The sequence below is a fragment of the Saccopteryx leptura genome, chromosome 12 (genome assembly GCF_036850995.1).
Source record: "Saccopteryx leptura isolate mSacLep1 chromosome 12, mSacLep1_pri_phased_curated, whole genome shotgun sequence".
NCBI classification, from domain to species: Eukaryota; Metazoa; Chordata; class Mammalia; order Chiroptera; family Emballonuridae; genus Saccopteryx; species Saccopteryx leptura.
The window spans coordinates 1,751,042-1,892,599 of record NC_089514.1 but is presented as its reverse complement, the minus strand read 5'-3'; the positions used below and the strand labels follow the sequence as shown (position 1 = coordinate 1,892,599).

Below are 141,558 nucleotides of genomic sequence, written 5' to 3'. Positions count from 1 at the left end.
ATCAGAGAAATGCAAATTAAGATCACAATGAGCTATCACCTCCCTGCTGTCCATCAACAAACCAACAAACAGCAAGTGCTGGGAAGGGTGTGGAGAAAGGGAGCCTCCTGCCCTGCCGGTGGGAATGCAGACGGTGCAGCCACTGGGGACAGCAGTGGGCAGTCTCCTCAGAACATTAGAAATGGAGCTGCCTTCTGACCCAGCCATCCCACCTCTCGGACTATATCCAGAGAAGCCCGAAACACTAATTAGAAAGAATAAATATGCGCACCTCTATGTTCACTGCAGCATTATTTAGAAGAGCCAAGATTTAGAAGCAGCCCAAGTGCTCACCAGCAGATGAGCGGATAAAAAAGCTGTGGTCCATCTACCCAGTGGACTATTACTCAGCCATAGAAAAGGAAGTCTTACCCTTTACAACAGAAGGGCTGGACCTGGAGAGCATCATGCTGAGTAAAAGAAGCCAGTCAGAGGAAGACAAGTCCCATATGATTTCCATTTATATGTGGAATCTAATGAACAGAATAAACACACAGAACAGAAACAGACTGGGAGAGACAGAGAACAGACCGGTGGTTGCCGGGGGGTGGGGCGGGGGTCTGGGTGGAACAGCTGAAGGGTGGAAGAAGCACAAACTGGCAATTCCAACACAGTCACGGAGGGGGTGGGGTGGGGTGGGGTAAGTGCAGGGAACACAGTCACGGAGGGGGTGGGGTGGGGTAAGTGCAGGGAACACAGTCACGGAGGGGGTGGGGTAAGTGCAGGGAACACAGTCACGGAGGGGGTGGGGTAAGTGCAGGGAACACAGTCACGGAGGGGGTGGGGTGGGGTAAGTGCAGGGAACACAGTCACGGAGGGGGTGGGTGGGGTGAGTGCAGGGAACACAGTCACGGAGGGGGTGGGGCGGGGTGGGGTAAGTGCAGGGAACACAGTCACGGAGGGGGTGGGGTGGGTGGGGTAAGTGCAGGGAACACAGTCACGGAGGGGGTGGGGTGGGGTAAGTGCAGGGAACACAGTCACGGAGGGGGTGGGTGGGGTAAGTGCAGGGAACACAGTCACGGAGGGGGTGGGGTGGGGTAAGTGCAGGGGACACAGTCACGGAGGGGGTGGGTGGGGTAAGTGCAGGGAACACAGTCACGGAGGGGGTGGGTGGGGTAAGTGCAGGGAACACAGTCACGGAGGGGGTGGGGTAAGTGCAGGGAACACAGTCACGGAGGGGGTGGGTGGGGTAAGTGCAGGGAACACAGTCACGGAGGGGGTGGGGTGGGGTGGGGTAAGTGCAGGGAACACAGTCACGGAGGGGGTGGGGTAAGTGCAGGGAACACAGTCACGGAGGGGGTGGGGTGGGGTAAGTGCAGGGAACACAGTCACGGAGGGGGTGGGTGGGGTAAGTGCAGGGAACACAGTCACGGAGGGGGTGGGGTGGGGTAAGTGCAGGGAACACAGTCACGGAGGGGGTGGGGTAAGTGCAGGGAACACAGTCACGGAGGGGGTGGGGTAAGTGCAGGGAACACAGTCACGGAGGGGGTGGGGTAAGTGCAGGGAACACAGTCACGGAGGGGGTGGGGTAAGTGCAGGGAACACAGTCACGGAGGGGGTGGGGTAAGTGCAGGGGACACAGTCACGGAGGGGGTGGGTGGGGTAAGTGCAGGGAACACAGTCACGGAGGGGGTGGGTGGGGTAAGTGCAGGGAACACAGTCATGGAGGGGGTGGGGTGGGGTGGGGTAAGTGCAGGGAACACAGTCACGGAGGGGGTGGGGTAAGTGCAGGGAACACAGTCACGGAGGGGGTGGGTGGGGTAAGTGCAGGGAACACAGTCACGGAGGGGGTGGGTGGGGTAAGTGCAGGGAACACAGTCACGGAGGGGGTGGGGTGGGGTAAGTGCAGGGAACACAGTCACGGAGGGGGTGGGTGGGGTAAGTGCAGGGAACACAGTCACGGAGGGGGTGGGGTAAGTGCAGGGAACACAGTCACGGAGGGGGTGGGTGGGGTAAGTGCAGGGAACACAGTCACGGAGGGGGTGGGGTGGGGTAAGTGCAGGGAACACAGTCACGGAGGGGGTGGGTGGGGTAAGTGCAGGGAACACAGTCACGGAGGGGGTGGGGTGGGGTAAGTGCAGGGAACACAGTCACGGAGGGGGTGGGGTAAGTGCAGGGAACACAGTCACGGAGGGGGTGGGGTAAGTGCAGGGAACACAGTCACGGAGGGGGTGGGGTAAGTGCAGGGGACACAGTCACGGAGGGGGTGGGTGGGGTAAGTGCAGGGAACACAGTCACGGAGGGGGTGGGTGGGGTAAGTGCAGGGAACACAGTCATGGAGGGGGTGGGTGGGGTAAGTGCAGGGAACACAGTCACGGAGGGGGTGGGGTGGGGTAAGTGCAGGGAACACAGTCACGGAGGGGGTGGGTGGGGTGAGTGCAGGGAACACAGTCACGGAGGGGGTGGGTGGGGTGAGTGCAGGGAACACAGTCACGGAGGGGGTGGGGCGGGGTAAGTGCAGGGAACACAGTCACGGAGGGGGTGGGGTAAGTGCAGGGAACACAGTCACGGAGGGGGTGGGGTAAGTGCAGGGAACACAGTCACGGAGGGGGTGGGTGGGGTGAGTGCAGGGAACACAGTCACGGAGGGGGTGGGGTGGGGTAAGTGCAGGGAACACAGTCACGGAGGGGGTGGGGTAAGTGCAGGGAACACAGTCACGGAGGGGGTGGGGTAAGTGCAGGGAACACAGTCACGGAGGGGGTGGGGTAAGTGCAGGGAACACAGTCACGGAGGGGGTGGGGTAAGTGCAGGGAACACAGTCACGGAGGGGGTGGGGTAAGTGCAGGGAACACAGTCACGGAGGGGGTGGGGTGGGGTAAGTGCAGGGAACACAGTCACGGAGGGGGTGGCGTGGGGTAAGTGCAGGGAACACAGTCACGGAGGGGGTGGGGTGGGGTAAGTGCAGGGGACACAGTCACGGAGGGGGTGGGTGGGGTAAGTGCAGGGAACACAGTCACGGAGGGGGTGGGGTGGGGTAAGTGCAGGGAACACAGTCACGGAGGGGGTGGGTGGGGTAAGTGCAGGGAACACAGTCACGGAGGGGGTGGGGTAAGTGCAGGGAACACAGTCACGGAGGGGGTGGGTGGGGTAAGTGCAGGGAACACAGTCACGGAGGGGGTGGGGCAGGGTGGGGTAAGTGCAGGGAACACAGTCACGGAGGGGGTGGGGTAAGTGCAGGGAACACAGTCACGGAGGGGGTGGGTGGGGTGAGTGCAGGGAACACAGTCACGGAGGGGGTGGGGTGGGGTAAGTGCAGGGAACACAGTCACGGAGGGGGTGGGGTAAGTGCAGGGAACACAGTCACGGAGGGGGTGGGGTAAGTGCAGGGAACACAGTCACGGAGGGGGTGGGGTAAGTGCAGGGAACACAGTCACGGAGGGGGTGGGGTAAGTGCAGGGAACACAGTCACGGAGGGGGTGGGGTAAGTGCAGGGAACACAGTCACGGAGGGGGTGGCGTGGGGTAAGTGCAGGGAACACAGTCACGGAGGGGGTGGCGTGGGGTAAGTGCAGGGAACACAGTCACGGAGGGGGTGGGGTGGGGTAAGTGCAGGGAACACAGTCACGGAGGGGGTGGGTGGGGTAAGTGCAGGGAACACAGTCACGGAGGGGGTGGGTGGGGTAAGTGCAGGGAACACAGTCACGGAGGGGGTGGGTGGGGTAAGTGCAGGGAACACAGTCACGGAGGGGGTGGGGTAAGTGCAGGGAACACAGTCACGGAGGGGGTGGGTGGGGTAAGTGCAGGGAACACAGTCACGGAGGGGGTGGCGTGGGGTAAGTGCAGGGAACACAGTCACGGAGGGGGTGGGGTGGGGTAAGTACAGGGAACACAGTCACCAGTGTGCTGATAACTGTGTATGGGCCAGATGGGCACTCGCAGCATCCAAGGGGCCTGACCACTAAGCTGGACACACAAAACCAGTACACAACAATAACAATATGATACAGAATTAACAACAAAAGGAAACAGAATGTTATGTTCTCAAATTTGTTCAAATTAAATGGTAAATTTCACATCAAATTAAAAAACAAATGTGCAGGAGGGTTCTTCAGTCTCCTTGAAGAATGACCCGAAAGAATGTTTCCATTTTTGGTAGCAAGAATGTTTCATAAAACTATTCAAGATTCAAAGGTACATTTAATGGGAGAGAAACTTACTACATTTTTATGCCTGTCCAATATTTTTGAATTGGTTTATCACTCATTTCCTTCCTTTGAAATTTTTAGAATTACCTCATTTCACAGCAATCATTTCCTTCCAGAATTTAGTGGAAGACTCACGGCAGCGGACCCGTCCTCAGGACCCGGCTCAAGGTCGCAGCAGCCGGGCCTCGTGGAGGGCACGGTCCCCGCGCCACCGAGAGCTTCGAGGACACGGGGCTGACGCGTCAGGGGCCTCCCTCACCCTGCGTTCCAGGGCCGTTATTCATGTACGGGGCTTAGCAGCCCTCCAGATTCTTAAGTGAGACGCGGGCAAAGTACTTGTCTTTTTACGTTTCTATTCGCACAGTTCTGAACACATTTCACATGTGCTTTTTCTTCTGTCCTTTTTGGTTGAATTAGACATCTAAGTGAGGTAAGTTGTATAATTCTATTTTAAAACCCACTTTAGCTTTAAAACATTTTATCCTTCGGCCAAGTTATGCAGTCAGAATAGACGCCGCGGAGAAATGCACAGTTATCGTAGGAGTCAGTGCTGCATCGAACCAGCAGGGAAGGTCTTCTCTGAAGACAATGAATGTGAAATCTAACTTGTTCCTCTCCTGGGCACAAGTTATGTTTTTATAAACTAGAAAACAATTAACATTTAAAATACCATTGTGAGCCGCACCGTGGCTCTGCCCGCGATCGTGCGCAGGCTTGTCAGTCGTTACAGAAACGGACGGTCTGACTCCATGGCGTGTCCCTGCTCTGCGGACTCACGGAGAGAGCACAGGACTCCGCGTACAACAGAGAGAGCCCTGGGAGTCACTCCTGAGCTCAGTGTCCCCACTGGTGAAAGCAAATACGGGGCGTAATCAAGCTGCCTGGGTTAGCCTGAGCCCCAAACTGTCACCTGCTTTGTGACAAACTCCAGTTCGCTCAGACAACAGGAACCTCACTCCTGTTCAGTGGCGGCCGTGTCTTATTCCTTCGTAGTGACATCCATCACCACGTCCCACCCTTCACCACACAGTGAGGGGGTGGTCACGGGGGGGGGGGACTCACCGACTTATGTTTGTGTGGAGAGTTTTAGAGCTCCGGGGCTTGGCCAGGGACATGATGTCCCCAGAGGGGTTGTCAATGTCATCGGCGTCTGTGGACTGCACATGGCCACTGTCAGGGTGAACAGAAGGGACAGCATAGGTTTCTTTATAAGAAATGCAGAAGAAATGGATAAACACTGTCATAACTTCCAAAAAATCTTTTTTGCCAAAATATACCAAAAAAAATTAAAACAAACAAACAAACATGATTATGGAACAATTTTCCTAAAAAAAAGAACAAAGAGGGGCGTTTTTCCCTTTTTCAGAGCAGGGCTGTCGGCTCTGGGGACCTGGGTCTGCCCCAGTGAGAGCAGTGACCCCCGAGTTTGTGCGCAGAGACCGGCTGCTTCTACAGGGACAGCGTCCCGACTGTCACTGGACAGGTCACTGGACAGGGAGAGGCGCCTGGGCAGCAGGGACTGCTCTCTGCCAGCGCTAAGAGGGTTCCCGTAGAGACGGACACCGGGCAGGGGTCTGGGGTCCTGGGAAGCCAGCAAGGTGCCTTCCGGGGCCTGAGAGGAGGCTGAGTCCACCGCAGTCAGAGCCCCTGGGGTGCCACTGGGGCCACCGGCAGGATGGTCAGTCACCTCCCCCCCCTCCCCCACAGAGCGGGAGGGCAGCGGTCCTGGGGGCGGGCAGCAGTGACCAGCTCGGCCTCTCGGGGTTCCAAGGTGCTGTGATCTCCACGGCTACGTCCCCGACCCCAAGCCCCCAGGTCCCAGGCGATGGTGTTGGGCGGCGAAGGCGCTCAGGGCATGAGGGCGGAGCCCTCCTCATGGGAGCAGTGCTCTCCCAGGCGAGACCCGAGTGCTGCCTGGACCCTGCCGCCACGTGAGGCCCGGCGAGCGGTCAGTCTGTGGCCCAGACGAGGGCCGTGGCCGTCCCCACGGGCGCCCGGGCTCCCGACTGCGGCACAAACGTCTGCTGTCACAGTCGCCCCGTCAGAGGCCGACCCAGGGCAGCCCTCCAGCTGGAGCGCGGAGCCCCAGGGGGTGGGCGAGGCGACCCCTGCCCCCCCAGCCCTCCAGCTGGAGCGCGGAGCCCCAGGGGGTGGGCGAGGCGACCCCTGCCCCCCCCCCCCCAGCCAGGTAAAGTCCAGATGGAAGCGGTCACGTTCCCAGCCCGCGTGGCGGTGGGCAGGCCACACCTCCCACGTCAAGTGCGAACGTCCTTCCGGTGGACAACGCCCTGTGTCAGCCGCGTCCAAGAGTCAGCAACGCGGGGAAACATAGGAGCTCCGCCCTCCTCTCTCTGTGAGAGTCTGTGCCAAACCTGTGATGAAGGTCCTCACATCTAAACACGAAAGGCACTGCGCTCAGAAAACGTTAGAATCTGCTAGAATGCATTAAGTTGTCACGAAAACTGAGTTACAAACAATCCAGAGGTAAACCTAATAATTTTTAAAACATGAAGAAACATTACTTACGTGTAGAGAGGGATGTATTTGCTTCTAGAACTTGGACTCACACTTAGAAAAAGAGGAAATATGGTCAATTGAGTGACATTAATGTAATAAACATCGAATTATTACAGTGTTTCTCTTATTCAAATAAAAACAAAGTCTTCAGAGCCATCTCATAGGAATTGGCCTCCAAAGTTTCTAGTTTTAAGCAAAAATCATTTAAAGATTTGTTTTAAGTGAAAATCAGAAGCAGAACGCAGTGACTTCACGCCCTTGTGACCACGTCTGAGCCGACGCGCTCGACCTCACGCTCAGGCAGACGACCCTTCGGGGACGCTCCCTGCTGGACACCCCCGAGTGACCAGACCTGGACGCCAGTCGTTGTGAGAACAGAAATACAGAGACTTCTCTTAGACTAAGTGAAAAAAATGACATGTGTAGAAAGATTTGTAATAAAGTCGGGGTTTTTAGCATTTCTGGAACCCAGAAGAACTATTGACACAAAGACTGATTTAAAGAATGATGAGCAATTCCTCGAAGTTCACAAGCTTTGCCAACACTCGAGTTCCTCGTATCCTTCTAGCGCTCGCCTGGTTTGCGAATTGTGGTGGGGACCGAGCAGTGTCGAGTTTCAGGGGGGTACGCGATGGCACAAGGAAGCCGCAGCCCGGGACTGGGGTGGCCTCGGCCTCCGGAATGCTCTCTGGCCACAGGCCACAGGCCACAGGCCACAGGTCACAGGCCACAGCCCCCAGCCCTGATGGTCAACATGCAGCAGCGGGACATCTAGTGATGAGAGCGTCAAGAGATAAAACTTACAAATTCACTGGCTTGACTGGTGCCGAGAAAGATCTTGTTTGAAATCTGTCCCAGAGCCCGCCGACCACCTGAAATTGTAGAACAAAGAGGAGATATTGAAAGAACGGGTCACTGTGATCTCTAGTTTATATGCTCCAATCGCTGTAATTTCCAGTATATCAGCTCCAGTGGGCTCAGCCGTGCCCCCGGCACTGAGGCAAGCCCAAGGCTCCCCACGAAAGCGCTCTCCAAGCATCCTCAGCTCACTGGGTGTGCGCAGGGGTCAGCCCTGGTCTCGGACCTGACGTCAGTGTGGTCAGTCCTGGTCTCAGCCTGGTCTCAGACCTGACGTCAGTGTGGTCAGTCCTGGTCTCAGCCCTGGTCTCAGACCTGACGTCAGTGCGGTCAGTCCTGGTCTCAGACCTGACGTCAGTGTGGTCAGTCCTGGTCTCGGCCCGGTCTCAGCCCTGACGTCAGTGCGGTCAGTCCTGGTCTCAGACCTGACGTCAGTGCGGTCAGTCCTGGTCTCAGCCCTGACGTCAGTGCGGTCAGTCCTGGTCTCAGACCTGACGTCAGTGTGGTCAGCCTGGTCCTGGCCCCAGTCTCAGACCTGACGTCAGTGTGGTCAGTCCTGGTCTCAGACCTGACGTCAGTGTGGTCAGTCCTGGTCTCAGACCTGACGTCAGTGGGGTCAGTCCTGGTCTCAGACCTGACGTCAGTGTGGTCAGTCCTGGTCTCAGACCTGACGTCAGTGTGGTCAGTCCTGGTCTCAGACCTGACGTCAGTGTGGTCAGTCCTGGTCTCAGCCCTGACGTCAGTGTGGTCAGTCCTGGTCTCAGACCTGGTCTCAGACCTGACGTCAGTGTGGTCAGTCCTGGTCTCAGACCTGACGTCAGTGCGGTCAGTCCTGGTCTCAGACCTGATGTCAGTGTGGTCAGTCCTGGTCTCAGACCTGACGTCAGTGTGGTCAGTCCTGGTCTCAGACCTGATGTCAGTGCGGTCAGTCCTGGTCTCAGACCTGACGTCAGTGCGGTCAGTCCTGGTCTCAGCCTGGTCTCAGCCCTGACGTCAGTGCGGTCAGTCCTGGTCTCAGCCCTGACGTCAGTGTGGTCAGTCCTGGTCTCAGACCTGACGTCAGTGTGGTCAGTCCTGGTCTCAGACCTGATGTCAGTGCGGTCAGTCCTGGTCTCAGCCTGGTCTCAGCCCTGACGTCAGTGTGGTCAGTCCTGGTCTCAGCCTGGTCTCAGACCTGACGTCAGTGCGGTCAGTCCTGGTCTCAGACCTGACGTCAGTGTGGTCAGTCCTGGTCTCAGACCTGACGTCAGTGTGGTCAGTCCTGGTCTCAGACCTGACGTCAGTGCGGTCAGTCCTGGTCTCAGACCTGACGTCAGTGTGGTCCGTCCTGGTCCTGGCCCCAGCCTCAGACCTGACGTCAGTGCATTTTCTCACAGCTGGACTCGGCCTCCCCCCCCCCCCCAGGAGGAAGCCGCTGGGGAAGGTCTGACTGTGTTCACACTGGAGGGGGGTGGTCCTTGGAAGCCCCGCCGGCCCCCCTGTCCTGTCCTGTCCTGTCCAGGCCCGGCCTGGGACTGCGTCTTACTGGGAAGGACTTTGGATTCCACTATAATTTAACTCCAGACAATATGTAATAAAATGACCCATTTTGAAAAGATATAATACTTTCATGTATTTGAGAGACCCTTAAACAGTATTGTAAGCCAGGCAGCTTTTTTTTGTCCTTGATGTTAATTTCTCTGTGGGGATCGCAGAGGGGACCCTATCACTGCTCTGTCCCCTCACCCTCCTCTTCCTCTGCACAAGCTGACGCAGTGCCGGCTTCTTGACCTGTGGTCCATGGACCTCTTTGGGGTCCATGTTTAGAACTGTATTTCAATGGAACTGATTTCCTCTTCAGCCCTACGGACTTTAAATACAGCATGTCCGTAAAGTCATGGTGCACTTTTGACCGGTCACAGGAAAGGAACAAAAGACGATAGAAATGTGAAATCTGCACCAAATAAAAGGAAAACCCTCCCAGTTTCTGTAGAATGATAAGGCAGTATGTGCACATGCGCAGATGATGACGTAACACCGTGTGTACAGCGGAGCAGCCCACGGCCATGCCAGTCGAGATGTGGACGGTACAGAGGAAAGTTCAGTGTGTTCTGTGGCTCGGTAAATTCGAATCCGTGACCAAAGTGCAACGTGAATATCGGCGCGTTTATAACGAAGCGCCACCACATAGGAATAACATGACTCGGTGGGATAAGCAGTTGAAGGAAACCGGCAGTTTGGTGGAGAAACCCCGTTCTGGTAGGCCATCAGTCAGTGACGAGTCTGTAGAGGCTATACGGGATAGCTACCTAAGGAGCCCTAAAAATCTGTGCGTGAGCCCACATCGAACTGCACTGAATAGGTATGAAACTGGGAGAGTTTTCCTTTTATTTGGTGCAGATTTCACATTTCTATCGTCTTTTGTTGCTTTCCTGTGACCTGTCAGAAGTGCACCATAACTTTACGGACTTTACAGTCCATATATATATATATGGACACACTGTATGCTGTATCATCAGACTTCGTTATGGGCAGGGCCCGGCATCTGCCAGACTCCTAAGCACTGAGCCGTGGTGGGGAAGGCGGGTGTCAGCAGAAGAGGATTTGGAGGCAGAGCAGAGCGTGTTGGGATGTTGAAAGTGAGGTCTCAGGTAAGACAGGAAAGCTTCTCGAGGGTTAGCCTGGGAAAAACAGCGAGGAAGAGGCTGCGGACTGAGGCCTGAGAGGTCGCCCAGGCTGCACTGCATGGAGTGCGGGTGGAGGGCGGCGTGTGGGTGGTGGTGGGGGGTCGTGGGCAGGTAACAGAGACCAACCGGCCGGAGCCAGGCCAGGGGGGCAGATTCACTCCCTATAAAGTGTGGGTGTGTGGGAGACGGCAAGTGGCAGAGCCTTTGTAAGTTCACGCTTAGCAAAAGACTAAGTTCTCCCTCCCCACTCCTCCATATGAGCTAAGAAGCTGAGTATTTGCACTCGTCCCCCCCCCCACCTCACTTGTGTGGTGAAGTTGCTAGAAGCAATTTACCTGCCCTTCCTCTCACCCCTTGTTTGTTCAAAGGTTGGTTGATTTCACTTATGCATGGTGGGGGGATTCCTGTTTACACCTTAAGTGGATTCCTGTTGATGCCTTAAGAGAATTCCTGTTTTTGCCTCAGATGTGTGACTTTGTATCGGAGACTTCCTTTTTTGCATGTGGATATATAATAAAGTGCACCCAGGCTATGGGGTGCTTGGATATTGCCATCAGCATTGAAGAGGCCTCCTGATCCCATTCTTTTTTCTCTTGAAGTCTAACTTCCTCATTGTGCCTCGTTCTCCCTCAGGACCTGGAGTTACTGGCCGCGCTGGTCTGCAGCATGGGTGTGACCAGTGGGGGGACAGGCAGAGGTCCACGCCGAGGGAGTGTCCGGCAGTTGTGTGCACTCCGTGACCCACGTGAAGTCCTGTGCAGGAGTGGAGGGGGAGAACTCAGCCTTTTGCTAAGCCTCCAACTTCCAAAGGCCGTCTCCGTGGACAGCGGAGGAGACAGTGGAGAGGACAAGAGCTCGGTGCCTCTCGGACACTCCCATCAGCACTAGAGTCGGTGTCCAGCACTGTCCTCAGCACTGGCTCTTGGCTGGAGCAGTGGTCACGTCCCTGTCCCCATTGTTTACACCTTCTTTTTCCCTGTATAAAGTCAACAGTCAGTGCAAGTGACCTCTGAGAAATAGGGAGTCTTAAATAAAATTTCTAAAATATTAATACTGATAATATTCAAGAATCTGAGGTCCCTGATGGCTTTGATGAATATAGCACTTTCCATTCCATTAACGTGTTTATTTACTTGTTCTTTCCATTTTGTGTGTGTGTGTGTGTGTGTGTGTGTGTGACAGAGACAGACAGAGAGAGGGACAGATAGGGGCAGACAGGAAGGGAGAGAGATGAGAAACATCAATTCCTAGTTGTGACACCTTAGTTGTTCATTGATTGCTTTCTCATATGTGCCTTGGCCGCGGGCCTTCAGCAGACCCAGTAACCCCTCGCTCGAGCCAGCAACCTTGGGTCCAAGCTGGTGAGCTTTGCTCAAACCAGATGAGCCCACGCTCAAGCTGGCGACCTCGGGGTCTCGGACCTGGTTCCTCCGCATCCCAGTCCGACACTCTATCCACTGCGCCACCGCCCGGTCAGGCTCCACAGGTCTCAACCTAGAAGCCTCCTGTTGCCCAGGGCTCTGGGTCCACTGGGCAGCACGTGCGGGCGGCCCTGCCCGTTCTCTGACCTGACCGATCGCTGGTGTCCTTTCGTATCTCTTCAGGGCAAAACACGATGAGACGAGGTCGGCAGCTTTCTCCACTGTGGTTTCCTCTGGGCCGAGTCTGGGTGGCAGCATTTTGTCCCAGGGAATGCTTTCGTAAGCTCTATGGAAAAGCAAATGATGACGTTTTATGAAAAAGCATAACCAGTGGTACAGCTCACCACGCCGTATCGTGCACTGCGCTCTGCAGAGCTCTGAGGGGTCCTGAGCCGCCCCTGCTGTGAGGGCCGTGGACAATCTCCCCCCACCCCCCGGCAGCGGTGGACACAGTTCTCTCCAGTGGACACTGTGTGTGGAAGCTTCATACGGCAAAGGGATTGTGCGCACGTAGTTGAGGCCCCTACGCAATCGTATCTGAGTTCATCAAAAGGCAGACGGTGCTAAGTGGGTCTGGCCCAAACTGCTGAGTCTTAAAAACAAACAGAAACAGCAGCAGCCGCCCTAGAACCAGCTGTGTGATTCCAGGAGCAGCTTCCATGAACTGGGTTCTATGGACAGTCTGAGTGACCGCGGGAGATGAGGACGTGGCCGCAGCTGTCACCTCAACTCCGGCCTGACACCCCCCAGAGCGTTACTGTCCACTGGGCCATGGGTGGACTTCTGAGCCCAGCATGGTCACAGATGGGTGTGGCTTAACGCAGCTCGGGGAGCGGTCGTTGGAGCCGCAGCAGCCGGGCACTAAGGTGGGCGCTTCCACCCGCCTCCCGTCACCCGGTGTGCAGACACACTCGCCCTGCAGATGCCGGGACTCGAGCTCCCCCCTCAGGGCACGCCTCCCGCAGCGCCCCACCCAGGAAGGTGGCTTTACACACCCAACAGCACACCAGGACACCCACAAACATTTCTCTAGAGCGGGCATCTCCCCAAACTCCAGATCAATGCACCCCACTGTCTTACCAACATGGACACTGGACGCCCACGAACATCTCCGTGTTCAACACGTCCAGGACTGACGTCTAACCACCCCCAGCCCCCCGATCCCGCCGCCCCTGCCTCCATGGGGTCCAGTGAGGCGTGCTCACTGTCCCGGCACAGCCCCGGCCTGGGAGTCCTCCCGGCTGCCCCGCTGCAGACTCCTCCTCTCCAGGCTGGGAGTCCTCCCAGCTGCCCCTCTGCAGACTCATCCTCTCCAGGATGGGAGTCTTCCCGGCTGCCCCTTCCCTCTGCAGACTCATCCTCTCCAGGCTGGGGGTCCTCCCAGCTTCCCTTCTGGGAGTCCTCCCGGCTGCCCCTCTGGGAGTCTTCCCGGCTGCCCCTCTGCAGACTCACCCTCTCCAGGCTGGGAGTCCTCCCGGCTGCCCCCCTCTCTGCAGACTCATCCTCTCCAGGATGGGAGTCTTCCCGGCTGCCCCTTCCCTCTGCAGACTCATCCTCTCCAGGCTGGGGGTCCTCCCAGCTTCCCTTCTGGGAGTCCTCCCGGCTGCCCCTCTGCAGACTCATCCTCTCCAGGATGGGAGTCCTCCCGGCTGCCCCTCTGCAGACTCCTCCTCTCCAGCCTGGGAGTCCTCCCGGCTGCCCCTCTGCAGACTCACCCTCTCCAGCCTGGGAGTCCTCCCGGCTGCCCCTCTGCAGACTCATCCTCTCCAGCCTGGGAGTCCTCCCGGCTGCCCCTCTGCAGACTCACCCTCTCCAGCCTGGGAGTCCTCCCGGCTGCCCCTCTGCAGACTCATCCTCTCCAGCCTGGGAGTCCTCCTGCCTGCCCCCTCTACAGACTCATCCTCTCCAGGCTGGGAGTCCTCCCGGCTGCCCCTCTGCAGACTCCTCCTCTCCAGGCTGGGAGTCCTCCCGGCTGCCCCTCTGCAGACTCATCCTCTCCAGGCTGGGAGTCCTCCCGGCTGCCCCTCTGCAGACTCGTCCTCTCCAGCCTGGGAGTCCTCCTGGCTGCCCCTCTGCAGACTCACCCTCTCCAGGCTGGGAGTCCTCCCGGCTGCCACCCTCTCTGCAGACCCATCCTCTCCAGGATGGGAGTCCTCCCGGCTGCCCCTCTGCAGACTCGTCCTCTCCAGCCTGGGAGTCCTCCCGGCTGCCCCTCTGCAGACTCACCCTCTCCAGCCTGGGAGTCCTCCCGGCTGCCCCTCTGCAGACTCATCCTCTCCAGCCTGGGAGTCCTCCTGCCTGCCCCCTCTACAGACTCATCCTCTCCAGGCTGGGAGTCCTCCCGGCTGCCCCTCTGCAGACTCCTCCTCTCCAGCCTGGGAGTCCTCCCGGCTGCCCCTCTGCAGACTCATCCTCTCCAGGCTGGGAGTCCTCCCGGCTGCCCCTCTGCAGACTCGTCCTCTCCAGCCTGGGAGTCCTCCTGGCTGCCCCTCTGCAGACTCACCCTCTCCAGGCTGGGAGTCCTCCCGGCTGCCACCCTCTCTGCAGACCCATCCTCTCCAGGCTGGGAGTCCTCCCGGCTGCCCCTCTGCAGACTCATCCTCTCCAGCCTGGGAGTCCTCCCGGCTGCTCCTCTGCAGACTCATCCTCTCCAGCCTGGGAGTCCTCCCGGCTGCTCCTCTGCAGACTCATCCTCTCCAGCCTGGGGGTCGGGTTGGCTCTTCTTTTCAAGCACGTCCTGAAGCCCACCCCTGCTTACTCTGCCACCCACCCTACACCACTGTTCTCTCTGGCCTAGGTGACAGCACCTCTTTCATTTACTTTCACAGACTCACCTCCTTCTAGGTGCGAGCTCCTTACTTAGCGTGTTGACTACCTCTTGTCCACCTCCTCTCAGAACCAGAGCGCTCTGAGGGGGCTCTGCTCTGCTCGCTGTGGCTCCCGGCCCGGCAGACAGACACACAGCAGGCCCCCTGGGTCTCCTGATGGAGGGGATGAGCTCTCCTCAAGCTCTCTCGCTCGTTTCCCAGGACGCTGCACGCTGCCCCGCCCCTGAGCATCTCCTTTCCGGTTGGTGTTACTCTTCTACTAAACATACGTTTCCTCAAGACTCTTCCCTGACCTGTTTATTTTAGCAATCAACCTAAGTAACGAAACACCCGTACCTGATGGTCTCTGAATTTCTCAGAGGATTCAGGACAATGTAGACGCAAAAGGGGTTATATCATTAAAGGTAGATGAATAATTTATTAAATCAAAATTCTGTTTGGAAAAACTCTTACTTTTGTGTACAGGACTTGTAGAATGAGTCCTTTGCATTGGATTTCTTGGTTGGTTGTAAAAGTGGTTCTCCACCATCCTAGAAGCACAAGTAACACGAGGAATCAGACACGAGTGGGATTGATGATGTTATCTGTTCACCGTGCTTTTTTCTGTCTTCATTTTTCTTCCTTTACAGCACCTTCTGAATCAACAAGTATATGCTTCCCTGTTTCTCTCTATTGTCTTGGAAATTTACATTTTGTGTATGTTCTCCTAACAATTCAGTTAAATTTACAAAATGTATATTCAAGGCAGCAGAAAGTCAGATTTTTGTGAGAAAGCTCTTAAGTTTTGAATCTTGGCAGATGGCGTTCAGTTCCATGGAATTAGAACATAAGAAAGTCTCTGTCTGAAACGTCACCCTCGTCCTAGCTTCTATTTTTATCAGTTCTTTAGTCAGTAAGTCACTGTTACCACTACCTTTAATGCCTGTTGTTTATTTAGATTCCCACAATACTTTACTAATCCTAGGCCTACTTTTGCTCAGCTAGCCCTTTGTTTTGAGTTTTATTCTCTTTTCACTCAAGTTCAATTTTCAGTGATTCTTTCAAGAATGGGAACTACTTCTAGTTCTATTGTTAATTCACCTTCATGTTTGAATGATGTTCTGGATGGGTTTAGAAGTCTAGCATAATGGTAATGACTATTTAATAACAAGTAGATCTCATCAACCCTGGATTGCATTGTTGTACCAACTCCAGACTGCATCATTGCATCGACCCTGGACTGCATCGTCGCACCGACTGAATGCATCAGTGCACCGACCCTGCACTGCATTGCTGCACCGACCCTGAACTGCATCGCTGCACCGACCCTGAACTGCATCGCTGCACTGACCCTGCACTGCATCGCTGCACCGACCCTGAACTGCATCATTGCACCGACCCTGAACTGCATCACTGCACCGACCCTGCACTACATTGCTGCACTGACCCTGAACTGCATCGCTGCACTGACCCTGCACTGCATTGCTGCACCGACCCTGAACTGCATCATTGCACTGACTCTGAACTGCATTATCGCACTGACCCTGAACTGCATCGTTGCACTGACCCTGCACTGCATTGCTGCACCGACCCTGAACTGCATCGCTGCACTGACCCTGCACTGCATTGCTGCACCGACCCTGCACTGCATTGCTGCACCGACCCTGCACTGCATCATTGCACCGACCCTGAACTGCATCATTGCACCGACCCTGAACTGCATCGCTGCACCGACCCTGCACTGCATCACTGCACTGACCCTGAACTGCATCACTGCACCGACCCTGCACTGCATCACTGCACTGACCCTGCACTGCATCGCTGCACCGACCCTGAATTGCATTGCTGCACCGACCCTGCACTGCATCGCTGCACTGACCCTGCACTGCATCGTTGCACCGACCCTGCACTGCATTGCTGCACCGACCCTGCACTGCATTGCTGCACTGACCCTGCACTGCATTGCTGCACCGACCCTGCACTGCAGCACTGCACTGACCCTGCACTGCATCATTGCACCGACCCTGCACTGCACCGCTGCACCGACCCTGCACTGCATTGCTGCACTGACCCTGCACTGCATTGCTGCACCGACCCTGCACTGCATCGTTGCACTGACCCTGCACTGCATTGCTGCACCGACCCTGAACTGCATTGTTTGCAAGAATTCCATGTCCTCCACCCCCACCCCTCTGGCTATAGTTAAGATATTTGTCTCTGTTTTTCTACAGTTTCAAAATTCTGTTTGGAAAAGTTCAGTATAATTTGATCAGGAGAGGATATATTTTTGTTCATCTGTTTTAAGACTTGTGCTTCTTAAACCTGGGATTTCCAGTCCTCCAAGCTGGGGGCTGTCCACCATGTGCAGCTCTCACACCCTGCAGCCAGAGGAGGGTCCTCTTGCCAGTGAGGGGGTCCAGATTGGGCACACCAGCCTCTACGACTCGGTCATCCCCCAGGCACTGTTGTGGGGACTGCACAAGATTGTGTAAAACACACAATGACTGTGAAGTTCTGCACAGTTCCTGGCACGTAAGAGGTATCTTATAAATGGTAGCTCTTTCTACAAGGCTCAAGATATCAAAACCACAGACAACGAAATAAGTGAATTGCAAATATTGCATTCCACCATCCGGTAAGAAAATCTTACTGTGCACGATGCCTCCTCGTCAAACGTGTAGGTGTGATTTACTGAGCACCCTTCGTGACGAGGTTGTGAAGGAGTGACTTTCGCCGGGCTTGTCCAACCTGCAAACGAGCATGGATGTGCTTTCAGTTAAACTGCAAGAAATCCATCTTCCACCAAAACTACTTCCTAATGGAAAGCTAAAATGGGTACTGTTAATAGATTTTTCAATGCAACCATTTTTCTCATGAATGGGACTGGAATAGCTCTGAAATTTACATTAGGGCTAACAGGACGATTTACAACAGTGTAGAATTACGGGTTATTTATTGCTCATTATTGGGAAATTAGAAGTTTTCTTGAGACAATTGAAAACAAAAACATACAGCATAATAGAAGTCACAGGACTCAGCAAAAGTAGCAGGAAGAGAGAAATTCATAGGTATAAATCCTTACGTTGAAGAAGAAAGGTCTGAGATCAACAATCTAAATCTACATCTTAAGGAGCTAGAAAAACCACAAACTTAAACCAATGTTAGCAGAAGGGATGAAATAATAACGATTAGAGCACAGATTCAAAACAGAGAACAGAAAAATAGAAAAAAATCAATGAAAGCAGGAGTTGGTTCTTTAAAACAATCAACAAAATTGACAATTAGCTAGATTGACTCAGAGAAAAAGAAGATCCAAACAAGTAAAATCACAAAGGGGAGAGGAAACATTACAACCAATTTTATAAAAATAAACATAATTGTAAGAAATTACGATGAACAATTGTACCCCAACAAATTATACAACCTTGATGAAAGAGACAAATTACTATGCTCACACAACCTACCCAGACTGAGTCATGAAGAAACAGAAAATGTGAGCAGACCTATAATTGCTGAGATAGACTCAGTAATCAAAAACCTACTGACAGAGAAAAGTTCAGGACCGGATGGCTTCTGTGTTGATTCTATAAAACACTGAAAGAATTAACATCGATTCTCCTCAGGTTTGTCTAAACAATTTAACAAAGAGGGAACACTGCCAAACTTACTCTTTGAGGCCAACATTACACCGATACAAAAGCCGGGTCTTCTCCCTAATAAACACCGATGCCAAAACCCTCTACCAAGTACCAGAGAAAGAACTGAACAGCACACCCAGAGACTGTACACCGGGACCAAGCTTGATTCCCTGAATGCAAGCAATGAGTTTGTCACTGTTGGGAAGATTATCAGGTTCCGCAGCTGCAGTGAGAAACAGGGTAGTGGTTCCTCAAAAAAAATTAAACACACAATTAATTACCATGGGACTGAACAACTCCACTTCTGGGCACGTATTTAAAGAATTCAAAGCAAGGACTCGAAGAGATATTTGTACAGCTGTGTTCAGAGCAGCATTATTCACAGTAGCCAGAAGGTGTGGCAACCTTACGTCCATGGAGAGATGGATGGATAAAATATATATATACCTAAAATGGAAAATTATTTAGCTTTAAAAAGGAAGAGAAATTCTGACACATGCTAAGACAGGGACATTGTAGTCCACGACGACATTTTGCTAAGTGAAGTGCCCCCGTCACAGGAAGACAAACAACTACATGATTTTACTCGGATGAGGTGTCTCGAGCAGTCAGATTCATTGAGACAGAAAGCAAAACTCTGGTTTCCAGGGGCTGAAGGAGGGGAGCACTAGGAATTCAGGGTTTTATGGGCACAGAGCCTCAAACCAATCAATCAATAAATGTACTTTACAAAAGGAATAGCAGCATCATTCTCTTAAGGAAAGAGAGAATGTAAGGAAGAGAGATGTAAGGAAAATCTTACATCTATTTTTGTAAGATGAAAAACGATCAATAGCTGGATTGTGGTAGTAACTGCACAATGCTGCATTTAATACCCAATGAACTACACACACTTACAAATGGTTAAAATAGGTGTTAAAGAGTGAATGTTTTTGCACCCCCAAAATTCATATGTTGAAGTGTTTACCCAAAATGTGATGTTATCTGGAGATTGGTTCCTTGGAAGGTAACTAGGTTTAGATGAGGACATGAGGGTGGGACTCCCATAATAGGATTCGTGTCTTTCTAAGAGGAGGGAGACCAGAGCGCGCTCTCTCTCTCTCTCTCTGCCATGTGGGAAAACCTAAGGTTAGCCTTCAGAACACCAGAAAGAGGGGTCTCAACAGGAACTAAATTTTGGACTTCCCACCCATCTGAACTGCGAGAAACAGGTCTCTTGCTTAAGCCACACAGTCTATGGTACATTGTTGTAGCAGCTCAAGCTAAGATAATGGTTTAAAAAAGGAAGCAAGAAAAAGAGTTACAAATACTGATGTTAAGAGGCTAAAGACAGTTCAATCAATCATGGAGGTTGCGAAAGGCAACTTCTATTTTCTCTGGGATAAGGACGGCTGTGTCATCTTCTGCAAGGAGAGGTGAAGAGACCAACCAATGGAGTGTTTGAATGTCAGCAGGATAAGTTAGAATACTTGACTGGTGCATGAGAGAGAAAGCCAACTCTGAACTGAAAAGGAATCAGTGCGCCCAGCTCAATGTCTAGACAAGGCTGGAATTGGGCAAGAAGTCAGCAATCCAATCTTTTATGATTTGGCTTTGCTATTTATCAAAGCCCACTGAAAACCATGTGATATGATTAATTCTGAGAAGATGAAGTTCCTTATCAGAATGTATTAGAAATAATATGTATTTAGGGTTGCTAAAAACTGAAAGTACCTCTTTATAATTAATGACTATTTCCAGGATCTACCGAGTCAATGAAAGCACAGGACAAATTATATTGAAACCCATCCCTGAGCTCCTGATTTTAATATTTGAAAATGTTAACAGCTCATAACAACAAATACTATTAATTGAACGCTTTATGATGATCTAGAAATTTCCCTAAGTATTTTATATCTTAAGTCATTATTTCGTACAACTTTACGAGAAAAGAACTATTATTGTCAATTTCAGAATAAAAGGACTGAAAATTCTAGACTTTGCTTAACTTCGTCATATCTACCACTTATTGGTTCTTTCCTTCATCAGATATTTCTACGATTTACACTAAACGGCCCTCACTATAATCCCATGAAGTATTACATAGCATGTGAATGTATTTTACAAATAAGGATACACGGGCATAATGAGATCAGCAACAGTCCAAGGTCACAGTGAAAGTAAGTTTCTTTGCCTGGAGTAGAGCCCAGACAGTCTGACCCGGGAGCCTGTCCTCTGCATTCTGCAGGACTTACCCAGGTAGTGCAGTCCAGAGGCCCAATTAGTTCTATTCTTGGTTCTGAATTGTTGGCACAACTCCTGTTAACTATATTTTAGCTGGAAACAAGCTTTAGTAAACTCTTTCTTCAATTTGTAATTTGTTGAAGTACAGTTTTTACAATTTGTTGAAAAAACTTACAAAAACAGCCCAACACTAGGCTGGAGCTTTCTGCTTATGAGTGGCAAGCTTGCCGAAGGTGGGACTCCTATGAAAAGTGAGTTCAGTTCCTTTAAGGAAGTACCTTAGACAATGGGTACTGCTACTCACTGAAACATTAGCAGAGGGTTGAGCACAACTCCTCTGGTGACAGGTTAGAAAAGAAGTCACTGGTTCCGCATCAATGAGATGTGCTGTAGAGGTGGACCTGAACTTACCAATGGTCCCCTCAGTGCAAATACTTAAAACATTTTTTGTACCTTGAATAATATTAATCATCTGTAGATAAGAGTGCATTTGATTCTTAGTAACACCGTTTTTCCAAAGGTCCCATTTCCAATGGATCATGAATTATTTCTCAAAAGTGGGTCACTGAACCTTATTCGTAGTCTTCAAATGAACATTCCAAACCAAGGAACCTCCCCAAGCCCCCTGCTAAGCCTGCACTGCCGTGTGCATTAAAAACGATCTCATCCTACGCTTACCTCTCTCCAAATTGCTCTTTGGGGTTCAAAAGTGGGTACCCGAAAGGTTGAGCTGGGAAGTATGCTATTATGGGGTCACTCATTCTCGCTAACCTGGGCCTTTCGTCTTCCCCCCTTTCTGGTCTCGGTTGTCCATGGCTGCTCTCCACATAGGGCAGGAGCCATGCCTCCCCGCCACCGCACGGTGCTGGTGTCACTGTCCCTCCCACACTCTGTGTGCTTACGCCTTCTGTCTGCAGCGGGTGCTGAAGATCAGAGTGAGGCAGCTGCTGCCTCCAGTGCTCGAGGAGTCTCAGCACCTCCTGACGCAGCACACGGCCTCGTCCTTCCCCCCTGCTGCTCAGAGACGGGGCTCTCTCTCCACTCCTTCTCTGCCAGACGCACTCCCAGAAAGATTTCCCATGTCTTTCCTTTGGACAGGCATCTCAGTCCTTGTGGGCCGGGCCTGTGACACTGACTGGGAGTGCCTACGGGAAATCGTAGGGTCCAGCGACCAGCAGGGACCCTCAGCTGTACCTCCTGGCCTGCGTGGAGCTATTCTGCAGGGGTTGATTCTCCTTAGCTCCTGATCTTACTAGATGCCCAAATTTACTTTCAACTACTTTCCCTTTTTGTTTTAAGTCCTTGTAACCTAACTCTCAATAACCATCAGATTCTTTTTATCTTTTTCCGAGATAAGAAGGCATGCTACACAATGATAAAAGTCAAAATAATATGTCTTGTGTTAATATTAGGTTATCTATATGCCTAGAATAAATGAGCTGAGATTGCATTGGTCACATATTAATGAATGCACTTTTTTTTTTTTTTTTTTTGTATTTTTCTGAAGTTGGAAACGGGGAGGCAGTCAGACAGACTCCTGTATGCACCCTACCAGGATCCACCCGGCATGCGCACCAGGGGGCGATGCTCTGCCCATCTGGGCCGTTGCTCTGTTGCAACCAGAGCCATTCTAGCGCCTGAGGCAGAGGCCACAGAGCCATCTTCAGCGCCCGGGCCAACTTTGCTCCAATGGAGCCTTGGCTGCAGGAGGGGAAGAGAGAGACAGAGAGGAAGGAGAGGGGGAGGGGTGGAGCAGATGGGCGCTTCTCCTGTGTGCCCTGGCCGGGAATCGAACCCAGGACTGCTACACACTAGGCCGATGCTCTACCACTGAGCCAACCTGCCAGGGCCTCCCTTGTCTCAATGTTTAAAAATTATAAAGCCAATCTCCCTGTGTTTACCTCCGAGTCTTGCTCTGATGCAAATGTCTGGTATTTCCCTGGAATTCCATCTTCTGTCCTGTTTCAGTTCCTCTAATAAAATAGTTTTCCTTTTCTGTGTCGTCTGAAATCCCGTGTCTGGCCTGGGAATTCGGTGTTGGGGTTTCACATCGCTAAAATCCACCAGGCTTGGTATGGTTCTGCCTTTGCCCGGATTTAAGTCAGCATCTCCACCAGGGCTCAAAAACCCTGAACACGGGTCGCCTAAGGAGACCTCATCACGAAGGGGCGACAGTGGATAATCTGGCCCGTAGGGTGGGGGGTAAGGGTAGTGTAAATGGTAGTCTGGCAGGGCTGAGGGGGGATAAGGGTGAAATTTAAGGAAACTGGGGTTGCATTTCTTTTCAAATCTGCCACACTCGTGTCTGTCCTCGACGCCTTTCACAAAAGGCATGTTCATCTTCCTTAAGAGATGACCATAGTGTGGGTAATCGACATTCTCAACAGCCTTTGCTCCTGAAAGCAGGAACCGCTGGGAGATACTTAGCCTTCCAGGTGGGTGCTGGGAGCGCATCTCCACAGCCTTTCTCTTGACACTTTGCGACGACTGAAAACTGGTTCTGATGGCTGACTCCTTTCTCTTTAACCACAGAACTTACACTGCCAGTAGTTGAGACTTGGTTGTCATCATATTATTAACTTGGCTTTCCAAGTGTCGACCCAGTAGGCTTTTTTCTTCTTTTTCCCCTTTTAAAGGGCAGTATTTTTTTTTTCCTCGACCTAAGAACAGAACGTTTAACGGCAGTATAACAGACCAAAATGGAACAAAACAAAACAGAGCCCTTGTTGCTTAGCAACGGCCAGACTCGGAACACATCGGGTCCCTCCTTTCTTTTCATGAGAGGTGGACAGGGCACGCTGTCCTTAGGCACGGTGGAGTCCGTGGCTGGGAAATTCACTCTTCCATGTGCCTGCACCGACGGGATCAGCCGTGTTTGGACCGCAGCTCTGCTCCCCTTAGGGAGAGACCCTCGCAGGCGCAGGAGAGCTGGCGTGATGGCTCGTGTCACACGTCCTGGGTGCCAAGGCCCAGGTGGCTCTATGCATTTTTCTGAACTTAGGGGATAAAAGTCGAGCTTCCAGACCGTGTGCTGCACCAAACGTCGATGGATCGCACGGGGCTTCCTCCTGGGGCTGGAGACCCGCCCTGCATCCCCTCCCAGGTGTCCCCCCAGGTGTAGACGGTGCGCGGGCCTCCCAGGGGAGCCCCTGACGTCCGTAGAGGACCAGCGGCCACCATGAGGACGCTGCTTCGAGGGCTGTCGTGTACTGACTCTCAGCGCTCACTGCCTGTCGTCTAGTCCACCTGCCAGCTAGTGGGCGGCCTCAGGCCACCGGGCATCCAATGGGACGGCCTTCCCTCTGCCCGGGGCGCGCACGCAAAGCTGTTCGCCCAGCTGCAGACCCTTGGACAGGCCGCCGGCACCCCCCAGGACTCCCTGCGCGGGGCCGTGCTCCCGCAGGCCCAGGCGCGTCCAGCAGGGCAGGTGGCACCGCCCTCCTACGACAGCCTCGTGGGGGGGGGTCCGTGGTCCCCGCCGCCATGTTGGCCTGGCCCCGCCCCTGCCTTGGCGGAAGTGGAGGTCCGTCCTTCCGGCAGCCATGCCGGTCCGCCGCCCGCCAACTTCCGGTGAGCGAGTGGTCGCGCGCCGGCTAACGACCTTGTTCGCCGGCGGAGAGCAGTTGGCAGGTGGCGGGCGGCGGAGGCGGCGGCGTGTGGATGGAGGCCTCGGCCCCGGTCCGGGCGTGGCGGGGCAGGCGGCGGGTCCGAGCCGCGGGCTTCCCGCTCTCCAGGGCCACGGCCCTTCTCCTGCTCTCCGCCTTCGTAGTGCGGACGCCCCCGGCAGGTGAGGCGTCCGCGCCGCCCGCGGCTCGGCCTGGGCGTGGCTCCGGAGCGGGGCTTTCGCGTCACGTGCTCCGCCGCTGTCCAGAAGCACCGCCCTCCCGGACACCTGGCCGGAGCCCTGGGGAGGAACCCGCATGACCCGGGTAGCACAGGACGGGGAAGGGAATAACGTGCACACCGGAACTACCGTCACGGCTCCCGCAGCCATGACTTCCGGTTCAGTTGGCTGCCCCTAAACGCCCGGATCCTTACGCGGGGGCCGCGCGTGATGCGCCTGCGCGGCTTGCGCGGCCTGCGCCTGCGGAGTCGAGCTCAGCTTTGTTCCGTTGCGAGCCGGCGGCCCTGCGTGGGGCTGTTCGCGGTCCTGCAGCGCCACCTCCTGGTGGCCGCTGTCCCTGCGCGGGGGGCGTGGCGTGGAGTATGGACGTTTCGCGGCCGCCACGTGTTTCTTCCTGGGCAGCCCCCCACCCCCGAACCCACACGCTGTCCCCCCCAAAGCCCGTTCCCAGGGGCGTCCCAGTGGTGAACTCGGAAGGGAGAGTTCCCTTGCCCCGTGGTCGTGGAACTAGAAAGGTTTTGGCTGGGTTATGTGGTGTTCAAAAAAAGAAGTGTTTTTTTTTTTTAGGCTTCAATAAAATAAAAATCTCCCCAAAGAATGGAATCATGAAAGGCATGCAAGTGATGTGTCCCCAATGCTCAAAAGGTGGTTCGAATAAGGGGAATGCAAAGAGAAGGCGTCCCCAGAATAGAAACACAGGAGGGCGGTGGAGGGAGACCAGGGACTGGGAGGAGGAAGGAAGGACATGCAGGTGACAAGTCTAGATGTCAGGACTGGGGGTCCTGCCCCTAAGTGTGACCAGGGAAGAGCCACTCTTAGGGGCAGGTGCATGCTGACGGGCTGTGTGTGTGTGTTTTAATCCAACAGGAAGAGCCCCCCGGAGGGCACAGGAACTGCAATTAGCAGGCGCACTCTTACCCTGTGCACCAGGGGCAGGGAAGACGGATGTGAAGGTAGCCTGTTACAGTGTATGCAGTGCTCCATTCGGTGCCTGCGGCAGCCCTGTCAACCTGGACGGAGCCGAGTCTCCCGGTGCAGATGAGAAAACTGAAAGTCCTCAAGGGACTTTTCTCAGACAAAACAGTGGCAGTGGACAGGGAAACTCAGGTCTAATGACAAGCCTTGTGGCATTTCTGGGCCGCCCTTCCCGCCACTGTTGTGCGTACACTTAAATGCCCCTCTAGTTTGCTCGTTCAAGGGTGACTGGAGAATGTCAGACTCTGTTCTATTTAACAGCCATTATTTAATTTTTAGTATGTGCAAGATACAGTGCTTGGTACTGATACTTGATAAGGTGGCATGAACACTGACTCTACTAGCACAAGGAACCAAAATACATTGTAGAGTGGGTGTTGGAACTGGCGATGCCCTGTGTACGGTTAGAAATGATACGGACAGACTGAAGGTTTGAAGGAGGAGGAGACATGTGATCTGGGTCGTGAAGAATGCCAGGTTTGGACTTTTACAGATGAAGAGAGCGTTCTACGTGGATGTAGAGAAAGCTGGAGGCAAGATGTATATAATAGGGGGAGCAGTGGCTAGATCAATTTCACTGGATCATATAAGGGGGTCAGGGTTGGAACCCCTTCAGCCTAGATTGAATATAGTATGCTACTGTATACTACTTGAGTATCTTGGAATTTCTCATCGAGCAGATTGTTACTCAGTTCTTTTTGTTGTTGTTATTTCTGATAGTTGGATATTTGATTCGATCACCAAGAGGTTTCCGCTTGACCCAAGATTCTCTGAAAATAGTGGGATCACCACATCACCCAGGTATTAATAGAGTTTCAGTCATTTTTAAGGAAGTAATTAGCATTGTTTCAATTCCCATATTACTTATTCTTTGCTGTACAGGTGGTCTTTTATTTTCACTCACTCATGTATCTATTGATTCAGTAGACCTTTATTTACATCCTTGTTGTGTTTTTAATTTTTAATGCATTCCATTCCTGTGGTGTCTCTGTGATGAATACCATATTGGATATTTACTTTTGTACCTGTTCAAAAGTTTTCTGGGTGTCTCATATCCAGGAGTGGAAGTTCATCACCCAGGGCCTAAGCAATCTCAATCTCACTAAAATTCCTCTTCAAAACATTGCATCAGTTTACATTCCCATCAGTGGTGCTTACCCAGATCCTCACCAGCATGAGCTATTACCTGCGTTCCTCAGATTAGCTAAGCGGAAATGTAAATTGCCTCTACACATCATGTTCTTGCTGTTTTCAAGGGTTATACTTTATATTGTTTATATCCCAGTTATAAATCCACGATTGGTTGTCTCTGCTGTATATGTCTTCGACCAGATGGCAAATTGGTCATGCGTTCTGTCCTATATGTTCACTTTGCCTATGTTGTGTATAGAAATGAATACAAATTGTTAATATTTAAGAAGTTCCTTGTGCTGGGCTTCCAAAAATGAGGAGGCATTTAGTTACACGAGCCAAAGCAGAAAGCCGCAGTTAGGCGTGCTGCTCTAGGGAGGTCAGAGCAGCTTACTGTGGATGGGGCAGAGCCTATGAGAAGAGGTGCAGTGATATGTGTGAGACAAACTTAATGCTTTGTGATTAAAAGAATATTCTGAGAATAAAATAAATTAGCATATGTGGACTCGTAACAAGAGACCAATGCATTATACTCAGATTGCAATACACACACACACTCACAAATAAAATATGTGTATATTTTTAATGTTAGTTACCTGGAATGTAATGAAATTTAGGTCTTACTAAGTAATGGTAGTAATCCAAACAAAACTTAGGAAAGCATGTAATCCAAACTGCAAAAATGAGAGCACATAGACTACTATTGGAACGTCTTCCTGCTGTATTTCAGTGAAAGTGTATGTCATGCTCCACCGGAGAAGTCCACACTTACTATGTGTGACCCAGCGACTGCGCAATTCCGAGCTGATCGACCCCTCGTTCCAGTGGCACGGGCCGAGAGGGAAGATTATTTCAGGTGGGCTTCCGGCTCCGTTGTCCCAGTGAAATGATGTATCTGAGCTGCACTGAGAACATGTATCTATTTCCTCACTTCTTTTTCCTGTGATTTCCGTTTAGAGCTATAATATAACAATGTAGAGGGTGGGACCACTTTTCTCAGATCTTAATTTGAGATACAGACATAGGAGATGATTGAACTGTTTGGAGAGTTCTCTAAGCATAAGCATCTATATTCCAAAAAGTGTTTCTTTTCTTTTCCTTTTCTTTTTTTTTTTAAACTTCATACAGTTTTTCTGGTTTCCTCCATCAGAATGTTGTTAGAAACGCATATCTGAAGGAGCCAATATGATTCTAGCTGTTGTTGAGAACACATTCGAGCACTCTGAGTGTAAATGTGATCTTATTATAGCTTGTTTCATGCAGCCCAGCACTGCGACAGTGTGGAACTTACTAGTAGCTACAATGTCATATTTTTTTATTTTATATTTTATCCTGACCAAAATCCTGACACTGGATGTTTGCATTTAACTTAAATGTGATCATCAAATTTGAAAAAGAAAAAAAGACTAAATTGCACATTGAATATTTTCATATCAAAACCATGCTTTCAAATACACTGCATGGCTAGACAGTGGCTGTGTATTCATGTAGTATTGATGCTGTGCTTATCAAAGACTTCTTTGGCATTTGGGTGTTCATGGGGGTGGGGGGTAGACCCGGGATCCATCTGAATGCTCCCCTGCATCTTTCAGACTTTGAGAAAACGAGACCTGACTCTCACAGAGGCCCCTCCATACAGCACTGGCTCTTCCCACGACCAGTGCAGTCCAGATTTTCTCCATTCAACTTCTTACTTTGTTATTTGGAAATGCACATCTTATTTTTATTCTAATTGTTCATTTGTTAAAAGCTTATTTGTTTTGCTGTGTATTTCAAAAAAGAATAGATTAGCTTTGCTCTGTTGTTTTCAGCCTTGCTAAAAATTCAGATGAATTAATTTTCATATTCAAGGCCTGTTCAACGGAGCATTGCATCATTTTTGCATACCTTCTGGGGAAGTTTTTCTTTATTGCTCTGTTTATATGTTTTCTTTCCTTCTTAACCCTTTGTGGTACATTGAGATAGTGCTTGCGGATGAAAACCCAGGTGTGTTTTGTCATCGTGGATGAAGAAATGTATTCATACAAAGACTTGATGAACAAACATTCATGGGAAATGTTGGTTTTGTAGTATGTCTTAATATTTTATGTAGCTGAATGATTCCAGCTGTACCATACTATGAAGCATCTAATATATACGCGTGTATATAAGATGTATGCAAGCTTTAAAACACAATAAAATGAACATATAGGAACTTGTTACACACCTCAAGATATGCATGACCAAGACTGTTGAACCTCTTAATAAGTATTTAAAAAATTCCATTCTTCTTTTTTCCAACCTGTCTATCAAGTAAACACAATCCTGACCTTCTACAGTAGCGTTTTCTAGTTTTTCTCTGTGCACTTACAATATATATAAAGGCACACACACAAATTCATGTGTATGTGTGAATATATAGGAATGTGTGTATTTTTCAAGAATATGTTTTAGTATTTTTATTTAGGATTTAGTGAATGTTTATGTGCCGGATACGGTTCCAAGCAGTTCACACCCACGCAGCATTGAATTCTGCAGCAGCCCTTTGCTGTAAGCACAGAGGTTTCTCCGTTTCACATGTGGGACACAGCGGTACATATGTATGTGTGAGTGACCATGTGACAGTGTCCACTTCAAGGCGGGCGGACTAGAAACTGCTCTCTGAGTAGTTGTCAGTCTCTTGCCACCCACTCGGTGGACGCTAAGGTCAACAACCGCTGGCTGTGATGACTGGTTGTGCCCTCGACTTTTTTCAACGAGTCTGTAGATAGGTTTTGATGGTTTTACTCGGTTTAGAAACTGTTTTGTCATTTGATCTCAACCTGAGGTCATTTAAGAAACCAATGACTGCGTCTCATCTCTTTATTAGAAAACGGTTCCACACACATAACGTCCACGGGAAGCCTGATATTCAAGAACTTCGAGGAGGGCATGACTGGCATATACACGTGTTTCCTCGAGTACAAACCAACCGTGGAGGACGCTGTTACAAATCTCCAGCTGAAATACATTGTGTACGGTAAGAAGCGCCTCTGTGGCCTTCTGTCGTTTCTCGGTGTTTTCAAATAATTAACCCTCTAACAAATAACGAGGGAGCTCGTTATTTTTTACCCTCTTCATTAAAGAGAAGTCACTGCCTGGCTGTAGTTTGCCAAAGACTTTGAAAGGAGTTTGGGGGGAGGCAGGTCTTCTTCCTGGGGGGGGGGGGTGTCTGCGTGCACGCAGACGAGGAGGAGGGGTCAGGGAGCTAGAGAAATGCAGACGAGGAGGGGGAGGAGGGGTCAGGGAGCTAGAGAAATGCAGAGGAGGAGGGGTCAGGGAGCCACAGAAATGCAGACGAGGAGGGGTCAGGGAGCTACAGAAGTGCAGAGGAGGAGGAGTCAGGGAGCTACAGAAGTGCAGAGGAGGAGGAGTCAGGGAGCTACAGAAATGCAGAGGAGGAGGGGTCAGGGAGCTAGAGAAATGCAGAGGAGGAGGAGTCAGGGAGCTAGAGAAATGCAGACGAGGAGGGGTCAGGGAGCTACAGAAATGCAGAGGAGGAGGAGTCAGGGAGCTACAGAAATGCAGACGAGGAGGGGTCAGGGAGCTAGAGAAATGCAGAGGAGGAGGGGTCAGGGAGCCACAGAAATGCAGGGACACGGTATGCGGTCCTGCAGGGCTGGCCTTCTCGTTGGCCCGGACCCCTGTAAGGTCACCGAAGCTGTGCAGGCGTGTGTCTCTCGCTCCCCTTGCTAGCTGAGCTGTTTTCTGTCGTGTGGATGGACCACCGTCCGCCTGTCTGTGTGTCTGTCCCGTGACTCACCCCCCCCACCTCGCGGAGCCCCCGGGCAGCCTCCGCAGGCTGCCGTGAGCACGGAGCGTGGTGTCAGGCGCAGACGTCTCCGTTCCCGGGGGACGGAGGCCCGAGGTGCCGTCGGTGGGTCATGGGGCGGTTGCCTGTCGAGCGTCACGAGAAACCTCCAACCTGCTTTCCAGCACGGCTGTGCCATTTGGCATTCCTGCTGGCCGCAGAGGGAGGGGTCGTGCGGTCTCCCCGCGCCCTCACCAGCGTTTGGCATTATTACCAGTATCTTTCATATTAGCAGTTGCGGTCGGTGTGAAGTGATGTTTCATTAAGGTTTTTGTAGGCGCACACCGAATGTCTAAGGTGCTGAACAGATTTTTAAAGCATATTTGCCACCTGTACGTCCTCTTTAGTGAAATGTCTGTGGATAGCTTTTGCCCATTTTCTAACTGGATTTTTTAATATATTCCTGTTGAGTTTTCAGAATTTCTTTAAAAATATGTTTCTAGATACTATTTTTTGTTGTTATTTAAAAATATTTCTTTTATTCTGTATCTTGTGTGTATCAGCATCTTAATGGGATATTTTCCATCCCAAAGGGAGCAGATATAGAATACATTTTTTAATTTTTAATTTTTTTAACTCTGATCCCCTTTATCTTACTCCCTACCGTCTGCCTCTGGCAACCACCAGTCTCTGTTCCCCTGGACCTATGAGCTTTTATAGATATATGGTCCTCGATAAGTTTTATAAATGTGCCCCCTGGCCATTTGGCTCTGTGGATTGAGCGTAGGCATGGCGTATGGATGTCCCGGGTTTGGTCCAGGAGCAGGAGAAGCGACCATCTGCTTCTCCTCCCCTCCCTCTCCCCCTTCTCTCTCTCTTCCGCTCCCACAGCCGGTGGCTTGTTTGATTGGAACAGCGGCTCCAGGCGGGGGGGGGGGGGGGGGGGGGGTTGCGGGGTGAATCCGGTCAAGGAGCATGGGAGAGTCTCTTTCTCTTATTTCCCCTCCTCTCACTTAACATAAAATACCTTATAGATTTGTTAGATACATACTTACTTTGTCTTTGCTTGCTGTTAGGAATTATGACGGATTCTTCACAGATGAATATGTAATTTACAGAAGTTTTATTCCTGAGTTTGAAGCAGCATAATGCTGTGGTTATTCAGGCTGTGGCCAGGTTCCTCGGTTAGAATCTTAGTTTTGATAGCATAGGAAAGTGGGCATGTGACCATCTATCTCTTCTTCAAATTTCCCATGATGGATATAAAAATAATGCCAATCTCCGATGAAGTTAGAAGACTGAAATACGTGATTATTTGTAAAGTGCCTGTAATAACATTTGTCACTTGGCAACTTTTAGATAGTTTGTTTAATTTAAAAAAAAAAAATATATATATATGTGATACATTTATTCCATTAATGGTGTCTCTTGAATTGTTGCAATATATCTGAATGGCTTACGTAACTGTTTCTGTGTTTTTTCCCGGTCCAATTGCACAGCCTACAGTGAGCCCCGCTTTTATTACCAGTTCACAGCTCGCTACCACGCAGCTCCGTGCTACAGTAGCTACAGTGTGTCTTTTGAGACTAAACTTCTACAGATTTTAGGCAAACTAGTTTTAAAACTTTCATGCGAAGTTTCAATTCTGAAGTCGGAATGCCATCGTGTTAAAATGCAGAAAGCTGGTTTTCAAAATGAATTGTTTTTTACATTTGCAGGTAAGTCTAGGCAATTCTTTAAAGGAGACAGATTGAGAAACACAGAGCTGATTTTTTAAATTTCATTTTTATGTTTATTTATTGCCATTTTTAATTGAATGTATTGGGGGTGACTTGGGTCAATAAAATTCTACAGGCTTCAAGCATACAGCTCCATTACATGCCCTCAGTGCACCTGCTGTGTGTTCCCCACCCCAAGTCCAACCTTCCTCCATCACCATTTATGCCCCGCCACCCTCTCCTGCCTCCCCCCCCCCCACCTCTCTTTCTGGTCATCACCACACTGTTGTCTGTGTCCATGAGGTTTTCCTTTCTTTGCATAATCCCTTTACCCAGCCCCTCCCCCTCACAGCTGTCAGTCTGTCCTCTGTATCTACATCTACGAGTCAGTTCCTATTTTGTTTATTAGTTCATTTTGTCCATTAGATTCCACGTATGAGTGAAATCATATGGTGTCTGTCTTTCTTTCATGGGCTTATCTCACTGAGCACAATGCTCTTCCACAAAAGTTTAGATTTCCTTCTTTCTTATGGCTGAGTAGTATTCCATTGTGTAAATGTGCCACAGCTGTTTTATCCACTCCTTTACTGATGGCCACGTGGGCTGCTTCCGAATCTTTGCCATTGCAAATAATGCTGCAGTGAACATAGGGGTGCGTGTAGTCTTTCTAATTAGTGTTTTTGGTTTCTTTTGACACATTCCCAGAAGTGGGATGGCTGGGTCAGAAGGCAGTTCTATTTCTAGTTTTCTGAGGAGACTCCATACTGCTTTCCCCAGTGGCTGCACCAGTCTGCATTCCCACCGGCAGTGCAGGAGGGTTCCCTGTTCTCCGCACCCTCGTCAGCACCTGTTGTTTGTTGACTTATTGATCAGAGCCATTCTGACAGATGTGAGGGGGTAATTCACACTCCTCTGGTGATTAGTGACGTTGAGCATCTTTTTACGTGTCCATCCACCTTTTCTCTGTCCTCTTTGGAGAAGTCCTTTTACTTTATTCTGTCCCAGTGTTCCATAGTGTTTGAAATGCTTTCTTTTTTATTTTTGAAGAATAGTTTGCCATATATACTATTTCTGGCTTATAGTTTTTTAAAAATTGTTTTCCCCCTAATACTTGGGAGGTTTATAGTTTTTCTTTCAATTCTTTAAGTGTGTCTTCTCACTACCTTCTGACCTCCACTGTTTTTGATGAGAAATTTGCTTTTAATCTTCTTATGGACTCTTAGTATGGGGCAGGTGACTTTTTTTCTTTTTCTGTTTTCAATATTATCTCTTTGTGTTTGATTTCTGACAGTTTTTAGTATTGACTCCTTTGCATTTATCCTGCTTGAATTCCATCGATCTTCTTGAAAATGGTGATTCATGCATTTTATCATATTGGGAAATTTTTGGATATCATTTTTTGAGTATTTTTTTTTTTAGTCTCTTATCTTTTCTCTCTCCTGTGACTGCCGTCAGGCACGTGTTGTTATACTTGATGTTTCACAGGTCTCCCAGGCCTTCTTCATTTCCTACTCGTTTTCTCTCTGCTCCTTTGACTGGATCATTTCAGTAGACTGGTCTTCAAGTTCAGTGATTCTTCCACAAGATCGACCTCCAGTGAACTCCTCACTCTAGTGGTTGCAATGACCACACAGAGAATTCCTACTCGGTTTCTTTTCTTAGAGCTCTTTCTCTTCATCGAGATCATCTGTCTGTTGAGGCATCATTTTTCCTGACTGCTTTTTGTCTATTGTTTTCTTCAGTTTTTTTTTTTTTTTTTTTTTTGTATTTTTCTGAAGCTGGAAATGGGGAGAGACAGTCAGACAGACTCCCGCATGCGCCCGACCGGGATCCACCCGGCACGCCCACCAGGGGCGACACTCTGCCCACCAGGGGGCGATGCTCTGCCCCTCCGGGGCGTCTCTCTGCCACGACCAGAGCCACTCCAGTGCCTGGGGCAGAGGCCAAGGAGCCATCCCCAGCGCCCGGGCCATCTTTGCTCCAATGGAGCCTTGGCTGCAGGAGGGGAAGAGAGAGACAGAGAGGAAGGAGGGGGTGGGGGTGGAGAAGCAAATGGGCGCTTTTCCTATGTGCCCTGGCCGGGAATCAAACCCGGGTCCCCCGCACGCCAGGCCGACGCTCTACCGCTGAGCCAACCGGCCAGGGCCTTCTTCAGCTTTTTTAAACATATTTAAGAAACTTGGTTTAGAGTTTATGTCCTAGTAAGTCTGATGTCTGTGCTTCCTCAGTGACAGTTTCTGTTCTTTTTTTTTTTTTTAATTAATGTTCCATGTTCTTCTCATTTTTCTTTTCATGACTTGTAAATTTTTTTTGACAGGTGTGCATTTTTAAAGTTCTAAATAGAATACTCCTGAAATCATATTCATCCACCGTCTTTGCCTCGGTTCTTGTTGCTTGTGTGGGTGTAACTGTTTTGTGACTTTCTAAACTGCTTTTCTGAGACTTGTATCCTTTGTTGTGTGTGATCTCTGATGTCTTTCTTCAACTTGATGTTATCCGGTGAATTGATAGAGATTTGCTTAAATGCTGTGTTTAAGTCAACTCTTGTCAGTTCAGCATTCACTTTGGTTGTTTTAAATGTTCACCATTTTCCAGAGTTACGACCAATTGATTCGGACCATTTTGTTTTTTCTTGGTCATTTTTTTCCAGCCTTTCTGAGGTAGGACATAGCTTGTCGTTTCCTACTCTATCGTTTCGACTAACACCATCCCTATTTTTCTCATTTTTTCAATCCTGTAAAAAGCTTGCCTTAAAAAAAAAAAAAGTAGGTAGCTTCCTCCAGGATGAGGTCAGCCATCTGGCCTCAGGAAAGCGGGTGGCAGCACGGAAGGCAGAAACTCAGGAGTGGATCGTGCTGGCAGACCCGGGGGGCTCCTCCCGGGCTGAGCCGGAGAGAGAGCACCTGGCACTGCGTGGGGTCTGCCGAGTGTGGGGGGAGAACTGGGCCAGCAGAGCACCTGTCTCTTACCGGCATGCGTGCTGGGTTCGATTTCTGCAGTGGCCTCGCTTAGTAACTCGAGTCATCGTGAGTGGCCCCTCCCCTTGGCCCTCTGTGCTCCGGCCACCCTCGTCTTCCTGACACCCCTCCAGCACTCCACGCCTGTTTCTGACTCGGGCGAGTTACAGGAGCTCCTCTCATGGGCCACTCAGCCCCTTCAGTTTTTTTTTTTTTCTTTTGTGTGTGTATGTTTTTACTTGAACATCACTATCACCCAATTTAAAATTGTAATCCTGTGGCCATTTCAAAATTCCCACACTTCCTTTCCTCCTTCCTCTTTTCTTTCTTAACCCTAGTGCTTACCACCTTTGTATACAATATGTTTATGGACTGATGACTGCTTGTTGCTATCTTTTTTTTTTTTTTCTGTGTTAGAATATGCTTTTCAGAAAGGCATGGGGTTTGTCAGCTTTGACCACTTCTGTGTCTGAGACTCCTAGAATAACCCCTGGTACAGAGTCGACTCCCGGTAGTTATGTGTTGGGTGAGTGGGTCCTCGCATGCCTGCACCAGTGGAGATGTGTGTGGTTCAGTTGCCGTGGGTCCTGGCATGCCTGCACCAGTGGAGATGTGTGTGGTTCAGTTGCCGTGGGTCCTGGCATGCCTGCACCAGTGGAGATGTGTGTGGTTCAGTTGCCGTGGGTCCTGGCATGCCTGCACCAGTGGAGATGTGTGTGGTTCAGTTGCCGTGGGTCCTCGCATGCCTGCACCAGTGGAGATGTGTGTGGTTCAGTTGCCGTGGCCACCACCACAGTCCACCCCATCCCCTGTCCAGCATGGTGGCTGTGGCTTGTCACTCTGTTGGGACTTAGAGTTAGTCAAATACACGCACTAGATAGTCTGGGTAGAGTGAAGTGGAATATTGAACAAGTACATACGTATTGATATATACATATCATTATATACTATATGTTAGGAAAGCTATTAATAAAATGATTCTGCTGTCGAACTTTTATTAAGTTCAACAGCCAAACATGAACAATCAAGAAGGTTGCTTAATTTTTAAGTATGCTGCCATTGTGAGGTTTTTCTGATGTACATAAACCAAATATTTGGCTTAGGTGTTTAGCTAAAAAGAGTGCTTTCACAATTAGGAAAGTTGCTTACATTTTTAGTGGAAGAGAAAGAGAAGGCAAATGATCTATTTTCTGTTTCAAAAGCCCATTTAAATATCGCAATATGGTACCTTAGATCCGAGCTAAAATGTCATGTATTTTCTCAGTTTCATGTTTAGAATCTGAAAACAAATCCAAGCCATGTGCAGACCACAGTTGTGATAAGTCTTCAAGGCTCTCTAAGGTATGTTATGTGAAGCTGGAAAAAAGAGAAAAGAAATGAACACAGCCAGTGTGGGAGATACAGAGTCAATGTCTCAGCTATTTGTAAACAAATCAATCCCTCCCACACACATGGAGGGAAGCCAATGATTATAATAATAATAATAATAATAATAATAATAATAATAATAAAAAAACTTTGTAAAACAATACGTGATAAGAATTGGACCAAGATTCGTATGAACTATTTGTATGAAAATAATTTGAAATTTAACATTTTATAACTGTTGGTATTAAGATGATTTCCCATTGATTTGGCTTTCTTTGCTATTCCAAATTAATTTACAATTATTGATCAAGTAGACTTCTGTGTTACCATCTAAGTAATAAGTTTGCTCGCTAATGTTTATTGACTTGTCTTCATACTGCTCGGTGGCTCGCTCGCCCCCTGTGCCTGGGGTGAGAGCTGCACTCTCAGTCCCAGCCGCCCCCCGTGCCTGGGGTGAGAGCTGCACTCTGAGTCCCAGCCGCCCCCCGTGCCTGGGGTGAGAGCTGCACTCTGAGTCCCAGCCGCCCCCCGTGCCTGGGGTGAGAGCTGCACTCTGAGTCCCAGCCGCCCCCCGTGCCTGGGGTGAGAGCTGCAGTCTCAGTCCCAGCCGCCCCCCCGTGCCTGGGGTGAGAGCTGCACTCTCAGTCCCAGCCGCCCCCCGTGCCTGGGGTGAGAGCTGCAGTCTCAGTCCCAGCCGCCCCCCCGTGCCTGGGGTGAGAGCTGCACTCTGAGTCCCAGCCGCCCCCCGTGCCTGGGGTGAGAGCTGCAGTCTCGGTCCCAGCCGCCCCCTGTGCCTGGGGTGAGAGCTGCACTCTGAGTCCCAGCCGCCCCCCGTGCCTGGGGTGAGAGCTGCACTCTGAGTCCCAGCCGCCCCCCGTGCCTGGGGTGAGAGCTGCAGTCTAGGTCCCAGCCGCCCCCTGTGCCTGGGGTGAGAGCTGCAGTCTCGGTCCCAGCCGCCCCCTGTGCCTGGGGTGAGAGCTGCACTCTGGGTCCCAGCCGCCCCCCGTGCCTGGGGTGAGAGCTGCAGTCTCGGTCCCAGCCGCCCCCCGTGCCTGGGGTGAGAGCTGCAGTCTCGGTCCCAGCCGCCCCCCGTGCCTGGGGTGAGAGCTGCAGTCTCGGTCCCAGCCGCCCCCTGTGCCTGGGGTGAGAGCTGCAGTCTCAGTCCCAGCCGCCCCCTGTGCCTGGGGTGAGAGCTGCAGTCTCGGTCCCAGCCGCCCCCCGTGCCTGGGGTGAGAGCTGCACTCTCGGTCCCAGCCGCCCCCCGTGCCTGGGGTGAGAGCTGCAGTCTCGGTCCCAGCCGCCCCCCGTGCCTGGGGTGAGAGCTGCACTCTGAGTCCCAGCCGCCCCCTGTGCCTGGGGTGAGAGCTGCACTCTCAGTCCCAGCCACCTGTGGGTTCAGTTCTTTCTTTTACATGATACTTAACATGCTGTTCATGCTCCGTGTGTTTATGGTGGAATCTCCCCATCTCTAATTAGTCTTCAGTGACTAGGAACAACTTATAAAATTATTTTTAAACATTTGGTATATTCGGTCATCATGATTGTAAACTTTTCTAAAGTTGTATGCTTTGTTTGGCTCAAATAATTGTCCCCATGTCAACCATCAGCATGCTCAAAACCATTTAATTAATGGTTCAAACAGTTTCTTCCCTCCTTTCCATTATTATCACATAAAACATCTGTCCTTATTATTCTTGTTAGAGTAAAAATGAGAAATAAGAATCTGATTTATAGGACTGTTTTTATTCCTATCAGGTTTTTCTCAGGTCTAGTTTCCTTGATATATATATATATTTTTATTTTGGATGAGATGTTAGGAAGCTAAGTGATTGTGTTTCCTGAAAATTTTAATTATAGTTTGGCAATTAAATGTAGTTCATTAGATACCAGGTTTGTGTCTAATTAATTCTTAAGCACTTTCTTAAATAAAATTTATGATTAACATAGTAAATAACAACAAATTCATCAGAATTTATCAAAAGCACAGGAAAACCATTTAAATTTATTAAAAGCACAGGTAACAATGGTGTAATAGAATTAGAGTTGTATATACATGTTGAATGCAGAGTATTGGAAAACATTTTATAATTATTTATAGGAACTTTTCTGGAAGGGATACAATTTGTAAGCTATCTGAAGAGACGAGTAAGTTGAGGGTATACCCTCAGTGGTCACAGATAACCCTCAGTGGTCACAGATAACCCTCAGTGGTCACAGATAACCCTTAGTGGTCACAGATAACCCTCAGTGGTCACAGATAACCCTCAGTGGTCACAGATAACCCTCAGTGGTCACAGATAACCCTCAGTGGTCACAGAGCAGCAGGGAGTCCAGCCCTCCGTGCTCCTGACTAGAGTGGACAGGTCGTGGTCACATGTTAGAATTGAGCAGAAATGACCGGTTTGTGGAGAGTTTGAACCCATGACCACACCTTATGCTTCAACAGGTAAAACTTTTCAGTCACTGAAAAGTATAAGCCTCTTGTTAACTTTGTGAGTCAATCCAGAGTAATGATTACAAAAGAAAATGGTAATTAATTGTAGATCACAGAGATACCTGAATCATCTTTGTAAATGTAGTTTCTGGAACTCAGAGCTGGAAGCCTCATCATGGGCTGCGTTTTCTTTTGTTTGGAAACCAGTTTTTGTTTGTGGAAGGAGGGGAGCAGATGCCTCAGGATATGATTCCTTCTTTAAAATTCCTAAAGTGCGTTTCTTTAAGTGTTTCATTGTTAGAGTGCGTTTCTTAGCATACGTTTCATTTCATAAAGCTTGTCTAGATTTTGCTCATAGACCCATCCGAATATCATTCAAAATCCCAAGGGACTAAAAAGTTTAAGTTTATGTCCAAACGGTTTCTTTATGTTCTATTTGGAAGTGCCTTTGGAAATGTTGGAGGTTTGTTAGTTGATATCTTTTGATTTTTACATGTGTTATTCATTTCCTGTGAATGCAAGATACATAAGGCCCCCAAGAGTTTGGTTTCCCCCACGTCTAGTAAATACCTAAGCAACTTTATTCTAAAATCACGTTTATTTGTGAAAATAATATTTTTTTTCTCTCATGTTGTATTTCTGTTTTAGGCTAAAACCCTAATAGAGAGATTTTTTACTGAACAAGTGGAAGCTCTGGGCAAGCGTCCCGGGCCCTTGCCTGAGATATACTATATAGAAGATACCCTGCAAATGGTCTGGATGAACCGCTGCTTTCCAGGGTACGGAATCAATACCCTGAAACATCCAAAATGTCCCGAGTGCTGTGGTATGTAACGCACTGCGACTTCCTGGCTTGTATTTATGAAAACGCGCCCCTTTTCCTCATGCCTAAGTGAACAGCTGCCACTGCTTCATGTACTTGAAGTGGTGTGTTTGAAAAAACTATGTGAATCTGAAGATTCAAACTAACAGCCGGATGGCTGGCTTGCCGTCAGGCTGGGTGTTCCTGTTACAGTAGAGAGGGGCTAGGAGCCTCACGACAGAGGTCCGGGAGGAAACACGGTAGTTACCAGTCAGAGTTTCTTTCCTAGAAAGAATCAAATTGTATTTCTTTTATCATCAATTATTGATGGGTTAACATGTGAACAGCCTGGATTAGCTGTCGTTTACCTTTTCTGATTGAATTTATTGGGGTCACATTGGTCAATACAATGAGCCAGGTTTCAGGTGTATTCTGTGATATGTCACCTGGACACTGTATTCACTGTGTGCCACCACCGAAGTCGAGGCTCCTTCTGTCACCTGTGTCCCCTCTGACCCTCTTCTCCTTCTGTCACCATGTCCCCTCTGACCCTCTTCACCTTCCGTCACCATGTCCCCCTCTGACCCTCTTCACCTTCCGTCACCTGTGTCCCCTCTGACCCTCTTCACCTTCCGTCACCTGTGTCCCCTCTGACCCTCTTCACCTTCCGTCACCATGTCCCCCTCTGACCCTCTTCACCTTCCGTCACCTGTGTCCCCTCTGACCCTCTTCACCTTCCGTCACCTGTGTCCCCTCTGACCCTCTTCACCTTCCGTCACCATGTCCCCCTCTGACCCTCTTCACCTTCCGTCACCTGTGTCCCCTCTGACCCTCTTCACCTTCCGTCATCATGTCCCCTCTGACCCTCTTCACCTTCCGTCATCATGTCCCCTCTGACCCTCTTCTCCTTCCGTCATCATGTCCCCTCTGACCCTCTTCACCTTCCGTCATCATGTCCCCTCTGACCCTCTTCTCCTTCCGTCATCATGTCCCCTCTGACCCTCTTCTCCTTCCGTCATCATGTCCCCTCTGACCCTCTTCTCCTTCCGTCATCATGTCCCCTCTGACCCTCTTCTCCTTCCGTCATCATGTCCCCTCTGACCCTCTTCTCCTTCCGTCATCATGTCCCCTCTGACCCTCTTCACCTTCCGTCATCATGTCCCCTCTGACCCTCTTCTCCTTCCGTCATCATGTCCCCTCTGACCCTCTTCTCCTTCCGTCATCATGTCCCCTCTGACCCTCTTCTCCTTCTGTCATCATGTCCCCTCTGACCCTCTTCACCTTCCGTCACCTGTGTCCCCTCTGACCCTCTTCTCCTTCCGTCATCATGTCCCCTCTGACCCTCTTCTCCTTCCGTCATCATGTCCCCTCTGACCCTCTTCTCCTTCCGTCACCTGTGTCCCCTCTGACCCTCTTCTCCTTCCGTCATCATGTCCCCTCTGACCCTCTTCACCTTCCGTCACCTGTGTCCCCTCTGACCCTCTTCTCCTTCCGTCATCATGTCCCCTCTGACCCTCTTCACCTTCCGTCACCTGTGTCCCCTCTGACCCTCTTCTCCTTCTGTCACCTGTGTCCCCTCTGACCCTCTTCTCCTTCTGTCACCTGTGTCCCCTCTGACCCTCTTCTCCTTCTGTCACCTGTGTCCCCTCTGACCCTCTTCACCTTCTGTCACCTGTGTCCCCTCTGATCCTCTTCACCTTCCGTCATCATGTCCCCTCTGACCCTCTTCTCCTTCTGTCACCTGTGTCCCCTCTGACCCTCTTCACCTTCCGTCACCATGTCCCCTCTGACCCTCTTCACCTTCCGTCATCATGTCCCCTCTGACCCTCTTCTCCTTCCGTCATCATGTCCCCTCTGACCCTCTTCTCCTTCCGTCACCTGTGTCCCCTCTGACCCTCTTCACCTTCCGTCATCATGTCCCCTCTGACCCTCTTCACCTTCCGTCACCTGTGTCCCCTCTGACCCTCTTCACCTTCCGTCATCATGTCCCCTCTGACCCTCTTCTCCTTCCGTCACCTGTGTCCCCTCTGACCCTCTTCTCCTTCCGTCATCATGTCCCCTCTGACCCTCTTCACCTTCCGTCACCTGTGTCCCCTCTGACCCTCTTCTCCTTCCGTCATCATGTCCCCTCTGACCCTCTTCTCCTTCCGTCACCTGTGTCCCCTCTGACCCTCTTCACCTTCCGTCACCTGTGTCCCCTCTGACCCTCTTCACCTTCCGTCACCTGTGTCCCCTCTGACCCTCTTCTCCTTCCGTCACCTGTGTCCCCTCTGACCCTCTTCTCCTTCCGTCACCTGTGTCCCCTCTGACCCTCTTCACCTTCCGTCACCTGTGTCCCCTCTGACCCTCTTCTCCTTCCGTCATCATGTCCCCTCTGACCCTCTTCTCCTTCCGTCACCTGTGTCCCCTCTGACCCTCTTCTCCTTCCGTCACCTGTGTCCCCTCTGACCCTCTTCACCTTCTGTCACCTGTGTCCCCTCTGACCCTCTTCACCTTCCGTCACCTGTGTCCCCTCTGACCCTCTTCTCCTTCCGTCACCATGTCCCCTCTGACCCTCTTCACCTTCCGTCATCATGTCCCCTCTGACCCTCTTCTCCTTCCGTCATCATGTCCCCTCTGACCCTCTTCTCCTTCCGTCATCATGTCCCCTCTGACCCTCTTCTCCTTCCGTCACCTGTGTCCCCTCTGACCCTCTTCACCTTCCGTCATCATGTCCCCTCTGACCCTCTTCACCTTCCGTCACCTGTGTCCCCTCTGACCCTCTTCTCCTTCCGTCATCATGTCCCCTCTGACCCTCTTCTCCTTCCGTCACCTGTGTCCCCTCTGACCCTCTTCACCTTCCGTCACCTGTGTCCCCTCTGACCCTCTTCACCTTCCGTCACCTGTGTCCCCTCTGACCCTCTTCTCCTTCCGTCACCTGTGTCCCCTCTGACCCTCTTCTCCTTCCGTCACCTGTGTCCCCTCTGACCCTCTTCACCTTCCGTCACCTGTGTCCCCTCTGACCCTCTTCTCCTTCCGTCATCATGTCCCCTCTGACCCTCTTCTCCTTCCGTCACCTGTGTCCCCTCTGACCCTCTTCTCCTTCTGTCACCTGTGTCCCCTCTGACCCTCTTCACCTTCCGTCACCTGTGTCCCCTCTGACCCTCTTCACCTTCCGTCACCTGTGTCCCCTCTGACCCTCTTCTCCTTCCGTCACCATGTCCCCTCTGACCCTCTTCACCTTCCGTCACCATGTCCCCTCTGACCCTCTTCACCTTCCGTCATCATGTCCCCTCTGACCCTCTTCTCCTTCCGTCATCATGTCCCCTCTGACCCTCTTCTCCTTCCGTCATCATGTCCCCTCTGACCCTCTTCTCCTTCCGTCACCTGTGTCCCCTCTGACCCTCTTCTCCTTCCGTCATCATGTCCCCTCTGACCCTCTTCTCCTTCTGTCACCTGTGTCCCCTCTGACCCTCTTCTCCTTCCGTCACCTGTGTCCCCTCTGACCCTCTTCACCTTCCGTCACCTGTGTCCCCTCTGACCCTCTTCTCCTTCCGTCATCATGTCCCCTCTGACCCTCTTCTCCTTCTGTCACCTGTGTCCCCTCTGACCCTCTTCTCCTTCTGTCACCTGTGTCCCCTCTGACCCTCTTCACCTTCTGTCACCTGTGTCCCCTCTGACCCTCTTCACCTTCCGTCACCTGTGTCCCCTCTGACCCTCTTCACCTTCCGTCATCATGTCCCCTCTGACCCTCTTCTCCTTCCGTCATCATGTCCCCTCTGACCCTCTTCTCCTTCCGTCATCATGTCCCCTCTGACCCTCTTCTCCTTCCGTCATCATGTCCCCTCTGACCCTCTTCACCTTCCGTCATCATGTCCCCTCTGACCCTCTTCTCCTTCCGTCATCATGTCCCCTCTGACCCTCTTCTCCTTCCGTCATCATGTCCCCTCTGACCCTCTTCTCCTTCCGTCATCATGTCCCCTCTGACCCTCTTCTCCTTCCGTCATCATGTCCCCTCTGACCCTCTTCTCCTTCCGTCATCATGTCCCCTCTGACCCTCTTCTCCTTCCGTCATCATGTCCCCTCTGACCCTCTTCACCTTCCGTCATCATGTCCCCTCTGACCCTCTTCTCCTTCCGTCATCATGTCCCCTCTGACCCTCTTCTCCTTCCGTCATCATGTCCCCTCTGACCCTCTTCTCCTTCCGTCATCATGTCCCCTCTGACCCTCTTCACCTTCCGTCACCTGTGTCCCCTCTGACCCTCTTCTCCTTCTGTCACCTGTGTCCCCTCTGACCCTCTTCTCCTTCTGTCACCTGTGTCCCCTCTGACCCTCTTCTCCTTCTGTCACCTGTGTCCCCTCTGACCCTCTTCTCCTTCTGTCACCTGTGTCCCCTCTGACCCTCTTCTCCTTCTGTCACCTGTGTCCCCTCTGACCCTCTTCACCTTCCGTCATCATGTCCCCTCTGACCCTCTTCACCTTCCGTCATCATGTCCCCTCTGACCCTCTTCACCTTCCGTCATCATGTCCCCTCTGACCCTCTTCTCCTTCTGTCACCTGTGTCCCCTCTGACCCTCTTCTCCTTCTGTCACCTGTGTCCCCTCTGACCCTCTTCTCCTTCTGTCACCTGTGTCCCCTCTGACCCTCTTCTCCTTCTGTCACCTGTGTCCCCTCTGACCCTCTTCTCCTTCTGTCACCTGTGTCCCCTCTGACCCTCTTCTCCTTCCGTCATCTGTGTCCCCTCTGACCCTCTTCACCTTCCGTCACCTGTGTCCCCTCTGACCCTCTTCTCCTTCCGTCATCATGTCCCCTCTGACCCTCTTCTCCTTCCGTCATCATGTCCCCTCTGACCCTCTTCTCCTTCCGTCATCATGTCCCCTCTGACCCTCTTCTCCTTCCGTCATCATGTCCCCTCTGACCCTCTTCTCCTTCCGTCATCATGTCCCCTCTGACCCTCTTCTCCTTCTGTCATCATGTCCCCTCTGACCCTCTTCACCTTCCGTCACCTGTGTCCCCTCTGACCCTCTTCTCCTTCTGTCACCTGTGTCCCCTCTGACCCTCTTCTCCTTCTGTCACCTGTGTCCCCTCTGACCCTCTTCTCCTTCTGTCACCTGTGTCCCCTCTGACCCTCTTCTCCTTCTGTCACCTGTGTCCCCTCTGACCCTCTTCTCATTCTGTCACCTGTGTCCCCTCTGACCCTCTTCACCTTCCGTCATCATGTCCCCTCTGACCCTCTTCACCTTCCGTCATCATGTCCCCTCTGACCCTCTTCACCTTCCGTCATCATGTCCCCTCTGACCCTCTTCTCCTTCTGTCACCTGTGTCCCCTCTGACCCTCTTCTCCTTCTGTCACCTGTGTCCCCTCTGACCCTCTTCTCCTTCTGTCACCTGTGTCCCCTCTGACCCTCTTCTCCTTCTGTCACCTGTGTCCCCTCTGACCCTCTTCTCCTTCTGTCACCTGTGTCCCCTCTGACCCTCTTCTCCTTCTGTCACCTGTGTCCCCTCTGACCCTCTTCACCTTCCGTCATCATGTCCCCTCTGACCCTCTTCTCCTTCCGTCACCTGTGTCCCCTCTGACCCTCTTCTCCTTCCGTCATCATGTCCCCTCTGACCCTCTTCTCCTTCCGTCATCATGTCCCCTCTGACCCTCTTCTCCTTCTGTCACCTGTGTCCCCTCTGACCCTCTTCACCTTCCGTCATCTGTGTCCCCTCTGACCCTCTTCTCCTTCTGTCACCTGTGTCCCCTCTGACCCTCTTCACCTTCTGTCACCTGTGTCCCCTCTGATCCTCTTCACCTTCCGTCATCATGTCCCCTCTGACCCTCTTCTCCTTCTGTCACCTGTGTCCCCTCTGACCCTCTTCACCTTCCGTCACCATGTCCCCTCTGACCCTCTTCACCTTCCGTCATCATGTCCCCTCTGACCCTCTTCACCTTCCGTCACCTGTGTCCCCTCTGACCCTCTTCTCCTTCCGTCACCTGTGTCCCCTCTGACCCTCTTCTCCTTCTGTCACCTGTGTCCCCTCTGACCCTCTTCACCTTCCGTCACCTGTGTCCCCTCTGACCCTCTTCTCCTTCCGTCACCTGTGTCCCCTCTGACCCTCTTCACCTTCCGTCACCTGTGTCCCCTCTGACCCTCTTCACCTTCCGTCACCTGTGTCCCCTCTGACCCTCTTCTCCTTCCGTCACCTGTGTCCCCTCTGACCCTCATCACTCCCCCACCCCCTTTCCTCTTGGAATGGCCACCCTGTTGTCTGTGTCTGTGAGTTTCTTCCTTCGTTTAAGTCCTTCACTTTCTCACCCAGCCCCCCAAGCCCCCTCCCCTCTGACAGCTGTCAGTTCGATCTCCCTCTTTATGAGTCTGTTTCCATTTTGTGTGTTACTTTATTTTGTTCATTAGATTCCACATATAAGTGAAGTCCTACGCTGCTTGTCTTTCTCTGACTGGTTATTTCATTTAGCATCAGACTCGGCAGGTCCATCCACACTGTCTTTTTTATGGCCAACTAATATTCCACTGTGTAAACGCACCAGTTTTTTAATCCATCCGTCCACTGATGGGCACCTGGGCTGCTTCCAAACCTTGGCTATTGTACATAACACTGCAATGAACATAGGGGTGCGTCCACTCTTTCTAATTAGTGTTTGGGGTTTCTGTGGATATAGTCCGAGAGGTGGGATGGCTGGGTCAGAAGGCAGCTCCATTTCTAATGTTCTGAGGAGACTGCCCACTGCTGCCCCCAGTGGCTGCTCCAGTCTGCATTCCCACCGGCAGAGGACAAGGGTCCCCTTTCTCCACACCCTCGCCAGCACTTGTCACTTGTTTTATTGGTGATAGTCATTCTGACAGGTGTGAGGTGCTATCTCATTGTGGTTTTCATTTTCCTCTCTCTGATGATTAGTGACGTTGAACATCTTTTCATACGTCTATTGGCCATCTGTATGTGCTTTTTAGAAAAGTGTCTATTCAGGTCCTTTGCCCATTTTTATATACTTTTTAATTTACTGATTTTTTTTTTTTTTTTGAAGAGAGAAGAAGTGGGGAGAGACAGAGAAACATCAGTTTATTGTTCCACTTATCTATACATTCACTGGTTGATTCTTATATGTGCCCCTACCAGGGATCAAACCCACAACCTTGGCATATCAGGATGATGCCCTAACCAACTGAGCTACCCGACCAGGGCCCCTTTGCCCATGTCTTAATTGGATTGTTTTCTTTTCAGTGTTGAGTTTTATAAGTTTCTTATAAATTTTGGATATTAAACCCTTATAAGATGTATTGGCAAATGTGTTCTCCCATTCACTGTGTTGTCTTTTCATTTTGTTGGTTTCCTTTGCTGGACAAAACCTTTTTAATTCTTCATAGTCTTATTTGTTTATTCTTTCTTTTGTTTCCCTTGCCCAAGGACATCCATCAGAAAAACAAATGCTGTGAGAAATGTTTGAGATTTTACTGCCTATGTTTTCTTCTAGGGTTTTTATGGTTTCAAGTCTAACATTTAAGCCTCTCCTCCATTTTGAGGTGATTCTTGTGTACGGTGTAAGAAGATGGTCTAGTTTTATTTATTTTTTGCGGGTATCTGTTCATTTTTCCTAACACCATTTATTGACTAGAGTAGACCATCTTTACCCCACTGTTTGTTCTTGCCTCCTTTGTCAGACAGTAATTAACTACAAAGGCATGGCCGATCTCTGGGCTCTCTGTTGTGTTTCATTGGCCTTTGTGTCTGTTTTTATGCCAGCACCGAGCTGTTTTGATTACTATGGCCCTGTGGTATATCGTCTGATATCAGGTCGTGTGTGAGATTTCTTCAACATTGTTCTTGTTTCTCAAGGTCATTGTTGCTATTTGGGTTTTTTTTTTGTTGTTGGGTTTTTTTTTTTTTTTGTTCCATATATACTTTTGGACTATTTGTTCTAACTCTGTGAAACACATCATTGGTATCTGGGCTGGAATGGCGTTGAACGTACAGATTGCTTTGAGTAGTAGTCATTTCGATGACGTCGATTCTTCCTGTCCGTGCACATGGTGGGGGCTCTCACTTATTTGTATCTTCTTTGGTCTCTTTCTTCAGTGTCTTGTAATTCTCCCAGTACGGGTCTGATACATCCTTGATGAAATGTATTCCTAGGAATTGTATTTATTTATATACTGATGCAGTTGTAAACGGGATTGTTTTCTTAGTTTCCCTTCCTAATAGCTCATTGCTGGTGTATAAAAATTAAACTTATTTCTGGACACATGCATTTTGCGTCCTGCTCCTTTACTGAATTCACTTAGCAGTCCTAGTACTTTTTTTTTTTTTTTTAGTGGAATCTGTAGGGTTCTCTCTCTCTCTCTACAGTATCGTGCCATCTGCAAATCAATGACAGATTTGCTTCTTCCTTTCCAGTCTGGATCCCTTTTGTTCTCCTCCTCCGAGTGCTGTGGTCAGGACCTCAGTACTCTGTGGAGTAAGAGTGGCTAACGCGGGCATCTCTGTCTTTTCCCCAATCGTAAGATTTCCCCACTTGTAGATTTGCCCACTGAGTATGATGTTGGCAGTGGGTTTGTCATCGATGGCCTTTATCATGTTGAGATATCTTCCCTCTATTCCCACTTTGCTGAGAGTTCTTATCATGAACAGGTGCCGGATTTTATGAAATGCTTTCTCTGCGTTCATCCGTATGCTCGTGAGTCTCAGCCTTCCTTTTGTTTCTGAGACGCAGCACATTCATTGATTTGTGGCTGTTGTAGCAACCTTGCCTCCCCAGAAATTCCACCTGCTCGTGGTATGTGATCATTTTCATGTATTGCTGGATCCAGCTTGCTAATTGTGCTGAGGGTGTCGGCGTCTGTGTTCATTGGGGATATTGGTGCATAATCTTCTTTCTCTGTGGGTTTTTTTTTTTATCTGGTTTTGGCATTAGATTAGGAATCTGGGTCGGTTCTAGTTTTGACTGTTGTGAATACAGCTCATATATGAGTATTTCTGTATAAGTTTTTGTGTGGACTTGTTTTCCTTCTTCTTGGATGAATTCGTAAGAATTAAGTTGGGGGGAAGGCGTGTCTAACCTGAGAAACGGCCGCTCCTGCTTGTTCTCTCTCCCCAGTGATCTGCAGCCCCGGCTCCTACAACCCCAGCGACGGCAGCCGCTGCCTGCAGTGCAACAGCAGCATGATGTTTGGGGCCAGAGCCTGCTTTTAGGCCCCTGTCCGGAGGTCCCGGGGGGTTTAGTCCACACAAAAGTCTTGTTTCTGAAATGTCAGCACACAATAAACCACTATGATGCCAAAATTAAATGTATTATATTTTACCAAAAAAAAATTGTGTCATCATTTTAATTGAAACACTTTACGTCCCAATGTTTTATGACATTGGGAACATCCAGTAATCTGTGTTCAACGGTGCCAGACCTGTCTGTGTGACCCCAAATAGTCCCTGGGCCACTGCTTTGCAAAAATAGTTGCAACAACAACAACAGTAAAAGAAAGAAGGGAGGGAGGGGGGAGGAAGGAATGAAGGAAGGAAAGAAGGAAGGGAGGGAAAGAGGGAGGAAGGAAAGGAGGGGGGGAGGGAGGGAGGGAGAAGGGGGAGGGAGGGAGAAGGGGTAGGGAGGGAGGGAGGAAGGAAGGAAGGAAGAGGAGGGAGGAGGGAGGAGGGAGGGAGGGAGGGAGGAAGGAAGGAAGGAAGGAAGGAAGGAAGGGAGGGAGGAAGGGAGGGAGGGAGGGGAAGGAAAGGGAAAGGGAAAGGGGAAGGGGAGGGGGAGGGGGAGGGGGAGGGAAGGGATCAGGTTAGCCCAAGAGATTTTTCCGGGTTTCCCAGAAACAGTGAGCTGTGCTCTCTCTAAGACAGAGGTCCCCAAACTTTTTATACAGCGGGCCAGTTCACTGTCCCTCAGACTGTTGGAAGGCTGGACTATAAAAAAAAAAAACTATGAACAAATCCCTATGCACACTGCACATATCTTATTTTAAAGTAAAAAAACAAAACAGGAACAAATACAATATTTAAAATGAACAAGTAAATTTAAATCAACAAACTGACCAGTATTTCAATGGGAACTATGCTCCTCTCACTGACCACCAATGAAAGAGGTGCCCCTTCCGGAAGTGCTGTGGGGCCAGATAAATGGCCTCAGGGGGCCGCATGTGGCCCGCGGGCCGTAGTTTGGGGACCCCTGCTCTAAGACATGGTGACCAGCTCAGGCTGCCATGTTCTTCCACATCCGTTTTCATTCCAGCTCATTTCATTCCTTTTATTTAATTTTATTTCTTTTATTTTGACCTTTCATAGTTCAAGGTCACATTTAAAAAAAAAAAGACTGCTAGTCTAATTATTCCAAGTTTTGGCTACTGTCATATACGGTCCAGTCCCAGTGACACCCTGGGTTTTCTGTAGGGTTCAATGTGGCGATCTGAAGCGTTTTATTGTCAAGCCCTTTAGGTTACCTGTGTGGCATTGTGAGAACAGAGCCATCACTGTATGTGCCTAAGTGAACACGCGAACTTTCACAGTGAGGAGTGAGAGAGAAACGAGAGGTTTCTCTCCCCGAGAACTGCTCTAAGGAAGAGAAGCAGTCGTCACCCGCGTCGTGGCACATGAGGGCCACCGTCACCTCGTGCTCCCAGTCGTCACCGTGTCGTGGCACACGAGGGCCACCGTCACCTCGTGCTCCCAGTCGTCACCGTGTCGTGGCACACGAGGGCCACCGTCACCTCGTGCTCCCAGTCGTCACCGTGTCGTGGCACACGAGGGCCACCGTCACCTCGTGCTCGCCTCTCAGACCACGATGCTCTGTTGGAATACGGTCGGCGAACTCATTAGTCAACAGAGCAACAAATATCAACAGTACAAAGACTGAAATTTCTTTTGAGAGCCAAATTTTTTAAACTTAAACTATCTAGGTAGGCACATTCCTTATCGAGGTAGCGCCTGCACGTGGTATTTTGTGGAAGAGCCACACGTGGCTCGCGAGCCACAGTCTGCCGACCACTGGCATGGGGAGACCTTCCAAACACGTTGGTGGCTGGTGAGCGGGACGTCCCTCGGGTAACAATGCCGCCACTGTTGGCGATGATCGGCGGTCCCTTACTGCCTGCCACCACGCAAAGGTTTTGATTGAAATCCTTCACACGGTTTCCGTGTTGCATGTCCCACTCTGTGATGTATCATTGTTCTCATTCCGCTCGTGAGGAAAACGAGTGACAAGAACCGTGTGACTTCCCTGGTGTTCACACCGGTGGACGGGGAGGCGAGTGTCAGCACGATGGCTGGGCTGGGCGGCCGGTGACAGCCGGGTGAGAGGCTTCTCCTCCCCCTCTCTCTCCCTCTCTCTCCCTCTCCCTCCCTCTCTCTTTCTCTCTCTCCCTCTCTCCCTCTCTCTCCCTCTCTCTCTCTCTGTCTCCCTCTCCCTCCCTCTCTCTTTCTCTCTCTCCCTCTCTCCCTCTCTCCCTCTCTCTCCCTCTCCCTTTCTCTCTCTCCCTCTCTCTCTCCCTCTCCCTCTCTCTCTCCCCCTCTCTCTCCCTCTCCCTTTCTCTCTCTCCCTCTCTCTCTCCCTCTCCCTCTCTCTCTCCCCCTCTCTCTCCCTCTCCCTCTCCCTCTCTCTCCCTCTCTCTCCCTCTCCCTCTCTCTCCCTCTCCCTCTCTCTCCCTCTCCCTCTCTCCCTCTCCTTCTCTCTCCCTCTCCCTCTCTCCCTCTCTCTCTCTCCCTCTCCCTCTCTCCCTCCCCCTCTCTCTCCCTCTCTCTCTCTCCCTCTCCCTCTCTCTCCCTCTCCCTCTCTCCCTCCCCCTCTCTCTCCCTCTCTCTCTCTCTCTCTCCCTCTCTCTCCCTCTCCCTCTCCCTCTCCCTCTCTCTCCCTCTCCCTCTCTCTCCCTCTCCCTCTCTCTCCCTCTCCCTCTCTCCCTCCCTCCCCCCCCCCCTCTCTCTCTTCTCTCTCAGCCACGGTCACCGGGGAGCGCTGTGGCGCACAGGGTCATCCGCTCCTTGGGCCACCCTCAGTCCCTCGGCCTTGTCGTCGTGGACGCAGGGGCTGGCGTGCTTCCGGGCACTGACGCTGCCTCCCAATCAGAAGATGCCGATGACACCCCTAGGGGTGTTAGACTTTTCCATTCGATTGAATGGAATGTGGACACACGGTCACCTGCCACTATATAAGGGACTGGAAAGTGGGTATATTTCATTTTGATTCTCATTCATGTAAAAAGGGGTTTAAAAGAGACTCGGCCTGGGAAGAGGCCAGCCGTGAACCTGGGTGTCCTCCGCAGGGCTCGCCAGCCAGTGGGGGGGGGGCACGGGTGTGCCAGGGACAGGCTCAGGCAGGTCCGGAAGGCCCGGGTCAGCTCCAGGGGCAGGTGGCTCAGAACCCCGTGGTGCCCACTCCTGTCTCCTGTCTCCACACTGTTCCTACCACCTCATGGGGACTTCTCAGGACAGAGTTCCCGGGGGAGACATTCTTGAGCTCGAGTTAAAGAAGATTGTGGTCAGCACCCCAGAGTGGACAGCCCCAGGCGCACTCACTCCCAGGGGGCGGAAGGCCGCGTGGCTAAGGGACATCTCTGCAGCTGGGAGAGCTGTGAGCCGGGCCCCCGTGTGTCTCCACCCTGTCGGGAATGAGAGATGCCCAGAGCTGTGGATCTGCATGGGTTTCTAAGCAGCAAGTCAGCCGCGGTCGGAGACCTGGAAAGAGCCAGAGTGGACATCGGGTGCCGTGAGAAAATATACGGGTGCAGAGTGTGATCACACGAAGAGACCGTGGGGGACCGTCTTCACAGCCCAGTGGACAAGAGGCTCGTTCTGTGCACAGGTCAGCTTTTCCCTGACTTGCTGTGATGACAGAGATGGTCGGTCAGCCTGGTAACCGAGGCGTAATCTATCTGGTTACGGCTGCGACTGTGAGTCCGTCTTCCCACAGCAGACAGAGTCCTCCAGACAGCCGCCAACGTGGCAGCGTTCACCAGGGAGCCGGCCAGCACCCTGGAGAGCAGGTGGGTGACACTGGATCAGGCTCATCCTGGGAGGGTCTTCCCTTGGTTTATACTGGAGGGGGATGTAGATTTGCTTTCCAACATTTCTGCCCAAATCACCATCTGTGAATTTAACGAAATGCTTTTCACTGCTGTCGTTACGTTTATCACAACATTGCTGCTGACCAGGGGGCTCATCGTACAGGAAATGTGCTCAGCAATGGCGCGTTGCTCGTATAATTTACTGGTGTGACCATGTGCCCCGTTCCCTGGAAGCCTTTGGACTGTGAGGATTATGAGCTGGCCTGTGAGGGTCCTTTCCGGTGCAGAGCTGTGTGACGTCACTTAGGAAGGGTAGGACAATGTCCTCCTGGGGGCTGACTCCTGCTCTAAATCGCCAACTGACAGCAACTGGCCACATTGTTGGTTTTGTGCCTGTGGAGTTAAGGTGACTGTTGTAAAGAAATCCATAGTGGAAGCCACTGCAGCTTTTCCTCTGGGGCAACAATCCGTGGAGGCACTGCTTCCGTGGCTGAACCGCACGGGTCTCAGACCTGCGCGTGTGCCGGAGGGGAGGCGAGGGGGTCGGCTTCTCGCTGTCTGTCCACCCGCAAAGCACTGGCTTCCCGTCTCCGCGGGTTTGGACCCTGCTGGTTTGGAGGCACGGCTGCTCTGAAATGTCACCTGGTGCTCCCGCCACCTGCTGGGGAAGAGGAGGTGACTCTACCGGGCAGCACGGCTGGCCATGGCCATCGGGGGAAGCCTGTGTGGCTGTAACACCGGGGGAGGGGGGGGGGTCAGGGAGGAGGCACATCTGAGTTCTTCCTCGTCCTGTGGTCGGAGTGAGTCGAAGGCTACGACACCCGATAGGGGTGATGCTGGGGAAGGGATGACCAGGTGCCTTTTGAGAGGAGCAAACCGATGTCCAGCCACCTGCCGCCCTGCCAGTCCACCACTGCTGGCCCGGAAGCTGTGCTTTCCCGTGAGCCGCTGTCCACCACGGCGGGGGGTCAGGAAGCCGATCAGTTTACCTAATGACGTGGGAGTTTCCTCATGGGCAACGGTGGTGCCAAGACCACTTGTCAGCCAAGCCAGTTCCGTCCCCACGGCGACAGCTGTGCCGTGGCCTTCCCCAAGCGCACCTGCGTCCACGGGCTGCGGGACGAGGGAAGATGCTCGGCTCGATGTATGGATGGACCAGCTCGGTCCGTGGGTGCAAACCAATGGGTCAGAGTGTCTGCCCATTTCCGAGATGAGCCCGCCGTCCTGGAGAGGAGAGACCACACCCTCTTCCTAGACAGCGGGCTGAAGGCTGCCTGCAGCCGGAGGTCTGGGCATGGCCTGCGGACGGGCACGTGGACCTGGCACAAGGTGTGAAGACTCACCTGTTACCAGCAGTAGAAAGCGTGGGCCCTGGGACAGGCATGGAGCCACCAAGTAGCTGAAACGACTCAGCCAGTTGGCCTGCACCAGCTTTCAGCGACGGCTGCCCCAGATCCCCCCACCGACACCTGAACGGAGTGGCGGGGGCCGGCAGCCGGAGCCACCGACGGGCTGACAGGACAGACTGCTGTCCCGGCCTCTTCTAGCTAACGTCGCCCTGTCTGCCCCAGAGACCAACACGGTCCCCACTGTGCTGCTGCTGCTCACGGAACCCGGACATCCACGTGGTAGCCAGTTCATAACAGCCGGCTCCTTCCAATGGCCCGCCCTTTCTGGAATGAACACCTGCCGTGGTGTGTACAGCGCCCAGGGGCTAATATTGAATAGAAGGCCTGCCCGTCCCCCCTCCCCCGCCCCCGCCCCCCAGGCGTGGAATCCTGCAAGCAGAGCGTCCAGCCAGGGACTGGACTTCTCTCCGCGTAGAAGGTGCTGGATTGGACCTGACCCCACCCAGCAGGGGAATGGGAGTGTGCCGTCTGCTTCCTCAGGGTGGGGGGCCAGCTCCCCCAGGACTGCTAAGAGCAAGGGTGGTGTTTGCCCGCAGGAGGGTGGGTATGGCCCAGAAAGTTCTCTGCGTGAGGCCATCCTTCCCCCACACTTGAGATGTTCTTGGAGTTACTTTGGGCTGTGTCTGCTGACGGATCCGAGTGCAGGGGAGACAGTGAGAATACCAGGGGACACACTCGCTGCCGTGGTGTCCCCCAAGTCCCCGGGGACTTAGGCACCCCCCCAATTGTCAAAGTCGTCCTAGGCTGTGTGTTGTCCGCGTCCAGGGTTTTCAGTAGAAACAAGGGCCATCTTGGAGGAGGGAGGCTACTCTATCCTGGCAGAATCAGAACTCCTCCATAACAGAATTCTGTCATCTTAGTATCGTCCACGTCCGTGGTGGCTTCTCTTTCTCCATTCCCGGCCCCGGTGATGTGTGCCTTCTCTCTCTTTTTGTTTTTGATCAAGCGCATGGGAGTTTTAATTTTTATTGTGACATCTCCTTTCTCCTAGGGGGCATTTGGAATTCTGCCTCTTAATTTGCAACATATGAAGTTTTTATGTAGCTTTTCCTTATGATTTATGGATTAATTGAACTGTTGTCAGAATTTATATTCTGTGTGATGTCAGTTCTTTATAATGTATTGTGGCTCAGCGCAAAGTCCTTGTTTATAAATATTCCACACGTACTTTGAAAAAAATAAATATTCCATAATTTTTTTTTTTTTGAGAAGAATGATATACGTGTCCCCCAAGTCAGCTGTGTTAATTATATTATTCGGGCCTTCTACATCTTTTATTATTCTGTCTCTTTTTCATTCCACCAGTTACATGTAAAAATGTTACCCTATAAATTATAGTACACACCCTTACCCAAAGATCTAATCATTGTTGGTCCTTTAACCATTTTATATCTTTTCAGAGTGCAATTGACATAAAGGTATTTTCAATCAAATAAAAACTAGAAAATAAAAAGTCCAACACTAGAGATTCATTTTAAAATATACCACAAGGCTCTGGGCTTGTCTGGTCAAGGCACATATGGGAGTTGATGCTTCCTGCTCCTCCCCCTTCTCTCTCTCTCTCTCTCTCTCTCTCTCTCCCTCCCCCCCTCTCTAAAATGAATTAAAAATATATATATATATTAAAAATAATCTTCAGGCAGAAGAATAAAGGTCTGCAAGGAAAGATGAAAGAAGGAAGAAAAATCAAATTGCAAACATGGGGGTAAAGCTAAATGAATAGTGGCCACCAGAGAAATCGTAGGAAAAGTCAGATTTTAAATACCCAGAATCAAGGTCCATCTACACAGCAGGTACAGGTGAGAAGGAGGCTCACGGAGCAGAGTGCCCGGTGGCTTCTGCACTGTCCGGAAACGGGGAAAGCACCAGCAGCATTAGCTCTGAGAAGGCGCCGTCTGCCCTGGGACACTGCAGGTGCTGTCGCCGTGTCCGGAATTCTGAGTTAGCAGCTACTTTACTTTTGCACCTTGAAGACAACCAACTGTCTTCTGAATTCATGCCTCTTTTCCGTGCCATATCATTGTAATTGTTTATTTGTCTATTTATTTATTTAGTGACAGAGACACACACACACACACACACACACACACAGAGAGAGAGAGAGATAGGGACAGACAGACAGGAAGGGAGAGAGATGAGAAGCATTAATTCTTTGTTGCAGCATCTGACTTGTTCATTGTTTGCTTTCTTGTATGTGCCTTGACCGTGGGCCTTCAGCAGACCGAGTAACCCCTTGCTCGAGCCAGCGACCTTTGGGCTGAAACCAGATATGGGGTCATGTCTATGATCCCACGCTCAAGCCAGATGAGCCTACACTCAAGCTGGCGAGCTCGGGGTTTCGAACCTGGGTCCTCCACGTCCCAGTCTGATGCTCTACCCACTGTGCCACCGCCTGGTCAGGCTCTACTTGTTTATTCTTGTCATCCCTTTGTGTCACTGTTGTGATCCTACTTGGGACCTCCTCGTGGGTGCTGACCCTCGCTGACTTGAGATTACCAGCCACCATTGTCTTTTCTCCTGTTGCTTCTGCCCTGTTCTCTCCCTTGGTAACTTTTTGCTACATTCTTTACTTGCTGATGCATTTTCTATCTGTGCTGCTTTATTTTGTGCTCCGTCTTCAAGTTCACTATTTTCTCAGCAGCTGTGTCTCATATATTTTTATAAATGCATCCAACTGAATCTTGAAGCTTAGTTACTGTAACTTTTTCAGTTCTGACATTATTTGGTTCTTTTTCAATTTGATTGGTCAGTGAGGTTCCTGATATGCTGCTGAGGTTTCTGACTTTGTTCTGCACCTTCCCGAGGACAGTACGTGTGCTTTATATTCTCTGTCTGATTTTCCACCATTGGGAGGCCCCATAACTCTGTACCTAATTGTTCTTGGTTTCTGCTCCTTAGTGTTCACAGCATCTCATAGCCCTGGTGATAATAGGCTTCCTTTATATTGGAAAATGTTGGTAATCATCATTTAAGGACACCAGCTTTGTTGATTTTTGAAACCTCCTTGTCCTTGGCCAATCCTTTGAAGTCATGGACACACCTCTGGGGTGTCTTCTTCCAGACCCTACGCTGCTATGTGACATCACCCCAAGCTCAAGCAAGGTTCCTGATGCAGATATAGATCATAGATGTTGTAATCCTTCCGTTATCATATCAGGGTCTTGCTCAGTTGCAGCAACAGCCTGGGTCAAGGTCTTTCTCGGGCAATAAATAGTAGGACTTACATGCTGCTACAACTCCTTCATCCGTTGGTTGGGTCAAAGAGGTGGCGTTTCAGCTTTAAAAAGAAGATTTTTGGGGTTTTTTCTATTTATTTTTAAAGAATTGTTGCTCCACACCACAGCAGAGGAGAATCCAGTGAGAGCCCATAGAAAGAATTTGAGTTTAAGGTGTTGACTTGCTGTTACCGCCTGTGTCTAGTTATGTGGTTTACTGAGTACTACAAAGGGCAAAGATGAACTTTTCGTACAGCCTGGGACACAACTGGATTGTGGAGACGACGTGAGTGTCAAGTAGCGTCCACCCTTCATTTAAAGGACAGAAATGAAAGTCGTGATGTCTATGTGAACAAGCCTCAAGGGTTCCATTCGAATAACTCAAAAAATGTGAAGCACTTCGAGTATTATTTAATGACACACATTTTTTTACTGTTCTAGTTTCATCTACTTTAAAAGTGGGATCTATCTCAAAAGTCTTCTCTAAAGTGTGACTTTATGTGGTAGTGCAAAGCCTAGTTTAATAAGTGGGTTATTTTATAAATCAGTTCAATACACACACCCACACAACAACACATACAGATGGGTCTGATTATGTAAGTTTAGCCCCACATAAAATTAAGGTATTACAGAAACAGTCTCCTGGTGGATATTATATATAAATGTGATGAAAACTAAGATAGTATAAAAATTATATGTTTTAAATTTGAACATATGAGAAGCATAGACTGGGGGGGAGGGAGGAATGAATCCTAAATTAAGACATTCACTTTAACTAGGATCTTCAAAATGTTTAAATTTATGTATTCTCATAAATTTATGTATTAAGTAATAAACACCTTCCCATGGACTTTGTGCTGTATAAATAGTATCTATTTTAGTCCATGTGTTTTATACAGATTAACTAGTTTGATTGTCTCGGGGTTGGTGGAACCATCTCCGCTGTCGTGGTGAGCAGTCTGGGGTAGAGGCAGGGGTCATGGGCCTGGTCAGCGTTCAGTAATGGGAGGACTGGCTTTAGAACCCGACCTCCAGTGGTCAAAGTCTTCACTGCTGCCTTACTGAAGGCCAAGAGCAGGGGTCCCCAAACTACGGCCCGCGGGCTGCATGCGGCCCCGAGGCCATTTATCCGGCCCCCGCCGCACTTCTGGAAGAAGCACCTCTTTCATTGGTGGTCAGTGAGAGGAGCACATTGACCATCTCATTAGCCAAAAGCAAACCCATAGTTCCCATTGAAATACTGGTCAGTTTGTTGATTTAAATTTATCGATACTTGTTCTTTATTTTAAATATTGTATTTGTTCCCATTTTGTTTTTTTACTTTAAAATGAGATACGTGCAGTGTGCATAGGGATTTGTTCATAGTTTTTTTTTATAGTCTGGCCCTCCAACGGTCTGAGGGACAGTGAACTGGCCCCTTGTGTAAAAAGTTTGGGGACCCCTGGCCAAGAGAATGCCCATACCCTTCTGACATCAATGTTAAAAGGATGTTTCAGCCTCTGTTTCCGGTGATGGGACTCTAAGCTCTGGAGTAAGGTCCACACCAGGGACAGGAGCCGCAGGCCTAGGCCTCCTCCCCCTGGCCGTTCTCTGCTGGCCCCAGACCCGTCCCTCCAACCAGCACGTCATGCGCCTTGTTTCCTAACGGCGTCCCAGGCATTCCCTTCGCATCACCTTCTTCCTCTCTTCCTGTTTCCTGACGGGAACGCCCCCAGGCACCTTCACGACTGAGTGTAACAGTCTCCATCGGTCAGGTAAGCAGGAACGGGGGGGGTGTGTGTGTGTGTGTGTGTGTGTGTGTGTTTCTTCATTGCTGCACTTGGCGGATAAAATGGATGTTGTCTGACCAACTTGTTTAGGACGTAAACATTCTACATGCAGATACCCTTTCTCTGCAGACCTTGTAAACGGCCCCTCACTGTTCTCCGTCGGTAGAAAACTGTCTGCAACTCCTGAATGTCAGAGGTACAAACCTTTTAGTATAGTTTCCCTAGGAAAGCCTGCTCATATGACAAGAGAAACTGTGATTTTTTATATCCACCCGGTATCTGGTGAAGCGTCACAGACGTGGGCAAATGATTCCGTTTCAAATAGATGTATTATTTCATTTTCCAGTCCTGGGACGATGGAATCAATATTTGAAACTCTTTTACACATTAAGTCAACGTGTGTTAAGTAACGACACGCACGGGGCCCGTACACACGTGCTTGTGCTTACGACTGTGTATAGATAGATGCCGACTTCAGGTCGCATGTCCGCGTAGACTAGTCAAGATGCACGTCTGACCCACAGCGTCGTCCGCCCACGCCCAAGTGTGTTCCCTTCTCCTGTCTCCTGTCCCTTGATGTCTGACAAGAAGAAGGTCTAGCCAACGAGGCACTGCCCTTTTATGGTCCTTTTTTGTTTTGTTTTGTTTTAATCGGGTCATGCTTATATTTCAGAGCCACGTGACTTCAGAGGGTAGCCTGCACCACGTGTGCAGATGTGTTGCGTGCACAGAAAGCCAGCTCCCAGCGGGGAATTCCAGATACTTCTGAGCAATGAATTGAGGGAAGATGATCTCCCCCCCCCCAAAGGACTACTTTTGTGTCACCCTTTTTGTTGGTGGTTTGGCATTACGTTTTTTGAGTCTTCACCCCAGTACTTATCAATATAGTCAAGGTTTCTAACACACCTTTAAAATCTACCTTACTTAAATTTCAACCGTTCTGGTCTGGATCCATTCCCACATCGCTCACTTCCTTTACCTTGACCCCCGAGGGTTATACAACATTCTTTGTCCTTTTAAGTGTAAGCTTGTTATTTATTATACTAAAGAAAAAAATTTAAAAAAAATAAAATAAAGAAAACATTGTGCTTCTTTTAAAGCTTTTTTTTTTTTTTTTTTTTGCTTAGTGCACTCATTTTTAACAGGTGTGCCACAAGAATTTTTAAAACATGCAATTAATACCTGCTTCTGGAGTCAGGGGCACTGACTCCTTTTTCCTTAAATTGTCAAATAATAAAAAAAAAAGACAACTGTGAACACAATTGTAGCCATCAGGTGTGACTTGAACCATAACGATATAGGTCTTTAAATAGTGTTGCATCTTTATTGGTCACGTCACGTAATAAGGTTGAGTCTAATCGGTTAATTCTCTGTAACAGAAAGTACAGGCACCTGATACAGTTTTTCCTTTCTATTGAATTTATTGGGGTGACACTAGTTAACCAAATTATTAGGCACCTAAGTTTTTTAAAAAGTCACTTTGGAGTAAAAAAGGTAGGTAATTACTATTATTTTTGTTTGTAAATCCATCAAAATTATGCCTCTTTCTTTTCAGATTGGCAGAAAAACAAAAAGCATTTTTTGGTGTGCCCCAGAATTTTGGTAACTTATTATGTCATGAGGTGAACAAGGTTGAGAGTTGCTGGTATAGAAGAACAGTTATTGATTGTCACGTCAGTGTGGCCGAGTGTAAGATCTGTATTTTTTTTGTGGTATTGATTTGCCGTAATTAATCCACAACCTACGAGAAGATAGATAGGAAATGAGGCTTTACAATGGAACTGCTTTACTGCGATGATGGCTATTTTAAAATGGGAATGTTTCCCCCTGAAGAAAACAGCTGGGGAAGCAGCAGAGTGACCCGCCCACTGGTCGGCTGTTTGTGCTGCTACAGGGCTGACCGGGCGCTGCTGTCAGTTGTCAGAACAGAACTGACAGGTTGAACACGATGTAACACGGGAAGCTTACTTTTTAATCACTTCAGGGTAAATTTAACCGAAGTCTGTGAGGATTACATGACGAGCACATGTGTGTGGTGTGTCCTGCAGACTAGAAGGAGCCCAGGAAGGCACGTGTCATCGGCCGCACGTGACAGGAACATCATCCCTCCACTAGTCACAGCCGAGCAGGAGGCAGCGCGGAACCTGGCTTTGAACTCTCAGGGGTGACGCTGATGGAAGTCAACGCCTTCAACACAAAAGAGAGGTGTCCTACGACCGACAGAATGAACCCAACGTAAAGATCTGAAAACTCGGACGAGATGAGTTCTAGAATCACGCAGGGGTCTCCAAACTTTTTACACAGGGGTCCAGTTCACTGTCCCTCAGACCATTGGAGGGCTGCCAAATACAGTGGTCCTCTCACGGACCACCAATGAAAGAGGTGCCCCTTCCAGAAGTGCAGTGGGGGCTGGATAAATGGCCTCAGGGGGCCGCATTGCAGCCCGCGGGCCGTAGTTTGGGGACGCCTGGACGGCTTACAAAAATAGCTTCATATTTTCAGGTATAAATAGAGGTTGAACAGTTTGAAATAAATTCATACCATATATTATATTTGTAAGCATGATTTCTTTTCTTCACTTACCACAACTATTCGTTACTTATGGAGCGAGCGTATTTGAACTTAAAGAATGTGGCTCTCTGACAGCTTTTGCACTTGAGTGTTGAGACTGCCTTTTCAGTACGACGTCCACACCAGGTCACTTGGACGCCCATTTTTCTGTTTGTCGTGGAGGCACGGAAGTTATTTTGTGTATTGAATAGAACAGTGTGAGTGTTCGTCACCTCCTGTAACGCGCGCTGATCAGACCGGCAGGACCTGGAGCGGCTTCCTGTCTCCCCCGCCCCAGAGGAGAGAAACGAGGTCGGGTTGGAGGGGAATCGGGGGGGGGGGGGTGCGGGCGGCTTTCCGTGTTGTTTCTTTTCATGCATCGCACAGAAAAACCACTCTCCTCCTCTGCTCTTGGGGACGACTGACCCGGTTTATGGCTCAGGATTCCACACCCGTCGCAGAGGGTGGACGGTGACTCCAATGAGAGACGCTGAGTCCGCTGAGGGGAGAACCGGGCTTCCGCGCCACATACCGACGGCGGGTGTAGACTCCACCGGGGGCTCCTTTGCCTTAACGCCCCTCCAGACAGTCACGGGGACCCCCTACTTGACGGCCCGCGTCCCTCGATGCAACAACCCACAACGCGGACTGCCCAGCCCCCCCTGGCCCCCGGATTAGGGAGCAACGTAAAGTCACGATTGGGAGAGAGAGTCTTGTCAGTGAAAACGAAACGTGGACACGCCCATCCAACGTGGGAGCTTGGCCGGACAGGAACAGCCCGTGTGGGCGACGGCTACCTGACGGCCGCGCTGCCCAGGTGACCGAGCACGTGGGCCATCAAAGCAGGAGGTGAAGAGGGGAACTTTGTATATATTTGTGTGAGTTAGGCCGGGGTGGACCGGATCGTCTAAGACTAGTCAGATGCTAGAAGCAGGATTTGGGCAGGATTTCGGGGGAAATGGGTCCCAGCACTTCCCGTATGTATCCATTAACGGGCGCCGGGGTTCTACAACGCCGTGAAGGAGGGTCGGCCCCCCACGAGGCCAGGGGACCGGGTCAGAACCGACACAGAGACGCAGCTCCGCAGGGAGGACATTGACCACACGGCATTTTTAATCTGCATCTCTAGAAAACATCGATATAAGCTCTCTAAGAGAGGGATTATAGAAATACATTTCATAGATAATAGTGCACTTGAGTGTACTTACTGTGAAAATAGCACATTTATTTAGAGAGGGACTTTTTTACGCCCAAAGTCCTTGTGGGTGTTCTGAAATACAGGCGTTTCCCTCCCTGGCAGGTGACGGTCACCAAGAGAAGCCAAAGTCCCACCAGCGTCCGGCGGGCAGCTGACTCCTCATCAGAAGCCGTCTCCGTTTGAACGGGGTCCGGGATGTTCACTCACATCAGGGGGCGGGGAGGAATGTTCTAGAAAAGCCAGCGCCCGGCCCGGCGGCCCCGCCCCTACATCTGCCGGCACTCGTGTCTGGTGCACATGGCCTGCCGCTCGATCCGCCAGGTGCCCTCCTCGTAGGTGCAGTGGCAAATGGTGCACTCGTCCGTCTTGACCTCTCTCCCGGCCGGGATGACGGCCGTCTCTGCGAAGCAGTTCGGACCTGAAACACAGAAACCCCCGGGGCGTCAGGCGCGTGCGGGATCGCAGAGCGGGCTTCCTGGGGCCGCGCGGGTCGCACCGTCTGTCTTTGATGAGACACGGGGGGGGGGAGCGAGCGTGGAAGGCAGCGGACGCACGCCTGCGCTGGTTTGTTTCCTGCAACATAACCGATGTCACTTAAGACCTTTCTGAGGGACAGCTCTGTGATGTTCACTCACAGATGACCCCGTGGAGGGGGGCGGGCTTCCCCATGGGCCAAACCTGCCATTGCTCGAGTTCATTAACTCTAAATAATCACAGGGGGATCAAAGAAACGACACTTAATTAACCGTGACTTTCAAAGAACCAGCTGTATTCTTCGTGGCACTTTTTGGAGTGCGTGTTGAATCAAGCGGGCTCCTTGAGCTGACCCGCACCCGGGGTCACTTTCACGCCTCCCCAGAGCAGCGTGGTGAACGTCGGTGCACACGGCGGGGGGGGCACCGGGGAGGGGGGGCTCTGGAGACGCGGTGGCCGGTCCCACCCCCAGAGCACCCGACGCACGGGCTTGGAAATCTGCTTCAGTGACAAGGTCCCGGGTGATGTCGGTGCTGCTGCTCTGGAGGGCGCCCTGGGACGCCCAGTCTCAGCACGCCCCGGGGCTGCGTCCCCCCCCCCCCAGGCGTCCAGGAGGACCTCTGAGTCCCTCCATCCACATCAATGGTTAGTTAGCTTCTCTGCCCACCCAGGCGGCACGCCCACATTGTACGTGAGGTCCCCGACACGGAGGCGCGGGCATCAGAAAGATCTGCGAGGAGTTCAGAGGGACAGCTTTCTGCTGTGGTCCTCACACCAGTGCCCTCCCTGCCTGCCGACCTCCCTCTGAAAGGGAAGCACCTGTAATCATGGCGCCCCAAACAAAGGCCCCGACTTTGAACCTCAGCAGTGGGTTTCAATTCTCTTTCTCCCTTCCTTGGCTTGTCAAGTCTTTGATAATGTGCTCCCTACCAAAACATGTTTGAGGAGAAGGTGCACCTTCAATAGGTGAAAATTTTATTTGTCAGTCACACCTGGCAATAAAGCTGGGGGGGGGGGAGAAAATTCAAAACAAAACAAAACAAAACACACAGAATGCAAACCCAGGAGCACATAGAGGCGTGTGGAGGCGAGGTGACCTGAAGGTGCTGACCAGTCCAGGGTCCAGGCAGCGCGTGGGACGCCCGTTCCGATTCCGGGGGTTCTCAACCTTCCTAATGCCGTGACCCCGCAATTCAGTTCCTCATGTTGCGGTGACCCCAAACCAAAAAAAATTTTTGGTGGCTACTTCATAACTGTAATTTTGCTACAGTTATGATTCGGAATGTAAATACCTGATATGCGTTATGTATTTTCCGATGGCTTTAGGCGACCCCGCCGGGGTCGCGACCCACAGGTTGAGAACCGCTGGATTAGACCCTCAGGAGTCAAGGGCGCAGACGGAGATGTCTGCATAATCACGAAAGAAAAGCAAAAGCATGTATAACTTTTTAGCCAACAGAAGGAAAAAATTAAATAAAATGTCCTTAGTCTTTAAAAAACACACACACACACACAGGAAAAAAAAGGGAAACTTACCTAAATGCTTCAGAACACTGAACCTCACAAAGATAAAATACACGTTTTTAAACCACACCCACAAGGTGGGGGGCGTGTCGGCAGGAGTCGGGGGTGGGCTGGGGGTGGGGTTACAGCGCCTGAGGGGGGGCGAGGGGAATGGTGGGGGCCCCCAGGGAAGCCGCTGCTTGTTTCAGAACAACAACAAAGGTTTAAATAAAAACAGCTGATGTCAAAAAGGGGTTACCCTCCAGGGGAGAAAAGTGAGTTCTAGGTCTGAGGCTCGTAACACCCAGCTCCTGGGGCTCTGCGTCCTCCCCACCTGCAGGGACAGAGCAGAGACTGCCCAGCCCCGACGCTGAGCTTGCACCAGGGACCTGGTCCCGGTGAGGAGGGTCCGAGTGGACGAGCAGGAGAGTCCGAGAGCCTCTCCTTCTGTTCTCACCACGCCGCCCTGGAGGACGCCGGCGGCCACACGCTTCATCGTACCAGCCCCTCCGGACATCACCTCTAACCCGGCCAAAGGCTGACGTCCAAGCAGAAAGCCTGGCAGCCCCAGAGCGTCCGGAGGAGGAAAGGTGGTTGGATGCGTCGGAACCCCCGCCCCCCACCCCCCACCCCGTACCCGCCGGGAGGAACCGGGCAGAGCCCCCCCCAACCCCGCCCCTCAGAAGCACCGCGCCCGGTCAACGTGGACGCTGCGTTTGGAGTCGACCTGGCAGGTGTGTCAGATTCCTCAGATGTGAAGGTTGAGCACATAAAGCAACTCTACAGCTCTAATTAAGGGGATCGTCTCCCAGCTAATTGCGCCGTATTTATTCATACCAAATAAAACGGTGTTGACAGATAGTGATGGAACACAGACACAGGCTGTCAGAGAGCCAGACATGGAAGGGGAGTCTTAAAATAGGATAAGATGTCAAGGCTTATGAAAAAAAAAGAAAGAAAGACACGTCTTCCACCCTCGGCCCTGGAGCTGCCCTCGGTGAGTCGTCGATGGGTTTTGCAAAGAGGGACTTCACCGCTGCACCGGATGACATGTGAGTTACCCACAAAGCCCGTCCTGGACCACCCTGGGAGATACACACCTGTGGGTCTCACAGGAGCTTTTAGGACCCTTCCGTGGTCGTCAGAACTCTGCCAGGCAGCAGTGATCTACCCTCCCACGTTACAGATGTGGAAACAGAAGCTCACGGATGTCAAGGGACGCGCCCGCACTCGTCAACCACGCGGCGGCAGACGGGAAGATTTAAAATCCGGTCTTTTCCACTGAACCAAACACAGCTGCTCCCCAGGTGGAAAATTTCCTTGATTTTCCAGTTTTCTGGGACAATATTCTGTTTTGGTGTCTTCCCATCCGGGCACGACTCAGCCTGGGTCTCGAGAGCAGCTCCTGACCGGGTCCTCCCGCCCCTGTGCCGGGCAGGCTGGTTCATTAGGACCGGCTCCCGTGGGTTCTCCCCTGCTCATACCCTCTCACCGTCTGTAACACCCAGGCCTCACTGTCCGCTAACGGTTCAAGAAACACTGTGTGATCCGAGGTCTTGATTTCGGAAGCCCTGTCGTCTCTCTGGACTCCTCTCCTCCCCGTCACCTGTTAGGGCCCCGCGCCCCTGGGGCCCGGGTGGGATGAGGACTCCATTCCCTGCGCCCATCGGTCATCGCACGGAACTCCGGTCGGGGTCCCTGCCCCCTCGCAGACAGCGGACACCGGGCTTCACTCGCACAGACGCCCACAGTCTCCCTGACCCACATGGATCGTGAGTCCAGGTGTAAAATGCTCGCTCACTTGTCCAGTTTTCCCAAACTCCTTCCGATTCGGAGAGGTGAACGGCAGCGGAGACTGTCGTCCGTGGTAGTGTGTCCCTCCGGGGAATGACCTTCTGGAAAGTCCTACCGGCACCTGAGACAGCAGAACCTGATTCTTTGACGGCCTCCCTCCACGAGAACGGGGCGAGTGACGTGACTGCTCGGAACACTCGACCCCGTGTGCGGACGACCGCCCACGCGGACACACGCTCTCTGGGCACACGCTCCTCCTCTAGAGGGCGCCCGACGGTTTCAGCGACAAACATCATCTCCCCGGAGGCCCAGCGTCACCTCGCAAACACTACGGGCCGCCACCAGCTGATCTGTGATCACACCTGCCACTGAAGTTTTGAACGTTACAGAAAAGGGATTTGGCAACAGAACTCGAACCCGGTGTCTGCCTTCAGACAAGCGATGCACGTCTCCGACTGACGAAACCTAATCGTTGCCCCAGCTCGAGAGAAACCATGACGGTCACCTCGAGATAGGAACACGGCGCCTGCAGGGGAAACGGACGCACGCCTCCTCACGCTGATGCCATTCTGCTTCAAGACGATCCGTGCGGCTGCAGGCGGTGGGCAGCCTGGGTGGGCTCGGTGGCCGTCCCGTCCTCTGGGGTGGCTGGGTGGTTGACAGGGTGTCCGGGGACCAGGAGAGGAGCTCTGCAGGACCCAGAGGTCAGGACAGCGAGGTCCTCGGGCTCCCCCGCCCCCCAGGCCCTGCACACAGCTCGTGGGCCGGTCCACAGGGCCTCTGGTCGTCCACTCATGCATTCACGTCGAACGAGGAGTAGCATTCGTCGGTCGGCACGCGGGTGTATTTCACGAGCGTGCTGCCTCCCTCCCGGACTCGGCCCGAGGCATCCCCACCTCCGGACCCTGACACCCTCCTGTTACTCTGCCCCGCGCCCACCGGGATGCTCCTGTCTGCGCTGGGCACCGGGTTCTGGCACGGGATGGATTCAAGAGGACACGGCCTTTCTCATTTTCTCATCCGTCTTTCTCTCCAGCCATCTTCAGGAGTGACACATCTTTACGTGTTTATTTTAGTGACAGCTGGGTCAATACCGTTTCCCTGTGGAACTGCTAACAGACGAGGGCAAATAAAGCCTAAATCTCTCCCCGGGACGCCGGCTGACACGGCTTTCCTCGCACGCGCCTCTGTGCGCACGGGGCTCTGGAGAGGCCGCCCGGCATAGCTGGGGCCGCCTGGGCTCTGAGTCTCAGGAGCCATCTGTCCGTCTATGTCCAGTAACGCACAAGGGTGGTGACTGTGGTCAGCCCTGAGGATCCCTGCTCTAGGTTCAGTCCCATGCAGGAGTCTCTTGGCAATAAGGAGACACAGGAGGGCCTCCAGACCACTCGGTCTGCAGCGAGAAAGGGGCTTTGCTTCACTGCCCCTGCTTCCCGGGGACCCCCGAGGCACGTCCCTGCCTCGGCCAGTCTGCGTCGAAAGGAAGCTCACGTAAGTCCAGTCCAACAACCTAGGGGCCCATGGACCACAGAGCCAACACCCTCGTGAATGTCCACTCGGGTGGACCCTCTGCAGAGGGAACGGTCAGACCCCTCGTCCAGTTACCGCGTCTAACCACAAGCCACACTTCACCTGATTGATCTCCGGGGTCGGGGAGGATACGAAAGACCAGGGAGCAGCAACCACAGGTTGTCCACAGACTCTCACCCAATGTCTCGCTCCGCCATCGACGGTGAAACTTCCCAAGTTCAAAGCCGAGACCACGCGGTGAAGACAGAGGCGCCTTTGAGGACCTACGACCGACGCCGGCTCCAGGAACCGCTCCGAGTTAACGTGGGCGTGCTCTCCACACACCCGCTCACTTGTTTCTGTTTCACACCTGACTGAGAGATACACTCACGTTCCGTCTTCAACTCAGGGAGCTGAGACCCCCCCCCCATTGCTCCCAAACAGACACGCGCGTACCCTGTCTTCCACTTGTGACTCTTCACGTTGGTCTAATGACAGTGACAACCTCGTCCCTCCCTCGGCCCTGGGCCAGCCTGCTGCGGCTGCAGGTCACCGGACGGATCTGTTAATCCTCCTGAGCTTCAGTTTTCTTGTCTCAAAAAACCAAACCAAACCAAACCATGGACAATCACCGCTACCCCATTCAGGTGTTGAGACGGACTTAGCACTGCGCTTGAGGACACAGTAACACACAGCAGGTAGGAGAACGAGTGGACATAGTAACACACAGCAGGTAGGAGAACGAGTGGACACAGTAACACACAGTAACACACAGCAGGTAGGAGAACGAGTGGACACAGTAACACAGAGCAGGTAGGAGAACGAGTGGACACAGTAACACACAGTAACACACAGCAGGTAGGAGAATGAGTGGACACAGTAACACCCAGCGGGTAGGAGAACGAGTGGATACAGTAACACCCAGCGGGTAGGAGAACGAGCGGACACAGTAACACACAGCGGGTAGGAGAACGAGTGGATACAGTAACACACAGCGGGTAGGAGAACGAGTGGACACAGTAACACCCAGCGGGTAGGAGAACGAGTGGACACAGTAACACACAGCGGGTAGGAGAACGAGTGGACACAGTAACACACAGCGGGTAGGAGAACGAGTGGATACAGTAACACCCAGCGGGTAGGAGAAGGAGCAGACACAATAGCACTTACAGAAGGTCTCTCCCTTGAGCTCATTCCAGGGCTCGGGTTCCACCAGGATCAGAAAGATCAGCCCCACTGTTTCCCACCATCTCCTTGGAGCTGGACTCCCGACGCAGACGCAGAGTTTTGGGGAGCACTCTTTGCCCAGCGCCCCACAGGGCGCCAGGTACGGAGCAGCCAGGCCATGGGCCCCTGCCGAGGCCAAGACCGCCTCAGATTCCGAGCACATCCCCACGGCCCTGGGGAGGGTGAGGCGGACACCCCCAAGGGCAGGGGCTGGCCACAGCCACACATCCCCACAGTGCAGCCCACAGAAGCCCCTGGTATCTCAGGTGGGCTTCTCTGCAGAGCCCGTGCCCCCCACCCAGGCTCTGGGCACGGCTCCCTGCTCCCCACGGGGATCAGCGTCCCCCCCGGGGGTCATGATGTGCAGACCTTGGTTTGGACCTGAGCCTGTCATTGGAGGATGCGGCCAGGAGATGGCGCTGCCGCCTAGGTCGTCCCCTGACCTCACAGAACACAGCACAGGGCTGTGGCGTTGGGGGGCGCTGGCCACTCACCTGGACAAAGCAGAAACACGTGCTGTGTCGACCCGATGTCCGGCTCAGAGGCTTGGACATGGGGGCCCTGCAGACCGAGAGGGAAGGCCCTCCCAAGGTTAGGTAGCTCCTAGGGGTGAGAAACAACTCTTGCGAGGGGTGGGGGGATGGGGGGGTTGATTTTCATACATAAACCAACCAATCCAGAGCTCACAGCGCCCACCAGCTCTGTGGGGGATCACAGGCCACTGTCCTCCATGTCCTCATCACCCCTGGAGCAGGGACCAGACAACAGGGACAGGCCCTGTGCCCCAGATCCCACTGACATCATTCAAACTCGGCCAGACCTGAGCCTGCTCACCCTGCCTCCCGGCTCCTTCCCCCAGGAGAGGGTCCTGTCCACATCGCCCCTCTTCCCCGGCCTCCCAACCGACCCTGGTGCTTCCCCGGGGTGGCCCTGTGCCCCAGATCCCACTGACATCGTTCAAACTCGGCCAGACCTGAGCCTGCTCACCCTGCCTCCCGGCTCCTTCCCCCAGAAGAGGGTCCTGTCCACATCGCCCCTCTCCCTCAGCCTCCCAACCAACCCCGGTGCTTCCCTGGGTGGCCCTGTGCCCCAGATCCCACTGACATCATTCAAACTCGGCCAGACCTGAGCCTGCTCACCCTGCCTCCCGGCTCCTTCCCCCAGGAGAGGGTCCTGTCCACATCGCCCCTCTTCCCCGGCCTCCCAACCGACCCTGGTGCTTCCCCGGGGAGGCCCTGTGCCGGCTGCATGGCTGCCCCTCCTCCTGGGCACCGCTGTCTTCTCCACAGCAGTCGCCTCCTGACCTGCCGGCCTTGCCGTTCCTAAAATAATCATAAAACCTACATGGCAGAGCCCACGCCCCCTGGGAGGGTGTCAGCGACTTCCCAGGACGACCCTCCCAGCAGCCCTACAACCACCCCCGGGGACAGACGGCATGACTCCCTGTTAAATACACCGAGGAACCCCAGAGATCACAGAGGGCGCGGGACCTGTCGAGGGCCCCACAGCCGGCACTGCCCAGACAGTGGAACTCACAGCCTCATCCGTCATTACAGGAGAAACACGCTCACTTTCCGTTTCTCAGTCTGACGTTCGCAGAAGATTCTGATACTCGGGCAATGGCCCTTTTAAAAATGTATCTTTGTGTTATATATATATAACACAATCTCTACAACTGGCTGTTCTTTTAAAACACTTTGCAAACACAGAGCCAACATTTTCACAGGCTTCCAGGATTTCCGCTCACGGCGCGCACGGGCTGACTTCTGCCGCGGGAAGCTGACGGGCTGGCACCGCATAATTCACACGTGCGCCCCCCGTCAGTCAAACCGCTCACTCTCGCCTGGAGGAGACGCCGTCGGATATTTGCGTCATAATATTTTGCCTCATCCAGACACAGCTGCCACCGTGTGAGAGGGACGAGGAGAACGACTTCTCCGCCCGTCCCACGGTGCCGGAGAACGGACACCCGCCCGCGTCTGGTCAGCGCAGAGACCGGGAGGCGGGAGCGTTCCCAGGTGGTGAAATTATGGGTGAACCTGACAAACGGGTGTCGGCTGTGGGCACCGTGGGCGCCCGCATGGAGATGTCGGGACGGTGCTCCCAGCTCAGTGCAGAGAAGAAAGGGGACACGAACACCAGTGTCACCGGGATAGGGCGAGAGAGTCCTGTCTCAGCCACCAGGGTTGCGAGGAGAGAAAATGTGGTCTGAGCACTGCAGGGCCTGCCCAACGCCGGGGGGGGGGGGTGTCGGGAAGGACGCCCCAAGCACAGGGACGGGGGGGGGGGGTGAGGGAGGACCCATGTTGTTCTCCACGCCCTAGAAACGCCCCGTGGCTCGGGGGCCCCGCCTGTCCCTTGGGGAGCAGCACAGGCTGAGCTTGCTCACAGGGGGGGTGTTTAAGCCCCCGAGAGGGGGGGGTAAGGAACAGGCTCTTGCTCTTGCGCAGAAGGTCTGGAGCGAGGGTTTCACGGGCTGGTGGCGTCTCCTGCTCACTCAGCGGAGGCCGCGGCCGGTGGGGCGGGCCTGCAGCCTCGTGGCTCCACGTGTCCGGAGTTCAAGGGTGTAGAGGGAAGCATCTCGTCCACAAGAGAATGGACGTGAATCCAGAAATGGAATCTGCACTGAAATTCCCACTGTGGCCACAACTTACAGGCTGTTTACAGCCACCGACCTCACGGGCCGAGGAGATGGGTGACGTCACGGGGAACCTGTCACTGAGCTGCGGGTCCCCACTGGCCTCTAAGCGCCCACACTTTCATTACAACAGCCTCGTGAGACCTGACCAGGCGGTGACGCAGTGGGTAGAGCATCGAACTGGGATGCAGAGGACCCAGGTTCCAAACCCTGAGGCCGCCGGCTTGACCACGGGCTCATCAGCCTGAGTGTGGGGTCACTGGCTTGAGCACGGGATCATAGACATGACCCCATGGTCGCTGGCTCGAGCCCAAAGGTCACTGGCTCGAGCAAGGGGTCACTCTGTCTGCTGGAGCCCCTCAGTCAAGGCACATATGAGAAAGCAATCAATGAACAACTAAGGTGCCGCAATGAAGAGTTAATATTTCTCATCTCTCGCCCTTCCTGTCTGTCTGTCCCTCTCTCTGTCTCTGTTAAAAAAAAAAAAAACAGGAAAAATTTCTCTTATTTTGGCATCTCCATGGAAATCGCCAACACTGGATTTGCACCACTTATTGCACAGTCTCCCACACGGATTCCCAATAACTGACGACAATTAGCATACATATGCAGATGGTTCCCGATAAAGATGTTCTTAAACTCACACACGACTGAAGGTGATCAATCCCGAACGGCCTCCCACAGACAAGGGTGTGGAGTCATTTCTTGTTGTCCAATAGCGCCGGGTGGCCCTTCCCGAGGTCGACATCCTCCTAACCTTGACTTTGTCCTCACGTCATCCTTAGGTCCTCAGGTGCCTCTCTGTACTGCACACGGACACGTCTGAACTATCGTACCGAGCAGACATCCACTTAAAAATAAAATAAAGGAGGTCATGGAGGCGTTGGTCTGCTTCCAGTCTGAGTGGAAGCAGATGGATACTATATTTTTAGGTTGCTTTTTTTATTTCCTCAGGGATAGTATTCCCGTATAAGCTATGGTGTTGCGATAACCACTGATTCGTTTATGCAACGCACTGACATTCAGCATGTTATTTATCGAGTGTTTATGTAACGTGAATGACACCGTTTAAAAGAGCCAACCTCGGCCCTGGCCGGTTGGCTCAGTGGTAGAGTGTCGGCCTGGCGTGCAGAAGTCCTGGGTTCGATTCCCGGCCAGGGCATACAGGAGAAGCACCCATCTGCTTCTCCACTCCTCCCCCTCTCCTTCCTCTCTGTCTCTCTCTTCCCCTCCTGCAGCCGAGGCTCCATTGGAGCAAAGATGGCCTGGGCGCTGGGGATGGCTCCTTGGCCTCTGCCCCAGGCGCTGGAGTGGCTCTGGTCGCAACAGAGCGACGCCCCGGAGGGGCAGAGCATTGCCCCCTGGTGGGCAGAGCGTTGCCCCTGGTGGGCGTGCCGGGTGGATCCCAGTTGGGCGCATGCGGGAGTCTGTCTGTCTCTCCCCATTTCCAGCTTCAGAAAAATACAAAAAAAAAAAAAAGAAGAAAAAAAAAAAAAAGAGCCAACTTCAAAACGCTGTCGTTAAGAGCTGCTCATCTCCTGAGCAACCAGGACGTGCCCACTGCTTCGGTGGTCCCTGAGGAGGGGTCCGCTCATGGGGGGAGAGGCCCCGCCGACAAGCTCTCCTCGCTCAGAAACGGAGAGGAGAACGCTGAGTTCCTGTCTAGAGGGGAGAGGGAAGCCCAGGGGAAACGTCCCCGCAGATGGTGACAGGGGACAGGACTCGGGGACGAGGACACCGAGCAAGGGGAAGGTCAGCGGAAAGGCGAGGGGAGTGGAGTCCATCTCTCCATCTCTCCTGCGGAGATTTCCAGCTGAGCTCGGCAGACCCGGCTCCTTCCGGAAGGTCTGAGGGCAACCGCGTCATGTCCGAACTGCTTCAGGAAATCTGCCGCTAATTATTCGAGATTTCCAATACGCACGACCACATCAGAGCTCTGAGGCATGCATTTCTATAAACAAACACACACACTTGCTCACGTGTGTTTCAATGACAATATATATATTTTTTCTGAAGTGAGAAGCAAGGAGGCAGAGAGACAGACTCATGCATGCGTCCGACCGGGATCCACCCGGCATGCCCACCAGGGAGTGATGCTCTGCCCATCTGGGGCGTTGCTCTGTTACAACCAGAGCTATTCTAGCGCCTGAGGCAGAGGCCACAGAGCCATCCTCAGTGCCTGGGCCAACTTTGCTCCAATGGAGCCTTGGCTGCGGGAGGGGAAGAGAGAGACAGAGAGGAAGGAGAAGGGGAGGGATGGAGAAGCAGATAGTTGCTTCTCCTGTGTGCCCTGGCTGGGAATCAAACCTGGGACTTTCACACACCGGGCCAACACTCTACCACTGAGCCAACCGGCCAGGGCCATCAGTGACAATTTCATATTCACTTTTAAACAGCGAGTCAGTTGCACTTCCATCTTTTCTCCACTGTGAACTCTTTTAATTTTTCTGGCCTCCAGTACCCTGAGCAGACAGCTTTGTAAATGCAACATCTTAGACTCTTCCAGGAAGAGATGGTTTCCCCCAACAGCCACAAGTCTCCCTGTGTTTGCCACTCACTGTCCGCAGGGACCTGTCTGGGTTCCTCCCCTCACTGGGGTCACTTGAGCCCGGAGCACGCAGACCGCGTCCTGGGCCAGAGGAGACCACCCCCCCGCACTCCTCCAATACTGTGTCTCAGAATCCAGACAGACAAAATCCCAACCACATGTACCTAAAGAAGACCAAGTAATCTCAACTTCCTCTCCTTTGCAGGGATTTAATCAAGAAGAAGGTACCCCCTCCTTCTGGTTCCCCGGACACCCTCCCGGCCTGGCACAGCCCTGCCCCGTGGCACTATGGGCTCACACGGAGAGGCTCAGACCTGTGCTGGGCTCCGTACCACCTCAGTGGTTCGAGCGAGGCTGGAGAGAAACACGCCAGGCAGAAGAGGGTTTTGCTCGTTCTGAGCAACCTCCGTGTCATACCTGGAAGCCACAATCGGAAATCCACGAGAGTTTTCCTGAATGCCTGATCCCTGAAAACAGACAGTGACTAAGCGGTTTATTGCGGACAAAGCCCTTGAAACCGCCCTGAAGCAATTCTCTCGTGATGGGGGCAGAGGGGGGATAGTCTACCCACATCCCCTCTGTTCCCAAAACAAGTTACACCCAGAGGATGGCCAAACATTTCCCGACTTGGGACCCTCACTCACTCATCCGTGCTGAGGGACCCGCCTCACCCCCCAGCACGGGGGGCCTCACTAAAGGGGTGGCCAGGTGGCCGCTGCACCGAGGGGGGGACGCAGCCTCAGGCACTGACAAGCCAGGACGCACCTCCATGAAGCGGGTGCGGCACGGGTACCCTAACCTCAGTGACCGTTAGAGTTTTCTGCACTCGGTGTTGGGGGACCCCCCTCTCCCCGTGTTCTCCGACATTCTGGAGCGTGATGGCGACTTTAAGAGTATGCAAACGTTAATTAATCTACAAGCCCTGTTAAGAAAGGACTTCCGAGATGGACTCTCCGACTCTCCAAGAAACAGCCCCTCTGCCGGACACCTGCCCCCCGCCTCCCCCGCTGTGGAGTCAATGTGAGAAGCTGGAGGGAAGGGGGAGGGGAAGGACAGAGGGGAAGTTCTGATCAGGTGGTCTGAGCCCACCTCCGGAGCTCTGTCACCCCCCCCCCAGACCCCAGACCCTTACGTGAAGCATCATTCTTCATTTTTAGCTACCAGGAGAGGCCCCCAAAGTCCCTCACGTGTCCTGAAGACGCTCGCATGCTCTCTCTCTCTCTCTCTCTCTCTCTCTCTCTCTCTCTCTCTCGGCTGGCCCGGTGAACACACAATCGAGGCCAGTCCCTTGTTACTGGTTCCCTTGCATTGTTGAATGTAACGGTTTTTGCAAAAGAGAGACACAATTCTGGCAATTAATCTGAGAACGTCTAAATTTAATTAAGTTCGACTCTGCAAGGCGGCCTGGGAAGCCTGGGACCGGTCCACTGAGCCTCACAGAGCTCTGGCAGTTTAAATATTCCCTCACTGACTGCCACAGTTGCAGTTCTTAATTCAAAGTCCTCCCAATCTCTATGGGATACGTTTAATGAAAACGTCTGAGGAGAACTGGGTCATTTCTGTTCAGCTTCTCAACTCACTTCAATAGTTGCCATGTCTCGCCATCTGTGGAAGCTAATTTCTAATGTCACACAAAGCAAATGACTTAGACTTCAGAAACTAAACTTTCAAGCAGTTATTGACTAAATACTTGAGCACTAAGCTGCGCGTGCAGTCTCCTGTGTTTTGAAATTTTGATCAAGGGCAGAACAAAGGTAGTGTGAACCCGTGACCTGAATTCTCTCGGAGAATACATTGTATCTGTCTGAATATCTGAATATATGTATATACCTTTGTTTGGTTTTGGTTTCTTTTTCAGAGGGCATACGGACATATATATCTTTTGCATTTCAAAATTCTGAAAGATTTTCCCCAGACCCCAAGAAAGGTGTGTATTAAATTCTGTGCACACCCTAAATGTATATTTTAAATAATGTTTCAATAAAAGCGAGAGATGAAAACATTAAGTATAAAATTATTAACCAAAGTCATCAACTAGCACATTTGGTTCTGACTGTATTATTCTCCAATTTCTTTCCTTTTTTTTTTTTTATTACCAGTTTGGTTTTTATAGATATAAATCCAATTCTTGGGTTATCTGGATAAAATATTCTATCCCAATGAAATTTGCTGGCTTGATGCCCAATGGGATTAATCTGGGAACAGCATCCCAGACTTTGTTTCAAGTCAGAATGGGAATAATCTAAGAAAGGCCCTTTCTCCGGCTTCTGCCCAGCACCGTCTACGAGTTACCATGTAACATCCGGAAACAAGGAAGGAAGGGCCTATATTTTCTTCTGGAGCAATTTAAATTACCTTCGATTTCTCATACAGGGAATTTAGTCATGAAGCCATTGTAAAGGCTTCAATTTTGTTGTTTCTTCTGATTTAGGAAATTAGGGTCATTAGAACAAATGAAAAGGAATGTGTGAAAAGAAATTTAAAACATGAATCCCTTTCTGAGACAGTCAATGGAAATAGTTTGTATCCGTCCTTCCCATGACAATAAATAAACCGAAAGCCTGTTTTATTACCTATTCTAATTCGTTTGTTCCTGGTGTATAGGAATACTGCTAGTTACTTTGTTTTGTTTTTCTTTGTATCAACACGTTAGTGAACTCGCTTCCTGGTTCTGATGAAACCAGGAATCCATAGACATTGGATTTTCCACCTCTGCCCTTTGTGAACAAAACTTCCTTTCTCTTCAAGTTCTTATTTCCTTTTTATTTCAGATTCTATTTGTTCATTTTTAGAGAGAGAGAGAGAGAGAGAGAGAGAGAGAGAGAGAGAAAGGGGGGAGAAGCAGGAAGCATCGACTCCCATATGTGCCTTGAGTGGGCAAGCCCAGGGTTTTGAACCGGCGACCTCAGCATTCCAGGTTGACGCTTTATCCACTGCGCCACCACAGGTCAGGCAAGTTCTTATTTCCTTTATATTTACTACTTGTCTCTATTAGGATTTCCAGTAAAGTGTTGAATTTAAAAAATGGTGGAAATGGCCTGACCTGTGGTGGCGCAGTGGGTAAAGCGTCAATCTGGAAATGCTGAGGTGGCCGGTTCGAAACCCTGGGCTTGCCTGGTCAAGGCACATATGGGAGTTGATGCTTCCAGCTCCTCCCCCCTTATCTCTCTCTGTCTCTCTCTCCTCTCTAAAAATGAATAAATTAAAAAAAAAATTTTTTTTAAAAAATGGTGGAGATGGTTACTCTCCTCTTTTCCTTGCAGAGACTACTGACCGTGTTCTCCTTTAGATATTTTTGCTTTACGTTTTTGTGTGTTTTCATACTCCATTCTGATCTTCAGACTCTGCTTTTCTTGTTATTTATGATCATTTTTACTTTCTAGTAACGAACGGGGACAGAATTTCATCAACTATTTCCTTTGAACATCTGGGGGGACAGACTCACACATTTCTCGTTTAGTATGTTTACGCGAACGATGACCCGAACTGATCTTCTTGTCTCCACCAGCTCTGACTTTCTGGGTCAAGGCCATTTCTCACAATGCAGGTTTATAGCGTATCTTTGGACTTGGCTGATGATATTTTGTGTAGCAGTTGTTTCATTTATGTGTGTTCCCGGTTCCCTCTTCCCTGTTCTCCTGTTAGACACCTCCCTCCCCTCTGTCTGAGCTGGAGTCCAGCTCTGTCTGCAGTGGGCTCTCTCCCCCCTGGCGGTGGTCTGCAGAGAATGGGTCAAGTGTCCAGGCAGCTCTTCATTGACAATTTCTGAGTCCCCCCCCACACATGCATGTGAGGAGACTGCAAGTCACAGGCTCGAATAGCTCCGCCCGCCTCCAACTAAGTACCCTCATCACACACAGTCTAGAACTTGACTCAGCGGACGTGGTCCAGATCTGCAGACTCACAACACCGACAGCTAAACCTTGTCCCCACACAGAACCACACCGCCAGCCGTCGGGGGCTCCAGCCAGTCCCCAACGCCCAGAGTCACCGGGCTGCAAACTGTCTGCTAGGAGTCTTGCTGTTTACTTCTCTCTTCATTTCCAGAGCCCGAGGGACTTTATTTACTTTGTTTTTCTTTCAAACTAGGCTATATATTTCAAGAAAAAAAAAAAAACTACATATGTATTTTTTATATAAAAATATATTTTACATATTTAATTTTATTTAATATATTTATCTTACTTAATTAAAAATGTAGAATACATATTTTATATATTACAAAGGTAATATGTTTTAAATTATATATATATAAAAATATTTGTAGGCCCTGGCCGGTTGGCTCAGTGGTAGAGCGTCGGCCTGGCGTGCAGAAGTCCCAGGTTCGATTCCCAGCCAGGGCACACAGGAGAAGCACCCATCTGCTTCTCCACCCCTCCCCCTCTCCTTCCTCTCTGTCTCTCTCTTCCCCTCCCGCAGCCGAGGCTCCACTGGAGCAAAGATGGCCCGGGCGCTGGGGATGGCTCCTTGGCCTCTGCCCCAGGCGCTAGAGTGGCTCTGGTTGCAACAGAGCGATGCCCCAGAGGGGCAGAGCATCGCCCCCTGGTGGGCAGAGCATCGCCCCCTGGTGGGCGTGCCGGGTGGATCCCGGTCGGGCGCATGCGGGAGTCTGTCTGACTGTCTCTCCCTGTTTCCAGCTTCAGAAAAATGAAAAAAATAAATAAATAAATAAATAAAAAGAAAAGAAAAAAAATATTTGTATATATATGAATTAAATCTATATTATATATATGTATATATTTTTTACCCACTAATTTGTGTTTGCCTCAGGAGTGGTTTCATGAGCCTCAGCTCCGCCTGCCCTGCTGCCAGAAACCCCGTGTGTTTCTTGCTGATACTTCCACAGACATCGACACTTAATAGGACCGACAGAGCTGAGGAACACTCCGCTTTCTCACGAACTTGTCGCCGGAATGTATCTTTCCCTAACGAGCAGCTCAGGCTCGTAGCTGTGTGTCTTGTTTCCGGCGTGGGATTCCTAATGCGTGCCGAACGCTTTCTGCCCAGACTCAGTCTCCATATAATTGGATGATTTTATTCCCACCGAGGCCCTCCTGGAAGTGAATTAGCCACCGGGGAGAAAGAACAGTCACACCGGGACACACCAATAACCCGCATCCAGTCACCTTCCAAGTCTGCCCCAAGGCCTATCTCACCCACAAAATGGCATTCAGCGGATCAGAACAGCTGTGCTCAAGGATCAGAGACGAGTGTTTTAAAAAATAACAAGCCTCCCTCCCTCCCAAATCCTACCCACCGGCCTAGCTCCCCGGAGGACCACTGCCAATCTCAGCCAGCCAATAACCGTACCACCCAAGACGAGGTCACCATCTGGCCCTTGGACGTGATGACCCAAAGGTCACGTCCACATTCACCTCTCTGGGCCGGCCCCACCTCTGAATTCCAGACTCCAACCACCTAACGGACAAAGTCACGTGGATCTCTAGTAGACTGAGAAAACACTTAATCCACCCAAAACCGAACCCCTAACTCGCCCGCTGACCAGCTTCCCGTGACCCACCCACGTTCGTCTCAACAGCTATCAGGCCTGCTAGTGCCGCTGCTCGGGCTGACCACCCCGCAGTCCGCCTGGACGTCCCTCACGCCCACTGCCCTCGGTCAGCAATCCTCCTGCCCCGACCTGCAGTCCGCCTGGACGTGCCTCACGCCCACTGCCCCTGGTCAGCGATCCCTCTGCCCCGACCCGCAGTCCGCCTGGACGTCCCTCACGCCCACTGCCCTCGGTCAGCAATCCTTCTGCCCCGACCCGCAGTCCGCCTGGACGTCCCTCACGCCCACTGCCCCTGGTCAGCAATCCTCCTGCCCCGACCCGCAGTCCGCCTGGACGTCCCTCACGCCCACTGCCCCCGGTCAGCAATCCCTCTGCCCCGACCCGCAGTCCGCCTGGACGTCCCTCACGCCCACTGCCCTCGGTCAGCGATCCCTCTGCCCCGACCTGCAGTCCGCCTGGACGTCCCTCACGCCCACTGCCGCCAGTCAGCAATCCTTCTGCCCCGACCCGCAGTCCGCCTGGACGTCCCTCACGCCCACTGCCCTCAGTCAGCGATCCCTCTGCCCTGACCCGCAATCCACCTGGACGTCCCTCACACCCACTGCCCCCGGTCAGCAATCCTTCTGCCCCGACCCGCAGTCCGCCTGGACGTCCCTCACGCCCACTGCCCTCGGTCAGCGATCCCTCTGCCCTGACCCGAAGTCCACCTGGATGTCCCTCATGCCCACGGCCCTCGGTCAGCAATCCCTCTGCCCTGACCCGCAGTCCGCCTGGATGTCCCTCACGCCCACTGCCCCCGGTCAGCAATCCCTCTGCCCTGACCTGCAGTCCGCCTGGACGTCCCTCACGCCCACTGCCCTCGGTCAGCAATCCCTCTGCCCTGACCTGCAGTCCGCCTGGATGTCCCTCATGCCCACGGCCCTCGGTCAGCAATCCCTCTGCCCTGACCCGCAGTCCGCCTGGACGTCCCTCACGCCCACTGCCCTCGATCAGCAATCCTTCTGCCCCGACCTGCAGTCCGCCTGGACGTCCCTCACGCCCACTGCCCTCGGTCAGCAATCCCTCTGCCCCGACCTGCAGTCCGCCTGGACGTCCCTCACGCCCACTGCCCTCGGTCAGCAATCCCTCTGCCCCGACCTGCAGTCCGCCTGGATGTCCCTCACGCCCACGGCCCTCGGTCAGCAATCCTCCTGCCCCGACCCGCAGTCCGCCTGGACGTCCCTCACGCCCACTGCCCTCGGTCAGCGATCCCTCTGCCCTGACCCGAAGTCCGCCTGGACGTCCCTCACGCCCACTGCCCTCGGTCAGCAATCCCTCTGCCCCGACCTGCAGTCCGCCTGGACGTCCCTCATGCCCACTGCCCTCGATCAGCCATCCTTCTGCCCCGACCCGCAGTCCGCCTGGACGTCCCTCACGCCCACTGCCCTCGGTCAGCCATCCTCCTGCCCCGACCCGCAGTCCGCCTGGACGTCCCTCACGCCCACTGCCCTCGGTCAGCCATCCTCCTGCCCCGACCCGCAGTCCGCCTGGACGTCCCTCACGCCCACTGCCCTCGGTCAGCACTCCTTCTGCCCCGACCCGCAGTCCACCTGGACGTCCCCCACGCCCACTGCCCTCGGTCAGCAATCCCTCTGCCCCGACCCGCAGTCCGCCTGGACGTCCCTCACGTCCACTGCCCCCGGTCAGCAATCCTTCCGCCCCGACCCGTGCACACTTCCCCATCGCTGCTCCTGACGCTGGACACCCCGCGTCGCCCGGACCGGCAGATTTCCGACTCGGACCCGCGTGGTCTGTAGCTGCCATTCTGGACACGTCCCTCCCCAGGCAAGGCTTTCTGAGTGTGATCTCCTTGGGGAGCTCCTTGGTCCGCCGCTTCTGACCCGGGGGCTTAGCGGAGCCTCCGGCGAGGACTTGGTAAGTGACTGAGAAAAGCTTCATGACCACTGGGAAGCTCCTGGTCAAGAAGCTGATAGAACTTGAGGAAGCCTTGACCGTGTTGAATTTTATCTGAAGGTCAAAGCCGCCCCCCCCCCTATACATACCCTGTTGTGTCCTGGAAAAAGTCTGACCTCCAGGAATCACTGTTTCCTCTTGGCTTAGCTGAGACTCACAGATGGCCCTGTGCTGACCCATGTCCGGAAACAGAGTCTTCCAAATCCCCTTTTCTCCCCCCCCCCTCATAAATAATCAGCTGATTTGTTTTATCCCTTTATCCCCACTGGAAAATCAGATAAAATGTATGTGAACACGGGGGACACCCTCAGCCTAAGGAACACACAGCATATGGTATACTCTGCCCCCCCAGAACAGGCTGGGCCCCGGGTGAAACGTTCTCTGTCCTCCTTGTCCTGTCACCCCACTTGCCAAAGCCGGATCTCGCTGCCTCGTCCACCCCTCTGTGTCAAGGGGAACTACTGACCCCAACTGAAGATGCTCGCAGGTTTTGCAGTCAAAGGGTTCTCCCCTGTTGCCACGAGCCCTCTCCTCCCTTGTGGAGAAGAGTCCTCACCGTTTGGATCTGTTTTCCTTGGGTCGTGTACGATCTTGCTGACAGAACAGGAGGTTAGGATTCTTCTTCACTGTCCCCGCTCTGCGCTCACCCCCCACAGGCGCGGGAGGTCGCTGCCTCCTCGGGGTCCGTGTCAGCGGGGAGCAGCCCTTGCGAGCTACAGGGGTCCGTTCCTCTCTGCGCTGAACGGAAGTCTGCCTCCTGCGGAGTCTACCAGGAGGGCCCTCTGCAGAGTAAGCCCAGACCCGACTCCCAGGGAGTCAGTCCTCAACTGTGAGCACGTCTGCGGAGTGTACCACGAGGGCCCTCTGCAGAGTAAGCCCAGACCCGACTCCCAGGGAGTCAGTCCTCAACTGTGAGCACGTCTGCGGAGTCTACCAGGAGGGCCCTCTGCAGAGTAAGCCCAGACCCGACTCCCAGGGAGTCAGTCCTCAACTGTGAGCACGTCTGCGGAGTCTACCAGGAGGGCCCTCTGCAGAGTAAGCCCAGACCCGACTCCCAGGGAGTCAGTCCTCAACTGTGAGCACGTCTGCGGAGTGTACCAAGAGGGCCCTGTGCAAAGTAAGCCCAGAACCGACTCCCAGGGAGTCAGTCCTCAACTGTGAACACGTCTGCGGAGTCTACCAGGAGGGCCCTCTGCAGAGTAAGCCCAGAACCGACTCCCAGGGAGTCAGTCCTCAACTGTGAGCACGTCTGCGGAGTCTACCAGGAGGGCCCTCTGCAGAGTAAGCCCAGAACCGACTCCCAGGGAGTCAGTCCTCAACTGTGAGCACGTCTGCGGAGTGTACCACGAGGGCCCTCTGCAGAGTAAGCCCAGACCGACTCCCAGGGAGTCAGTCCTCAACTGTGAGCACGTCCCCCTTGCCAACGCAACAGCTCGTCTCCAGGTTCAGTGGTTACGCTACAACAACACCGCACAGGCCACATCGCCCTGAAACTCCCGCGTCCAGACAGGACGGAAGGGTGCTCTCTTTATGACTTCCACTGAGACAATTAGAAATTTAACAGATCAACAATCTAAAAGCAAAGAGCAACATTTCCAAGGGAGGGGAGGGGAGGGGGCATCCACACCAAAACAAATGATCACAAATATGAAAAACGGTAAGAATTTAAAATTCATTTGAAAACTGCCCACTGCTTGTGCCTTTAAACACAGACACATCACTCATGACTCATTCCCCGTGATTCACCGACGAGGCGCAGACGCGTTCGTGTACGAAGAGACTGACACAGAAAAGTGTGCGTGGCACTGGAGTCACCACAGACCAGGTCGATCGGCAGGGGAGGGGCTCGATTGGCAGGGGAGGGGCTCGATCGGCAGGGGAGGGGCCCTCCCGACGGCAGGAGGTCTGCACACAAGGACACGCCTCAGCCAGACGAGGGAACTCTCATGCCACGGATGAAGCACGGCGCCACGGCTGAGTCTCAGGAGGATGCCTGAGTCCACAAGGCGTCTCTCTCACGGACGGCTCCACTTCTACGGGGTCTAGGGACACACACACAAAACCATCGACAGAGACAGGAACCAGAAAGTAAGTTCCTCCAGTGAGTGGGGGGCGGGGGGCAGGGGGAGCTGGATGGAGATGAAATGATAACACACATGAAGGAATGTTCCGGGCGGATGGTTCGGAGGGCGCACCTGACTGTCCAGACGGAGATTGTGTGATTAAACTCTGCGCACTCTGGCCTGACCTGTGGTGGCGCAGTGGATAAAGCATCAACCTGGAAGTGCTGAGGTCGCCGGTTCAAAGCCCTGGGCTTGTCTGGTCAGGGCACATATGGGAGTTGGTGCTTCCAGCTCCTCCCCAGTTCTCTCTCTGTCTCTCCCTCTCCTCTCTAAAATGAATAAATTTAAAAAAATTAAAAAACTTAAATTCTGCGCACTCTGCTGTAGGTAAGTCGTTCCCCAACAGAGACCCGGTCAGAATTCGGCCAACGGATTTCAGCTTGAAAACGTTTGCAGAGAAAGGAAGTCCCTTCCACAGCCTGGGGAAGGGACTGTGTTTTAGGGTGGAAAGTGAAGGGATTAGGGGATGTGGGATGTTGTCCAGAGGGCCCGTCCCAGGGCCCCATCCCCGAGGCGGCCGGGCGTGAAGCGAGGCAGTGTGGTGTCCAAGAGCTTAGACATATCCCTCACTCCACACAGACCTCCTAACGGGGAATTCCTGTTCACAATCGATGTCACAGTGAGCAGGGCAGAAGATCAGGGATGCCACTTTGTGTGGAGAATAATGAAGACCTAGAAAATAAAGTTCATCACATGCAATGATCTCCTCTCATACAGAAGAGAAGAAAGCTACCGTTCCATATGGAGATAAATACAGAAATAAAGAGAGACAGCAGTTAAGGTTGAACATATGGGGAAAGGGAGTTCAGTGTTAATAAAATACTAAAACGGTCCGGAATCTTCTCTAAAGAAAGGGCACCAAGGCATTTAAGACAAATCAAAATAAATGTAAAGTCGGTCAAACAACTTGGCTAACGATAAAAAAATAAAACAAAAACCACAGAGCATCAAATGACACATCCCCAGGTTGAATAATGGACGGAGCTTCACGCGAAGGCGTGCTTGGAAAAGTGTCAGAATGGGCTGCAAAAACCCAAGAACATTGAAAACGACATAAAATCCAAACACACAAAAACGTAAGCCCCACTCAAAACACAGCTGCAGTCTGAGGTGGCACCTGTGTTATCAGAGCGTATGACAGCACGCTCCACAAGAAAGAGTAAAGCACTTGGAAACATAAATAGCATATTAGAGCCGAGGAAGACTGAGAGGATGAGATGGGTACGCCATGTTGTGTGTCTAAGACAGAGAGAAACATAATTGTGGATACATTTTTTTTTCCTGAGTTGCTAAAGATGATAGCCTCTATGTCCTTCACAGAATTCATGTACTATTAACTGTATTGTCAGGCAAACACAGAATACATGGGGGGTTTTTTTGTGGGTTTTTTTTTTTTTTTTCTGAAGCTGGAAACGGGGAGGCAGTCAGACAGACTCCCGCGTGCGCCTGACCGGGATCCACCCGGCATGCCCACCAGGGGGTGATGCTCTGCCCATCTTGGGGCGTCGCTCTGCCGCAATCAGTGCCATTCTAGCGCCTGAGGCAGAGGCCACAGAGCCATCCCCAACACCCGGGCCAACTTTGCTCCAGTGGAGCCTCGGCTGCGGGAGGGGAAGAGAGAGACAGAGAGGAAGGAGAGGGGGAGGGGTGGAGAAGCAGATGGGTGCTTCTCCTGTGTGCCCTGGCCGGGAAGCGAACCTGGGACTCCCGCACGCCAGGGTGATGCTCTACCACTGAGCCAACCGGCCAGGGCTGGGAATATGTGTTTAAAAAAACGCATCTACGTGTCTTTAGGTAGTAAGCCTACTACGTTCCAGGCTGTGTTAACTTAGGTCAGCTTTTGTGATCATGTTTTCCAAACTTTCACGGAAGTCCTCAAATTAATCTAGATGCATCAGAAGTCCAGCAAGGACTTTTTTTAAAGTTGACGGTGAAAATGTCCCTAAGACATCTGTAGCTCATTAAAAAAAATGAATAAATAATCGTCGTTGGTTTGGACACGCAGTATTCATTCCCATTCACATCTAAATCAAGTGTCAGTCCAGGGCGATGTCTTCTTTTAGGGACAGATCACTGGGTGAAGGACTTCCTCCCTCTGGCGTGTTTTCGGCCCTATCTCTGTGTGTGTTTCCCGACACGGTCCCTGGCGCCTTCATCCACGCACGCTACGCTCGGAGCACCTGGCTCTCAAAGGCACTTGACCACACACTGTTGAATCACTGACTGGGATCTGCAGCTTTTTTAAACTCGCCTGTCGTTTACTTCTGGTTTAATGCATCATTTATAAAACGTTTACCGATTGATGTATTTCCTATTCTGGCGACAAGATGTTGTGAGACTATTGCATTGAGCTTGTTAAAAAAGAATTCTCACATCTTCACTCTTCAAGCTAAAAGTAGAAGGCGTCTGGCAATGGTCGTGAGGCAGGTGACAATCTTCCTCTCCAGATCACAGTGAAGAAGACTGGACCAGAAAAATCATCTTAATCCTATTAATAACTGGGAGGCACTGGAAAACCACCAGAAAGAGGCACAAGGCGTGAGGAGCTTTCCACTCTGAACACACAAGGACAAGAAAAGGCAAGAGTGAGGACTTCGTGGCTTTTTCCCAAGGGTCCTCCTCTCCCAACCCCCGTTCTAGTCCCGTCCCTGAAAGGTCACCGCCTCGAAGCCAAGAGTCCGTCCACCACCGCAAGGACGGGGTCAAGGACGTTTTAAGTGGGAAAGCCTCGAAGCGAGAGGGCCACAGAGAGACCTCTTTGTAAGACTCGTTCGAGAACGCTGGACGCTTACAGCTTTGATATTGATTTCTAGGACCCCGCCGTTCGTTTGCGGGGCAGTTATGAGTAATACCTGCCCCGCCGTCTACTTGAAATGCATCTCCCTCTCCTCCACTGGGCTTCTAGCTTCGCATTCATCACGCCATGAGATGTTTGTTCTTTCCCTTTGATGAGATTAATTTCCAAAAGCTTAGCTTTGATTCCAGAAATTGAATTTAAAAAAAAAAAAAAAAAAAGGACTTTGTTTTTGAAAACCACTGAATTGATTTCCTATCTGAAGCATATCAGAAACTAATATAAACCCGACATTATTTAATTTTTCGGTTCGTCTTTCTTCTGCTATTAATGACTCTTGTCTTATTTTTGTACAACTACAAAAGAAAAAATAATAATCATCATCCCTGCAACTGAACCTGAGTGCAGTTAATTGAGAGAGGGGTTCTCACTGAGAATTCGTGGCTCGGAGACGGAGCAGGAAGTGCCTCTTCTCTGACCACACCGCTGTCTTTAACACAGTCTTCTTCAGGTCACCGCTAACTGAACTACAAGCGGGCGGGTCCTGTGCAGGTGACGTCCCTAGCTTGTTTGTGTCTGTTCAGTGAGTTCAGTGCCTCCCCTGCCGATGACCACGCGCAGTCTGGGCACCTGACGGGTTCATCACCGGTAACCGTGGGAGGCAGGCAGGCAATCAGGACTGGAGGTTTTTGCCAGACCTTCATTTTCTTCCTAATCTCGTTCCTTTTTCACTTTTGTCTTTGAGCTCATGGCTCAGGAAAAGATAAGTTGCAAAGCAGACTTTTTTTTTTTTTTTTTTTTGAGAGAGAGAGAGAGAGAGAGAGAGAGAAGAGGGGAGGAGCAGGAAGCATCAACTCCCATATGTGCTTTGACCAGGCAAGCCCGGGGTTTCAAACCAGTGACCTCGGTGTTCCAGGTCGATGTTTTATCCACTGCGCCACCACAGGTCAGGCCCAAAGCAGAAATCTTCATCCAGACCCCGGTCCAGGCGGACCCCGCAGTTCAAATCAGGGCTCCAGGTGGCAAGCCTGCTCACCTCTGTCCACCCCCTTCACCTTCTCAACACCCAACACCCCTGTCCTGCCCGCCCCCCACCCCGCCCCCGGCCTGGGTTTGCGCTGCTTTTTCTGGAAGGTTTAACTGTCAATGTTCATCTTTTTAGTAATTCCAAACAGTCAGTTTTGCTGGAAGAGCCGATTTCAGGAAGGTGAGGTTTCCTCTCTGTGTCCAGGATGGACGGTACCTTTAAATATGCTTATACGCCTTCAGAACGCACGGCAGAAATCAAAATCTTGTCAGTCTGATTAGACTTTCTGAACAAAATGCCAACAGTGAAACTTCTCGCGAGCAGATAAAAGATCCCCTTGGAGGCACTGCGTTTTATTTAAAACACACACACACGCACACACACACACACACACGCACACACACGCACACGCACACAAACACGCACACACACACACACACACTCACACACACACGCACACACACACACGCACACGCACACAAACACGCACACACACACACACACGCACACGCACACAAACGCACACACACACACACACACACGCACACGCACACACACACACACGCACACGCGCACACACACACGCGCACACTCACACACACACACTCACACACACACGCACACTCACACACACACATTTACCTTCTCAGCAAAGTTCCTCTAAAGCCAGACTTGACTGAATAAAAATGGACACCTTTCAAAAAGATCTCCTTTTCTTCTCTCCCTGCTCATGAAATCTCAACAAGCGAGGCCGTCAGGCGGGGCCGGCGACAGACGCGGGGGCCGGAGGGAGGGAGCCGTCCGAGCACCTTCAGCATCCTCGGGCCGGACTCTGGACACGGCAGGTCGGGCTGCGGACGGCCACGGTGTTCGGTACTCGAGGTGGGTCAGAGCCCAGGGGGGCCGTGGCCAGAGGGTCAGGAGGGTGTTTACAAGAGCTGGGGAGAGAAAATGTCCTCACAGGGACTGGGAAGCGTAGTCTCCCTCAGCTCACTTTATGTAGAAAAGAAATCGCAACCTTGGAAATACTGAGACTGTTTGTTTGCTTTTCTGCACTGGGGTCTGCACAGTCCCTCCTCCATGTGGGCAGAGCAAGGGAGGAAGGGGTCGGAGAGGAGCAAGCTCTGTCCCCCGGCTTGGGGCCGTCCTTGGCCACACAGGGAGACGGGTCGACACGCCACATCGGTGCAACGTGGCAGAGGCCACAGTGGGGCGTCCGCCCCGTGTCCGGCGAGCAGGAAGGCCAGGGCGGCCCAGCTGGTAAAGCGGGAGGCAGACACCGGCCCCGGGGAGGGGGTGGGGGACTGAGAACAGGTCGAGGGTTGTTCGTTCCAGAAGGGTTTTGACACATTCCCGGTGACATGGGCGGCCGAGGAAAAGCGGGCCCAGGGGCACGGCGGAGGCTCTGCCTCGCGTCCGCAGGGGGGACGGCCGTGTAAGGGTCGGGGGGGCCCTTGGGGCCGGCGGGAGGTCGTATGCACTGCCCCTTCCCCAAGGGGCCGGGGAGAGGGATTCAAACACCTCCTTGTTAGCAGGTCCATGGATTTCAAGCTGTTAGGGGGTCACATGAGACACTTTCTGTGAGTGTTAAGAACACTGACTTTATTGACCGAGGCAATTCCTCTCCTTTAAGTATATATATACACACATATATATGTACACACACAGACACACACACACACACACACACGTTTCCAAGGCAAGCTGATATGTATTCTCTCCCTTTTTATCGACTTCCTCTTTGCAGACGAGGCGAGTGAGGCCCCAGTGTGTCCGTGATCCCTTGGGGGACGCGGGCAGGGACCGCCGTGGGGGAAGCAGAGCCAGCCCCCTGGCCTCCGCGTTCTGGGAGGATTCCGGGTCTCCCTGCTGGGGTGTCACGTCTCTGCCCACAGCGAGGGGAGGGGACAGGGTGCCTCCCCTCCGTGGGCGCTCAGAGAAGAAGCGCTCACCTTGCTTGAAGCGTTGATCTCGTTACCGTGCGGGATGACCCACGTGTAACTCAGGCAGAGAGAAGCAGGGAATCATGGGAGCCAGCCGGGGGGGCGCAGCTTCCTAAACGCCCTGCTGGGGACGCGGCCGGAGACAGTCACGCCTCCGTGTCGAAGGGTCGTACATGTGCAGCAGGCATGGGCTCTTCAAGTCACCTGGTCCAGTCTGGGGAGCCCCCGTGTCTGAATTTGGACCCCAGCCCCTGAGTACGTCTATCTGATGGTCCCCATGGGTCAGAGATGTCAGCCTACATCACACCCCACCTGCCTTCTGTCCGCACCCGCCCACTGTCGCCTCTCTCTCCAGAGGTGACCTGGAGACAGCAGCCCGTCATGCTCTGGGGCCGAGTCCACAGCCACCCTCTGTCCACTGCGCAAGGCTCCTGGGGTGACCAAGGAGCTGTTCAGACATCTGCTATTCGAATCCAGTGTTAAGAGAACCAGGTGGTAGCATGGGTTAAAAAACAGACACTCGTTCCAGAGGCCCCCAGTTCCCGTATCTAGAACGCTTGAGCGCTCCTGATTGAAGAACCGGGGACGTCCTCCCTCCACAGAACAAGGCCTTGCCCGGGGATGGCCGACGTGTTTTCAACGGCCGCCCGGCGAAGGTGTGGCTCACGAGCAGCGCAGGGCCAGCCGCCCGCATTCCGCCGTGTTAACTGCTCCTCAGTGGACGCGTTTGTTTCACAGAAGGTGGGCGCGGTTTCCAGAACCAGCGGAGTACGGACAGACGCCTCCCGGGGTGACGGCCCTTCTGCACCCGAAGTTTATCTGCCTGAGGGACACGCTTTGGGTGCCGCCGTGAGCGGAAGAGCAGAAGGCGTCCTCTGAGCGAGAACAGGGCCTTTGCCGTTCCTCGGACGCGGCCCCTGGACGTCCGTCCTTCCCGGGGGCACTCATCGGCTCGCTCTCCCGGGACGGAGACTGATTGGGCCGGCCGCCGGGCACGGCTATCGGTCTTCACGCCGCCGTCCGCTGACAGCTCGTTTCTCCCGACAGCGTCCCAGAGCTAAGGTCTCCGGATGTAACTCCGGTCACCTCGGGTAATGGCCCCATTGATCACGCGGTGGACGCGGTGAAGGTATCTGCCCGTCCCTCCCCGGGATGAGTGGCTTTCCTGTATCCTGAGACAATGGACGTCCCTGTTGCTGGGGACCCCAGCTGGACGCCTCTGACCACAGCCTGCTGACCACAGCCTGCTGACCAGGCGACTTGAACAGACAAACGGCAATCAAGGAACACAGGCGGGTCGTCTTCTAGAGGCCAGAAGGGGCACCTCTTCTGCGGCCTCCGTCTGCCCGACCAAGGAGCACAGACGGGTCGTCTTCTAGAGGCCGGAAGGGGCACCTCTTCCGCGGCCTCCGTCTGCCTGACCAAGGAACACAGGCGGGTCGTCTTCTAGAGGCCAGAAGGGGCACCTCTTCTGCGGCCTCCGTCTGCCCGACCAAGGCTGGGCAGACCCTGCGGTGTCTGTGGTACCAGCTCAGGGCCTCCCTGAGAGGCAATCCGCTGATGGACGCCCCTTTTAAAGCATCGCAAGTTGAAGCACGAGGCCGGGAAGGGAGGCCGGGGGCTGGAGAGAGCGGCTCTGAGTCCTGGGACAGCCTGGGCAGGGTCACCCCCACCGTGCTCCCTCCTGGGGAAGATCAGCACACTCCGTGGCAGCTGAGGACACTGACGAGGACACGCAAACAGAACGCGGTGACAGGGCTCCACCGGGAAGTCCCACCCGCCGAGCTCCGCAGCCAGTCTGGGCACTTCAAGGACCTGAGTGCAAGTGGACAGCTCACAGAAGTCCGACCAGGAGGGTCCCCAAGCCTGTGGCTTCCGATAGAGCCCGCACCTGCCCTCCCCCTCCCGGCGGGCTCTGAACCCCACAAGAGTGACTGTGGGGTTCAAACGGAAATGCAGCCCTCCCACCCGAACACCTGTGCCTGGTATTCACTGCCCACGGATCAAATCTGACCCTTAACACGGCGCCCAGGTCTTCTGTGAGCGCGTCTGCGACCCCTCCACCACGTTAGACCCCGGCTCCCACTCTATCTCCAGGCTGGGGGAGCCACTTCAGCCACACACGGGGCGCCTCCCCTGTCCCTGGGACCCTGCCCAGGATGGCACTGCTCCCTGTCCCTCTCCGTCCACAGTGTCCCCGCAGCCACGACCCCTCCCGCCCTCACTCCTCACCTGTCCCTCTCATCACCTGTGGTTTTAGAGCGCCTCCTGTTTGCCATGTCACCCCCCCCCCCACCTCCAGGCGTCAGCAAAGGGTTATTCTGTATCGGCCGACTGCAAAGGGTTATTCTGTATCAGCCGACTGCAAAGGGTTATTCTGTATCGGCCGACTGAATTAACGAAGCACGCCCAGTCCCGTCATGTTGCTGATTTGTCACGAAACATCCCCGGAGGCAGCCAGCCACGCGGGCTCCGTCTACGTGATGGGCACAGAAGGGTGCGGAACGATCACGCTGCCCTGTCACTATTCCTCTGAGGACCTCGCTGTCCTTCAGGGAAGGCCCGTAATGGCTTCTCGCATCGCTGACTTCTAGACATCAAGAACCACGGAGGTCCTGTTCAAAGGGATGGCGTTAAGAACGTAGACAAGTATAATAATACACCGTAAGGGGAAAAAAAACTGCCATGGAACGATTTTAAGGCTTCGGCGCTTTAATAAACTGATGACAGGTGAACAAGTCCATCCTCAAAGCAGAGGCTTCATCCACGTGCGGGACCTCGTGCATCAGGACCGTCAAAGTGTCCCCAGCCTTTGGCCGAATGGTGTCACTCCTGGGGATTTATCTTAATGACCTCATTCAAAAACAAATAATAATGACATCATCCAAAAGCAAATAAAGGCCACAGACACACACACACGCATGCACACACACACACACGCACACACACGCATGGGTGTGCGCGCCCGTGTGCAGTGTTCACGGGAGCATTACTCGGGGTTTTCTCGACCTCCCTCGCCGCATTCCTCACTGTTCAAGTGGAGCGGCGAATACAAAGGGCTTACAAGGCCGCGTCCCCTCCAGCCGACGGGCTCATGGAGGCGGGAACCAGGAGCTTGATTCACCTTTGTATCTGTAGTGATGATGTCATCAATAAGTGCCTCAGCGTTTTATAAAAGCAACACACAGACACACGTGTAGGCATGGACACACCACACACACACAAACACACACATACATGTGCAGGCCTGGACACACACACACGTGCAGGCATGGACACACACATGCACACACACACACACCCAGACTCTTCTCCAACAATCTAGAAAGAGAACCAAATAGTCAGCAGACGAGCCAAAGGGCACACGTGATGCCGTCATCTCCCCAAGTCCTGCCTCAGCATCCGAAGCGACCCGGGCGCGCGTGTCCACAGACCGCCTTGCTGACCTTCTCCACGATCGTTCAGAGGACAAAAAGGCGCATCTGAGGAAACCACCCTCTACTTCCACTCGATCCCAACGGAACCTCCCCGAAGCAAGGGAGCCGTCTCGTTTCCTCTCTCGCGTCTCGGCGCCGTGAACGGGCAACGTCACGGAACTGCGGTGCAACGGGCGTAAGTCACGGCGGTGGCCGCCGCCCGGAACCTAAAACCCAGCCAGAAAACGTGTCACCCTGAGCAGAGAGGGCCCGGGAGAAGGACACCAAGGGGACACCGAGGTCCAAAGAGAGCTGGGAACCCCTGGCGTCTCTCTCTCTCTCTCTCTCTCTTCTTTATCTGTCGCTCTCTCTGGACCTGTTGGAACTGTTACCAGATGCATGCATGGCCCATATATATATATTTTTCCCCCAAATACGTGGGCTGCTTGTTACTGGCTTAATCGTGTTGTTTGAGGGACGGTGGCTCTTGATCTTGGACAGATTCCTGGGTGAAGCCGGGGAGGAGTCGGCTTTTCCTCAGGAGAAGCAGCCTCAGAGGAATCCCACCCGCGCAGAAACACACGAGGCTGAGCTGCCGTCCAACTCACTACCTGTGAGTTAATTATGATCTTATCCCGCTCTCTGAAATACACAGGAGGGAAGAAAGCAAAATGAAAACCCACTCCATCCAGTTCTCAAACAGCCCCTCTCACATCTTCTCCACGAAATCGCCTCTCTTCATCGGAATTCTCGGTATTCACCTTTGAAACACGTTATCCAAGTTTTCACCTTTCTCCCAATTAACAGCCACATTCATTTCATCTCGGGAGAGCGAGGCTCCTGACCAGCCGCCAGCTGTGCACCTTGCCGGGCGAGCTCTTTCCCCTCAGAGATGCAGAGCTCATCCGGACAAGGCCCTGGCCCGCCCACCCGCGCGCTGGCCCGTCACCGATGTCCCCAAGGGCCTCTAAGACGGACGGCCTCACGGGGGGGGGGGGGGGGGGGACGGGTGCCGTGACCTCTGGCCTCTGCGTTGCACCCGTCATGGGGTGGGGGGGGGGGGCTGAAACCTTGACAACCAGCCTCACACCCACCGTGCCTGCGTGTCACTGGGGACAGACCAGCAAAGACGGGCGGGGCCACGCAAACACCCCCGGTATCAAAAGAAAACCCTGGCAAGATGGATCTCTGGGAGTCAACAAAGTGAATACATTCCGCGCTACATTGGATCTGTGATCATTTATTTATTTACATTCCAGGCACTCTTGGCCTCCAACTTTCGCTGCTTTGATGTAAGTGGCTTTGACAGCTTGCAACTGAACGGCAATTTTCCTTCTGTCGGGAGGAAAGAGCTCTTTAATGCTCCAGGTCAGGGCCGGAGAGCGTAGGGGGGGTCGAGGCCGGCTCGCGGGGGTCAGCGGTTAAACCCTCCCCGACTCTGTCCGCGCTGAGTCGACCCAGGCATTTCATCTCAGAGAAGGCATCGTTTTGGGTGTCTTAGAATCTGTCATCCATCAGACATGTAATTGTGTTTTTTTACTCTTTTTTATTAAAAAAAATTATGTTTTAATTTTTTTTTTCCTGTGTGAACGGCATGGATGGACCACCGATACATTATTCACTCATCTCAGTCAGCTACGGCCAAGCAGGCGATGCTGGCAGAAATTGTCTTCATTTTTCAAGCAAGTCTTGCACCAAGAATTCCAAACACCGCCCGCCCTTCCAAGGTCAGAACACTCCATCCCTGAGAGACGCCGAGAGCCGACGCCTGTCCGTCAAATACGTTATGACAGGATGTCACGGGACGCCCATGACGGGACAGACACACCGACGTCTGCTGCTGGTTGTCGTCCTGAAAACGGGAAGTTGTTGCTGTGCTGATATCATTGGATCCACCAACCCTTTTGCTACAAGTCCCTTTGTAATCTGTAATCCTTCCTGAATCTAACTTAAAAACAAAACAAACAAATAAAAAAAAAACCCATTCATCCTCCATGTAAAAGCCTCTCTAACCTGCCACGCCTAAAAGCCTGCTTTCTCTCTCCAAGTATTGAGGCCACGGGAGGGCCTTGGTATTTGCTCTTGGGGTCACTACCATCTCCTGTCTCCCCCAAACCAGCAAAGCAGGATGAATGATGAAAACATCCTGTGAGTTTCTGAGGTGAACCTTGTTTATACACATTTTACTTGGGAACATTTTTATTTTTATTTCTTTGCTGATTCTAAAAAATGAAATTCTATCTCGATGACAAAACTTGAGCACCAACGGAAACGCCTGACTTTGAATCCGTACAAAGGGTTGCCGCCTCCGTCTACGATCCGGAATGAACTCCAGTCACTTCTGGACGGAGCTCTCCGGCTCTCTCCCTGGAGGAGGGGGGACCGGTCCCAAGCGGGGAAAACCAGTACAGAGAAGGCTTCACGCTGGAGGTGCACAGAGCAGGCACCCTGACTGCGTCGTGGCAAAGCACGGGTGAGTCAGAGAGGGCGCTGGGTGACGGGTGGAGACAGGGAGAGACGGCGGGGGCGGGGAGAGCTCAGAGCAGGTGGAGCAGACGTGGCAACGTCACCGCAGGTGAACCCAGGGAGGGCGTCTGCTGTACCGTGAATGACTGCGACGTCTCCGTGCGTTTGAAAGTTTGGTCAAGTTTCAGGGTTGAAAAATAATCCTCTGGGGTTTAAAACCCTGTCTTCCCCATCTTTTGTAAACATCCAAAACAGGGATTCCCTGTCAAACGCCAAAACGTTGCCTCTCACCGTCGCGGACAAGAGAACAACACGTGGTTTCCTGGCTCTTGAAGACGCCACGTAGTTGAGCAGCCGTGTGTTTAAGTCATTCACTAAACACCCTCTGAGTTAACAGAGGGTATCGGGCCAGCTGCTCCATGTGCAGGACACTGCAGCCTGGACGTCAGCCACCGTCAGACACCACCTGTCCCCTCAGCAGGCTCGCTCCACTCCCCGCCCCAGAGGGACCCACCGGCCATTCCACCGGCCTCTCCTTCTCACCCGAGTCTCTGTCCTCCAGCTGACCCGGCAACACTAGTGACCGCATCTCCCTCCGCCCACGGCCAGCGCCGTGACTCTGTTTTTTTGTTTTTTTCACAGAGACAGAGAGAGAGAGTCAGATTGAGGGATAGACAGGGACAGACAGACAGGAACGGAGAGATGAGAAGCATCAATCATCAGATTTTTGTTGCGCATTGTGACACCTTAGTTGTTCATTGATTGCTTTCTCATATGTGCCTTGACCGTGGGGCTACAGCAGACCTCTTGCTCGAGCCAGCGACCTTGGGTCCAAGCTGGTGAGCTTTTTGCTCAAGCCAGATGAGCCCACGCTCAAGCTGGAGACCTCGGGGTCTCGAACCTGGGTCCTCCGCATCCCAGTCCGATGCTCTATCCACTGCACCACCGCCTGGTCAGGCCCGTGACTCTGTTTTTAACGAGCTCGGTCCCCGCTGACTGGCCTGCCCCACTTCAGGGAGTCACTCCTCACGGTCTTCCTTCTTCATACTCAACACGCACGGAAGAACAGCCGACCCCCGGACAGAGCGCTTCGGCCGCCTTCGGACGCGGTCCACAGACGTCCAGAGGACTGGGCGCCCACACCCACTTCACAGGCCCTTTCAAGCTCTCGGACAGCGATTTTCCTCTCGCGGGACACGCCTTCTTCCCCAGCAACTTCATTTCCTCCTCCGTCTGTTTATTTCAAGGGCTTCTCACCTCGGGGTGGGATCTGGGACGCCTGCGTGTACCGGCCTCGCGGTCCCCACCGTTCCGACGGGCAGGAAGGACTGCAGAACCTCAGGCATCCGGGGCACGAACAACAGCCCCGAGGAGCCACCTGCCCCTCCCAGCGCCCAGGCCACAGGGCTACCCAGCTTGGCCTGGCAACCCCGTCCCTGATGAGCAGAAGACCCCACAGGGGAGCCCGTTCCATCGCCGCGATGCTCAGGCCAGGACACTGCTCCCCACCCTTCTGAGCCGGGCGGTGGCTTCTGCCACGAGTCCCAACACCCCCCCTCTGGCCGGGAAAGACGCTCACGTACTTGAAGACACGGTCCTGTCTCCATGGTCACCTCTTCCCCAGGGTGCACACTGCCCTCCTGAGCCCTAACCTTTAAGTCCCTTCTCCCCGGACACTCAGTCCTCACCACATTGCCTCTCACAGCGCGAGAGGCGCGGCGTGGCGGTGGGTGCACAGGGCGTCAGGCGAGAGGCCATTCTCGCCCCTCAGGGGAGGAAGCGCTCCGCCTTCGTGAGCAGCCGCCTGGGGCGTCCTGCCACCTGTCTTGCTCAGAGAGCGGAGAGCGGAGGGCGCCCCGGGCCACCGTGCGCTCTCGCCGGAAGTAAAGAGGGGTTTCTCTTCCTGCCTCCTTTGCTTATGGAAAAATATTCCATTATGTTTCCAGTTTTAATGCGCTTCCTAATGAAAAGCAAACGAGCCCGGCCGGCATGTTTGATTTGTCTTGGAGAGCGGAGAACTGCTTTGCAAGAGCAAACAGAGTTAAATTAAAATACGGGACGCTCCTCCACGGTGGAAAATGAATTTCTCCTCGAAGAACCGCGTCAGGTCCATGAAAGCTGGGCTGAGACAGACAGGGGAGCCCCTGCCTTCCCGCAGAGCAGCTCCCGACGGCCCCCCAGGCCCAGAGGCCCAGAGGCCCAGAGGCCCAGAGGCCCAGAGGCCCAGAGGCCCAGAGGCCCAGAGGCGTGCGCACACGCACAGGCCAGCTCGCCTATCCAACGTCCTCTGTGTGCCCTGGAGCGCGCGAGGCCTGGAGGTGCCCCCCCACACACCACCACGGGGTGTCCACCTACCGTTTTTGCAGATGGGGCAGCACTGGTCCGGCTCGTACACGGGGTCCACACACTCCGTCTGGGGACAGGCGGACACGGAGCACAGCACCTCCCCGTTGGCCTCACAGCGGCACCTCTCGCACGGAGACACCTGGAACACAGGCCCACGGTCAGGTCAGGGGGTACGCCCACCGTCCTTACCATCCACACTCACGTCTTCCCTCCCCTGAAACGTCTGGGAAGACATCCCAGCGTTCTAGGAATGTAGAAATGGTAAAAGGTGCCCAGCCAAGTGGTGCTCGCAGTGTGAACACAAGGTCCTGGGTTGGGCGGGTCCCCTGGGGTGCAGCCACCCGATGGGGCCCCGGCCTCTTCTCCCCACTCAGCTCCAAGTGCAGAAATGCCTTTTCCCGATTCGCACATCGAGGTTGTGGAAGAAAGGTGTTTGTCTGTTTAAATATTAAACCAACAACACATCATACTGAGTTACTGCCAAACCGCTCACCGTGCGAACACGTCCCTTCTCCGCAGCCCTGCCAAGCGCCATCCGGGCCAACCAACCAACCAACCAACCAGAACACCTCCATCGTTCGACTGAGGAAAACGGTGGACAGGAAATGAAGGGACAGCCCCGAGGGACTGGGAAACTGAGGCACACTGCTCAGAGCCAGGCCCCCGGCCAGGCGCTGTCTGAACACGCCCTCAGATAACTCTCAGGGCAACTCAGACACACGGACTACCGTGATTGGCCGTGTTGACCGACACGGGAACGGACACGCAGAGGCAGCAGGCACCTTGCATGGGGTCGCCCTTCACAAGGGGCAGGGTTCCTGGTGGCGGCGTGCAGGGGCTCCATAGTGGGCCGTCTCTCCCTCGCCCCGCCTGACCGTGGTCTTCCACACACTGGGCAGCAACAAGCCTCCCTGCGCTGGGCGGCCAGCGGTCCCGCCTCTCCCTTCCGGATCATTCCGACCGAGCCTAATGGCCGTTCCAGGAAAGGGTGTGTGTGCCCTGCCGACCGCACCCCCCCACAGCCACTCGGGCTGGGCGTGACGGGTGTTTCTTTTCCCGGGAAACCCCGGAGGAGTGGTTTTCCCTCTGGGCTCACCCAGGGCGGAGCAGCAGCAGCGGCACGTGGGACCCAGCAAGCCGAAGCCGCAGCACGGGAATGTGGGTTCTACAGACCGTGGGGACGAGGGGACGGTGAGTCCTGGGCTGCGAGGCCCCAGGTGACGAAGGCACCACACCCGGACACAACCAGCCCCTGGCAGGGAGAACACACCCACGGCACGCACGGGTTCCCTTCTGCCTACACAGTGTTCCCAGACGGGAACCGAGACCTCCACCGGACGGCGGCCGTTTCACAAAGCAACAGTTCGATCTGTGTTTGAAGGCAGGTGTCTCAGGTCCCAGAGCACAGCCCCTCTGGGGGGCAGTCAGGACGGGGCTGGCGTTTGTTCTAAGTCAGAGCTTCCCACCTAATAATACGGTTCCCGGGACCTCTGCCCAGGACCCGAGTCACACAGCAGAACCCTCCGGTGTCCAGTCCTGTGAGCTGGAGGGGCCCCAATCCCCACCCACTGCCCCCTCCTGGGCCCCTGCCTGGGTGTCTGGTCCTGATCAGTAACTGACCGGGCTTCACCCCCTCACCGCCGGGCCAGCCCCCACCTAGTGGGCAGAGAAATGCCAGCTGCCCCTCGGCAACACCAGCGCCACCGGCAGAGCCCACACGCCGTGCCCTCCAGCCCTCGCTCCCGGGGCGGGCTCACCAGTTGTAATGGGCTCCTTCTCGTTTTAGATCCAGTTCAAACCCTTCCTCCTCTGGTGTCAACACCAGTGGAGCTGGGGCCGCCTCCACGCGTTTACACCGCAGGGTGAATGTGAACCCCGCTCTTGTCTGGGTCCCGGAGCGCCACCTGGCCTCTCCAGCTTCTCCCCTCACACCGCCGGGAGCCCACCTACCCGGGGACACCAGCCGGCTCTTCTCAACTCCAGCCCGGACAGACAGACACGTCCTCCTGCTCTGTGCTGCCAGAAAAGGCCCTGGCCTGGGTCACCTGAATCCTGAAGAGCGACCCTCCCCCCCGCACTTTCGACCTGGAGCTCTTTACCGGGGGGCCACCGGCGTGGGAGCCATGAACCCCACCCTGCCTAATGAGTCTCTCCTGGTGGCCGCAGGAGGACACCGGGCGTCCTCGGGGTCAAACGGGAGACAAGACAATCCCGGAGCCATTTCCCAAGTAACCGCGATGGTTTCGTGGATGAGATCAGCTCAGACCTGGAGACTAAGAGCGAGTGGACTTCAGCATGGACCCTTCTCAGGTGAAAGGATTCGACACCAAATAACTCCCTCCCACCCCCCACTTCTCTGTTTCTTCCAGCAGCTGAGACGTTTTGTTACTTGTCTAACCCCCCACGCTGTTGAGACTTTGCAAGGACACGAACAAGAGTCCCGTGAACACAAGGACGGACACTGGACTTTCTTCCCCCTCCCTCTCTCTCCTTCCAAACTCCTGAAGTCCCGAGATGCCTTGAGCTCCTCCAAGTGCACCGGCCGGGATGGAGCACAGGGTCTCTGACACTCAGAACCCCACCCCAACCCCCATCTGCAGGTGAGGGGCCACCACATTCAGTGTGACCCACGCAAGGGCCGGAGCCCCCGTCCCACATTCAGTGTGACCCACGCAAGGGCCAGAGCCCCCGTCCCACATTCAGTGTGACCCACGCAAGGGCCGGAGCCCCCATCCCACATTCAGTGTGACCCACGCAAGGGCCGGAGCCCCCATCCCACATTCAGTGTGACCCACGCAAGGGCCGGAGCCCCCGTCCCACATTCAGTGTGACCCACGCAAGGGCCAGAGCCCCCGTCCCACATTCAGTGTGACCCACGCAAGGGCCGGAGCCCCCATCCCACATTCAGTGTGACCCACGCAAGGGCTACAGCCCCCGTCCCACATTCAGTGTGACCCACGCAAGGGCTGCAGCCCGTCCCACATTCAGTGTGACCCACGCAAGGGCTGCAGCCCCCGTCCCACAGTCAGTGTGACCCACACAAGGGCTGCAGCCCGTCCCACATTCAGTGTGACCCACGCAAGGGCTGGAGCCCCCGTCCCACATTCAGTGTGACCCACGCAAGGGCTGCAGCCCGTCCCACATTCAGTGTGACCCACGCAAGGGCCGCAGCCCCCGTCCCACATTCAGTGTGACCCACGCAAGGGCCGCAGCCCCCGTCCCACATTCAGTGTGACCCACGCAAGGGCCACAGCCCCCGTCCCACATTCAGTGTGACCCACGCAAGGGCCAGAGCCCCCGTCCCACATTCAGTGTGACCCACGCAAGGGCTGCAGCCCGTCCCACATTCAGTGTGACCCACGCAAGGGCCGCAGCCCCCGTCCCACAGTCAGTGTGACCCACGCAAGGGCCGCAGCCCGTCCCACATTCAGTGTGACCCACGCAAGGGCCGCAGCCCCCGTCCCACATTCAGTGTGACCCACGCAAGGGCCGCAGCCCCCGTCCCACATTCAGTGTGACCCACGCAAGGGCTGCAGCCCGTCCCACATTCAGTGTGACCCATGCAAGGGCCAGAGCCCCCGTCCCACATTCAGTGTGGCCCACGCAAGGGCCGCAGCCCCCGTCCCACATTCAGTGTGACCCATGCAAGGGCTGCAGCCCGTCCCACATTCAGTGTGACCCACGCAAGGGCCGCAGCCCCCGTCCCACATTCAGTGTGACCCACACAAGGGCCGGAGCCCCCGTCCCACATTCAGTGTGACCCACGCAAGGGCTGCAGCCCGTCCCACATTCAGTGTGACCCACACAAGGGCCGGAGCCCCGTCTCCCTCACATCCGTGTTTGCTACGGCGATCACGGTGATCGAGCAGCGCCCGGTGGCTAAGTGCCGACCCAGCGGAGGAAGAAGTGGCCGGAAGGACTGGAGAGCTGACCGCCCCTCGGGCGGACGTGGTGAGCAACGCCGCCAATAAAACCCCCTTCGGGGAGGGCTGCGCGGCGCCCCCTACAGAGCCACGCAGGGCAGGGAGGGCAGGAAATCCTTGCGGTGAGAGGGGTCCAGTTCAGGTTCTGCGCTGGGTCCGCACACGGAGGGGGAGACGGAGGCGCGTGCACGGCGCGCAGGCTCACGCGGTGACTTCAGGGCAGGGAGCCCGTGGGAACTGAGCCGCGGGAGGCACAGCCCAGGGTCGGAGAGCGGAATTTCAAGATTCTGCAGCCACCGCGTCCGGGGCCTGCGGAGCGGTCAGGCCGGGCTCTGCCCGTTCCGTGTTTTCTAACTGTCCTCCTGTGCTGGGCAGTGTTTTCACCGAACAGCTACGGCAGCTGAGGACTCACGCTCCCTTACGTCCTCAAACAACAAACTCCTTCTGAATCCCAGGACGGGAGATGGAAGGTGTGGACATGGGGACAGCAGGAACAGCCTTCCTGGTCCCCTCATCAACCCCTCCACCCTCCGCTGACCAGTCCCAGAGTCGCTGCCTCACAGGATCCTGAGCGCTCAAGGACGCCCAAGGCGCTCACGTCTGTGCCCAGGCCGGTCGGGGGCAGCGACGTGAGGTATGAAGGAGGGACCAGAGGGAAGGTGGGTGTGGTGGATGGAGGCTCGCTGAGCTGTGTGCCCAGTGGGAATGTGGAGGCAAAGCTGCCGCTCTTGTTTGGAATGACAGAAAAGGAATGAAACTGGCATCTGGTGGTGAGGATGGTGGCAGGCCAGGAAGGGACAGCCATCGAGACAAGCAGAGGCCCCACAGAGAGCGGGTTCCTCCCCGGGGCAGCGGACGGCGTGGGAAGAAGCCCTGGGCCTTGCGGCTGGAGGACCAGCGGTCCTCAGTGGGTGGGGGCAGGGAGGCTGCCAAGAGCAGAGGCCGCCCTGACACCAGAGGCTGCAAAGGTGTGCAGGACAACTGCCTCAGGACACAGTACAAGGGGCCCCAGGCTGCGGGGGACCTGCCACACCGTAGCTCGGGGACCCTGCTCCATCCCGGCGGGGGGGGGGGGGGCGCGCAGCAGGACAGCAGCCTCAGGACACAGTACAAGGGGCCCCAGGCTGCGGGGGACCTGCCACACCGTAGCTCGGGGACCCTGCTCCATCCCGGCGGGCGGAAGGGGGTGCTCAGGGAGACGCAGCAGATGCCATGGGGACAGGGTCCCTCTCCCGGGGCCGTGAGGGCTACAGGGGTTCTTCCCGGCGCCAATGTGGGAGGATGAAGATGTGGGGTGTCTCGCGGGCTGGGGAGACCCTGACATGCTGAGTCACTGCCCCAAAGCAGCAAGACTCCTACGACCCCAGGAGATGGAGACGCCCCAACGAAACCCAGGGGCTCTAAGCTGGTCAGAACAAGTGCCGTCCACAACCACAGGGGCCGCTCTAGCCCCTGAAGGACGCGTCCGGTCCCAGGGTGGGTGCGCAGTTAGCCCCGTGGGGTGGTCCCTCCCGCGACCTCAGGTTGGGAAACACGTGATCAGAGGCACAGACAACACACACCCTTCAACAAACACCCCAGGACAAGCAGCCTCCCGAAGTCCATGTCACAGTCTTGTCACCAGATGGCGGAAGTGCCCTTTCCAGCTGTGGAGCCTACCTCTCCGAAGAGCCCAGCGCCACCCTCAGCCCGGTGCGCCTACAGGGACGCCAGGAAGTCCCCTCTAGGGACACCACGAGCTTCTGATAGCCTGGGGCGGTGTGACTTTAGAGCTGGAGAAATAAGCAGGAGCCGAGTTGAAAAACTACGGGGTGACCCCCCCACCCGTCACCACCACCACCCACAGGTCTGGGGGAGGGCCAGGCATCCTCACAGCCAGCCCGGGCGGCAGCCTGGACCCAGGGTCTGGCCAGACCACCGGGCCACCCGGGCGCTGTCCTCACAGATACGTCCTGGTCTACACACCCCCCTCCCCCCGTGGCCAGCCCCTCCTGACCACCTGCAATGCAGGGACCCTGGGGGACGCAAGGCCGGTCACGGTTTTCTTTCCAGCAGTCGTCTGGGGCTACATCTTTCCGCAGACCTGCTTCCGGCTCCTGACCTGAAACTGTCTTAACAAAGGAGCCCGCGGCACCTCAGAGCTCTGTCTCCAAACCCAAAGCAGCGGGTCCCGCGGGGACAAGGGGACACCGGCCCAGCAGCCCTCATTGTCGAGGCTCCGAGTGCTGTCTGGTCGTCCTCCTTCCCTCAGGGGGGAGTCTGGGGCGCCCCAGACCCCTGCGTGCCCCTCCGTGCTCTCTCTCCTCCACTGCAGAGTGACCCGCCCCTCCACCACCACCCAGTCACCTCCCGGAGCTGCTGGCCGCGCAGCCACAGACCCCTGCGTGCCCCTCCGTGCTCTCTCTCCTCCACTGCAGAGTGACCCGCCCCTCCACCACCACCCAGCCGCGCAGCCACAGAACCTCTGCGTCCTGTGCGCCTCAGAACGGTTCTTTTGTTTCCCTCCGTCTTCCCCTTCCCTGTCAGGGGATGGATTTGCGCACAAAGGGACTTAATTAAGGACTGTCCCCAGAAGCTGTCAAGCTTCCAGTCTCAGGAAGAAAACAAGCCGCTTACCAGGGGACAGATGAACAGTATAAAACGTTTGACACCCCGCCCTGCGCGGCCGCCTTCTCCTCCCAGAGAGTCGCTCTGCCTTCCTGACGGTTTAGCTGGATGGAGGTAAGACCCTCCCCCCCCATCTCCTAAATCACAAACCCTCTGGGGAGGGGGGGGTCCCTCGGATGAATGTCGACGGTGCAGGAGCTCGCTTAGGAGGGGCGGACGCAGGTGGGGCGTGCTGGCCCCATCTGACGCGGCAGCGAGCAGCTGCCCAGCTGGGATGAGGAGGAGGGTGGCTCCCCTGGGCTGGAGACGCAGACCCGGTCAGCATCCCGGAGACGTGTCCGCCCGACACGGTACGGTCAGATCCCATGCCGTCAAAACACACCGGCCTCCTGCTGGGCACTGAGGGGTCGTGTCTCCGGAAAACTCATCTGCTGAAGCCCCTAACCCCCAACGGGACGGGACGGTATTTGCAGGTGGAGTCACTGGGAGGTCGTTAGAGCCCGAGGAAGTCCTGAGGGTGAGGCCCTCAGGCTGGGATTAGTGCCCTTTACAAGAGGAGGAGGAGACAGGAGCTCACTCAGCTTCCTCCCCACCACGTGAAGACACAGTGCAGACGGCGAGGGTCCTCAGCAGAGCCCCCGACCTTGAGCTTCAGGACGGTGAGAAGTAAGTTCCTGTGGTTTGAGCCACCCAAGCCTCCGCCATCTGTCACGGCGGCCCGAGGTGACGAAGACGCCGCCCGCACCTCTATTTCTGCAGTCGCATCAGCTGTGTGCCCACGATGGGCCAGCCCCCGACCTCCACACCCTGGCCGGCTGCAAACAGAGAGGGACAGAGAGAGTGGGGGAGTCTGGGGAGCAGCTGGCTGACCACAGACCTACGCAGCCAGACTCAGGGGTCAGCCCTGGACGCTGGGTCCAAAGCAGGGAAGGGTTGTCTCTCCTCCCACCTTGGAAACGTGGGTGATGTTGAGATTTTGGTGTAGTTACTTGAATACTTTTCTCACTCACAGGCTCCTAATTTAATCCCTTAACAGAAGGAAGGTGACGTCAACCGGGCATACCTATATGGGCCAGACTTAGGAAGAAGAAGAAAAAAAAAGACAAACTCCTCATGTTAAAAAAAATAAAATAAAATGGGAAGATCTAAACCCACCTGTTCTAGAATTAAGAGTCCAGAATGAAAAATAAGCCATACTTGGAAGAAACAGAGGCTTGATTTTCACTCAATAAGTAAATGATTAAAATTAAACATTTTGCACAGAGTAGGCCTTTAAAAAATGGGTGTGAGGGTGTGACGTGAGGGTCGGCTCTCTTGGGAATCCCAAATCCAAATTTTCTCAGGAACTCAGCAAATCAGAAAACAGGACAGGGAACTTGGTGCAGTAATAGAGAGTGTGGGGACTGCGGCAAAGTAGAAAAAGAACACATTGAGATGGATATGCACAGCTCTTCCTAAAACACAGACACAGACACACACACACACACACACACACACACACACACACACACACACACCAGAAGAAAAGAAAACCAAGCGGCTCCCTTTAACATTCTTCACTTGAGATGTCAGTAATACTGGTCATCTTAAGCAGGGAGTAAAGAAGATGACCAACGGAGTAGGTCAGTGTCCTTTGCCCAAGGCCAGGCCGGCTCCAGGAACAGGGCTGACAGTCCCCGGCTACCAAGCGGCTATGTGGACGCGCCTGTCTGGACGCAGTCTGAGGTCAGAGCCTGACTTCTTGCTGACACTCCCCTTCAGGACGCATCAGTCCCCAACTGCCCGGTGAGAGCTGGACCACGGCCAGCCGGGCCCAGGGGGCGGGCACTGCTGGCTCCCGCCTTGGGCCTCACGCTTCCTGTGGAAGCAGAGCGTCTTCCCACACATTCTGAAATTCATGCAGCCTCTTTCCACGGGGGCTGTTCCGGTCACTGCCAGGTCCACTCAGAAGGAAGGGACCCAGCTTGATCCACACTGAGACACGCAGGCGGCCTGGTCCTCAAGAGCTGGCCAAGAAATCGTGTGAGTTGCCCCTCGCTGTCACCCACCGAGGAGCAAGATGCACTGATTTCCTCGAACGCCTGGAGGGCGCTGGGAGCCAGGGGGAGCTCTGCTACCAGCGGGAGGGGACCCGAGCTGAGAGACTGGAGCCAGAGCACAGTTTATCCCTCAGGCCACCGGCGGTCCCTGCTCCTCACAGGCCCCAGGAAAGGCAGCGGCCTGTCAGAATCCTTTCTCCCCCAACCTTCCTGCTGCTGACATTTCTGCACGCGTGACGGCACGGCTAACCTCCCAGCGGGTCGAGGCCAAGGCGCTCAGGGCAGCCTGTCCGCGGGCCAAGGGCCTTGTGTCCCCGGAACATAGCTGTCAACAGCGCAGGAGTGTGGCCAGGAGCCGAGTTACAGCTCCTGACACCTTACCAGAAATTAACAAGTATGCCTTGGGACTTGCTTGATGCTAATTGTGTGTGTTATCTGTTCCAAGCCTCCTAAAACAAAAACACCGAGCTCCCTTTTCAAAAAAAAGAGAGTGAGATTTGAAAGTAAGATGTAAGGGAGCTGTTTTTCAAGCAGGACGAGGAAAGTATAAATATATACGATGTGGCCCTGGCCGGTTGGCTCAGCGGTAGAGCGTCGGCCTAGCGTGCGGAGGACCCGGGTTCGATTCCCGGCCAGGGCACACAGGAGAAGCGCCCATTTGCTTCTCCACCCCTCTGCCGCACTTTCCTCTCTGTCTCTCTCTTCTCCTCCCGCAGCCAAGGCTCTATTGGAGCAAAGATGGCCCGGGCGCTGGGGATGGCTCTGTGGCCTCTGCCCCAGGTGCTAGAGTGGCTCTGGTCACGGCAGAGCGACACCCGAGGGGCAGAGCATCGCCCCCTGGTGGGCAGAGCGTCGCCCCATGGTGGGCGTGCCGGGTGGATCCCGGTCGGGCGCATGCGGGAGTCTGTCTGACTGTCTCTCCCTGTTTCCAGCTTCAGAAAAAAATGAAAGGAAAAAAAAATTAAATATATACGATGTGAGATGACGTACGTAGGGTGTCGGCCGGTGCCGAAAGCCAGGGAGCAATCCGGAGGGACTGCCCGTCCGGGAGAGCTGACGTCACCGGTCATTTCTGAGCTCCCCGGGGAGCCACGGGCATTGCTGAGAAGCGAGGGAGAGGAGAGCGCCACAGTGACGCGCTCTGCAGTTTACTAGGGAGGCGCGGGCGCCGTCACCCAGGGCCGACGGGAGCCCGGTGGCAGCTGGGACCAGCGACCCTGGACATCAGGAGGCGCCTCTGAGGGTGTTCACCTATCCCACGACTTCCACTAAAGCTGAGCCACCCCCAGCGATAACTTCTCCCCCCCCCAAAAAAAAAAAACCATGGGAAAGTTGTACTTAACGGGATGTCGTGTTTGTTTAAAGCTCATCTTCTCAATTCCAGTTCCAGTTATAACTCACGTCTGCAAAGCACAGAGACATCAGGTCCACCTCCGGTGAGTCACCACCACCAGGCAGACCCCGTCCAGCCGGGTTTCACCACCAGCACTCCTCTGACACTGAGCCTGGGGGTGGGGGGCGGCTCTGTACCCTGTGGGTCTCAGCAGCAGGTTTGTCACCCACCAGATGTCAGTAACATCCCCGACCCCCCCCCCCGCAGTTATAACACCCAAAAATGTCCGCTCATGTCGCCCGATGCCCCCTGCCAGGCCCCAGCTGAGGATCCCCACTCCTCTGCTCTGTTGAACAACAGGTTTCGTTCCCTTCCTTCCCGGCTCCGTGACTTGACTTCCCAGGTCCTCCTCCTTCTGGCCAGTTGCGTCTCACGGGTCGGCTCCGTCAGTTCTTCCAGGAGCGGGTCCTTGGGGGTACGCTCTCCGTTCCGGGGCTCACTCCTGAGCTCCTGACAGACAGCGGTGCCGCAGACACACGCGGGAGGCACGCTCCTCTCCTCTTTGTCCTGTGAGGACGCTCCCCTGCGGTCTGGGGTTCTCTCCTGTGGACGAGACGTGGGCGGACGACCTACTTCCTGGGGTTCTGCTGGACCCCGGCTTTCCTCTCCGGCTGCTCTGAAAACCTTCCTTTGGCCTGCAGTGTCCCGCACCCTCAGGGCGACCCGGCAGGAGTGGGTCCGTGTTCGTGTGTCTTCCCGGAGGAGTCCGTGGGATTCCTGAATTAGAACAGAGTGGTCTTGCAACCGGAAGAAGGTCTCGGATCCCGGCTCTCCATTTCTCCCCCGTTCCCTCATCGTTCTCTCTCGGAATGCTCATCTGATGCCCCTGGGGACTCCCCCCCCACCCCCCGTTCTCCAAGTATCGGAACAGCTCCTCCTGTCTCCCTCCCTGTGCCCGCATGCCACCATGTTCTCCACCCGACCTGCGACTTCCCTCAGTCATGTCTACTCTTTTTTTTTTTTTTTTTTGTATTTTTCTGAAGCTGGAAACGGAGAGAGACAGTCAGACAGACTCCCGCATGCGCCCGATCGGGATCCACCCGGCACGCCCACCAGGGGCGATGCTCTGCCCACCAGGGGGTGATGCTCTGCCCCTCCGGGGCATCGCTCCGCCGCGACCAGAGCCACTCTAGTGCCTGGGGCAGAGGCCAAGGAGCCATCCCCAGCGCCCGGGCCATCTCTGCTCCAATGGAGCCTTGGCTGCGGGAGGGGAAGAGAGAGACAGAGGAAGGAGGGGGTTGGAGAAGCAAATGGGTGCTTCTCCTGTGTGCCCTGGCCGGGAATCGAACCCGGGTCCCCCGCACGCCAGGCCAACGCTCTACCACTGAGCCAACCGGCCAGGGCCCATGTCTACTCTTGATCTAGTTCACATTCCAACCCTCCCGCCTGGACAGGAACGCAGTGGTCAGAGCATTCACGTGGATGGGTTCCGGCTGCCGCTTGCTCACGGCTGACTCGTGTCTTGGACACACCTGGGTTGCTCACCCACGTCTTCTTCTGAAGTGGGATTCTTCACGCATATTCAATATTCCTGTTCATGCCCCACGTCTGGGTCTGATCTGACCGCTTGTCTCCACGGACTCTTGGTGACGAAGCCCTTTGGGGTTCTTGTGTGTAATTTTATTCTATCATCCGATTCCCTGGAACGCTGCTGGTGTGTGGGGGGGTTCCTTGCAGGCCGGGTGAAGGGTGCACTCAGGCTGAGGGCGTTTGCTTCGTCAGGGAGCAGCCTGGGACCCCTTGAGACAAGGTGATCCCCAGTGGATGTTTTGGGCCAGTCAGAGAAGCGTGGGTCTGGGCAGATGCCCTGGTGACAGCAACCCATTCAGAGAAAACCTTTCCGAGCTCCGCGCCTGGCTCGGGCCCATCCGGGCCAGTGTGTCCACCCCGCTCCTTTGTGGACATGCTGACCTGACTTGGTTCTCTCTTTGTGGGGCTGTGAGTCCCGGGGACCCAGGCTCTAGGTGTCAGCAGGAGCCCTCAGACGCCGCCACTGTGAGGCCGACTCTCCTCCCTGGGTTCTGACTTCCACCTCGAGGCAGGGATGTCTCCTATTTTTTGGCCATTTCAGCTGTGCTTTCCAGAAGAATTGTCTAAGTTATCCAGGATTTCAAGGGTTTTGCACAGGCTGGGTTTCGGGTTATCGGTCTTCCACGTTTCCAGGCAAGGGGTGGTTTCTTCACGTTCAGAGCAAAAGCTTCTCAGCCATAGAAGAAATGTGCAGAGACCCACGGCAACTGAATTCTCCATCCCCGGGCACGTCCCCAGGCCCAGGGCTTCCGACAGACCCCGCCGGGCCTCGGGCTGACGTCTGACATCATCCTCTCCTGCAGATCCTAAAGGCACTGTGTGTCCTGGCTGCACCCCAGGGCCCGACAGAAATAGAATGCCAAGCGAGGTCCAGCTGGCAGCGTGTCAGGCTGGGAACAGAGCGGCAGCACAGAGGACTCCAGCTCCGTGGTCAGAACTGGACCGTGAAGGATGGCTGCGGGGGGCGCCGGCCACCGTCCAACTCGCAGTCGCTCCGTCTGAGACAAACGCTTGTCTGCTGCCCCCGACATCTGCCCAAGGATTTCTCTGCCACTTACTGACAAACAACCACAGCCACGGGGTCTGGGTGTGCGGCTCTCCGCTGAGTCCCTGCACAGTCCTCCCGCTGCCCCCTGCCCGCACCCCACACCCCCGGGCACTGCCCCCTGCCCGCACCCCACACCCCAGGGCACTGCCCCCTGCCCACACCCACACCCCAGGGCACTGCCCCCTGCCCACACCCACACCCCAGGGCACTGCCCCCTGCCCACACCCACACCCCGGGCACTGCCCCCTGCCCACACCCCACACCCCAGGGCACTGCCCCCTGCCCGCACCCCACACCCCAGGGCACTGCCCCCTGCCCACACCCACACCCCAGGGCACTGCCCCCTGCCCACACCCACACCCCGGGCACTGCCCCCTGCCCACACCCCACACCCCGGGCACTGCCCCCTGCCCGCACCCCACACCCCGGGCACTGCCCCCTGCCCGCACCCCACACCCCGGGCACTGCCCCCTGCCCGCACCCCACACCCCGGGCACTGCCCCCTGCCCACACCCACACCCACACCCCCGGGCACTGCCCCCTGCCCACACCCACACCCACACCCCCGGGCACTGCCCCCTGCCCACACCCACACCCACACCCCGGGCACTGCCCCCTGCCCACACCCACACCCACACCCCCGGGCACTGCCCCCTGCCCACACCCACACCCACACCCCCGGGCACTGCCCCCTGCCCACACCCACACCCACACCCCCGGGCACTGCCCCCTGCCCGCACCCACACCCACACCCCAGGGCACTGCCCCCTGCCCACACCCCACACCCCCGGGCACTGCCCCCTGCCCGCACCCCACACCCCAGGGCACTGCCCCCTGCCCGCACCCCACACCCCAGGGCACTGCCCCCTGCCCGCACCCCACACCCCAGGGCACTGCCCCCTGCCCGCACCCACACCCACACCCCCGGGCACTGCCCCCTGCCCACACCCACACCCACACCCCCGGGCACTGCCCCCTGCCCGCACCCCACACCCCAGGGCACTGCCCCCTGCCCGCACCCCACACCCCAGGGCACTGCCCCCTGCCCACACCCACACCCCCGGGCACTGCCCCCTGCCCGCACCCACACCCACAACCCCGGGCACTGCCCCCTGCCCGCACCCACACCCACAACCCCGGGCACTGCCCCCTGCCCGCACCCCACCCCCCAGGGCACTGCCCCCTGCCCGCACCCCGCACCCCAGGGCACTGCCCCCTGCCCGCACCCCACACCCCCGGGCACTGCCCCCTGCCCCCACACCCCCGGGCACTGCCCCCTGCCCGCACCCCACCCCCCAGGGCACTGCCCCCTGCCCGCACCCCATCCCCCAGGGCACTGCCCCCTGCCCGCACCCCACACCCCAGGGCACTGCCCCCTGCCCGCACCCCACACCCCAGGGCACTGCCCCCTGCCCGCACCCCACACCCCAGGGCACTGCCCGTGGACCTGGGGGCACCTGGTTTGTCCCTGTATTTCCAGGAGCACATCCAGGGTCTGGCAGATCCATAAACAAATGCAATAACGATGTTTTTATTTCAGAACTTGCCTGATCTGGAGATACCATCTGAGAAGGAAATATTTTGCAGGAAAACACAACACCGCTGAGCCGCTGTCCAAAGACGGCAGCCTCCACGGGTCCTTGTGGAGACCGAACACCACGCTTGCTCGCGGGCAGACGTCTCCCGTTTAGACGCTCCCCACCCCCCAGTTGCAACTCAACATGCACGCTGAGCCAGCGGCAGGCTTTTTAAAACTCTCCCGTTCGCGCGGAGCTGTGCAGATTCGAACTGCTTTCGTGCTGCGTCTCATTGACTTCTGGTCATCTGACAAGTAAGCAGGACACTCTCCAGTCTTGACCCCCGAAAAATAAGGAGGCTCTGAGAACCGCCCAGGGCACAGGGGTGAACTGGAACCAAGTGCCTGATACCCACCGAGGTCTTTAGATGGAAAGCCTCCTGTTCTTCAAGCTGTTAGCTGACTCTCCACCCAAACTCAAGGGGCGGGGCCTGACAACCGGGGGTGGGGCCTGACACCCGGGGGCGGGGCCTGAGAACCCAGGGGTGGGGCCTGACAACCGGGGGCGGGGCCTCACACCCCAGGGGCGGGGCCTGACACGGGGGGGGGGGGGCAGGGCCTGACGCCCGGGGGCAGGGCCTGAGAACCCAGGGGTGGGGCCTGACAACCGGGGGTGGGGCCTCACACCCCAGGGGCGGGGCCTGACGCCCGGGGGCAGGGCCTGAGAACCCAGGGGCAGGGCCTGACACCCCGGGGGCGGGGCCTGACACCCCGGGGGCGGGGCCTCACACCCCAGGGGCGGGGCCTGACACCCCCGGGGAGGGGCCTGGGTGGTCCCTAAGCCTCCTCTCCTACCAGCTGGTTGTAGGATTTTGCATAAGGCATCAGTTTCCCAAGGTGAACTTCCTCTCCCTGTGCAGAGACACTCCAAAGCCACGCATCCACATGACCACAGGCAAATCACGTCCAGTGGGGATGTGGTCAGTCGGAAAGCAAGTGTCCTTCTGACGGGACAGCCTGGCTCAGCCCTGGCGGATGGCGGCCACCTGGGAATCAACCCTTTTTTCTTAACAATTGGGCAATCTGGGTATTTATGTTGAACCTCTCCTTTGTTAAATACCTGTGCTTATCCAATAAATGTCTTACGTGCTGGGAGCCGATCAGAACAGGTCCTCGGGCTGGAGATGGCTCTCTGGTCGTCTCTCCCCCTGGGGGCCTGCTAGTTAGTCTCCAAGGGCTCGGCCACTCTTCGGAGAGCTAGTGCTCCACCCAGTGCCCACTGGAGTCATTTCCCTCGCTCTCACCCTCGGGGAGCTCCCGGGACCCAACGCTTCCGTTCTCATTACAGCCCGAGGTTTCCTACGTCGAAGGGCACGGAGACTCATTTCGTCCTGGATGGCTTGAGTCGAAGAGGACAGAACTCCACACGAATAAACACTTAGCCAGACTGACGCAGCGTAGGCTGGACACGGACGTAGCTCAAGGGCTCCCAGCGGGTCTGAGCCTCCCCTCCTCTGCGGACCGGAAGTTCTCTCTCTTAGCCACGCACAGAGCGCCACGCCGTCACCACACGGTCATGAAAGTATAATGAGGGGGTGTGGTCGGAAGTCCGCCGTTTTCAGAGCCCAACAGGCTTTATATAGGGCTCACATCCCAGCACCACCGCTGACTAGCTCAACGACTTTGATCCAATCACTTAACTGATCTGAACCTAAGTTTTCTCCCCTTTAAAATAAAACACCAACTCATCAGTCTGATGTGCAAATTACCAAAAAAAATTTAAAAAAAATGTGTCAACTATACAGGCACTGAATCCATATCGGTCCCCTTCCTCCCATTCCGAAGGACAAACGTGCGTGGCATCTGCCCCTTGGTGCCCGCCACTCCAAGGCTGCGCTGAGCACGACCACAGGCGGTCACTGAGGTCGTGTTTCCCCCACCGAGTCAGGGACCCATCTGAAAAGTCCAGAGAAACTAGACTATGTCTTGTTTGCTTAATTGTTCTTCTTTCAATGGCTTTAAGACACGGAGGTCAGACACGGAGAAGCACAGAATTCACCAAACCTTCCTCGGAACCCAGGCGAAGTCAGAGGCGGCCACAGCACCAGCATCAGACTGGCTTACTGAGAGGAACATAAACCTGACAACGGCTCGAGCCCCGACGCGGCCGGGGTCCACCGTCACAGGACTGTCCTGCGCGAAGCCCCCTCAGCCCACACAACGTCGATTCCCGCCATTCGCAAGTACAGAGTCGCTTCTTCCTCTCCGTTGGCTCCTGATCGTCAGGGCGGTAGAGGTCTGTCTACACCAGGGGTCCCCAAACTTTTTACACAGGGGGCCAGTTCACTGTCCCTCAGACTGTTGGAGGGCCGGACTAAGAAAAAAACTATGAACAAATCCCTATGCACACTGCACATATCTTATTTTAAAGTAAAAAAACAAAACGGGAACGAATACAATATTTAAAATAAAGAACAAGTAAATTTAAATCAACAAACTGACCAGTATTTCAATGGGAACTATGCTCCTCTCACTGACCACCAATGAAAGAGGTGCCCTTTCCAGAAGTGTGGCGAGGGCCGGATAAATGGCCTCAGGGGGCCGCATGCGGCCCGCGGGCCGTAGTTTGGGGACCCCTGGTTTAGATGCAGCCTCTCATTCCAAACTTCACGTCAAGTTTTTTTTTTTCTTTCTTTCTTTCATTCATACACTTCTGGAAATGGGATTTGGAGACAGGGTCAGGTCGGAAGTCGGACGCTGAAGCCACAGGGGAGGGCTTGTTCACCTCGAGGGTCCCAAAGCAGCTGCCCTCGGGCTTCGCGAGAGAGCCTTGCGAGAGGCACGTATTAATGATTCATTTTCTCTGTTTTCTTCAAAGGCTTGTACCGTTGCCAATCAGAGCTCCCGGTCAGCTACGATAGCCGGTGTGGACACACGGCAGCCTGGATACCACCGGCCAACAGCAGAGCCACGCCAAGTTTCACTCACTCCGCACGGCCTTATCACAGGGAGCCACGTACACGCCGTGAGGTTCTATAAGACACCGAGACAGAGCTGGCAGGCCCCATTTCTGTTGTCACTCTCCCACAGGGGACCGGGGGACCCACTGTGGGGGGGGCAGGGGGGTACAATGGCTTTCCTTGCTCAAAATGGAATAATTTCTTCTATGAATGAGTTTCCAATTCCACTTACTGCTGGCCTGCTTGGTAGTCATCGGGGGTGAATTAAACACTGCTCAGTGGAGCTTGTCCGAGTCGCCCGTTAGTGATGCGCGACACAAGGACCCAAGAGTGTAAGTCACACGTCCCCAGAGTGGCGCTCAGAACGGAACCGATGGATCAGAGCGCTGACGGGGGCTGCTCAGTTCTGTGTGTCGGGCAGGTAGTTTATCGCCACGGCCCCCGCGCCCCCCCCCCCCGTCGCCACGGCCCCCACGTCCCCCCCCCCGTCGCCACGGCCCCCGTGCCCCCCCCCGTCGCCACGGCCCCCGCGTCCCCCCCCCCCGTCTCCACGGCCCCCGCGTCCCCCCCGTCGCCACGGCCCCCGCGTCCCCCCCGTCGCCACGGCCCCCGCATCCCCCACGTCGTCACGGCCCCCGCGTCCCCCCGTCGCCACGGCCCCCGCGCCCCTCCCCGTCGCCACGGCCCCCGCGTCCCCCCCCCCGTCTCCACGGCCCCCGCCTCCCCCCCCGTCTCCACGGCCCCCGCGTCCCCCCCCCCGTCGCCACGGCCCCCGCGTCCCCCCCCCCCGTCGCCACGGCCCCCGCGTCCCCCCCCCCGTCGCCACGGCCCCCGCCTCCCCCCCCCGTCTCCACGGCCCCCGCCTCCCCCCCCCCGTCTCCACGGCCCCCGCGTCCCCCCCCCCCCGTCGCCACGGCCCCCGCGCCCCTCCCCGTCGCCACGGCCCCCCCGTCCCCCCCCCCCCGTCTCCACGGCCCCCGCCTCCCCCCCCCCCGTCTCCACGGCCCCCGCGTCCCCCCCCCTCGCCACGGCCCCCGAGTCCCCCCCCCCCCCGTCGCCACGGCCCGCGCGTCCCCTCCATCGCCACGGCCCCCGCGTCCTCTCCATCGCCACGGCCCCCGCGTCCCCTCCATCAACACCCCCAGTCACGCTGACTGATTCGCCCTCACAGACCACATTCCTTTTATGAAATTGGGGCGCATGCTGATGAGGTCAACCATGGTCACGGACGCCCTATGTTACAGGCCGGACTGTGTCCACCCTCCCAAATTCATATGCTGAAGTCCTAACACCCGATACCACTGAATGTGAACGCGACTGTATTTAGAGACAGGGTCTTTACAGAGGTAATTAAGCTAAAATGAGGTCGTATAAACTGGCTCCAATCCAACCTGACTGGTGTCCTTATAAGAAAAGGGGATGAGGCTTGAACAGGCTGGTGGCACAGTGGATAGAGCGTCAGACTGGGACATGGACGACCCATGTTCGAAACCCCATGGTCGTTGGCTTGAGCCTAAGGTCACTGGCTTGAGCAAAGGGTCACTCGGTCTGCTGTAGCCCCTGGTCAAGGCACATATGAGAAAGCAATCAACGAACAACTAAGGTGCTGTAAGGAAGAATTGATGCTCCTCATCTCTCTCCCTTCCTGTCTGTCTGTCCCTATCTGTCCGTCTCTGTCACCAAAAAAAAAAAAAAAGAAAACAAAAGGAAATGAGGACGCAGACACGCCCAGAGGGATGACCAGGAGAGGACACAGGGCAAAACGGCGGTCTACTGGAGGAGACAGGGCTTGGGAGAAACCAGCGCTGCCCACACCTTGAGCTCATCCCCCAGCCTTCGGGGCCATGAGACAACCCACTTCTGTTGTTTAAGGCACCTGGTCCACGGTGCTTTGTGATGCCCGGCGGTGTGAAGGAATCACCCTAGGAAGCAGACAGCACATGAAAACACCACTCATTTATAAGTAATTCAAAGCAACAAGCAGACTCCCTCATTCACAGTTGGATGCCGGCAGATACAAGGTAAAGAACAGGACACATGGTATAATTTGAGAGGCAGCGGAGAAAATTCTACAAGGAAAGGTATTCTTCTCCGGACTTGATACAAACTAAATTGCAGACATCCTGGGTGAATGGGAATATTACTCTAATTATTATTAGCCGCTTCATGACATGTTGTTGAAACATGCGCGAGGTCTTCTGCTGACAGCTGGCTTAGGTCAACCAGGATGCAAGAGATGGGAGTTGCACGGGGGAGGGGGGGGGAGTCAGGAACGAGCAGAGAGGGGGAAAGACAGGTTTGGAATACAGAGAAACCCGGGCAGAGAAGGCAGTACACAGAGATGTGTCCACTGAAAGGACAAGAAGCAGGGACCAGGCACAGGGCAGGAGCTGGGGTTCCCTCTGCCAGTCACTGCAGACCCACAGTGGACAACAAGACCTCTTCTCTCTCAGGATGCAGAAAACAGACTACTTAAGCTCCACCCAGTTAAAGAGATCCGGAGGAGCCCCGCCCCCTTTCTCTCCTTCCTCCCGAGGAGAAACAGAGTTGCCAGCTTGACCTGATTGTGCCCCAACCAGCATTTCAGACCGGAAATGCATCCCCTTCTCCGTTTCCCATGCACTCTGTGTTATGATACAAACCAGGGCTACAGTCTTTCCCTCTGAAGCCCGGGAACCCCAGAGCAAGCCTGTGGACGGCGACGGGCCCTGGTGCTCAGCACCAACCACCCACCGGCCCCTTGTGCTCGCAGCTGACCCGAGCCCCGTCTGCACTCATTCTTCCGTCACCTGAGGAAACATCCTTTCTTGACGTGGAAGAAAACAGAAACACCGACACTGGCTCATCCAGAGCCACACTAATGCATGGAAACGTTCCCAGTGCTAACAGAAATGAACAGCACCAAACACACACACACACACACACACACACACACACACACACACACACACACAGCTGTGCACACTGTAGGAGCAGGCGTAGCGCGAAAACCTGGAGCCGCTTTCCAACATTCCTCCCAGGTACATCCTCACAGCTCGCCGGTAATGACTGGACGGAAGTTAGGAACGCAGAGTCACTCGGAGATGAGAGATACAGTTCATCCTCTAAACCTAGGCCCTTTAATGCTTCCCGGGACGGTGACCTTCCCCATCTCCCTTCGGCTGCCACCATCTCCCATCTCCAGGGTTTGACACCCACTCTACCTATGGACCAGTTCTGAGAACAGGAGTCCCTCCCCAAAGGCAGCCTCATGCCACCGAGCCCCAGGCTGTGAATTATTAAACAGAAGTGTGAAGCCTCCCTTCTAGCTGGGATGTCAGGGTCAATCAATGTCCACTTTGTCGTGTGTCTGGGTGTTTCAGATCAAGATGCGAATCATACCTCAGCCTACGTCACTGGACAATTTTAAGAAATAACTATGCAACTCCATAGAGCGCAGTCATAAATATTAACAGTTTTAAAACTAACCACATGTTTTTGCTATAATTCTTAGATTATATACGAACACTTCGATTTTCTTATAAACTGAAATCTCTCAGGGAGCGTTTTGAGGGCAGGGTTCCTGACTTACCCAAGTGTGTGGCCAGGGGGGGCCTGGTTCCTATGAGTTCCTCACCAAACTTTTCTTGGCTTCTCCAGGGGTTCAAGCCCAGAAGCGTGAGGATAAACTGTGAGTTAGGGCATCAGCTCCCATGAGCCTTAGAGGTAGCTTAGCCCCTTACTTTACAGGTGAGACAATGAAGCCCAGAGGAGACGGGTGCTGTGTCCCTGTCATGTGACTCATTAGTTGCAAAGCCAGAATGGAAACTCATGTTTCTTTTCTTTTTTTTTTTTTTTTTTTTGTATTTTTCTGAAGCTGGAAACGGGGAGAGACAGTCAGACAGACTCCCGCATGTGCCCGACCGGGATCCACCCAGCACACCCACCAGGGGCAACACTCTGCCCACCAGGGGGCGATGCTCTGCCCCTCCGGGGCATTGCTCTGTTGTGACCAGAGCCACTCTAGCGCCTGGGGCAGAGGCCAAGGAGCCATTCCCAGCGCCCGGGCCATCTTTGCTCCAATGGAGCCTTGGCTGCGGGAGGGGAAGAGAGAGACAGAGAGGAAAGTGCGGTGGAGGGGTGGAGAAGCAAATGGGCGCTTCTCCTGTGTGCCCTGGCCGGGAATCGAACCCGGGACTTCCGCACGCCAGGCCGACGCTCTACCACTGAGCCAACCGGCCAGGGCTGGAAACTCATGTTTCTTAACTCTAAATCCCCGAAGTTCTTCCTACACTGTGTACGCCATCCATAGATCTTCTGTCCCACAATGCCCAGGAATTTAATCCTAAACCTCTTACAGGCACTCCTATCCTGGGTACATGCTGAGTCCCTATTTCTCAGTGGCTATGGGTTCCTCCCACCTGTTTTTCCTGAACAGCTTTGGGGGCTCTCTCGGTCTCTCTGCTGCCCAGGAAATCTCTGGCATTCCGGGTCCAGGGGCCAAGTCCAGGCAGGACGTGGATTGAAGTTCTCCTGGAAGGCTGGAGCGGTTAACTAAGTTAACGTCGGTTTGAAAAACCGACCCTGTCGCGCCTGGCACACGGCAGGCATTCAGAAGGTGACAGGTGTACTTTAATATTTCTGCAAGTGCCCGTCTAAAATAAAGCATGCTTTACCCATGAACCGGCTTCTTGTTTTCGCCGACCATTATGCTTTGAAATCCAATGAGCAAGCACTTCCTTTTCCTTCTTTTTAGAACATGTGCCCGACACCCCAACACAGAACCTAGGGAAGTGGTTTGGACCCTTCACTGGCTACTAGCTTAAGAATATACCCCAAAGGGAAGGGGCAAATCACCCCGCGTTTGAAACCAGGCTGAGCTTTTAAACGAGGAGCAGTGAATTAGTGAGAGAGGTACAGCTCGCAGGAGGGGCCGGGCCAGCCCCTTCCCTGCAAGGAAACCCTCTCCCAGGGAAGACAAAAGGGATGAGAGTGGAGAGGCCACACTGGTGGAGACGATCACCTCTGCACTGACAGAGAGAGGAGCTGCTAGGGGGGCGTGGAGAGCGCCTCTTGTCCACAGTGGGGGCGCACAGCGCTCGGGGCGGTCTGGCCCCTTCCTGGGAGGTGCAAAGTCGCCCGCGGGCGCTCGCCTCTTACCACGAACTCCTCCAGAGTCTGGTAGGTCTTGCCCCGGAATTCGCAGTAGTTCTTCCTCTCCTTGCACTGCGGGCAGCACTGGCTCGTGTCGACGTGGATGCAGCGCGGGTGCAGCCGCGGGCACTCGGGCTGCGCGCACAGCGGCCCCTCCTCGGTGCACAGGCACGGGCAGGCCGACGGGCCGGGCGCGAACTTCTCCCCGATGGCGTACACGAAGCCGCTCTCGTCCACGCAGCCCTTGCCGCGGTAGTCCGGGTACGCGTACTCCTCGGGCGGTTCCGTGGCGGGCGTGGGGTCCGGGCCGGCCGAGTCCTGGGCGGCGGCGGCGGCCGGGGGACCCTCCTGCGGGGTGTCCCCGCGGGGCCGGACCTGCAGGTCTCCGGCCTTGGTGCCCGCGCCCTGGGCGGCCCAGGCCTGCTTCTGCCTGCTCCACGCCTCCCGGCCGGCGAGCCCGCGGCCGCCCTTGCTCTTCCAGTCCCGGCCGCTGCCGCCCTCGTCCCTCGCCGGGCGCCCGAGCTCGCTCAGCCGCCCCGGGCCGTCCCGAGACGCGTGCTCGCGCTTCTCCTGGCCCGGCTGCTCCGGCGCCTGGGCCAGCTTCTCCAGCGGGATGCTCGGGCTGCACAGAGCCACCATCAGGCAGCAGGTGACCAGGAGGGAACTGGACAGCGCGCCAACTGCCATCGCAGTGGAGCTGGGCATCCCCTACCACGTCCCGGCGGGCGGGCGGGCGGGGAGCGCGGCGGAGGGGCGAGTCGCATTCACGGCCCGGGGGCGCGCCGCCGCCAGCCGGGAGCCGCCGTCCCTGTGGAGAGAACAGCAGCACAGCTGAGCCCCGCGGCCCGCGCGCGCCCGGCCCCCACCCGGCCCCGCGCGGCCCGGCTCCCGCAGCGCCCTGGAGGAACGGGCGGGACCGCGAGGGCGGGGGCCGCGTGTCCGGCCGGGCTTCGTAGACATCACGACTCGTGGAGACACACCAGGAAGCGAAGTTGCAGAGAGACACTCGCCGCAGTGTTTCTCACGTAGTCGTGATGGGCGGTGGAGACGGCCTAGGGCGGGCGGCCGAGCCGCGGGAAAGCCGCAAGCCCGGCCTGCATTCAACCGCCTCTCCCCACCGGCAAGTCCCGTCAGAGCCATAGGATTCGGGCGCCCTGACTGCCCCTCCCTAGGTCCTGGCCACGCATTCTCAACGGTTACCAAATGGAGAATTCTGCCGAGGACCTGGAAGCGCACGACCGTGCAGGAAACACCCCCAGGGACCAGAGGGGGTTAAACAAAGCTGCTAGGACCCCATGACTCATTTCCAACAACTTTTCAAACGTCTCCGGTGCGGGGAGCAGACGCCGCTTCCCGCCTTCCTCCCCGGACCCCCTGCCCGGAAGCGTGTCCCCGACCACCCCTGGTGGTGGGGTTGGGAATTCCGAAGGCTGGGCTCCCCCACTGTCTACTGCGCCCAGCCGGCTGCCCAGCCACTCGGGGGGCGATGAGAGACCCCCGCGCGGGCCGCAGCGCTAAGTCTCCTAATTGCTTTTTACCCAGGAAGGGATCAGGGGGGTACAGCTTCAAGTCAGAGGGCAGCGCTGAAGTGTGCTCTGGGGGAGGCTGGGATGGAGGGCGCAAGGCAGGGGCGAGTCCCTCTCACTCACCCCGTCTCCAAAGCCTTTCTAGAGCCCAAAGTTTCTGTCGTCCAAAGGGGCCCCAGAGAAGCCTAGACGCCGCAGGGTGCGAGCAAGCCCTCCACCCTTACCTCCCCTTCCAACCCCGCTCCTCCAATTCGGAGCGCTCCGGTTGTGTCCCTCCGCCTTCCCCGAACTCCAGGAGGGCTCCCGTCATTCGTGCTTTCGGCTCACTCCCAGCCCCGGCCCAGGGAACCTCCGCCCGGAGCGAATCGTATTTACAAACTTGGGGGGCGGGGGAGCTCCTCCCGAACTGCAGGGAGGCTGAAGACTGCCCAGGGCACGGACACCCAACATGCACCCCCTCACCCCCGGGGACGGGCGCCCCAGCCTACATACATGATCGCAAGGCGCCGGTCAGAACCTGGGCTCGCGGGCGTGGAGGCAGCAGCGGAGGGCGCGGCCCTGGGGCACCAGCACCCATCTTCCGGGCGGCGGAGGACCCGCGCCTAGCGCGCGGCGGAGAGCGCAGCTCCACCTGCGCGCTCCGCCTGGCGCGTGCACCCGGCTAGGGCGTCTCCGCGGGCTTGTTCATCGCGCTGCCGGCGGCCGGCACTGGCTGCCCCAACCAGCGTCAGTGCCCGCGCCGCCCTCCGCGGCTCAACCCCGGGTCTCGTCCCCGCGTCTCCGCGACGGAGCGCGCCCTGGGACAGCCCCAGCCGGACCTCGCTCCTCCTTTCCCGCAGGCTCAGGGCGGTCTCCAGACCAGGCAGCCGACATGCCGGGCAGCCGCGCCGCGTCAGAGGCGGAGAAGACGCCCGGAGCCCGGCGGGCGGGCGAGTGGCACCGAGGCCGGCCTGGGAGACTGCGCGCTGGTCTCGCCTGCCGCAGCCGCCTCCCGCGTGCTCCCGGCTCCCTCCGCCGCGGCGGCCGGCGCTGCCCGAGGGTTGGGGGAACCCCTCCCCCCCCCCCGCCCGCTTGCGCCCCTTCCTGAAGGCACAACCTACCTGTCACTCTCGCGCGCGGCTGCGCCCCCCACTCCGCTGCCAGCCCCCAGCCTGGCCGAGGCTGCCATTCTCCTTCCTTCCTTTTCGGTTTCTCGCTCACTCACTCTCAGACCTTCTCATTTAGACTTTTTCCCTTTCTTGCGTTCTTTTCTTTATTTTCTTTCTTTCTCATTCGCCTCCCCTGGCTCTCCACCGCTTGGACAGCGTCGTGTTGCCACTGTGGAATAAACCTGACCCGAACTGGGTTCGGATTGGAATTCGAAGGCCGCGCTAGCGTTGCAGACCGTGGGGAGTTTTTTCCTCTTTTACATTCAGAACCCCAGAGTGGGCGGCGTGACAGTGGGAAACTCATAAAAATCCGCGCCGCGTGCGGCCCGAATCCCTGCGGATCTCGCCCGCCTCGCTCAGCCTCCCTTTCCTGCGCTCCCCGCTCCGCGGCGAGTAGAAAGGTTTGTGATTAACCTGGTTAGCATGCTGAGCCCACAAGCACAGGCCTTCCTGGTTCGCGTCTGTTTTTACTCTTTGATCTTGGTCAAGAAATGTGTTGCTTTTTCTTTCTTTCTTTATTTTTATTTTCAGATAAAAAAGAAAAAGAGGTAACTTCAAATTAAAGCCTGAAATGGAATTTTTGTGGGGATATCTGTTCCCAGTGAACTGGTTTCCTACTCCTGTCGTCTTGGAGTCACTGGAAAAACTCAGAAGCATACAGGCAGTCTTTTTCCCACACCCTCAGGCCCTCAGCTGGGGGTGGGGGGAAGGGGTTCTTTGGAACAAATTCCTCTCCCCCACTCACCTCATAATGGACACACACAATTTTAATAATGTTCTAGAAAGGGCAGGGAAGCCACCAGGCGCCTGGAGGAGAGGCTGCTGCCCCTTATGCACCAAATAAAATGAGAGAGAGGGAGAGAGAATGGTATTGGGTGGAGCGTTTCTAAGAGATTTACATCTCTCTACTTTTGTAGTCCCTTCTCTTTCTTCCTGTCACTCCAAGGCAAGAGAGAGGTCCCATTTCCCTCACTGTGTTTAACTGGTTCACCCCCAGCTTCCCTGCTCCACAGACCCTAGAGGACTTCAGGCCTAAGAACTCAGGGCAGCAGTGGTGGTGGAAGGGGCTGCACCCACAGGCACTGCCCACCCGAGCTCGCTCAGTTCCTGGGACCTAATGGTGTTCATGTGCTCACACCAGCCCAGCCTGCAGTAAGGGCTCGGTTTACATCTGCCAGGGAATGGGGGAAGGGGGACATGCGTGGATACATGCATGGAGGAGAGAGAGTCCCCTGGTGGGAGATGTCTCAGAGCTGGAAGAAGGAGGAGCAGGCTCTCCTTGGAGCGGAAAGTAAGACAGGATGACAAGATGCGTTGAGGTGGGAGGCACACAGAGGGTGTTGGTCAAATAAGTTTGTAAATACGATGTGTAGGTTTGCTCGCTTATAGTTTGCATTGGGTGTGGAGGACAGGCTGTAAGCTGGCAGGGTCTTTATCCCCTAAGGCTTAGTGTTAAGACTAAGCCTTTCCCACCCTAAGTGACTTTGTATCAGAGACTTCCTTGTTTGTATATTGGATTAAAGGTTTTGATTTCTACACTATAAAATGGGGCAGACCGGGAGCTTGCTCTCTCTTGGTTCCTGAGATTAGCATTAGAGGGGAGAGCAGAGAAAGGCCACGTGGAGGAGAGGAGAAGCAACCAAGATGGCAGAATGCTGAAGGAGAAGCCAGTTTGTGCAGGGAGAAGGAGATGGGGAACAGAGGTGAATAAGGCTAGTGAGCTAGAAACCTTTGATTCTAGGAAACTCAGGTAAGTCAGTGGCTTTGGGAGCCCTGAATGGAAAGGGAAGTGTTTTCCCACTGTGTTTAATTTCTTGCCCCGGGGTGCAAGCTAGGATTAAAGCTAATGGCCCACCAGTTCTTGACTCCATTGTTTCATGACCATCGGTCCGAATCCAGTGCAAACCTGCACGGGCCAGGCGGCTGTGACGGTGGCTGCAGCTACCGGCCATACAGAGGGTGACGCTGGAAGTGAGGCAGAGCAGGTGCCATGCCGAGCCCGGAAGCTTGGACCAGCTGCTGGAGGGATGAGACGAGGTCATCTGCTGGAGCCGAGCACGTCAGAGGGTGTGTGTGATCTGAGCGTGAGTAGAAAGGAGACTGTGAAACACAACGTGGAAGGAGGTTAGGATGACTAAACTGTGGCCGGGAAACGGGGGCCCCACCGAGACTGGAAAGACTCGTGGAGGAACAAGCACCCTGGGCATTTTTCTCCACCAGTGAAGAGCTGCCTGCACAGGTGAGGGATGCCTGGAGCTTCCCGGGAAGGAGATCTCTCTGGGGCCCGGTCTTCTAGGTGTAGCCAGTAGCGGGCTTTGCAGAAAATGCAGGGCCCCTCACTGTGTCCTGCAGACCAAGACTGCTGATGGCTGGCGACCAAGACATTCGTGTTGCTTTTACTGAGGTCACACTTTGGGCAAAGCTGCCTTTCACTTGAGTTCTACACTGGAGCCGGTGAGAAAGAAGACCTGTAAGCCGTCAGTCCTTTGCGGTTAGAGAAAGTAAAAGCCACTTCCAGCGGAAGACCTGTGACACTGGAGCCGGTGAGAAAGAAGACCTGTAAGCCGTCAGTCCTTTGCGGTTAGAGAAAGTAAAAGCCACTTCCAGCGGAAGTCAGGGCTCAGCAGGGTTTTTTGTGACGCAGAAGGTTGACCACGAACTCAGCCTAATGAGCGGAGAAGCCACCTTTGTGCTTGGTGGTTTTTTATGGATGGACATAGAACAAGCCAGGCTCTTCAGGGATCGAGATCTGCTCTGCACCGGGCTACCAGTGGGCAGCGGCGGCTTCATTCCTGCCTAACTTGCCCCCATCAAACTACCCAAGGAGCCTTCAACAGCCTCTTCCTCCCACCCTCCTCTCACAAATGGACACTCCTGAGCATTTGTGGGATAGCATTGCATGTATTCAATGATCTCTCTCACCTTCCCCACTCTGACCCCCTTACCATAAGTCCCTTCTATCTACCTGGCATCTAGTTCCTGTGCCCAGCATGTAGCCAGGCCATGGCAAAGGTTTATCAGATGAAATGACAGGAGAAAGGCGAACAGCAGGACACCAAGTGCTCCCCCCTCCCCACACCATGTCGCCTTTGTCCCCATCTCCTGTCCCTCCCCCACCTCCAGGCTGGCCTGTCCCTCCCCCACCTCCAGGCCGGCTGGGTCCTGCAGGCCTTAGGCTCTGCCTTCCTCTGCCCTTTGTCAGGGTCTCCCCTGCACTTCCTCTTCTCCCTTCACCGAAGACTCTACAGATTAGGTTGTATCTCCGAGGAAAGAAACTCCTCTCTTGTGGCACCAGGCCTTAGGGAAGGCAGCCTGGAGATTCTCTGTTGTCTTGTTCTAATCGCTCTGCCTCTGTCTTCCGCATCTGCATCATCACCCACTTTCCTGCGATATTCCGGAAAGAAGTCCTTTGGGGATTCCACCGAGGGCTGAGGGATTCAACACCTGGTCCCCACCCCCGCTGGTCAGAGAAGAGGTGACTCCTCCGGTGTCCACCAGAATGTGACTGTGGGCAAGGCTTTCCCCAACCATACCCTTGTGGAGTTGGTCTTAGGCACCTAGGAATCAGCCTTTATTTTATTCTTGACGTCGTTATTCGAGTTGGTCCATTTTTTTTCGGCGATCCTCTTTTTACCTTCCGGTAGATTAACATATCCGCCAGGGTCTGGTTCATCTGGAGATTTAATGAGCATGGCTTCAAGGTTCTATGGCCAAGCCTAGGGCTGTTCAGCTCACCACTCCTCCTTTGACTCCAGGCAGCAACCTAGTCATGAACTAGGATGCTTCGGGTGTTTCCAACACGCCAAAACCAACTTCCAGACTCGCATTCAGATCGTAGTTCTTCCTTGTGCCCCAACGATCTTGTTTTTATTTGTTCATTAGAGGTTTACTTGTTGATATTCATACAAGCTGGCCCAGTGTATCCATGGGTTCTGCACCCAGGTGGAGTCAACCAACCCTGATGGAAAATATTTGGGAAAAAAAGTTGACGTTGCGGTTCTGTATTGTGTAGTTTGGGCTAGGATGTTGGCATCACCACCCAACACGTGTAAGCTTTTCTTGTCGTTATTTCCTAAACAGGATGTGACAAGTATTTCCGTGACGTTGACGTTGCATTGGGTATTATAAGGAATCTAGGGATATTTAAAGTGTATGACAGGATATGTGTAGCGTATATGCAAATACTACACCATTCCATCCAAGGGATTTGAGCATCCACGGAGTTCTGAATCTGTGGGGGAGGTGGCCTCCTGGAACCAGTTCTCCGTGGATGTTGAGGGAGACTGTCCTAATTTTAGTGGAGATTGCATGCAGGTTAACTGGATCCAGACATCTATGTCTACAAACAAACGTTTGCCATCCAATCTCCATTCGCTTTCTCCTGATAACAACAAACACGAACTTGATCTTCCTCCGGAGAACCTGATCCTCATCCATTCTCAGCCACCTGCTTCTCAGGCTGGGCTGTCAGTCGGAGCAGTGGACCAGGTCCTGCCAGCAAACACAGTGGTTTCGCCACAGTGGATGGTTCGCAGATTCTCGCGTGATCTTAGGTATACGGTGAGAGTCAGACCGACCGCTTCCGCTTGACCTGTCTGAGAACAAACGTTTTCTTTGAACTTGAGCCCCGTAAGATATTAAGGCTGGACCTACCAGGGGCATCACGACGTGCAGATTTGACCTGCAATGGCAACAGCCAGGGAGAAAATGGAGGCGAGAGATAACAGATTGCACCAGAGAACGCCGTGTGATGTCCCCACATTGTTAAAAAAAAAAAAAAAAAAAAGGTTCAAATGGTGCCTTTAGTCACCGAAGCAAACCTATCTCTATTTTTTTTTTTTTTTTTTGCTCGTTGATTTGAATTGGAGTTTTCTATCACTTGCAAATTCAAAAGCCCTGACAAATGAAATGCCTCATTGATGGAGTTCAGTGATATCAAAATTCACATAGTGGCCCTGCATGTGTCTGCAGACACCGAAATCTCACCATAATGGTTAGACTGTAAGTGGCTTTTGTCTGACAGTCAGTCTTCTCGAAAGTGCTCCCTCACTTAGAATCTAGCCACTGCTTATTCTACACAAGAATTCCTTTCATGCCACCCTAGCAAATCTGCTCTGTGCGCTCAGAGGCAGAACTGTTTCTGAATTGTGCAAAGAGCGGCCGTTGCCAGCTCGGCTACATTTTTCTGGCAGCCCCAGCATCCAATCAAGACTCCTGGGTCTCTTCCAGTTATAGCGCCATTTAGAAATACTCAGCATTTCCCAGCCCTGAATAATGTATTGATCCCTTTAAAAGAAGAACACAGTCTCGCAGACCCACAATGTTTACTTAACATCTTTTTATTGTAATTTTATTTAAATACGTGCAAACATAACACGCTACAAATGCCTAGGCTTATGGCTGTTAGGCGACTCTAAACATTTACAGATCAGATAATAAAGTACAAAACCAGTGGAGTTGGAGCTACCACCCCTGAGTTTCAGGGGACAGACCGGAGGGCACTCCTGAAGCTCCTAGGAGGAGGCCACTGTCTCTTCCTCGGTGTGAGCTCTGCATGGTGACAAGATGGGTGTCTGGTGGCATCTGGCTTCCCCAGTGTTCTTCTCTATTTGGAGTACGTTCATGCCTTCTTAGTATGGCTTCCAAAACAAAGTCACTTCCACTTAAACGCAGTTACAGGGATTATTCGTGAAGACTGTCCTTTCTTGTTGAGTCTGTGCGTGTGAGCATCGTGCGAGGTGTGGAGCCAGCATGCTGGCTGGCCAGTGTGAACTGCAGGAAAGGCAGTCCCGTTATGGTCCTCCATAAGCTGGTCATCGAGGGCCTGGAGCATGCTTGCATTATTTCCAACCAACCTCTGCGAGGAACAATTTATTTACAATAAATTGCACAGGTTTTATTTACTTTGATGAATTTTGACGAATGTCTATATATGCACACCAAACAAGGTATACATGGTTACACTTCAGAAAATTTCCTATTAATCCTTCCAGTCGACCGATTCCTTATCTGCCTGCTGATCCCACCCTCACACCCAGTCCATGAAAACTTCTTTCCCTTTGCTGGTTAAGGATTTCCTACACACGGACTCATGCCGTCCGGTGGAGCCTCGTGTGTCCGGCTCCCTTCACTCACCGTGAGGTTTCTAGCTGCCCACATGGGTTACGTGCACCAGCACGCTCTTCATTCTTAGTGCCCAGTAGTGCTTCATGGGGTGGCTCCACCACGGTTTACTTTTCCATTCATCTGCTAATGGATCTTTGGGTTGTTTCTGGCTTTTAGAATAAAAGCTGATGCAAGCATTTTTATCCATCTTCCTGGGGATATCTGCTCTCATTTTTTTTCTTTTTTTTTTTTTTTTGAGAAATGCACTTTCTCAGTTAATGGTAAGTATGTATATAACATTATGAGAAATTACTTTTCAAAACATGTATAAACGTTTTACACTTTTGCCAGCAAGGCGTGAGTTTCCCCATTGTCAGACTTGAGGGCTCCCAGAATGCACTGCAGGAAAGATGGGCCTGGGAGTTCCCACAATGCACTGTGGGAAAGACGGACCTGAGCCTGGGGGCTCCCAGAATGCACTGCAGGAGAGATGGACCTGAGCCTGGGGGGTTCCCAGAACGCACTGCGGGAAAGACGGACCTGAGCCTGGGAGGCTCCCAGAATGCACTGCGGGAGAGATGGACCTGAGCCTGGGGGGCTCCCAGAATGCACTGCGGGAGAGACGGACCTGATCCTGGGGGGCTCCCAGAACGCATTGCAGGAAAGACGGACCTGAGTTTGGGGGGTTCCCAGAACGCACTGCAGGAAAGCCGACTGGATTCCGGGGGTTACTGGGAAGCACCAGCCTCAGCGGGAAGGAAGAACGGTAGGATCAGGCTGGCCTAATGTCAAGATCTGTATTTGTGTTTGCCATTTCACTGGTACAGTGGGAGGGTCCCCTCCCCTCACATCCTTCTAAATGCTAAATGGACGTAGCCCTAGCTTATCTGATTTAAAAAAAAATTATTAGTAAAATAAAGCGAAAGAACTTAAGTTATTGGGAGAAACATAAAACATTCAAAGCTTATGTCCCAAAATTTGTAGTCAGTCACAACCCTTTGGACAGTGAGCTTCCCAAGGAACACTGTCACCCTGCAAGCCTTTACGTAGACTCTCAGGACCATCGGTAGTCCTCCGCTTAAACAGAGTCCCAGGTCCTGGCGCCAGGCTCAGAGTCAGAGACGAAACACTAAGGCTTATTATCCTAGAGTCTTTCCACTTGAGATTGCTAGGTAAATGCATAAAGAGCTTTGCAGGGTGAAGATTCTGACGTACAGTGAAATCGTTTTATGATCCTGGGTTCTGAGGAAAGGGACCCAAGCAAATGTTTTACGGAATTAAAATTTCTTCTGTTGTAATTTCCTCGAGGGAAAGGAGACACTCCTTTTGCTGATATTATATACAAAGTACATGCGAGGCACTTAATAAGTGTGCATTTGGAAAATTACGACATTGTATAAGAAAATAAGTTTGATCGCCCAAGAGTAACTTCACATTTCTATGCATGCCTTTCACTCTTTACGTAAGAAATGTGTGTGTTCGTGTATAGTATTTGCAGATTATGTCTTAAGCTCCAGCAGCCACCCATAACTATAGTTATAAGTGTATTTACAGCAACAGCTTTTTCTAATAGCTGGCAAGGTGACTCTTAAATGCTGACTACGTACAGTTTATCCTCACATTTGCAATTCTGAAGGCCTAAGATGTTCCTCTGCTCTTTGTCTTAATAATTGTTACTCTGAACTCCTTACTTCTCTGAATGATGCATGCAATTTCAAACCTCCCAGTTTTAAAGTCCTCCTCCCTTCCCCTCTCAGAATGTCCATCTGTTCCAGTAACAGCAGATAATTGCTTGCATTTTTGCAGCTTTGGGTCCAGTGCATAGTTGGCTTTCCATCCTGCTGCCATTGGCTGTCAGTTGGAAGAGCTATTTGGACCTCAAGCCAAAGTGGGCAAGGGCCATCTTGAGTGGTGGCCATTCAGTGCTGAAGAAACTATAAGACTGATCCAAGTAAGGATGAAATTGAAATTCTTAGAGGTCAGAGTAGGCCATCTCAGTGGTCTAGAAACAGCCTTGAATGTCCCTTTATTGGAAGATAAATCTTGTCCACTACAAGTTTACAGCAGCAGCAAAGAGAAGCTTCTGGAGGTAACCTGGTTGTCTGCATAGTTAGTATCTGTGGCCTTGTTGTCTCAGGCATGGAGTGTTTACAATAGAGTGTGGCTTAATGTTAATCAAACCTTCATGTGACAGGTAATTGGGGGTATTTCTTTGCTATGGATAAACCCATCACAACCAATTAACTCCAACCACACCCCATGGAGGTTGGAGACCATGGGGCAGAAAATTAAAGAGGCCCTTGCTTTCAAAGAAAGTCCCTAATGATGGGCCAAAAATAAGAGCTCAAAATTTGAACTTGATTAGTAGAGAGTCCTCCTATCTTGTATTCCTCCAACTTTTTATCCAAATCAATTTTCAGAGGAGCTTTCAGGTCTCACAGCTCCACCTGCACTGGAGAACTGGGCAAAATCATTTCTCCACCTGCCAAGTACTTGGAACTGAGCCTTTCTCCTGCTGTCCCTACAGCAGATCTCTTCCAAATTTCAGAAATTATGCCCCTCCCCCCGAAGGCTCCGCTCTTGCAGAGAAGGGGCTCACAGCTTTGCTTTCTGGGTTGTGAGTGATTCAGGGATTTGGTTATGCCTTCTTTTTCCTAGAACAAAAAGACCCCAGGAAGGTGCAAGGGAGGTTAGGCCAAGAATGGTCAGGGACCTTCCTGAGCTTCCTGCTCCAATGCTGCGGTTCTGCTGCCAATTTCCCCAAACTCAGCTTCCTCAGATCCGTCTGTACTTATCTAAGCTGTGGGTCTGAGCACAGTTCTAGGTCCCTCAATCTGGAGTTGCAACTCGATGCTGATGGAAACTTGGCTAACTTACTAATACAAGAGGTTTTAGTGCTCTTCCATGGCATTTAAAGGCCTTTTTTTTCTAGACAGAATAGTTCAGGAAAAGAATCAGCTAGCACTCCGTGCCTATCAGCCAGTTTTCAGTGTCCGTGCAACTGTTTTCTTCCATTCCTCACTTCTTTTCCTCAACTTCCCTCTTGGATTCTTCCACAAACTGGAGCCTTTCCTTCATTTAAAAGTTCTTTCAGCTTTTGGCCTGCAGTTACTAATTTTTGGGGTGACCATGATGCACTTGAAAGAAACACTCTTTGAAGGGTAATGAATGTGACTTCCAGCACTTATTATCTATACTATTGTAAGACAATAACTTGGAGCCTGTTTGCCTCTATTTACAAAACGGCGTCAGAAATGTCCACTTGAAATAGGTGGGTGTGAGGTTATGTGATGCAATGCACACATTTTTCTCATGCAAGAAAAGTATCCACTTCCTACCCCCTACTTAATTTTGTTAAAGAGTTGGCATTTGGGTGTATGGACTTATGATTAATTTAGTTGCCAGCTCTGGTAGTTGTTTTTCCCTTCACCGCACTGGGTTTAGAGGAGCAAGAACACATATAGGCCAGCTACATCCTGTAGTTCTTCCCATTGAGGCTGGAGCTGCTGCTGCTGTTCAGAAACCCCCGGAATCCAGTCTGCTCTCCCGCAGTGCATTCTGGGAGCTCCCAGGCTCATATCTCCTGCACTGCATTCTGGGAGCCCCCAGGCTCAGGTCCGCCTCTCCCGCAGTGCATTGTGGGAGCTCCCAGGCTCAGGTCTGTCTCTCCTGTAGTGCATTCTGGGAAACCCCAGGCTCAGGCCCATCTCTCCTGCAGTACATTCTGGGAGTTCTAAGGCTCAAGTCCGTCTCTCCCGCAGTGCATTGTGGGAGCTCCCAGGCTCAGGTCTGTCTCTCCTGCAGTGCATTCTGGGAAGCCCCAGGGCCATCTCTCCTGCAGTGCATCCTGGGAGCCCCCAGGTCCGTGTCTCCTGAAGTGCATTCTGGGAGCCTTCCAGGCTCAGGTCTGTGCTCCCGCAGTGCATTTTGGGAACCCCCAGGCCCGTGTCTTCAGTGCATTCTGGGAACCCCCAGGGCCATCTCTCCCGCAGTGCATCCTGGGAGCCCCCAGGCTCAGGTCCATCTCCCCGCAGTGCATTCTGGGAGCTCCCGGGTCCATGTCTCCTGAAGTGCATTCTGGGAGCCTTCCAGGCTCAGGTCCGTGCTCCAGCAGTGCATTCTGGGAACCCCCAGGGCCATCTCTCCCACAGTGCATTGTGGGAATCCCCAGGCTCGGGTCCGTCTCTCCCGCAGTGCATTCTGGGAGCCCCCAGGGCCATCTCTCCCGCAGTGCATTCTGGGAGCCCCCGGGTCCGTCCACCGCAGTGCATTCTGGGAGCCCCGGGGTCTGTCTCCCCGCAGTGCGTTCTGGGAGCCCCCAGGTCCGTCCACCGCAGTGCATTCTGGGAGCCCCCAGGCTCAGGTCCGTCTCTCACGCAGTGCATTCTGGGAGCCCCCGGGGTCTGTCTCCCCGCAGTGCACTTTATATGTCTGGCCCTTACTTGTCCGGACCTTTTCTAGTAGGTCTGGCCCGGACGTGCGTCACTCTGCAACACTCAATTAAATGCCGCCGCTCCCACAGCGCCCCTTCACCGCCCAGCGGCGAGCCCTCCGTCTCTGCAGTCGGGCCTCCTCTGCCTCCGTTCATCCGGTTCTCGCGCCTACCTCGCTCGCTGGGTGATGCTGATTTGCAGATCCTGTCTCTTCCCCAGATTCATAGTAAACCCTGGGATTTCAGAATCCTTACTGGCTCCATCTTATTTATCTCAGAAATCCTAGAAGATTGCCATATACACGGAAGACTTGCTGCAAATGGTTTTTAGTAAATTTATTCATTTATTAAAATATAAACTACTCACCCACACGGTCTCTCTCCCAAGATCTTTTATGTCCTTAAAAAGTCCATTACTATTGATAAAGCTCCTTCTCTAGCCTCTAGCTAAAATTTTTAAATGAATTATGGCGTTCTCAAAGCAGGAGTTATTTAAAATGATAATGTTATTTTATTTATTACAAGGAGAGCCTTGCGTTCGTTCTAAGAGAAAGTGTAGATGAGTTAAGGCACAGAGTTATTATGTGTGTGTGTTTAGAAGCCTGGGAGAATATAAACCAATACATTAATAATGCGTCTTTCTAGAAAATGGAATATTCTGTGCGACTTTTCTCATCTTTGTTTGCTTCTGTTTTCTGTTCTTCAACCAGGATTAGATTACTTGAGTTTTCTAAAGGGGAAAAAAAAGGAAATGCTGCAATTAGGGTAAAAATCGGGTAGAAATACCCTAACTGGGGGACGTCCCTCTGTGTCGGACTGCGGAGGGGACTGCGGCCGTGGGGAGCTGGGTGTGCAGCCGCAGCTGGGGGTCCCTCGGAGAGCGATCACCGCGAGGACCGCTCCAACCTGCAAGGCTTCCCTCCCCTGAATTAAAGCTCTGCAGAGGAGGGCTGACGTCTGCTTCAATGCTGCCCCACTCTATAAAGAGAAATACTAATACCAACCCTGAATCACATTTAATATTGTCAGCAAGAGAAGCTGACCTTTGAAAAGCCCTAGAAGTCGACAATTTGTGAGCCGGTGTTTTTCAGTATGAAACAGAGTTAGCGTGAGGCACAAAAGCATTGCGTTTTCCAAGCAGAAAATGTCCGGGTACAGACTGAAACATTGCTTACGCTATGTTGGGAGTCCCCTCCCGTTCTATGGCCACCTCTGACCACTCCTGTGATGTTTCTCGCGGGTTAGGAGGAGGCTTTGTGCAGAGTGGAAACAACCTTTGCCGTTCACGCTCTACAGGTCGGAAACCAGAGACACTTTTACACAATTTGTATCCTCTATTATTTCTTTGACCATGGGAAATGCCTGTTTAGCAGCCAGGTAAAAATACTTGGTTTTAATTAAAACCTGCATTCTGGGATACTCTAGTTCTTACTCCCCCAAATAGAGAAATGCTTGGAGTAATCATGAACAGAAACATTTGGGCAGGTCTGTGCTCCTGGGCATTGTTTTTCCCAGAAAAGAATCCGAGCAGAAACATCATAGAGCCTTGAAACACAAAACACATGCCCTGCTATTTGCTGTGCCCTTTAAGTTGAAGGTAAATGCTCTAAATGCTCACCTCTCTCCTTTCATCTTTTAGTTCCTGTAATTATTCTTATTTAGCCTAGAAATGGGGATCATTAATGTAGCAATACGGCTCTTTGTTCTTTTCTTCTTTCCATTCAAGAAATATTTATTGAGTGCCTTCCACTTGCTAATATTCCAGTGAAGCACTATATGGGATATAGTTCTTATAATTTGTTAGGAAAGTTTTATGTATGACCAATTATGATTTACAACTGTGACTGCATTAAGAAGAATAAACTATAGTTGTGTTTTATTTTTATGTATCTATGAAACACCTCAGTGTGCTAGAAATTATGGTAAGTGCCAAGGGCTTGAAGCCCTTCTATTAGGTTAGTCATCCTTATTTGAGTAAGATGGGCTCCAGTGTTCCAGTTTGGATAAAAACCGTTGTGGTGGGAAGTGTGGGATGGCTCTGAGAAACTTTTTTAACCTCCCGCTGAGCCTTCCTGTATTACAAACACCTGGAAAGCTAAAGGCTTTGTTTCCCAGAATCCCTTGTGGGTGGAGTTCTGAATGCCAGTGAGATGCACTCACACCACACTTTTAGTTAAGGCTGGTGTCAGGTGGAAGCCATCTTCCTGCTGCGTCATCTGTTTTCTGCTGGCCAGCGTCCTCAAGGAGATACTGGCTTTTCCGTAGCCGTGTCTCCATGACCAGCCATGAAGCTACACGGGGCGCCGAGAGGCACGTGGAATAGTATCAGCAAGCACCAGCTTCCTGACCCTGAGATCAAAGCTCCAGTCAACAAATCCTGTGGGTCCGCCGCCTTCCTGACTGCGGCAGAGCCGGCCGCCTCCATGCTGGACCAGTTTGGAGGTGTGAGTCAGAGAGAGTTGTTCCTGAGGCTCCAGTCAAGGCGATTTTGTAAGTAACTAATTCTCTAAATTCCATCCTGCTTGAAATAGCCGGTTTTTGTTTTGCTCCCTGAAACAAAGCATTGACTATAAAATGAGGAACACAGGAAATGCAAATATAAACCCGCCACACTGGCAGCTGTGAAGGGAACAGCTGTGCTCGTGTCTTGTGTCTTAGGTGCTTATGGGACCTGAGTCCTGCGAGCCTGATTAAAACCAGCAGTGTCTGCTTTGCCCGGCTGAGTAGCTTTCCTTTTCTTTTGGGCACTGAGGGGGACTTTGCAAGTTCTGTCTGGGAGTGACATGGTGAGACCCTGGAAAAACAAAACTATACTTTGTTCATCGTTGTATCTTTGGTGCCTAGCAGAGAGCTTAGGGCCTATCAGCCCCTAAGAAGGATGATACTAAATTAGGAGAGTAGTGCTCTAGAAGCTTTTGTCTGGTTTTGGTGTCAGGCAAGGAGAGAGAGGAGGCAGAGAGCCATTGGGTGATTGAAGCATAAAGTTCACCACTCTTTCTTCTAGTGCCTGTTTCACAGGCGAGGACATGAGGAGATAGCAGGGTGGCGTATCCCTGGTTCCACAGGTGACAGAATCTTGCAGCTCTTCATCAGAGAGATGCAGGTAGAGCCTTCCACCTCTCATTGGGTTTTCTTAGCTTCATTCCCCTAGCAACTCTTTCCGTCGACCTACCAAATTTCCCAATGACCCAAATTCCCTTCTACCAAATTCCTTACTACTCTTAAACAATCAAATTCCTTTTAAAAAGTTATTTTATTTTATGGTTGCAAAAACTCTTCATATGAGAGCTATAATATATAATCAGTTACATTGAATTTTCAAATGTTGAGCCAACTTGCATTCTAGGGATAAAGCACACTTGGTCATGATATATGATTATTTTTAGGTATTGCCGGATCCTATTTGTGAGAATTTATTAATGTTGTATGCATCTATGTTCATAAGTGATACTCTGTGGTTTTATCCATTTATGTCTTGTCTTTATATATTTAAAGAGGAGCTCTTATAGATAGTATATATTTGACTCTTACTGTTTTATCCACTCTGGTGATCTCTGTCTTTTTAATGATATCTTTAGACCATTCATACTTAATGTAGTTTTTTTATATTGTTACATTAGACTCTATCATCTTGCCAGTCATTTTTAGTTTGTTCTATCTCTTTATCATTTATTTTCCTTTTTCTCCTTATTTGCATTAATTCAGTATTGTTTTTTTTTAATTTATTCATTTTAGAAAGGAGAGAGAGAGAGATAGAGAGAAGGGGGGGAGGAGCAGGAAGCATCAACTCCCATATGTGCCTTGCCCAGGCAAGCCCAGGATTTCGAACTGGCGACCTCAGCATTTCCAGGTTGATGCTTTATCCACTGTGCCACCACAGGTCAGGCCAGTATTGTTTTTATGATTACCTATCATATTCACATTGGGATTATCAACTGATCATCTTTTTTATTTTTTTAAACATTTTCTCCATGATTTGGGGGGTCTTTAACTGACGCAACTTTAAACTAATTGCATCCAGTTTTCAAATATAGGATGTCTCCTGTAGAGTAATGATCTCCCCACTGGATTCTTTCAATTTCTTCCTCCCATTATTGGTGATATTTTGTCGGACATTTTACTTTTACATAGTATATAAACACCAATGCATTGTTATGTTGGTTTCACACAATCATATTTTAGGGCCATTGGAAACAAGGAATGATGTTTTCATATGTTCCTTTATTTGTATCATTTCCAGAACTCTTCATTTCTTTCTGTAGATCCAAGTTTCTGTCAGACATCCCATTCCTTTGCCTGAAACACTTCTTTAACCATTTCTTGTAGTACAAGTCACATGTTCATGGATTTCCAAAGATTTTGCTTATTGGGAAAAGGTTTTATATTGTCTTTCATTGAAAGATATTTTCATTAGGTGTAGAATTCTGGGTTCACCGTTTTTGCAATTCGCCCTTGAAGCACTTCTATCCCTGTCTTCACATCTGGAAGGTTTCTGACGAGAAAGCTGCCTTCCAGGTTCTCCCTTGTCCTCTGGCCTCTGTTACGGAGTCAAGAGCAAGTTCGATATTGTGGCTCATCTCCTTTCTTTTTTCTTGTCTTCATGTTTGGAGTAATGCTTCCCAGCTTCTTACATTTTAATTGGACACCAGAAACAAGGCCTTTCAATCAAACAGTTCAGGTCCTCCGATTCTTAAAAGGTTCCTTGAGCGATTTCACTGATAATTGTCTACTTTTTCCTGATTGTTTCTTTCTGGAATTTCTAGTAGTTGGTTTTGTGTTTCATTTGTGTGTGTGTGTGTATAAAACACCTCTCTGTTCCTAAGTTAATGCTTAGTCCTTTTAGAATGGTTTTCTTCACTTATGAAACAAGCATGTATGACGGTGAGTTTCCCTTCAAGGCTCATTGGTTGGAAATAGTCATTATTTTTCAAACATAAAGATTTTAAATTTGTCTTTTAATTTCTATTTCAACTTAAGAGTTGTTTTTAATACAGTTTTTAAATGTTTCAAAGGTGTAGGGTTTATCTCTTTATCTGTTGATACACCCATTTAGTAAAATATAGTGATCCCAATATTTATGAGGATTTTTTTTTATAGGATGATATTGATAATTTTCAGGGAAAAGGCAGCCATCAGGATCACTCATACATTAGTGTTTCAGTTTTATATAAACATTTGGCCAAAATGCTGGATGCACCCTGATTCAGTGGTCCTCTGAGTGGTGATATGTAGTTGATTTAAAATATTTGTTACCCTCTTCCATTTTTCCTTATTTTGAACGACGCTTACATTTTTAACTGTCAAGTTCATGTAAATAGGCAGAGGCTCCCAGAGCCTTTCTGAAAGCTGAGCCGCATGGCGCTCTGCCTGTCGCCCCTCCTGTCCCCCGTGGGCTCACGCTCAGCGGAGGTGGTTCACGTGGCGCCTGGAACCCCTGCCGACGTGTCTGCCCTTCCAGAAGCTGACCCTGACCAGCTTTCCTCGGCCGGGTTCCCACTTCCTGATGGCGGTCACCACCTCGCCTTCCTCAGGTCCTGAGGAGCTGGGTGAACCTCTTCGGGTGCTCTCGAAACCCTTCCCAACACCCTTCTGGAGCCCTCGAAACCCTTCCCGACACCCTTCTGGAGCTCTCGAAACCCTTCCCGACACCCTTCTGGAGCCCTCGAAACCCTTACCGACACCCTTCTGGAGCCCTCGAAACCCTTACCGACACCCTTCTGGAGCTCTCGAACCCTTCCTGACACCCTTCTGGAGCTCTCGAAACCCTTCCCGACACCCTTCTGGAGCTCTCGAAACCCTTCCCGACACCCTTCTGGAGCTCTCGAAACCCTTCCCGACACCCTTCTGGAGCTCTTGAAACCCTTACTGACACCCTTCTGGAGCTCTTGAAACCCTTACTGACACCCTTCTGGAGCCCTCGAAACCCTTCCCGACACCCTTCTGGAGCTCTTGAAACCCTTACCGACACCCTTCTGGAGCCCTCGAAACCCTTCCCGACACCCTTCTGGAGCCCTCGAAACCCTTCCCGACACCCTTCTGGAGCTCTTGAAACCCTTACTGACACCCTTCTGGAGCTCTTGAAACCCTTACTGACACCCTTCTGGAGCCCTCGAAACCCTTCCCGACACCCTTCTGGAGCCCTCGAAACCCTTCCCGACACCCTTCTGGAGCCCTCGAAACCCTTACCGACACCCTTCTGGAGCTCTCAAACCCTTCCCGACACCCTTCTGGAGCTCTCGAAACCCTTCCCGACACCCTTCTGGAGCTCTCGAAACCCTTCCCGACACCCTTCTGGAGCTCTTGAAACCCTTACTGACACCCTTCTGGAGCTCTTGAAACCCTTACTGACACCCTTCTGGAGCCCTCGAAACCCTTCCCGACACCCTTCTGGAGCTCTTGAAACCCTTACTGACACCCTTCTGGAGCTCTTGAAACCCTTCCTGACACCCTTCTGGAGCTCTCGAAACCCTTCCCGACACCCTTCTGGAGCTCTTGAAACCCTTACTGACACCCTTCTGGAGCTCTTGAAACCCTTACTGACACCCTTCTGGAGCTCTCGAAACCCTTCCCGACACCCTTCTGGAGCCCTCGAAACCCTTCCCGACACCCTTCTGGAGCCCTCGAAACCCTTACCGACACCCTTCTGGAGCTCTCGAACCCTTCCCGACACCCTTCTGGAGCTCTCGAAACCCTTCCCGACACCCTTCTGGAGCTCTCGAAACCCTTCCCGACACCCTTCTGGAGCTCTTGAAACCCTTACTGACACCCTTCTGGAGCTCTTGAAACCCTTACCGACACCCTTCTGGAGCTCTCGAAACCCTTCCCGACACCCTTCTGGAGCCCTCGAAACCCTTACCGACACCCTTCTGGAGCCCTCGAAACCCTTCCCGACATCCTTCTGGAGCCCAGTCTGTCCTGAGACAACCCAACCCGTGTGTCTTTGCCGCTCACCGCCGCAGCTGTCCCTAACGAGGTCTTTCTGCTCCAGGCTGACCGCTGTCCACGCATCCGGCCAGCGAAAGACAAGCCTGGTGGTGGTATCTTCGGCAGGCCCAGCTCCTTGGCCACGGAAAAGACAATGGATTTCCCCATTCACGAGAAATGCCTCTAGGCGGTTACGACTCTTCAGTTAAAAACAAAAAATGAAAGGAAAACACATAGAGCCACACACCAAGAAGCAAACTTTGTGTGATCTGCTAGTTTGACTCACGTAATTCAAATATGTTTTTAAGTCCTTCATAATTCAAACATATTTAACGTACTTCCAATCCCTTATTCCTTTTAATCATCCTAAGGACTCTAATGAGTGTTGAGATATATTACGGTTTCCTGGGTTGCTATGATACCTCAAATCTCCGAATGCTAATGGCGTGAATTCAGAGCTAACCGTGTCTGCTGGGACTGAGATTTATGTTTTACATGTACACGAGTGAGCTCCCGGTTAAAGCCCCCACCTGAGGCCCTCTCTGCGTGCGAGTTCTTGCCAAACAGCCCCCTCCTTCCCAGGCTTCTGCAGCCAAGATCTCTGAGTCTTCTGTGTGACTCGCTTGGTCCTTAACAACGAGGGGCCCGTCCTTTCTCACTGGAGCCACATGAGCTCGCGTCGGGGTGACCGAAGCCCTTGTTTCGTTTTGTCCGGACCTTCTTGGGTCCATCATGGCCCTGAGCCCCACTTGGGTAGGCTGTTTCTATGTCACACTTTTTCAAAACCTCCCCTCTTTCAAATATTTTGGCTATTGACCCATTGGTTAGTATCCGGTGAGCTTGTCACTCTCCTTCAGATTTGGAATGGTGTGTCCCCACTTCTCACCGCCACACGCACCCCCCCCAAAAAAAAGACCTGCTCTTGCTACGGCCTTGCTCTCCCCTCACATGTATCAATCTGCAAGAGTTCCTTCTCTGAGAAGCAGCTAAGTACACGATGTAATCAGAATTTGGCTTATGTCCTTAATATTTGATAAGACAGTGCATGACCATCGGCATTCCATGCTTAAAATGGAGCTGAGCACATACTATGAGCCTTGTCAATGTTGTCAGAAAAAAAAATTTTTTTTCAGGGTAATGTTGAAAATGTTTCTAGAAACTTCCTATCACCTCCAACAGGCAGCCTTGGCGAAGGCCCTTGGCCAAGTCGGACCTGGGCCGAGCTGTGACCCCTGGGCCTTCAGGCTGCTGACGGTGGTGTTTCTCCCACACCAAGCCTTTCGGTGTCCAGAGGCTGTTTCTTTCCAAGTATCTCTGACATTTTAATCCCGCTTCACACCACACCTGACTTTATCCCAGGTCTTCCCGGAGGAGCAGAATAGAAACATTGCTGATCTTTCTGCAGATTGACTGACTCGCTCCCCTGCACGCCGAAGCCATTCATCACCTTTATGCGATTTTGCTTTTTTTTTTTTTTGCAAGACGTGAGGCCAGGTCCATCCATCACTGAACGTCACTCTTCATAAAACTGAACAGGGACGCCCGTTCAGGAGCAGACACCAGACACCTTGACGGACGGAC

At 53.4% G+C, this 141,558-nt stretch overlaps 3 protein-coding genes across 5 annotated transcripts in view; 1 reads left to right on the top strand and 2 right to left on the bottom strand.

Moving 5' to 3' along the window:
- Window positions 1–23,493, bottom strand: part of SPMIP7 (sperm microtubule inner protein 7) — a 40,749-nt gene extending 17,256 nt beyond the window's left edge. Inside the window, exons 1-8 of the mRNA XM_066354265.1 lie at window positions 23,356–23,493; window positions 22,215–22,833; window positions 17,103–17,200; window positions 14,927–15,003; window positions 11,793–11,931; window positions 7,505–7,572; window positions 6,710–6,751; window positions 5,246–5,353 (exon numbers count right to left, since the gene is read on the bottom strand). Coding sequence (XP_066210362.1) covers window positions 5,246–5,353; window positions 6,710–6,751; window positions 7,505–7,572; window positions 11,793–11,931; window positions 14,927–15,003; window positions 17,103–17,200; window positions 22,215–22,833; window positions 23,356–23,493 — 1,289 coding nt within the window. The remainder of the gene's footprint in view (window positions 1–5,245; window positions 5,354–6,709; window positions 6,752–7,504; window positions 7,573–11,792; window positions 11,932–14,926; window positions 15,004–17,102; window positions 17,201–22,214; window positions 22,834–23,355) is intronic.
- A 370-nt stretch (window positions 23,494–23,863) lies between these two features.
- ZPBP (zona pellucida binding protein) lies at window positions 23,864–48,571 on the top strand. Of its 3 annotated transcripts, none has more exons than XM_066353968.1 (8): window positions 23,864–24,100; window positions 25,853–25,933; window positions 26,994–27,119; window positions 29,112–29,261; window positions 31,532–31,750; window positions 35,972–36,048; window positions 39,158–39,288; window positions 46,318–46,609. In XM_066353968.1, the coding sequence occupies exons 1-8, from the start codon at window positions 23,974–23,976 to the stop codon at window positions 46,385–46,387; spliced, it is 981 nt and encodes a 326-aa protein (XP_066210065.1). In that variant the 5' UTR covers window positions 23,864–23,973; the 3' UTR covers window positions 46,388–46,609. The 3 variants fall into 3 exon arrangements, with proteins under 3 accessions (XP_066210065.1, XP_066210062.1, XP_066210063.1); XM_066353965.1 differs by having other exon boundaries at window positions 39,158–39,335; XM_066353966.1 differs by lacking the exon at window positions 46,318–46,609 and adding an exon at window positions 48,385–48,571 and having other exon boundaries at window positions 23,865–24,100; window positions 39,158–39,335.
- A 13,744-nt stretch (window positions 48,572–62,315) lies between these two features.
- On the bottom strand, window positions 62,316–122,233 carry VWC2 (von Willebrand factor C domain containing 2). Its single transcript, XM_066353971.1, has 4 exons — window positions 121,861–122,233; window positions 119,849–120,650; window positions 97,703–97,832; window positions 62,316–62,838 (listed from the first exon to the last, which is right to left on the bottom strand). The coding sequence occupies exons 2-4, from the start codon at window positions 120,545–120,547 to the stop codon at window positions 62,687–62,689; spliced, it is 981 nt and encodes a 326-aa protein (XP_066210068.1). The 5' UTR covers window positions 120,548–120,650; window positions 121,861–122,233; the 3' UTR covers window positions 62,316–62,686.
- Window positions 122,234–141,558: the final 19,325 nt, after the last annotated feature.

Coding starts and splice junctions, on each gene's coding strand:
- VWC2 (XM_066353971.1), bottom strand. CDS start 120,547: ATGCCCAGCTCCACTGCGATGGCAGTTGGCGCGCTGTCCAGTTCCCTC. Junction 97,833..119,848: donor AGACTCTGGAGGAGTTCGTG/GTAAGAGGCGAG, acceptor CCTGTGTTCCAG/GTGTCTCCGTGCGAGAGGTG. Junction 62,839..97,702: donor CTGCCCCATCTGCAAAAACG/GTAGGTGGACAC, acceptor TCTGTGTTTCAG/GTCCGAACTGCTTCGCAGAG.
- ZPBP (XM_066353965.1), top strand. CDS start 23,974: ATGGAGGCCTCGGCCCCGGTCCGGGCGTGGCGGGGCAGGCGGCGGGTC. Junction 24,101..25,852: donor AGTGCGGACGCCCCCGGCAG/GTGAGGCGTCCG, acceptor TATTTCTGATAG/TTGGATATTTGATTCGATCA. Junction 25,934..26,993: donor GGGATCACCACATCACCCAG/GTATTAATAGAG, acceptor GCTGTATTTCAG/TGAAAGTGTATGTCATGCTC.